The sequence below is a fragment of the Lepidochelys kempii genome, chromosome 14, assembly GCF_965140285.1.
Source record: "Lepidochelys kempii isolate rLepKem1 chromosome 14, rLepKem1.hap1, whole genome shotgun sequence".
Taxonomy (NCBI): Eukaryota; Metazoa; Chordata; order Testudines; family Cheloniidae; genus Lepidochelys; species Lepidochelys kempii.
The window spans coordinates 46,413,514-46,535,323 of record NC_136393.1 but is presented as its reverse complement, the minus strand read 5'-3'; the positions used below and the strand labels follow the sequence as shown (position 1 = coordinate 46,535,323).

The 121,810-nt window shown below is 55.3% G+C and overlaps 7 protein-coding genes and 2 pseudogenes across 15 annotated transcripts; 3 read left to right on the top strand and 6 right to left on the bottom strand.

Annotated features, from left to right (window-relative positions):
- Nucleotides 1–3,163: 3,163 nt before the first annotated feature.
- ABCF1 (ATP binding cassette subfamily F member 1) lies at nucleotides 3,164–19,929 on the bottom strand. Of its 3 annotated transcripts, XM_073311119.2 has the most exons (28): nucleotides 19,750–19,928; nucleotides 18,138–18,184; nucleotides 17,532–17,618; nucleotides 17,210–17,345; nucleotides 16,508–16,545; nucleotides 16,055–16,159; nucleotides 15,365–15,439; nucleotides 14,913–14,978; nucleotides 14,553–14,642; nucleotides 13,998–14,069; nucleotides 13,625–13,717; nucleotides 13,111–13,206; nucleotides 12,610–12,732; nucleotides 11,760–11,860; nucleotides 11,547–11,632; nucleotides 11,198–11,337; nucleotides 10,781–10,929; nucleotides 10,343–10,426; nucleotides 9,493–9,617; nucleotides 8,574–8,686; nucleotides 7,468–7,639; nucleotides 6,835–6,909; nucleotides 6,172–6,242; nucleotides 5,884–5,916; nucleotides 5,300–5,468; nucleotides 4,860–4,924; nucleotides 4,275–4,347; nucleotides 3,164–3,746 (listed from the first exon to the last, which is right to left on the bottom strand). In XM_073311119.2, the coding sequence occupies exons 1-28, from the start codon at nucleotides 19,832–19,834 to the stop codon at nucleotides 3,580–3,582; spliced, it is 2,736 nt and encodes a 911-aa protein (XP_073167220.1). In that variant the 5' UTR covers nucleotides 19,835–19,928; the 3' UTR covers nucleotides 3,164–3,579. The 3 variants fall into 3 exon arrangements, with proteins under 3 accessions (XP_073167220.1, XP_073167222.1, XP_073167221.1); XM_073311121.2 differs by lacking the exon at nucleotides 13,998–14,069 and having other exon boundaries at nucleotides 19,750–19,929; XM_073311120.2 differs by lacking the exon at nucleotides 14,913–14,978.
- A 2,161-nt stretch (nucleotides 19,930–22,090) lies between these two features.
- Nucleotides 22,091–32,424, top strand: GNL1 (G protein nucleolar 1 (putative)). 2 transcript variants are annotated; one of them, XM_073311151.2, is made up of 12 exons: nucleotides 22,092–22,255; nucleotides 24,832–25,000; nucleotides 26,267–26,403; nucleotides 26,770–26,921; nucleotides 27,034–27,105; nucleotides 27,722–27,920; nucleotides 28,379–28,474; nucleotides 29,072–29,272; nucleotides 29,763–29,941; nucleotides 30,206–30,368; nucleotides 30,565–30,705; nucleotides 31,965–32,424. In XM_073311151.2, exons 1-12 carry the CDS (start codon nucleotides 22,183–22,185, stop codon nucleotides 32,267–32,269), a joined length of 1,887 nt encoding a protein of 628 aa, XP_073167252.1. In that variant the 5' UTR covers nucleotides 22,092–22,182; the 3' UTR covers nucleotides 32,270–32,424. The 2 variants fall into 2 exon arrangements, with proteins under 2 accessions (XP_073167253.1, XP_073167252.1); XM_073311152.2 differs by lacking the exon at nucleotides 27,034–27,105 and having other exon boundaries at nucleotides 22,091–22,255.
- Nucleotides 32,425–34,870: 2,446 nt separating this feature from the next.
- On the top strand, nucleotides 34,871–39,017 carry RPP21 (ribonuclease P subunit p21). Of its 3 annotated transcripts, XM_073311207.1 has the most exons (6): nucleotides 34,871–34,935; nucleotides 36,519–36,592; nucleotides 37,257–37,357; nucleotides 37,503–37,585; nucleotides 37,839–37,970; nucleotides 38,487–39,017. In XM_073311207.1, the coding sequence occupies exons 2-6, from the start codon at nucleotides 36,536–36,538 to the stop codon at nucleotides 38,642–38,644; spliced, it is 531 nt and encodes a 176-aa protein (XP_073167308.1). In that variant the 5' UTR covers nucleotides 34,871–34,935; nucleotides 36,519–36,535; the 3' UTR covers nucleotides 38,645–39,017. The 3 variants fall into 3 exon arrangements, with proteins under 3 accessions (XP_073167308.1, XP_073167309.1, XP_073167307.1); XM_073311208.2 differs by lacking the exon at nucleotides 34,871–34,935 and having other exon boundaries at nucleotides 36,198–36,592; nucleotides 37,472–37,585; nucleotides 38,487–38,576; XM_073311206.2 differs by lacking the exon at nucleotides 34,871–34,935 and having other exon boundaries at nucleotides 36,203–36,592.
- Nucleotides 39,018–43,152: 4,135 nt separating this feature from the next.
- Nucleotides 43,153–46,249, top strand: LOC140897534 (acetylcholinesterase-like; annotated as a pseudogene).
- A 9,441-nt stretch (nucleotides 46,250–55,690) lies between these two features.
- TRIM39 (tripartite motif containing 39) lies at nucleotides 55,691–84,186 on the bottom strand. 4 transcript variants are annotated; one of them, XM_073311158.2, is made up of 9 exons: nucleotides 83,972–84,096; nucleotides 67,464–67,592; nucleotides 65,983–66,127; nucleotides 65,312–65,730; nucleotides 64,542–64,637; nucleotides 63,459–63,719; nucleotides 62,052–62,074; nucleotides 61,179–61,294; nucleotides 55,691–60,495 (listed from the first exon to the last, which is right to left on the bottom strand). In XM_073311158.2, the coding sequence occupies exons 4-9, from the start codon at nucleotides 65,723–65,725 to the stop codon at nucleotides 59,948–59,950; spliced, it is 1,458 nt and encodes a 485-aa protein (XP_073167259.1). In that variant the 5' UTR covers nucleotides 65,726–65,730; nucleotides 65,983–66,127; nucleotides 67,464–67,592; nucleotides 83,972–84,096; the 3' UTR covers nucleotides 55,691–59,947. The 4 variants fall into 4 exon arrangements, with proteins under 4 accessions (XP_073167259.1, XP_073167258.1, XP_073167262.1 ...); XM_073311157.2 differs by lacking the exon at nucleotides 67,464–67,592; XM_073311161.2 differs by lacking the exon at nucleotides 67,464–67,592 and having other exon boundaries at nucleotides 63,459–63,689; nucleotides 83,972–84,086.
- Nucleotides 84,187–84,666: 480 nt separating this feature from the next.
- LOC144929329 (uncharacterized) lies at nucleotides 84,667–87,948 on the bottom strand. The gene is made up of 3 exons (XM_078848614.1): nucleotides 87,799–87,948; nucleotides 87,282–87,404; nucleotides 84,667–84,946 (listed from the first exon to the last, which is right to left on the bottom strand). Exons 1-3 carry the CDS (start codon nucleotides 87,851–87,853, stop codon nucleotides 84,810–84,812), a joined length of 315 nt encoding a protein of 104 aa, XP_078704740.1. The 5' UTR covers nucleotides 87,854–87,948; the 3' UTR covers nucleotides 84,667–84,809.
- Nucleotides 87,949–91,003: 3,055 nt separating this feature from the next.
- LOC140897903 (acetylcholinesterase) lies at nucleotides 91,004–94,642 on the bottom strand. The gene is made up of 3 exons (XM_073311156.2): nucleotides 93,156–94,642; nucleotides 91,492–91,658; nucleotides 91,004–91,068 (listed from the first exon to the last, which is right to left on the bottom strand). Exons 1-3 carry the CDS (start codon nucleotides 94,640–94,642, stop codon nucleotides 91,004–91,006), a joined length of 1,719 nt encoding a protein of 572 aa, XP_073167257.2.
- Nucleotides 94,643–97,825: 3,183 nt separating this feature from the next.
- LOC140897533 (acetylcholinesterase pseudogene) lies at nucleotides 97,826–101,766 on the bottom strand (annotated as a pseudogene).
- Nucleotides 101,767–111,358: 9,592 nt separating this feature from the next.
- On the bottom strand, nucleotides 111,359–116,098 carry LOC140897902 (acetylcholinesterase-like). Its single transcript, XM_073311155.2, has 3 exons — nucleotides 114,597–116,098; nucleotides 112,390–112,538; nucleotides 111,359–111,491 (listed from the first exon to the last, which is right to left on the bottom strand). The coding sequence occupies exons 1-3, from the start codon at nucleotides 116,096–116,098 to the stop codon at nucleotides 111,454–111,456; spliced, it is 1,689 nt and encodes a 562-aa protein (XP_073167256.2). The 3' UTR covers nucleotides 111,359–111,453.
- Nucleotides 116,099–121,810: the final 5,712 nt, after the last annotated feature.

Below are 121,810 nucleotides of genomic sequence, written 5' to 3'. Positions count from 1 at the left end.
GTGGATAGAGATGGACTTTGCAGGGGGAAGAGACTGGGACTGAGAACCAGTCTGAAGGAGGGCAGATGGGTCTAATGGGTGCTTATGTGTGGGGGAGGGAGAAAGGGACATGGGTGGAGGGCATGCTGACTGGAGACGGACAATAGAAGGAGAAGGGGCAGAAGGTGACATGCTGAGGGGTTGCTGGGGGTGAGACTATGTAGAGGAGTCTGTGCCCACTAGGACACACTCCCCTCCAGGCCTGGAATGGAGCCAAGATCCTGAGTCTCACTATGCCATCGGCAACTAGCTCAGAAACCCACCTGCAAAGCATCTCCTGGCCCTCTGGTGCTAGGATGACAACCTTCTACTGGTATCAGTTATGCCGGTAGCTCAAGTGGCAGAGGGCTGCAACCTTGCTAGGTGTCAGTACGATGCCACAGGATAGAATTGTTTTTTTCAGTTTGCTGTTTAAAAAAGGGGCCCTCTGCAGTCATTGCTGGGGGGGGGGGGAAAGGGGTGAGCACCTCCTGCTCTAAGAAATTGCAGGGGGGTGGGGAATGGGCAGTCAGAGTCTGAGGTTTAATCCCTTCCCTTGTGGGCAGCAGGATTCTGTGTTGCTGCTTCCCCCCCCCCCCCCCCAGCAGCCTAGAGGCCAGGGTAGCGGGGCTGGCTGGCATCACACCATGCTGGTGGAATAATGCACCTGATTGTCGAAGCTTCCACAGGTGCCTTGAGCCACAACAACTTGTACAATGGCCAACAGACTCCTGCTATGATGTCCCCCTCTCCAATCACCTCAGTGATGTGTTAACTCTGAAACCTACTGATTTTGTTGGGCATTCACAGGTGGTCCAAGTTGAGCCAATCTACTATACTGGCCAGATGTTAACTCTGAAACCTACTGTTGACAGTGCAACTGCTAAATGGGACTTAATGGGCTGCAGGGGCCTGTAATAAACAGGTCTGAGATGAACAGCTCAGCCCCCTCATCTTGTTCACGTCAGGGGGTGTTGAGTCTGAAACCTACCTGATGACTTGGCTATCATTAACTACCTTGCACCAAATCACGTTCACTGACACAGCCTGGATGGGGTCGGGGGAAAACAGACCCAAATACAAGGTCACTTCCAGCCTTGACCCACCCTTGCCCTATCTAGCATCTAGAGGCCCTGCTGCAGTCACCTTCAGCTCTGTTTTTCCCCACCCCCTGCTACCTTTGCTGATCCATGGAACATTTATCAGCTAATGCTGAGACCACCCCATGCAGCATCATCTCAATGGGGTGTATTAACATCAAGTGCCCACCACAGCTCCAAAGGGCCACTGCCCAGCCTGTGCCAAAGGAGAGAGGCTGAAGGAACAGACACGTTCCCAACAGATGCAGGACAACAGCCAGATGGAACAACAGTGGGCTGAATAGGCCTGGCTGAACTGAACACAGGCTGCGGCTCCGAGGGCACCAGGCTAATGTGCTGGCAGGGGGAAGCAGATGTGGGACAAAGGTGGTGTCTACACTTGCCCCAGCCTGGGCTCAGCTCCCAGTGGTTCTCAACCACTGGTACACAGAGGTCTTCCATGGGGTACATCAAGCCACCTAGATATGTGCCTAGTTTTACAGCAGGCTACATGAAAAAGCACTAGCCAAGTCAGCGAACACTAAAATTTCATACTGCTCTATACACCAAAATGTAAGAATATTTATATTCCAATCAATTTATTTTTATAATTTTAGGGTAAAAATGAGAAAGCAATTTTTCAGTACTGGTGGCTGAGACACATCTGATTTTGTGAGGAAGTCATTTTTAAGAGAGATGAATCTTAGGGGTACACAAGACAAAGCAGCCTCCTGCAAGGGGTACAGGAGCCTGGAAAGGTAGAGAACCCCTGATTTAGGGAGCAGGACACAGGGGGATAGGCTCTGCTCTAACCAGTTGTGAGAACCAGGTTAGGGTATGACTTTACCCTAATTGAGCACCCTGTGAGCAGCAAGTTCATTAGAAGACACTGTAGCAACCCTGTGGACTGGAAAAGGTCTGAAAGGGCAAGAGCCCCCCCGAATTAGCCCAAACACACAGACCTGGAATTCAAGCAGGAGACCTGTGCTGAGCTCAGACCTGGTTAAGAACAAGAGCATCAAGCCAGAGCTCTGTGACCCAATACCAGTGTGTCAGAAACTAGGCCCAAGGGGCATATGAAATGAGGGGGGGTGGGCTAGCCTGCCCCCCATTCCTTTTGGGGGTTCTTAAAGAGACTCAAGGGAGAAAAACTGGCTACTGGAATGAAATTAGCTGCTGTCTGGCAGCCTTCCCCACCAGCTTCTGGGACCCCAGGCCCACCTTCACCTTAGCAGGGTGGGTTGAAGAGGGACTCAGATACCCCCCCCCCACTTGCTGCAGCGAAATCCCAACCCCCACTTGGGACATGACTTTATCCTCCCCCCACCCCTTCCTCATCACCACTGCTGGGAGCCTTTGACCAGAGCAGGGGCCTGAACCACCCACTCCTGGCACAACTTTGCTGGGTCATGGAGCAGCTGATCAGCCCCCCTGGGCTGGGTCCATGCTTCTCCGGTACCCAAGGCTGCAAGCGAGAGAGAGAGAGAAGTTGCCTTGCCCCTCGGTGGGGTGCTTTCCTCTCCCCTCTGGTGAGCGTTCAGCTCGGCCTGTCTCCCAGCAAACGGGATGGGAGCTCAGCTCAACTCCTCCAGCCTTGCTCCCATCTCGGGGCCCGGCGGAGAAGCCGCTCTCTCCCGCTCAAGGGAAAGGGAGGCCGTTCACATGACAGCCTGAGTGGAAGCGTAAAGAGTCAAGGTTTTGCCTTGTTTTCCTCCCCCGCTGTGTGTTTAGTCAAAAGACTGGTTAACGGTGTGAGGGCCAAACCCCGCACGCCATTCGACACAGGTTAGCCTTTCCCGCTCCATGGCAGATGGGCCCATCCCACGGTCAACCATTGGCCCCATATATGTCATAAGTTGTGGGGGCTCAGCCCAGCCTCCAGCAGGGCAGGCACTCTGCTCCCCAACGCCCCACCCACCCCACCAGCCACGTGGGCAGAAGTGGCCCCAGCCCCCCTCTCTGTCCCCTTGAAGGCATGAGTGGGCTGGACAGACACTCTCCACCCCCAACCTCTCTGGCCATGATGAATCCCCACCCCCCGCACAATCAAAGCCACCAACAGCCACTTCCTGACTTCCTGTTTTAATTGAATCCTGTCAAACGGAAGCGGAACAAGGCTCGAAGCATCCTCGGAGCAGCTGGGGGGGTGAGAAGAGTCCAGCAATGGCACAGTCCCCTCCCCACCTGGCCCAGAATAGACCATTCCAATACAAACTCCCCCCCACCCCCACCCTTCATATAAATACCCAGTGGCCCTTCCCAGAAAGGAAGGGGGGTTGCAAAAAAACACTCCCACCTTCACAGGTTTAGCCCCACTTCCATCTCTTTAGCCCCACCCCCAAAGCCAAGCCCCACCCCATCATTGTAGCCACGCCTCCTCTGCTATCCAGCTGCACAAAAGTCCTGCTGCAAAGGGGCAAGCGGGTGAATGGAGAGTCCATCATGGGAGGGGGGAGGAGCTTCAGGAGGCCCCACCCCCACCTCACTCGCGGGGCCGGTTGATGATGACCTCGCCCAGGGCCTCCAGCACCTCGCGCTTGTAGTCGTCGAAGTCGCCGTCAATCTGCTCAACGCTCTGCTCCTCCACCACCCACAGCTGGCAATTGGTCTCTGTGATCAGGCGGGCGTCGTGGCTCACAATGATGACGGCTGCAGGGCGGGGCAGGGGGAAGGTTAGAGGGGATCCCCCATTCCAAGGGGTGGGGGATACCCTCACACATATGCCCCCCCCCCCCGGTCTGTGGGATGGTATCGCCCACGAAATGCATGCTGGGTAGTTTGTGCAGGCTCTTTTGTGGGGCAGTGTCACTCGGTGAGGGGCATTATAGGAAGTGGTATTTATCCCTAAATAACCAACCTCCTCCCCTTGGAAGAGACCAGTGGGGCCCTTCCCACCCCACCCCAGCCCTGGACCAGACCCTTCTGGCCCAGAATTCCCTGCACCCCACCCTTGGGCCAGACCAATGGGCCGTTCCAGCCTGGAATTCTCCCTCCCCCACCTAGCACCAATGGGCCCTTCAGGCCCAGAATTCCCTCCCCACCAGCCCAATGGACCATTCCAACCCAGAATGCCCTCCCCCTGGACCAAACTAATGGGCTGTTCCAGGCTGGAATTCCCTCCCCACCAGGCCAATGGGCCCAGCCAGCCTGGTCCAAGTGCCCGGTGGTGTCACTCACCCCCTTTGTACTCATTGATGGCATCAGCCAGGGCGTCGATGGACTCGATGTCCAGGTTATTGGTAGGTTCGTCCTGGGGAAGAGACAATGGGCTGAGACGGCGAAGGGGCAGATCCCAGGGAGAACCCAAGAGTCCTGGCTCCACCCTGCTCTAACCCACTGGACCCCACACCCCACCCAGAGCCGGGGATAGAACCCAGGAGTCCTGACTCCCAGCAGCCCCCTGCTCTAACCCACTGGACCCCACACCCCACCCAGAGCCGGGGATAGAACCCAGGAGTCCTGACTCCCAGCAGCCCCCTGCTCTAACCCACTGGACCCCACACCCCTCCCAGAGCCGGGGATAGAACCCAGGAGTCCTGACTCCCAGCAGCCCCCTGCTCTAACCCACTGGACCCCACACCCCTGCCGGGGATAGAACCCGGGAGTCCTGGCCGCCAGCACCCCCCTGTTCTAACCCACACCCCTCCCAGAGCCGGGGATAGAACCCAGGAGTCCTGGCTGCCAGCCCCGCCCCCCGTGCTAACCCACTGGGCCTGGTGCTCTCCGGGGCCCTGTCCCACCCCTCGCCCCAGAGACACTCACCAGAATGAGGACGTCGGGCTCCCTGCAGGCCAGCTCGGCAAACACCACGCGAGCCTTCTGGCCTCCTGGGGAGAAGGGAGAGTGGGGCGGGGTGAGGGATGAGACAGGGGAGCCCCCTCCCCACTTGTCTGCATCATCCCCCACCCTGGACAGCCAAGCCCTTCCCACCTCCAACCTAAGCTGCCGGGTGCCCTCCCCCATCCCGAGCCCCCCACCTCTCCTGGTTGCCCAGACCCCCGGCCCTCTCCCCTCCCGCAACATAAGTCCCACCCCCAACCCCCACCTCCCCTGGGTGCCCCCCTCCCTTCTCCAGACCCTGCCACTTACTCTGTATACTCAACCCCAAGCCTTCCCTAGACCCCCCTCCAAGGCCTTCCCCAGAAGCTCACCCCCCACCCCAGCCCAGCTCCGCCCCCTCCCTGAGGCCCCGCCCCCAGTACCAGAGAGCTTGCAGATCTGGATGGTGTGGGCGTGGCTCTCGAGGCCGAAGCGCCCCAGGCACTTGCGGGCGTCCTGGTAGGGCAGGTTGAAGTTGCGCTGCAAGTACTCGGTCGCCGTCTCCTGCATGTTCAGCTGGTCGGCGTATTGCTGGTTAAAGAAGCCGATTTTCTACGGGGAGGAGAGAAAGGGGCGGAGTCGCCACCCAAAGCACCGCCCCCGTGCTGCCCGTTCCCCCTCCCCGTCACACCCCCTGCTCTGCTGGTGCCCCTCCATTGCATCCTGCAGCGCCCTGCTAGCCCAGCCCTGGGCTCCCCCCACCCAACTCTGCCAGAGCCCCCCCCCGATACCAACCTGCAGCGCCCCGCTATCCAAGTCCTGGGTGCACCCCAGCTTTGCCAGTGCCCCTAATGGGCAGCCCCCCTATTATCCCAGCCCTGGACTCCAATCCCCCTGCTAGCCCAGCCCTGGGCTGCTCCCCACCTCTGCAGGTGCCCCCCCGTCCTGATTCGCAGTCCTCTGCTATCCCAGCCACGGGCTCCCCTACCCCCACAAACCTCAGAATCTGGGTCCCGTCATTACTTACTAGTCTGTGGTTTTTCCTCATCTCCCCTCTTGTCTGAAAGGAGAACAGAAAGGGATTCATGGTTACTACTTTCCTCTGCCCTCTAGTGTGTTAACAGCACACAAAAACCCCTCGCCCAGTGCTGATGCAGCCACCTCTGGGGTGGGGCAGCCAGGGAAGAGCTGTACAGCAGTTTAAGACAGGAGGGAAGGGGAATCCTGTCCCCAGTTGAAGACACACAGAGGCAGAACAGAACTGGATGAGTTTGGGTTGAGTCTGGATTAGGGGGTTCCGGGAGAGGCCCCTTACCGGCGTGAGCTTCCCCGTCAGCAACAGCAGCAGTGTGCTCTTCCCTACGCCGTTCGGCCCCACGATGCAGACTGAGGGGTGGAGAGAGAGCAGCCATCAGTGACTCAACCAGGCCAGGAGAGCGATGGGTTAGCACGACTGTGTGTGTGTTGGGGGGGGTTGTCATTGTTGGGTCTCTCGAGGGTGCTACGATGGCCGCTTTGTTAACGTCAGATCTCTCGGGGATGCTACAAGGTCTGCACGAGCTGGTTTGTTATTGTAAAGTCATTCAGGCATGCTAACATGTTATTGTAGGGTCTCTTGAGGTAGCTAGGGGGTGGCACAGGCTGGTTTGTTATTGTAAGGTCTCTCGGAGGTGCTGGGGGGTTGCGCAGGCTGTTACTGTAGGGTCTTTCCTGGGGCTAAACAGTCCAATTCATTGTCGTAGGGCTGTGGACGGGAGGGTTTGTTATTATAGGGTCTCTCAGGAGCGCTGCGGCTGCACCAACTAGTTCATCATGATCGAGTTACTGGATGAGTTTATTATAGGGTCTCGCCCATAGGTACAGCCTGCACATCCCGGTTTGTAGGGTCTCTGGGGATGCAGGCAGAGGGAGTTTTGGGGCTGTGCACATGTAAGTTTGTTATTGTAGGGTCTCTCATAATCACCAGCTGGTAACTTACTTCTAGACTCCATGTCGATCCCAAAATCCAGACTCTTGAACAGCAGCTGCTGTCCCTCGTAGCCAAACACAACACCTGCGGAGAAGGGACGGGGAGGAGGGTGAGGGGTGCGAGCGCACAACTGCTGGACAGCAGCTCCTGGGGGACCTGCCCACAATGCACCATTCAGCTCTGGGGCCCATGGGAAACCGGGGTCGGAAAGAAAACTCCTCAGCATCCTGTATCCCCAGGGAATGAAAAGGGGGCACTCACCAAGCGCTGAAATGCAGCCACCTCTGGGGTGGGGCGGCTGGGGAGCCGCATAGTGACGCTGCACAGGGATCACTCACCCGGCGCTGAAATGCAGCCACCTCTGGGGTGGGGCGGCTGGAGAACAGCCGCACCACGAAGTCACCCAACAGTTTGGGGCAGGAAACGAAGGGGAATCCGGTGTCCAATTGTGGCCACAGGGTGGGAGACGTCTGGGAGGCAGAATGGACATGGGTTGGGGGGTGGATTTGGCCAGGACAGCAGGGGAGTGTTAATAAGCACCACAGCACCCCCTGGCGTCATGCTGGGGCATTGGGGTCAGCACTAACTGCGACGGGAGAGTGCCCCTGCGGAGGCCCCCCTACACGCTGCATGGGGACGTACCGTGCAGGCCCAGAATCGGGGGGCTGAGTGACGGCGGGTTGGGGAAGGTGAATTTCACCGTGTACTCCCTGGGCCTCTTCAGCAGCTCAGGGGCCTCGTTAGCCTCTTCATCCAGGTTCTTCTTGCGGCATTTCTGCTGCTTTCGCGTCAGGGCCTCTTTGGTTTGCTTCTCCTGGAGACGAACAGAGCAACAGACCAATGAGCCCATCTCGCCCCGTATCCCGCCTCCTCCCTGTCCGTCCCCCGTGCCCCCCACCCCGATCAAACCCATGCGCCCATCTAGTCCGGTATCCCGCCTCCTCCCTGTCCCTCCGGATCAAACCCATGCGCCCATCTAGCCCAGTATCCCGCCTCCTCTCTGTCCCCCCGGATCAAACCCATGCGCCCATCTAGCCCGGTATCCCGCCTCCTCCCTGTCCCCCCGGATCAAACCCATGCGCCCATCTAGCCCGGTATCCCGCCTCCTCCCTGTCCCCCCGGATCAAACCCAAGCGCCCATCTAGCCCGGTATCCCGCCTCCTCCCTGTCCCCCCGGATCAAACCCATGCGCCCATCTAGCCCGGTATCCCGCCTCCTCCCTGTCCCCCCGGATCAAACCCATGCGCCCATCTAGCCCGGTATCCCGCCTCCTCCCTGTCCCCCCGGATCAAACCCATGCACCCATCTAGCCTCATATCATGCCCCCCCTGGATCAGACCCATGGGCCCATCTAATCCAGCTCCTCAGATCAGGAGGCCCATCTAGCTTGGTACCCCCGTAGCTCCAGACTCCAAGGAAGTACAATCCTCCACACTGTACCTTAGGGGGCAGTACAGTCCCATGAAAAGGAAGGGATCATTTTCATGTGACACCCAGCTGGGGCTCAGCTGCCACTGCTCAATGTGAGGGGTGAGCATTAACCCAATTTGTTGTTGGGAAAGAGATTGTTAATTCAGTAAAATCTTGCAACAGTGAGTTCCCTGGGTCAACAGGGTGGGGACAAATTCAAGGTAGGAAAGAGCTGGATTGAAGCCAGTGGCCTCCTAGAGGGGAAAGGCCCCATATCCTGTTCCCCAACCCCTAAACCAGCCAGTCCTCCTGCCCTGGGGCTGGATCTCTGGACTCACCGCCTGTTTTGTCGACTTCCCGCCAGCCTTGAGGTCTTTCAGTTTCTTCTCCTGTTTCTCGTACTGTTTGAGCAGCTCTTTCTGCTTCTGCTGGTACATCTTCTTGAAGGTCACTGTGGCAGAGAGGAGGGTGAGGGATTGTGGTTAGGGCGCTGTACTGGGATTTGGAGGGGGCGGGGGAGAGGGCAGAAAATCCGGGTTTGACTTCCCACTCGGCCACCAAAGCTCTCTGTGCAGAGACAGGGAAATGCCATTTTCCCTTCCCTGCCCCGCTTCCTGCCTGGGGAATCGAACCTGGGACCCTCTGTATGTAAACAAAATGATCTCGACTCCTAGAGCTAGAGGATGAGGCCTGTGGAGGAAGCTCACTATTCAGGCTGGTCAAAAATTTCCTATCAAAACTTTTTTTGGGAAAAAAAACGGGGTTGTCAGCCAAAGGAAAATTTGGGGTTCTCACATGCCCCGGCGGCACCTCATGGGACTTGTAGTTCAGACACCTCATGCACTCACTGTCTGCTCTGGGCTAAGCTCCCGGGCTGGACTACATCTCCCATGAAGTACCATGACACAGGGCTCCCATAATGCAATTTGGCAGCTCAGTGGAAGAGGTGCATCATGGGAAAGTTTGACCAAGGAGCTCAGTCCATAGGGAAGAATGGGGGCATGGGGCAACTGAACTACAACTCCCATGATGCACCCTCAACCCACAAAACCTACCCGTGGCGGGAGACCTAGGGGCAAACCAGCCTCCAGCTGGGCTGAAGTCTCTGGGTGACCCAACCCCCTCCTTAACCCCCACCCCTGGCAGATCAGTCTCTGCAATTGCCCCATCTGCTTCCCCCTGTCCCCCTTCATGTAGTTCCCCTACCTCCTCTTCCTCCCCCTCACTGTACTTGCCCTAGATGCCCCCCCAACTCACTGTAGTTGCCCCGGTAGTAGAAGAGTTTTTGCATGTCCAAGTGAATGATGTCGGTGCAGACGTCGTCCAGGAAGCCCTGGTCGTGGGAGACGATAAGGAGAGTTTTCTTCCACATCTGCAGGTAGCTGGGGAGGTGAATGGGGGACAGACAGAGGAGAATTAGACAGAAGGACGGACCCTGATCTGTGGCTAGGAGGGGCACCCAGCCAAGGGGGAGGGGACAGAGCTAGAACACCCAACGTACACCCCACGGTGGGATGGACGGCAGCCTCACTCAGCCCAGCAGTGGGGGTGGGGTGGGGGGAGAGATTTTCTAATGGGAGTTCTCTCCTCTGACTCCCCTGCCCACACACACACACACACTGGGCCCCATGCACCCTCCCTGTAGCCCCACCGGGGGGATCTCAGCCAGTCCAAGTCCTGGCCCCCTGCTGAGACCCCTGCCCCATAGGGAAAACCCCCAGAGCCCAAACCCTGCCCCTTATTCAAACCCCGGCCCTGACCCCCAGAATCCAAATGCTGCCCTCTCCCCAAGAGGGGAGTTTCCTGCCATCCCCCAATCCTGATCATCCCCCGCCCCAATAGGAAATCCCTCCCCCCAACACAGTTTATACCTCACCCAACTCCTGCCCCCATCTACATCTGACAGCCAGCAAGACCCCTCATCCCACCACGAGGGGCTGAGCAGAACCCCCCACCCTGAGTCCCAGTTGTGTGACATTCCTGGGGTCCACCCCCGTTCAGTCGCTGCTCGCTGAATGGGCTCCACCCCCAGAGGTGGCAGCTGCTGATCCGAGCCGGGGGGCCCCTAGCACCGATGGAAAGGGTTTCTCCAGGGCTAGGCACTCACTTGTTGAGCCAGATGACGGCGTTGAGATCCAGGTGGTTGGTGGGTTCGTCCAGCATCAGCAGCGTTGGCTCCATGAACAAGGCCCTGAAGGAGACGGGGGGGGGGGGGGGGGGGGGGAGGGTGAACGGTGCCCCCTAGTGGAGTCTTACGGGACTGCCCCAGGGTGAGGGGGACTGGCCCTATCAGGGTGGGCAGGGAACAGGACATGGGGCCTTTCCCCTCTAGGGGGCCCCGGTTCCAGATTGGATCGTTCCCATCTGGATGTAACGAGCTATCAGGTCTCAGCCCAGCCCACAGCAGGGCAGTGCCCCAGTGTGTGTGGGCGGTGTGTGACGCCCCCCCTCCGCCAACCGATCTCCTGCATGGACTCACCCAGGTCACGACATGTGGGATCACAGGCCCATTACGCTGCCCCCCTTCAGCTCCCGCCAGCCTCACCTGGCCAGAGACACCCTCATGCGCCAGCCACCCGAGAACTTCTTGGTCTGCCGGTTCTGCATCTCAGGGTTGAAGCCCAGACCAGCCAGGATGCGTCGGGCTTTGGCCTCCGCCGCGGCCGCCCCCGTGGCCCGGAGCTCCTCGTACACCTGCAGAGGGGGAGACAGGCGGGTTCACCAGGAAGCCTTCGCCTCCTCCATTTCTCCCCTCCCCAGACCCCTCGACTGCCCCATGCTTCACCCCCTTGCCCACTCTGCTCCCTGACACTACTACAACCCTCCTTCATCCTCTGTGCTCCCCCACCCTGCTCCCCTCTCCCCAGCAGCTGCAATGGTATAAAAACCTGTATACAGTGGCATAGCCCCCCCACTCCCCCAGCTATCTCCCTTCCCCCACCTTCCCCACACCCCCCAGTACCTTTTCCAGCTGCTCAGCCACGCTGTCGTCCCCTTTCTCCAGCAGAGCCTGCAGCCGCTTCTCCTCCGCCAGCAGCTTCAGCCGCTTGGTGTCGGCCTTGAGCACCGCCTGGACTGCGGGGGTCTCATCTGCTATCACCTCTGAGGGGTGGGACGACAACACACACACACACACTCAGTGAGTGCAAGGTTCCCCGCTCTAACCACTAGCCCCTCTCCCCTCCCAGAGCCAGGGATAGAACCCAGGAGTCCTGGCTCCCAGCACCCCTGCCCTAACCACTAGGCATTGCTCCCCTCCCAGAGCTAGGGATAGAACCCAGGCGTCCTGGCTCCCCCCAGGACCCCCTTACCTTGCTCACACAGCAGCACGTCAATGTTAGGGGGGATGCTCAGGGCCCGGTTTGCGATGTGCTTCAGCAAGGTGGTTTTGCCCTTCCTACAAAGGAAGAGGGAAAGAAAGGGTTAAGCGGGGAGGGATGAAACAAAGGGGAGGCTGCAGCACAGCCCCCCCTAGTGTGGCACAGGGGTAGCCCTGACCGCAAGGGATCCATCCATGTACCTACCCATTGGGTCCCACCAGACCATACCGGCGCCCAGCCACGATGTACAGGTCTGCGTTGACAAAGAGCTCCTTGCCGTGAGCGGAGATGCTGAATTTCTCCAGCTGCAACCGCACGAGAGAGCTATCAGGACAAGATGGTACGACCCTCCCCCCTGCCAGATGTGCCAAATGGTATGACCCATCATTGGGGGGTCCCCCCTAAGAAGACCCCTGCCATCTCATGGTATGACCCTCCCCCCACCCAATGGTCCTCACAACCATCTCTTGGTACAACCCATTTCCTCTCCCATATAATTGTGCAACCCACCCTTCAGACGGCATAACCCACTCCCCGCAATCCCAGATAATAGGACCTACTCCCTCTCCCATGTAACTGTGCCACCCACTGTATATCCTTGTCAGATGGTACAACCCACTCGATGTCCTCTGCCGCCACCATCACCAATGGCCCCACCATCTCATGGTACAACCTGCTCCCCCTGCACACCCCCATCAGGTGGTGTGACCCACTCCTATCCCCCTCTTACCACATGGTTCAGCTCAGTCTCCCACCCAACCCCTGAGCATGGCACAACCCAGACCCACCAATGGAAAGAAGGGAGGGGATTAACCCTTTCCGTACTGCTGCTGGTCCTCCTTGTAGTGGGAACTACCAACTCCATCAACATGGCGGGGAAGGAGAGGGAAAAGAAGGGGTGGAATTATGGGACATTAACCCCTCCCACGCAGCTGCTGAAGGGAAGAAAAGGGAAGGCAGTACAGCGGGAAACACCAACTGCTGACCAAATGTGGGGTGGGGCTGGGGGGGGGAAAGAAGACATTCCAAATAAATCCGGGGGTGGGGGAGGTACCTTGATGTCGGAGGCATTCTCCAGCATGGCCTGGCGCGAGGACATCTCTGCCTGTGACACCGAGAAGTCGTTCGCCGCCGCGTTGGCTGCCTTCAGCGTTGCCACCTGCCGCTCAAACTCCAGCTGTGGGAGAGCCAGAGGTGATGCTCCGGCCAAGGGACCCTCTCTTCTCCTCCCCGCCAGTACCCAGCCTGCCTGGGGGCCATCATGCCCAGCTAGGTTGAGGCCCCAGTGGGGAAGCTATCATGCCAGGACTCACTCTGGGGGTGGGATCCCACAGAATGGATCCACATGAGTTAACAGCCTCTCCTCCCCACCGCAAGCAATTCCTATGATGCTTCAGTACCAACTGGATGGCTGCAAAGGATTCTGGGAACACAGACATGTGAACAAAAAGTATGGCTATAGACAGCTGGGAGCCGCCCCACTGGAGGGGAGGTGCTCACGACCCACGAGTGGGAGGAGGAGCCTGTTTGGCAGAAGCTCCCACCCAGAGCTCACCTGCTTCTTAAGCTTCTTTCTCTCTTTCTTGCTGAGATGAGCATAGGGGTCGTCGTCCTTCTTCTCCCCCTCATCCTCCTCATCCTCCTCTGACTGCTGTATCGACCATAGGAGGCAGGTTACCAATAACACCTTCCGCCCACAGCCAAAGATAGAACCCAAGAGTCCAGGTGCCCAGCATCCTCACAACCACTAGACCCCATTCCCCTCCTAGAGCCAGGGATAGAACCCAGGAGTCCTGGGTCCAAGCCCCACAGCTTCATCCCCTTCTGATATGCCTCAGCCCTGCTTCTGAAGGGATCCCCTTCCAGGGGGCTGAGGGGAGGTTGGCTCTGTGGCCGTTCACCCTGGGCCTCTCTGCTGAGGTTGCCCGTGCGGGATTGGGGGCCAGCTGGATGCTGGAAAATGAGCCGAGAACCCACCAAGTTGTCTCACACCTGAGGCAGCGCAGTGAATGCGGTTCGGTTTGAACAGAGCAAACCCACCCCCACGGCCAAGAGAAGGACTGTCTTACTGGCTCGCTGCCTCGCTTGGGCTTCTCCTTGCTCTTCTCTGGCTCCTCGTCTTCCTCCAACTCCTCCTCGGACTCCAAAGCAGCAAATTTATTCTGCAGCAGAACAGAAGCCAGCTCATCCAACCACAATGAGCAGGGACCGCTCTCCCAGCACCAAAATGCAGGCAGCTCTGGGATGGGCAGCTGGGTACCAGCCACACAGCAGTATTGCACAGAGACTCTTTGCACAGCATAGCGCCCCCGAGAGCCACACTGGGGCATTGGGGCCAGCACTGGCAGTGAGAGGAGAACGCTCCCTGAGCCCACTCCCTGGTCCCTGCAGTACAGCGCCCCCTAGTGTCCACCAGTAGCAGGGACCCCCATAAACACTCACGTGGGCTGGTTGATTCTTTTTTCCTTTTGTTTTTTTCCCGGCTTCACCAGACCCTGTCTGTTTATTCACAGTCTGGAAGGAGGAGTGCGAACGAGTTCAGGACACTCAGCTAACCCCGTATCCTGCCCCCCTTTTCTCCTCGGGACCCCAGATCACCCCAATAGGCTCAAACTGCCTGGTATCACACCTCTCTGCCCGGATCAGATGAAAGGGCCCATCCAGCCTGGTATGCTGGCCTCCCCTTGCACTGCACCACATCAGACTGATGGAGCCAATTCTGGAGTATTCACTGGAAGCCACCCCCCATAATGCTAGTTGGGCCATTCTGCCTGATGGGGATAGAAACCAGGAGTCCTGATTCCCAACCCCAGCTGTTCTAACCACTAGACCCCACTCCCGTCCCAGAGCTGGGAATAGAACCCAGTCCCCCCGGCTCTAACCCACTAGACCCCCATTCTGCTCCCAGAACCAGGGATGGAACCCAGGCGTCATGACCCTCAGCCTCTCCTGCTCTGACCCACTAGACGCCACACGACCAGCACTCCTCTTGCCCACCTTGCTTGCTTTGCCTTTGGGTTTGGATTCCTCTTCACTCTCCTCCTCTTCCTCACTCTGGGCCAGAACAGCAAAGGCTGATCCCCCTCCCTGGGAGCCATGGGAGAAACAAGAGCATTTAGAGACAGCAGGGTTGGATTAAGTCAATAACCTCAGTTCCTAACACCAGATACACCTTGTGCAGCATAATGCCCCCTAGTGCAGCGATGGGGCACTGGGGCCAGCACTAGCTGCGAGGGGACAGCGCCCCCTACGGAGCCCCCACCCTGCTCCCTGCAGCACAGCGCCCCCTAGTGCAGCCCTGGGGCACTGGTTTCCACATGCCAATCCCGCTGAATCTTGGAAACGCCTGCTTCGCACCTGCTGCCTCCCTTTGGTCTTCTCGTTTTTCCTGCTCTTCCTCTTTTTATCGTCCTCTTCTTCCTGCTGAGAGCACAGAGCAAATCCTGCCCCGGTGAGACGCGGCGTCTCTGACTGTACCTGACCCAGCCCAGCATCCCTGCCCCACTGCCCCGATTAGACCCCTGGCCAGCGGAGCCAAAACTCATAATGCAGCTGGTTGGCTAAGCTATTCTGCCACATGGGACTCCTAGCCCCTCACGCCGCTTTAATCCACTGGACTGCACTCCCCTCCCAGAGCTGGGGAGAGAACCCAGGAGTCCTGGCTCCCAGCCCCCACTGCTCCCCACTCCCCTCCCGGAGCTGGGGATAGAACCCAGGAGTCTTGGCTCCAATCCATGCCAGACCCAGCCATGACTGTCCCGGTTAAGACAAATGGGAACCACCCAACACGGGGGCAATGGGAGACTGACCTGTTTTCCCTTTGGCTTGTTGTCCTTTGTCAACTTCTTCCCTGGCTGCTTCTCCTCTTCGTCATCAGGTGGGGCCTGCAGGGGGCAACATGTCAGCCCCACAACTCAGCACTGGAAGAGTTAACCCACCCCCAGGGCAGGAGCGACCCCCACAGTCTAATCCCTGGACTCCGGCCAGGCATGGTACGGAACATCTCTAGCACAGGGAGCTCCCGGAGCCTCCCTTGGGAGGGAGGGGATGATCCCCCAGGCTATTGGGATTTCCTTGTTCTCCAATAGATCTGGGAACCCAGGAGTTCTGCCTTCCAGCGTCCCTGCTTAACTACTAGGCCCCACTCCCCCAAGAGCTGGGGATAGAACCCAGGAGTCTGGTCCCCGACCCCTGAACCTCTGCCCCATCCAACCGCCCCCTGACTGCCCCCTGGGACCCCCTATTTGCCGCCGCGTGCGTGCACTGCTGCTGCCCCCTTACCACGCCACTCAGAGCTGCAGGAGCTCGCAGCCCCGCTGCCTGTGTGGCAGTGTGATTGTGGGGGAGGGCGGACAACAGGGGAGGGGCTGAGGGTAGCCTCCCCAGCCAGGAGCTCAGGGGCCAGGCAGGACAATCCCGTGGGCCGTAGTTTGCCCACCTCTGCACTAGAAGATGACCCCACGCCCTCTTTGTGCTAGATTTCGTCCGAGTGAGCTAACCTTGTTGATCTTGTTCTTGTTGAGTTTGGCAGGTCTTGGAGTCTCTTCTTCCTCCTCTTCTTCCTCACTCTGCTCCTGGCTCAGGGCGGCAAACACATTCCCTCCCTAGGGGAAGGTAAAGCCAAGGTCGTTAGCAAAGAGTGGCCATCTCCTCTCTCCCACCACCAGAGCCCCCCCCCCAGAAACCCAGGGCAGGATCACCCCTCTACAACCTATTCCTCAAGTAGATGTCCCATCAGGTCCCAGCTCAACTGGGGCAGGACTGTCCCCAACAACCCGTTCCCCAGCGCAGGACCCTGCACAGTCCGAGTCTAGACAGCAACCCCAAGCCCTAGGGCTCCTTCCAGCCCACCCCCAGTTACAGCCCATTCCCTTGTGTAGGGCACCTTGCGGCCCAAGTCTAGAGACCTCTCCTGAGCCCTATGGCTCCTTCCAGCCTAGAGTTTCACTCACCTTCTTCTTCTTGCCACCTTTGGTGATGGGAACGGTCGCTGGAAAGGAAACGAGAGAAGGACTTTAGGGATTGATGGAATGGAGACACCACCACTCCCCGCATGGGGAGCTAGCCCCATAGAGCTCTCGGTCCTCCAGCACCTTGGGAGATCTGGGATGGGAGGGAGAGGGCTTCCTGGTGGGTTGTCATCCTCTAGCTCCCTGCTGATGCACGTGGGGCTGGACTCTCCTGCCGCAGGGGTAGGGGCTGGAGTGAAGGGGCTAGTGTAATGGGGCGGGGGCTAGGAAAAGGCAGGCCATGGAGAACAGAGGCCCGTGCTTCCCATCCCATGTGTTGTAACCCTGCCCCCGCTAGGGGGTAGACCTCAGGAGGGATTGGAGAGGACCCCCCTCCAGGCTCGATGGTGGGATGTCACCGCTTTTTATACCCCGGAGATGGCAAAACAGCCACGGTCTAACTGCCCCCCTGCACCAGGCATTACCCACCCCCTCTCACACCAAAAACGACCACCATATTCCAGGGCGTGGAACTGTGGTAAGCTGAGCTCCTGCCAGCTGTCCAGATTAGTTACTTGGGCGGTATGAAACCCAGGAATACTGACCTCCGGGTCCCACCCCTGCCCTGAAAGTTAGCCCTCACTCCCTTACCAGACCTGGGAATGGAACCCAGGAATCCTGGCCCCCAGCCTCATCCTGTCTTACCTTCCTCATCCTCATCGCTGCCTGGAGCTGACAGCTTCTTCAGTTTCTCAATCAGCTGGTGCTCTTCCTCATCCTCCTCTACCTCCTTCTTCTTCTTGTCTTTCTTCTTCTCTCGTTTCTTTTTCTGTTGTTGAAGCTGGGGTGGGGGAGACAGATGAGGCGTGTGTGTGTGTGGGGGTCATATCTCCCATGCACACAGCCCATGAGAACCAGGGGTGGGGGTGCCCTGGTTAAGCAGGGCATCCCTTTCTAGCAGCATACTTATTGTAGGTCCTACAACAACCCCCAGCAGCCCCCCGGGGGAGTTCTTTTAGCTGCTCACCTGTTGCTGCTGCTGCTGCTCCTTCTCTTTAATGACAGCCTGCTGCTCACTGACTTGTTTTTCCTCCACGGCCAGCTCCTCAAAGAACTGGGGAGGGCAGAAGGGATAGTTTAAAGCTCTGCTTCCCACCCCCAGGAGTCTCCCTGCCCCTCGTGGTGAGGGAAGGGCACTCCAGCTGGCAACCATTCCCTGTTTCACTCACGCCCCCCCGCAATGGGAGATTGCACTGTGCTCTACGAAATCCAGCCACCTTCCTTTGCATGTCCCCTAGCAGTGAGCTGCTTTCCCCCATTTTTAGTACTGACAAACCCCAGCTGAGATCATGACCAGGTGCTGCCCAGACACACAGGGAGAGACAGTCCTTGCTCCAGTTAAGATCAGGGCCCCGTCGTGCCAGGCGCTGCCCAGTCTGAACTGAAAGACAGTCCAGATATATGGTGGGAGAAAATATTAAGGTGTAGAGAGAAGCGATTTAACTCAAGTCACACAGCAGGGCGGGCGTAGAACCAAGGTCTCCTGAGTTACAGCCCAATACCCTTCCCACTAGGTCCCTGTACCAAAGCTCACACCTCCCCCAGCATGGCCCGGCTCAGTCCCCCTTCTTACCGACTTCTTAGTCTTTTTGTCCTTCTTGCCTTTCTTCACCACTTTGTCTGAAACAAGTCAAGAGATGAATCCAGGCAGGTGGGAGAGAATCCAGAAGTCCTAGTTACCTACTCCTCCGCTCTAATCCATTAGACCCCACTCCCATCCCTGAGCTGGGAATAGAACCCAGGAGTCCTGGTTCCCAGCCCTCTCTATCCACAGCCACTCCCTCCACTGCCCAGGCCCAGCTGGGTCCCACCTGGGGCAGTTCTTGTGGGCAGATGGATGGGCACAATTTGTCCTCCACCCCACCTTAGTCCAGATCAGCCCTGGCTGAGCCCGGTTCATCCCATTGCTCCCTCCTTCTGAGCCTGGTTCACTCCAGTGTCACACCAGGCTCAGACCCAACCCCCCCTCCCCCCATCCCAATCCAACCCCCCTCCCCCCATCCCAATCCAACCCCCCTCCCCCCAAATAATCCAGCTTCGGTTCCAGCCCTGCTTCTCCCCATCTAGCCGAGCCCCAGGACTCCCCCTCCCCTCCCACCAATCTCTTCCCCATTAACCTCCTTTCCGCTTCCCCCACATCAGCCAGCTTAGGGTCCAGCCCCTTCTCCCCCACTTTGGCCCAATTCAGTCCCTCATCTTTTATTCTGCTCCAGCCCAGCCCCCCCTGGCCAGGTTCTAACCCGCCCCACACGCTTCAGTCCCATCCAGTACTGTTGTCCCCCCCCCTACAGCCAGTCCCCCCCAGTTCTCAGTCTCCCCCCCGGGCCCAGTCCCCCCCAGTTCTCTGTGCCCCCTCGCCCAACCACCCTCTGTCCAAATCCTACCCAGCCCTGTCTGTGTACCCCCCCGTTCTCTGCCCCCCCAGCCCAATCCCCCCCCCAGTTCTCAGTCTCCCCCCCAGCCCAATCCTCCCCCCAGTTCTCAGTCCCCACCCCGGGCCCAGTCCCCCCCAGTTCTCTGTGCCCCCTCGCCCAACCACCCTCTGTCCAAATCCCACCCAGCCCTGTCTGTGTACCCCCCTTCTCTGCCACCCCAGCCCAACCCCCCCCCAGTTCTCAGTCTCCCCCCCAGCCCAATCCCCCCCCCCAGTTCTCAGTCTCCCCCCCGGGCCCAATCCCCCCCCCCCAGTTCTCAGTCTCCCCCCCAGCCCAATCCCCCCCCCCAGTTCTCAGTCTCCCCCCCAGCCCAATCCCCCCCCCCAGTTCTCAGTCTCCCCCCCAGCCCAATCCCCCCCCCAGTTCTCAGTCTCCCCCCCGGGCCCAGTCCCCCCCAGTTCTCAGTCTCCCCCCCGGGCCCAGTCCCCCCCAGTTCTCAGTCTCCCCCCCGGGCCCAGTCCCCCCCAGTTCTCAGTCTCCCCCCCGGGCCCAGTCCCCCCCAGTTCTCAGTCTCCCCCCCGGGCCCAGTCCCCCCCAGTTCTCTGTGCACCCCCGCCCAACCACCCTCTGTCCAAATCCCACCCAGCCCTGTCTGTGGACCCCCCTTCTCTGCCCCCCCAGCCCAGTCCCCCCCGGTTCTCAGTCTCCCCCCCGGGCCCAGTCCCCCCCAGTTCTCTGCCCCCCACCCAGGTCCAACCACCCCCTACCCCGATCCCACCCGGCCCTGTGTGTCCGGCCCAGCCCGCTCACCTGTGGCCTCCCCGACCTTCTGCTCCCCATCCCCGATCCACTCTTCCTGCGGCGGCCGCGGCGGCTGCTTCCCCGCCTTCGGCATGGCCGGTCACCGCGCCCAGCGCTCACATGCAGCCCCGGCCAGCAGCCGGGAAACCTTACCCCTGCGCCTGCGCGGGGAGGCCCAGCCTGACCATCGAGTGCCGGAAGCGCCCAGCCCAGAGTGGCTTCCATGGAGCGCCCAGAGAGTCGCGGAGCAGTAGAGACGCCCTGTCGTGTGGCTAGACAAGCCCCTTCACCCCGATGACGTGGTTCAGTCCTCCATGGAAGTGGGGGTACTGATTCGGGGCAGGGAGTCCTGCTCTCCAAGCCAGGCCCGGCCTGGGGGGGGTCACTCCCTGCCCCCCCAAAGGCAGCGGGCAGCTCCTAGTGCAGGTGGCACCCCAAAGCCCCATCACATGACCGTTGCACCAAAGCAAAAGCCTCTGTGCTACCCCTGTCTGTTCCCCGCACTGCGAGCCTGGACTCCTGGGTTCTGTCCCCAGCTCGGGGGGGGGGGGGGGCTACTGGGAGCCAGGACTCCTGGGTTCTGTCCCCAGCTCTGGGGGCGGGGGGGGCGGACTGGGAGCCAGGACTCCTGGGTTCTGTCCTTGCTGTGCTATCTGTGCGTGCTGGGCTGGGCTGGGCTGGGCCGGGCCAGGCGGTTTAAGGGGAGGAATCACAAAAGCGCAGCAAGGGAGCAAGCGCTAGGGGGGCAACAGGGACCAGAGTGAGGGCCAAAGGTTGAACACCAGGGATCCAGAGGAGGGATGCCAAGCAGAGAACCGCCGACAACGCCCGCCACCCCTTAAAGAGTCAGTGGACGCTGCCCAGAGGAACTCCAACCCAGGGCGGCCACATGCCTGGGCAGGCCTCTTTTTGAGAGGTTCGTCCCTCATCCAGTATGGGGACAAAACCAGATGTGGTTTTGTTCGGTGTTGGATGGGGGAATGTGATTCCACCCTCTCTGGCTCTTAAAGAGCATGCCACCCTCTCCACATGTGGCGTGACCTCGCAAGCACTGTCATGCCAGCAGGAATGGGACAGCATGTTCGTAAAAATGGACCGTCCCCACACCCAGAGTGGCATGACCTTGCATGCGCCATCATACTGGTGGGGCTGGGATAATCCTGGGAATAGAATCCAGAAGTCCTGGTCAAGCATGTGAAGTATCCTACTCTCTCTTCACAAAACTAACTGGTTGAAACATGAGACAAAGTAATATATTGTATTGGACCAATTTCTGTTGGACATTGATTTGGAGATTAAATGTTCACAGAGCCAGAAAGAAACTAATGTGCTATCCAGCTGCCTCAGAATCAGGGTAGACAAATCTACTTAGAGTATAGTTATCATCTATCGATTATCAAGAGAAAAAGTCATATATAATGTAAAGTTTGACATGTCCAGTGGGTTTGGAGGGGGTGGCTAGGGGCTGGGAATCAGGACTCCGGGGTTCTGTCCCAGTTCTGGGAGGGCAGTGAGGTTTAGTGTGTTAGAGCAGGAAGGCTAGGAGTCAGGACCGGGGGGGGGGATAGCTCAGTGGTTTGAGCATTGGCCTGCTAAACCCAGGGTTGTGAGTTCAATCCTTGAGGGGGCCGTTTAGGGATCTGGAGCAAAAATTGGGGATTGGTCCTGCTTCAAGCAGGGGGTTGGACTAGATGACCTCCTGAGGTCCCTTCCAACCCTAACCATCTATGAATCTCTAGTCCACTCTCCCTCCTGTTCTCTTAGCTTGAGTAGTCCAGCCCAGTCACTCCCATGCACCTAGACTGAGAGATTTATCATTGTCTCCATGTTTCCTTCTCCTGAGCTTAAATGGGAAGGGATTGGATGGTTTAATACCCCCCCCTTTCAAAATGGTTCAACCCAGTCCTAGCACACCCACCCCAAGCAACAGAATGGTTCAGCCACAGCTCTGCCCTGTAAATACACCTTTAACAAAAATGGTAGAGTCTAGTGTTTCCCCTCTCATGGTACAACCCAATCTCACTGCTCCCAGACCTGAATGGTTTAGCCCAGCCTCCCGCCACTCGGGTGTCCCCCCCTGCTAAATGGTTTATCCCAGACTAGTCTATTCTTAATAGTTCCTCCCCCTTCTCATTCTGCCTCTCCCCATCTTTTAATGGTTTATTCTGCCTCCCCGCTCTATTTCTCTCTATGGTTTCTTCTCCCCCCCCTCAATGGTTTCTCCCAGTTGCCGGCACACACACACACACACACACACACACACACGGCTCTCAGTGGTTTATTCCCACCTTCCGCCATGGTTTCTCCCAGATTTCTCCCACCTGGGTTCTCAGTGGTTTCTTCCAGTCACAGTGGTTTGCTCCGCCCCCCTCCCCCTCGGGCCTGCAGAGTGGTTCTTCCCGCTTCCCTCCCGGTGCTGCGGGACGGCGGCCGGGCCGGGACATGCCCCGCAAGAGGCCGTTCAGCGCCAAGCAGAAGAAGAAGCAGCTGCAGGACAAGAGGGAGCGGAAACGGGGTGAGGAGGGGGCGGGGGCCACCGCCACCAACATCTGGGCACCGACCCCTCCTCTACCCCCCCCGCCAACATCTGGGCACCGACCCCCCTCCCCCCGCCAACATCTGGGCACCGACCCCTCCTCTACCCCCCGCCAACATCTGGCAACCGACCCCCCTCCCCCCGCCAACATCTGGGCACCGACCCCCCCACCCTCCCCCAACATCTGGGCACCGACCCCTCCTCTACCCCCCGCCAACATCTGGCAACCGACCCCCCTCCCCCCGCCAACATCTGGGCACCGACCCCCCCACCGACCCCTCCTCTACCCCCCGCCAACATCTGGCAACCGACCCCCCTCCCCCCGCCAACATCTGGGCACCGACCCCCCCCTCCCCCAACATCTGGGCACCGACCCCTCCTCTACCCCCCGCCAACATCTGGCAACCGACCCCCCTCCCCCCGCCAACATCTGGCAACCGACCCCCCTCCCCCCGCCAACATCTGGCAACCGACCCCCCCACCCTCCCCCAACATTTGGGCACTGACCTTCCCCCTCCCTCCACAAGCATCTGGGCACCGACTCCCTTCCCCCTGCCCCCACTAACATCTGGGCACCGACCCCCTTCCCAATATTCGGAGACTGACCCATTCTCCCCACCCTCTCCTGTTCCCAACAAAAATGTATCCTTACAAAAAACACATCTCTCCACCCCAAGATGCGGGGATCCCCACTGTCACCCCCAAACATCTGGGCACTGACCTTTCCCTCTCCCCACCCCAACAACTGGGGGCTGACCCAATCCCGGCACTCGGAATTGCCAGCGGGTCCTGGAGCATGGCGGCGGTGGGGGATTTCGTGGGGGGAGTTGGGCGGGTGAGAGGCCTTGGCGTGTCCCAGTGCCCTATAGAAACTTAGACAACCTCACTGGGCACAAAGGCCCTCTCTCTGGGCACAACAATCGGGTGCTCTCCCCTGGGGCTGCGCTGTGGCAAGCAGGCCCCAGTCTAGGAAGACCCCAGCTCAGCTTGACATCTGGGGGTAGCCAGTCCCAGAGCTGCAAGCCATGCCCTGGGCACGTCTCACCCGCCCCTCTGCGTAAGTCTGACTCTGGGCTCAGGCCCCTGGAGAGAGAGCGCATGCAGCCTGGTGCCTGTTCTTAAAGCATTGAAGACAGCAAACAAGGAAATTGCTAGGCAAAAAACTCAGTGAGGGCTATAAAATAGAGAATAAGCTACGTTAAAGTGGTATCAGCTGGGGCTGGATCAGAGCCAGCGGCCCCTAGAGGGGAAAGGCCCCATGTCCCATTCCCTGCCCCCCTGAGCCAGCCAGTCCCCTACCCTGGGGCTGGATCGGAGCTGTTGCCCCCTAGTGGGGAAAGGCCCTATATCCCCAACCTGAGATGTACCATTGGGCTTTGGGCACCTAGACAATAAGCCAAGGCAATTCCCAGGCAAAAAGCTTTGTGAGGTTTGGAAAATGAGCTGTGTTAAAGCCCTGTTACCCAGAATTCAGGTGGCAGCCGGTCGAGAGCACCAATGTGCAGGACTCTCTCGTCTGTGCCTTGCCAAGGAGCTTGCCCCTAGCCAGGCCTGGCACCTTCCGAGGTCTTCAGAAATGGGGGCATGGATCAGTGTGACCAGGGCATCTGTTCAGAAGGGCAGCTGTGGTTGCCTAAGGTATTTCCAACTGCTGTTGCTACTTGAGTGTCGGGCACAATGCTAGGGGGCGCTGCGCTGCAGGGAGCGGGATGGGGGCTCAGTGGGGGCGCTCTCCCTTTGCAATCAGTGTGACCCCCAATATGGCACTAGGGGGCACTGTGCTGCAGGGCGTGGTACGGGGCTCCCCATGCCGTGTGGTTGTGTTAATGGCATGCCTCTGACCTAGGGCTGGGTGGATGGTGGAGCCCTGCACTCGGGAGTCCTGACTGTTGATGCTGAGGCAGGCTGCGAGTCAGCATTCCTCGGCCCTGCCCCACAAACAGGCTGGGAGCAGCTGATAAGAGGCCCCACCCTGGCCACACTAATCTCCCCACCACCACCACCTTCGTTCAGCCGCTGGCTGACCCTCAGCTCTGCCGCTGACATCCTCTTGGGGCACCTCAGAAATTCCTGCCTGTGGCGATCCTTCACTCAACTCCAGTCCAGAGTCACAGTGTGGTAGAGACAAGGATAGGACCCAGGCGTCCTGGCTCCCAGTCCCGTCCCCCGCACTCCCCTCGCAGAGCTGGGGCGAGAACCCAGGAATCCTGGCTCCCAGCCCCCCTGCTCCCCAACCCACTAGATCCTTCCCCCCCCCTCCCCATTTCATGAGGAATGATGCCATCCCCGCTGCAGTCTCTGAGGGGGATGGAGCCTCTCGTGGGAAGGAGACTGGATCCAGCCCCCACCTCTGTTGCCGCAGACATGCAACACGCTGCAAGCATCCCTGGCTCTGAGCAGCCCTGACGCAGCATCACGGGCCCTGCAGGGCTGCATTGCAGAGCTTGGGTCTGACCTTGGGGCCTTGATCTGTGGACGACGCTGCCATGGGCAGGCTCACAGCCAGCGCCTCCTAGTGGGTAAAGGTCCCTGACTCTTCCCTCTCTGTGCCCCAGGTCTGCCTGATGGCGTGAGGTCGAGCTCCAACAGCCGGAGTGGCAGCCATGAGCGGCGAGAGGACCAGACAGACACCTCGGACAGCGAGTCTCTGTCTCTGCACGTCCGGAAACTCAACCAGCAGCCAGCAGTCCGCAGGCTGGGGGAGCGCAGCTATGACCCCAACAGGTAACGAGGGGCAGTGATCGAGGGAAACTGAGGCACAGAGCCGGGTCACACACAGAGCTTGTGGCAGAATCAGGTGTAGAACCCAAGGGTCTTGATTCCCAGCTCCTTTGCTCTAACCACTAGATCCTGCTCCCTTTTCAGAGGGATAGAACCCAGGTGTCGTGGCTCCCAGCCCACCCTGCTCCAACCCACTAGACCCCACTCCCCTCTCAGAGCTAGAGATAGCCAGGAGTCCTGGCTCCCAGCCGCACCCTGACACACACACCGTCTAACCCTTAGACCCCATTCCCCTCCCAGAGCTGGGGATAGAACCCAGGAGTCCTGACTCCCCCCCCCCGCTTGCTCTATTACCCTTGTTGATAGCTGCAGTGGGATGAATTTGGGCCAATCTGCCGCTTTCGGGTTGGCTCTGAGGTCTGCCCCCTCCTGCCCCCTTGCTGCTGGACGGGGGGTTCTCGTGGAGGGGGAGAGCAGTTTACCTCAGCCTTTCTGCTTACCCTGGTGTTCAAGGCCCGGATCCTGCTGTACCAAAGGGGGCTCAGCCTCCATGGCCCACCCAGGGCCCTATGGCCTTTGAGGCCCTATGCGATGAGTCCAGCCGTGGTAGATCCGCTGGGGAGAGGGGGCTGGGTCGGGGGGGAGTGTGTGGGGGGGTCTTCCTGCTTGGTCGGAGAGATCTCCCCCCAGCACACACAGTGCCCCTGCTCGTCCGCCTCAGCCCTGCCTCTGCAGGGATCTGCCTCTAGGGGACAGGGGGGAGCTGGGGCTCCGTGGCCAGTTCAGCCCTCAGTTTCCCTGATGAGGCTGCCAGCGTGGGGGCTGGTTGGTGCTGAGGTGTGGGGTGGGGACAGGGCGCCTGCCCTGTGAGGGGCTGGGCTCAGACCCCCACAGCGCGTTACACCCAGACAGGAATGATCAAATCAGGCACCAGTGCCCCATGTCCATTCTGCCCCCCGAGCCGACCAGTCCCCCTACACTGGGATGGGATGGGAGCCAGCGCCCCCTAGAGAGGAAAGGCCCCATGTGCCATTCTCCATCCCCCGACCCAGCCAGTCTCCCCTGGCTAGCGTTAGATCAAGTCAGTGTGACCAACTGGCTGAGACACCTCTCATCTGATCTGAAACTAAGCAGGGTCGGCTTGGGTCTGGATGCGGGTGGGTGACCCAGTGGGCAGCCCCCGTTGGGGAGGAGAATCGGGACAATTAGGATCTCTGCCCCCGGGTCTCCCAGCTTGCCTGATGCTCTGCAACTTCCCCCTGCTGCCAGGTATCGGCTTCACTTTGAGCGTGAGAGCCGGGAGGAGCTGGAGCGGCGCAAGAAGGTGGCTCAGGAGAAGATCCTGGAGCCCGTCCCAGAAAGCGAGAAGGAGCTGGACATACAGGATGTCTACAGATCCGGGTCCGGTGAGCAAGGGGCTGCAGTGGGGAGGGGACGTCCCCTGGAGCGGCCAGGATCCTCCTGAATTCTTCTCCCGGCTCTGTCTGTGCAAACGTCCTGTGGCGGGGAGTTCCCCAGGCTGCCCTCCTCCTGCTGACGCCTTGCTTTGTGAGGAACTTGGATCTGGCTGACGTGTGGGCACAGCGGGTTGCGGCGGGGGTGGGGAATAATGGCTGAGGACCGTGTATGGGGGATGGAATCCCGGGGGCTGGCTCCCATCTGTTGGGGTTGCTGGATGTCCCTTTCACAGCTTCTCAAGATTGGGATCCCTCCGTACTGACCTCCCCCCTACCCCCCGGTGTGTCTGTGTTCCCCCCCCCCACCACCAACAGTGCTGGATTTCCCCAAACGCCCCCCCTGGAGCTACCAGATGAGCAAGGAGCAGCTGCTGCTGCGGGAGGAGAAGTGTTTCCGGGACTATCTGGAGGGAATCTACAGCACCTACCAGCCCAGCCAGCTCAGCTACTTCGAGCATAACCTGGAGGTGAGCAGGGGACATGGGGCCTTTCCCCTCTGTGGGACACTGGGTCTGATCCAGCCCCAGGATGAAGAGACTGGCTGACTCAGGGGCTTTCCCCTCTCCGCTCGCCTTGCAGACCTGGCGTCAGCTGTGGCGGGTGTTGGAGATGTCAGACATCATCCTGCTCATCACAGACGTCCGTCATCCGGTAAGGACCCCTTCTCTGCCTGGGATCCCAGGGCAGTGGGGCGGGGACAGCTTATGGGAGAGCCTCATTCCCAGCCACCAGGGTTCTTGGGGTGGGGGTAGTTCAGGAGCCCTGTCCCAAGGCGGCCCCCCACAGGACACAAGAGATTGGAGCAATTACCCCGGGGGCTTTTGGGGGTCCCTTACAAATTGTGGGGGGAACCTGAGGTCTCCCTTCTCTCTTGGCATCTGGACATGACCCTGTGGGTCATTGGGTCCCTTCTTGCGTCCCAGCGTTCCAGGGTATCAAACCAGGATACTGCTCCCCTTCCCACGTCCGTAAAGCCCCTGCATGATCTCTGCTTCCCTCCCTCAACGGGTGCCGTCCCGGCCCGAAGCTGCTGCCACCCCTGCTTCTGAAAGTGATCGGATTGAAGGGGGCAGCATGGATGGGGCGGTGACCATTGCTGACCTCTACAACCCCCCAGCCCTCCCAGAGCTGGGCACAGAACTCAGGAGTCCCAGTCCCGCCCCGTCCCAGTCCCCCACCCAGAGCAGGGCTGGGTTCCCAGCCCTCCCATTCTAACCCACTGAAGCCGACTCCCTTGGCTCAGCCATCCCCGTCTGCCCCCCACCAGGTCATTAACTTCTCCCCTGCGCTGTACGACTTTGTGACCAAAGAGATGAGAAAGAATCTGATCCTGGTGCTGAACAAGATCGACCTGGCGCCGCCAGGACTGGTGGTGGCCTGGAAGCACTACTTCCAGACCCGCTTCCCCCAGGTGCACATCATCTGCTTCACCTCCTACCCCCAGCAAAGCCAGGATCCCAGCACAGGTAATGCATCTGCTTAGGGGCACGGCTGCCTCAGGAAATGGGACCTGGGGACTTTCTTCGCTAGGGGGCGCCAGGTCTGATCCAGCCCCAGAGCGGGGGACTGGCTGGCTCAGGGTTTGGGGAATGGGACTCTGGGCCTTCCCCCTGTAGGGGGTGCTGGCTTCAATCTGGCTGCAGATGAGTTAGTGTCTGGGTATTGGGATGTGACACTGGAAAACTTTTTAGTACTGAGCTGGGAATGGGGGATAGAACCCAGGAGTTCTGGCTTCCACCCCCCATTTCTCTACCCCACTAAGCCCCATTCCCCTCCCTGAGCCGGGGATAGAACCCAGGAGTTCTGGCTTCCACCCCCCATTTCTCTGCCCCACTAAGCCCCATTCCCCTCCCCGAGCCAGGGATGGAACCCAGGAGTCCTGGCCCCTAGTCAAACCTCTGGCTTCTCCCTGTTCGTGCGTCAGTGTTCAAGAAGCGGCGGAAGCGGAGGAAGGGCAGGAGCACGGCCATGGGACCAGAGCAGCTGCTCCACGCTTGCGAGACCATCACTGCTGGGAAAGGTGAGGACCCCGCAGCTTCCCATTCAGCCTGGGGGGGGTGTCCCCAATCCATTGCTCTGATATGGGGTGCTGTGTGCCTGCACGGGGTCCCGAAGCTCTTTCTGGGTTGTAAGGATTGCTAACCCGGTGCTGAGATGCAGCCACCTCTGGGGTGGGGCAGCTGGGGACCAGCCGCACAGCACTGGAGCTTGGCTGTTTGGAAAGGGATGGCGACCCCCCCCCCCCCCCCCGTGTGATGGGGACTGCATGGGGTATTTTAGGCAGGCAGAAAAGGGATGGGTTGACTTGGAATTTGGCCAGCACACCAGCGTTCTCTCCATGAGTCCTGGAATTGGTTGGACCATTTATAACACCCCCTTAGGGTCATCACTGTCTTATCCCCTACCCTGCTCCACAGCTCTTCCTGGTGCCACCTGGGGGTCAGCACTGACTGCAAGGGGGAGAGCCTGCCCCCTGCAGCACAGCACCCCCGGGGCCGTCTCCCATCCACACCTTGAGCAGCAGACCCTGCTTGGCTTCCCGCACACTTTCCCAGCCCTAGGGCGTGTGTTACGGGGTCATTGGTTGGCCTCTTTTTGACCCTTTTGCCCTCCCCAGTGGACCTGAGCAGCTGGAAGGAGAAGATAGAGCGAGACGCGGCCAGCGCCCACCTGCCCGCTGAGGTCTCGGAGGAGGAGGAGGAGGACGACGACGAAGGGGCGGCCGTGCTGATGGAGCACCAGACTGATGTGGCCATGGATGTCGGGGTTCCTTCCCAGGAGCTCTACAAGGACGGTGTTCTGACTGTGGGCTGTGTGGGTGAGAGCACCCCCCCACCGGAGGGGGCGGAAGGGGGTCATACTCCTGATCTGCTGCTTGGGGGCCCCTTCGGGCTGCTGAGGATTGCGGGGCAGTAGCTGGAGGGGCTGGATAATGGGTGCAGGGGAAGGGGTGTCTGGGTGGAGGACAAGGGATTGCCATGGGGTTTTGAGGGGGCATCTGAGGGCGGACGGTGTCCGGGCGGTTGGGAAAATGGGGGGGGTGGCTGCTGTGGAAGAGGGTTTGAGGAAAGGGGTGGTGCGGGTTGGGGGGCAGTGCATGAAGGGGAGACACAGGATGTCTTGCGGGCGGGTGGGGGGAAGGGGGCATGCAGGGGGGATGGCTGGTGCTTTGGGGACAAAGTCTGGCTGGTGGGGGTTGGGGAGCTGGATCGGAATTGGGGAGGACCTTGGTGGGGAGTGGCTTTTTCTGGGTGGGGGCGGGGCCTTGGGGGGCTCCGCCCACCGTGTGACCCCGCCCCCTCCGCCAGGGTTCCCCAACGTGGGCAAGTCGTCGCTGATGAACGGGCTGGTGGGGCACAAGGTGGTGAGCGTGTCCCGGACGCCCGGCCACACCAAGTACTTCCAGACCTACTTCCTGACCCCCACCGTGCGCCTCTGCGACTGCCCCGGCCTCATATTCCCCTCCCTGGTGCACAGGGAACTGCAGGTACCTCCCCATCGCCACAGCTCTGGGGGGGGAGAGTTTAGTGGCTAGAGCCCGGGGAGGAGGGGGCTGGGAGCCAGGACTCCTGGGTTCTATTCTCTTCCCCTCCCCGTACATCAGCTTCCCCCCGCTATGTAATACTGGGATAACTTATGCCAAATCCCTGATCATGGCGGCAGTGAGACATCTTCCCCCTGCTGGCGGATGCTGGCATTACACCCAGTCTCCCTGCCCTCCCTGAGCGCTGCTTTCTGTCGGTCCTTGCAGATCCTGTCTGGCATCTACCCCATCTCCCAGATCCAGGAGCCCTACAACGCCGTGGGGTACCTGGCCAGCCGCATCCCCATCCAAGCCCTGCTCAAGCTGCGCCACCCCAATACCGAGGAGGGCAAGCCCGAGACCCGGTGGTGCGCCTGGGACATCTGTGAAGGTGAATGGGGTCTGAGCGCTAGGGGGGGCGCCATGCTGCAGGGAGCAGGACAGCAGCTCAATGAGAGGGGTGCTCTCCCCTGGCAGTCAGTGCTGGCGGTAGGGGGCTCTTTGCTGCAGGGAATCGGGCGGGGGCTCAGTAGGGGGCGCTCTCCCCTCACAGTCCATGCTGACCCCATCTCACCCTCTTTCCCCAGCCTGGGCCGAGAAACGCGGTTACAAGACGGCCAAAGCAGCTCGTAACGACGTGTACCGAGCTGCCAACAGCATCCTGCGGCTGGCGGTGGACGGGCGCCTCTGCCTCTGTCTGCGGCCCCCCGGCTACTCCACTCAGAAAGGTACTGGGCTGGGGAGGGGACAGCCCTCCCAGGGCATTGTGGGTATTTACCCAGCATCCCTCTGGGAGTCTGGGCAGGAGAACCAGATCCTACGGATCCAATGGAAGGTTGCCTGTAATGGCCACGGGAAGGGGAGTAGCCAATGACAAGTCGTGTTGGGCTAGTGATTTTTCTACCTTTGGTTGCCCTCAGGGAAAGGCCAGGAATGGCTGGGAATTCACCCCAGTGACTCGGCAGTGACCCTTTCTATGACAGAATTTTAATCTCAGCCCCTGAGCGAAAGGTTGATGAGTTTTTAAGGCTCATTTAGCCCGATATCCAACCTACTAGTAATTCTAAAATCCTTCCCTCTACACCTCAGCGATTATTGACGCTGTTGCTATTTTAGAGCAAGATCCGACGGCTGGAAGTTGACGCCAGACAGATTCAGGGTGGAAAGACGTACGTTTTGAACAGTGAGGGGCATTGGCCATTGGGGCAATTTACCAAGGGCTGTGGTGGGTCACGGGCAGCTTTTAAATCAACGTTGGATGTTTTTTTTTAAAAGGGCTGCTCTGGTTCACACAGATTAAACCAGGGCCTGTGTTATGCAGGTGGTCAGGCGAGAGGATGTTGGCCTGAGAATTCGTTAATGAAATTAGCGAGCAATGATTTTTACTCATTGCTAACAAGTCTCTGCTCTTTTAAATTAACTCTACGTATAATAATCAGTGGTAGTTAACAGTCTTGCGGACGGACTGCTTTCTTCCTTCTCACCACAGAAGTGTGCTGTATAAATATGTTACCGTTCACGTACTCGTGTGTGTGTGTGCACACATAGAAAATCTAAGAGATGAGTGAAAATCAGAATTACCATTATGCAGGAAATTCTGATATTTTGCCTTTTTTTTTTAATTTGAATCAGGTTGAAAAAAATCAAAAAATTTTTGAAGATGGTTGTGGGGTCTAGTGGTTAGAGCGGGGGTTCTGGGTGCCAGGACTCCTGGGTTCTATCCCCAGCTATGGGAGAGGTGTGTGTGTGTGTGTGTGGGGGGAGGGGGGGGTCTCATAGATTAGAGCAGGGGGGGCTGGGAGTCAGGACTCCTGGATTCTAGGCCTGGCTCTGGGCAGGGAGTAAGGTCTAGTGGTTAGAGCCGGAGGGCTGGGAGCCTGGACTCCCGGGTTCTAGTCCTGGCTCCGGGAGGGGAGTGGTGTCTAGTGGTTAGCACATGGTGGTGTACCCTCACAGCTCACCCCTGACCATCTGTCTGTCCCCGCAGCCATGTGGGAGCACCATCCCGAGACAGCAGAGATCGCCGCCCTGCAGGAGGCTCACCGCAAGCACAGCCGGCGCAGTTCAGAGGAGGAGGAGGAGGAGGAAGAGGAGATCTCCAGCTCTGGGGAGGAGGAGGATGAGGAGAAGGACCGTGATGCTGATGAGGAAGAGGAGGAGGAGGAGGAAGAGCCAGCTGCCTCCAATGCGGGAGGGAGCAGCACCCCAGCCCAGGCCCCACCCAGGAGGGTGCTGAAGGGGAAACTCTCAAGCCGGAACTTGTTTGCTTTGCTGGGGGAGGACGAATGTTAGTGGCTTCCCCTGCTGGACAGATTGAGAAAGGGGGGGAGGAGCACCTGGCTACAGGCTCCGCCCCCTGCCTTGGCTGAGCTCCACTCCCCCATTCTCCATGTTCATTCCCATGCTCTATAGTCTCTGTATATGAATAAAGGTGATGTTTATTTCCAGACCCGCTTCCGTCATTGGCCGGGACACTGGTCTCCCTCCCCAACCATTGCTCCATCTATCCCAGGATCTCCACCTCCCTCCTACATCACACCAATGGGCTCATCTAGCCTAATATCCTGCCTCTTCAGATAAGACCCATGGGCCCACCTAGCCTTGGTATCCTGCCTTCCCTGATCAGATCCATGGGTCCATGTAGCTCAATATCCCAGCCTGGTCCTTCCTGCCCTGGCTCAGAGCAATGGTCTCTGCTCGGGCCTGTTCATTTTGGATCATTTCTGTTTATAAAAAAGGCTAGTTCCTTTTAGTCTTCAAACCTTGGTTTGCTGCAGAAGCATCCTGTTCCCCGTTTTCCTGTGGAACTCCCTGCCACAATATTCTCGCCCATACTGCTCATGCACCACGAAGCAGAGAGCCACTCCCAAGTTCAAGCAAGTGCTGGCTTTGCTGAAATATCTGCTCCAGAGGTGGAAGCGAGGACCGATCGCTGGGGCTCTGTTTGGGCAGCATTGTAACCCTTTTCCCCTCCTCGGGCAAACTGGTCACCTGGGACTGACCCCCCCGCCCCTTGTTCAAAATGCTCCGTTGGGAGTGCCCGAGCTTTGGGCACATGGCTGCCCTGGCAGCAGCCCAAAGCAGGGACACCAGAACGGGGGGCAGTGACCCCTCCACTTTTTACTGGCCCTAAGTGCGAGTGATGGGGGGGTGCCTCAGGGAGAAGGGGCAGAGTCAGGGCGGGGCCTCAGAGGGGAAGGGATGGTACGAGGGGATGGGGCCATGGTTCAGGTGCCCACAGGCCCCCTTCTTTTAGGGATCTCCTGTCACCCCTGGCCCAAAGGCCGCATCCAAAGCACTCATAAATTTGCAACAGCTTTTTTTTTTAAATCAGCAAATCAACACCGATGCCCGCGATTTGCAGAGGAGCTTGTATCGTCCCCGCCAGCCGAAGAGGAATCGCTCCTTCGTCTGTTAGCTTTGTCCTCACCATTAACCTATGGAGAGAAGGCAGCCTTCAATGCCTCCCACGAATTACCTCTGGTCCTTGAGTTGCATGTCATTAGAACAGGCCTTTTAGTGATCGATCCAAGGAGCTCAGTCTGTGTAGCTTAAAAAAGAGATGGTTATGGGGGAGCTTGGTCACAGTCTCTTAAGTCTCTGCATGGGGAACAACTATTTTAATAATGGGCTTGTCAGTCCAGCAGAGATAGGCCTAACACGAGCCAATGGCTGGGAGTTGAAATTTTTAAATCAAGCCTGGGTATTTTTCTAAAAGCTCTGCTCTAGGAATTATTTTGGGGAGTTTCTTTGGCCGGTGCTGTACAGGAAGTTGGATGAGATGGTCAGTGATCCTTTCTGGTCTTGAATCTAGGAATGCGTGGGTCGAGGGAGTGGAGGGGCAGCCAAATGTTTTGAACTATGTTTCTTCTCATAATGGTTCTGAGATGCAGCCACTTCTGGGGTGGGGCAGCTGGGGAAACAGTTATCATAGAATCATAGAATATCAGGGTTGAAAGGGACCTCAGGAGGTCATGTAGTCCAACCCCCTGCTCAAAGCAGGACCAATCCCCAACAGTTGCAGGATGACGTTGCATAGGCATCATTCATCCAGCCCTGAGATGCAAGTTGGGAGCTGGGTAACAGCCACACAGTGACACTGCACAGAGCTACTGCTCATCCAGCGCTGAGATGCAGCCACTTCTGGGGTGGGGCAGCTGGGGAAACAGTTGCAGGATGATGTTGCATGGGCATCATTCATCCAGCCCTGAGATGCAAGTTGGGAGCTGGGTAACAGCCACACAGTGACGCTGCCCAGAGATACTGCTCATCCAGGGCGGAGATGCAGCCACTTCTGGGGTGGAGCAGCTGGAGGACAGTTGCATAGCAACACTGCGCAGGGATCACTCATCCAGCATGCAGATGCAGCCACTTTTGGGGTGGAAGGCAGCAGCTATTTACCTACCACTAAACGCTGACAATTTAGGACAAGAAGGGATGGGGGAATCCTCCTAAATCCAATGGAAACCACAGGATGAATTCCAGGGACGGGGATACATAATTGCCTCAGCTGGGATCCAGCCAATCCAATGCAGTCAATCCAGCCTTGCAAAAAAAGGAACCAGCCACATATTATCTGAAATTAGGCAAAGTAAAAATGCCCCCAACTGAGCCTCCACCCCACTCCCTGCAGCAGAGCCCCCGCCTAGCGCTGCACTGGGGCATCGGGGTCAGTACTGACTGCCAGGGCAGAGCGCCCCCTGCTGGAGGGAGGGGGAATGACCAGCAGAGGGTCAGGGCTGTGCTGAGTCCCGCCTAGGGGCGGGAGAGCTGGGGGAACCCGAGGGGGCAGGTGCAGAAGGAAGGGGTGTCGCCCCCCGCCCCATGGTGTGCCGCAGAGCCAGGAAAGCTGGGAAACTACATTTCCCAGAGGCCTTTGCTGCTGCAGCAGCTACGTCAGCTGGGGGCTGGGCTGGGCAGGAAGAGGCTGCAGCTGTTGGTGTCTCCATGTGACTGAGGTCCGGGGGAAACGGGGGAGGGGGCTGGCAGGGTACAGCCAGGAAGGGGATCTAGGGGCTAAATAAGGGGGGCTGGAGGAAGGAGGCTGTGAGGGGAGGGGGATCTGCGAGAGGGGGCTGGTAGGAGGGCAGGGGGGATCTGGGGAGGGGGCTGGCAGGGGAAGCGATAGGGGTTTGGGGGAAAAGGCTGCCAGGGGAGGAGAGGGGATCTGGGGAGGGGGCTGGCAGGGGAGGGGAGAATAGGTCTGGAGGAGGGGACTGGCGGGGAGGGGATCAGGGGAGGGGAGAATAGGTCTGGAGGAGGGGATCTGGGGAGGGGGCTGGCAGGGGAGGGGAGAATAGGTCTGGAGGAGGGGACTGGTGGGGAGGGGATCTGGGGAGGGGAGAATAGGTCTGGAGGAGGGGACTGCCAGGGGAGGGGATCTGGGGAGGGGGCTGCCAGGGGAGGGGAGAATAGGTCTGGAGGAGGGGACTGGCGGGGAGGGGATCTGGGGAGGGGAGAATAGGTCTGGAGGAGGGGACTGGCGGGGAGGGGATCAGGGGAGGGGAGAATAGGTCTGGAGGAGGGGATCTGGGGAGGGGGCTGGCAGGGGAGGGGAGAATAGGTCTGGAGGAGGGGACTGGTGGGGAGGGGATCTGGGGAGGGGAGAATAGGTCTGGAGGAGGGGACTGCCAGGGGAGGGGATCTGGGGAGGGGGCTGCCAGGGGAGGGGAGAATAGGTCTGGAGGAGGGGACTGCCAGGGGAGGGGATCTGGGGAGGGGGCTGGCAGGGGAGGGGAGAATAGGTCTGGAGGAGGGGACTGGCAGGGGAGGGGATCAGGGGAGGGGAGAATAGGTCTGGAGGAGGGGATCTGGGGAGGGGGCTGGCAGGGGAGGGGAGAATAGGTCTGGAGGAGGGGACTGGTGGGGAGGGGATCAGGGGAGGGGAGAATAGGTCTGGAGGAGGGGACTGCCAGGGGAGAGGATCTGGGGAGGGGGCTGGCAGGGGAAGGGGAGAATAGGTCTGGAGGAGGGGACTGGCGGGGAGGGGATCAGGGGAGGGGAGAATAGGTCTGGAGGAGGGGATCTGGGGATGGGGCTGGCAGGGGAGGGGAGAATCGGTCTGGAGGAGGGGACTGGCGGGGAGGGGATCTGGGGAATGGGTGGCAGGGGAAGAGATAGGAGTCTGGCGGAGGGGGCTGGGAGGGGAGGGGTATATAAGGGCTGGAGATGAAGGAGGATTTTGGAAGGGATGGGGGTTTAACGAGGAGGTGGGGGATGTTCAGTTGGGGTGATCTGGGGGGAGCAGGTCTAGCCTTATAAGGTTGGGGGGAGCAAGAGGGCAGCAGACCCCTCCCCCCACAATACCAGAATGGGGCCCTGCTGCCCCTCCTGGAAGAATAATAAAGCCCAGAAGCCCCCTGTTTTTGGGGGACAGATCCCAGCTCCGTGTGTGGGGAGTCACTAGAAATGGGGTGGATTGTGAAAGCGCCCCCATCTGGGGTAATTGCTGGAGGCAGCATGGAGCCGGCTGGGGCAGGGGCAGCTAACAGCCCCTTAGGGGACTGGCTGCCCCTCCCTCAAGTATCTTCCCCTATTCCAGACCCACCCCCCACCACGATGTCAGCCCAGGTGAAGGATAAAGAGGCTTTCCAGAGGCTCAGCTTCCTCTACCAGGTGAGGTTGGCGCCCCCTAGTGCTGGGATCCCAGCAGGGATGGGGGTTACACCCCTAAGAGAGACCCTGGGAGCAATTTCCCCTAGCCCCAGGGCCGTGGGGGGGAGATTTCTGGGGCTCCCTCCAGGATTCCTGAATAGAGCATGGGGCAAAGAGGATTGGAGTATCTGCATGTGGGGTGGGGGTTGGGGGGGATTGGAGGAAGATGGAATTGGGGCGACTGGGAGGGAGGGGGGATTGGTAGGGCAAAGGGGTCACGTGGAGCCGGGGAAGATGCGGGGGGTGGGGAGTGATATGGGACTGGGCGAGGGGAGGTTGGATGGAGATGAGGCTGGGGGAGAGGGGAATCGGTGGGAGGGGCGACTGGTGGGGGGAGATGGGGTTGGGGGATCAGTGGGACTGGGGGAGGAGGATTGGTGGGGCTGGGGGTAGCGACGTGGGGCTGGGGGTAGCGACATGGGGCCAGGGGGAGGGGAGATCGGTAGGATGACATGGGCGAGGGGGTAATGGGGGGGTGACGTGGGGCTGGCGGGAGATCAATGGGGAGGGGAGAGTGACAGGGGGCTGGGGGAGGGAGGGTTTGGGGGTGACATGGAGCAGGGGGAGATGTGGGGCTGTTTCCCTCACTCTGCATCTCTTTTTTTCCCCCCTGCCCACTCCTCAGGCGGCTCACTGTGTCCTCGCCCAGAACCCCGAGAACCAGGTGCTGGTGCGATTCTACTGCCATGCCCAGCGCAGCATCAGCCGCAGGCTCGTCCTGAGACAGTGAGTGTCGGGATACGGGGCCTTTCCCCTCTAGGGCGCGCCAGCTCCCATCGGGCCCTAGGGGGCGGGCACTGGGCCATGGGGCCTTTCCCCTCTAGGGGCCCATCTCCCCAGGCCCAGCCCCTGTTTGTGTTTTCCCCCTCAGGGACCCATCGGTGAAGAGAACCATCTGCAAATCCTGCTCCTCCCTCCTGGTCCCTGGCGTCAGCTCCACCGTGCGCCAGAGAAGTGAGTGCCGCCCCCTAGTGGGGAGGGATCAGTACTGCTGTGGGTGGTTGGGAGCCTGGACTCCTGGGTTCTATCCCCAGCTCTGGGAGGGGAGTGGGGCATAGTGGTTAGAGCGGGGGCGGGGAGCTGGGAGTCGGGACCCTGAGAGGGCGGTGGGCTCAGGTGGCAAAGCCTTTCCCCATGCATGCCTGTCTGTTCCTGGTCCCTGACTCCCTGCCCTTCTCTTCCCCCCTCCCCGCCACCCCCCAACCAGGGCATCGTGGCCGGCGTTGGTCAGTTGTACGGTGTCTCTGCTGTGGCCAGACCAAGCGCTTCCCAAGCAACCCAGGGTACAAGCTGTGGGCGGAGCAGCCTGAGGCCCTGCTGGAGAACCAGCCCCAAGCCGGTGAGAGGGGACAGCATCCCAAGGGTTAATGGGGGCGGTGTGGGGCTAGAGCCCCTGAGGGGAGGAGTGGGGCATCTGGAGGCAAGGCTCAGCAGGGAGGATTGGGTGGGGGGGTTGCTGGGCCCTGGATTGTTTTGTCACTGTGTGGGGAGGGGGCTGGATTGATCTGGGGGGGATCGGGAGGGATTAGTCACAGAGGGGTATGGATTGGGGTGGGGGAAGAGCCGGGATTGGTCTGGGGGGTGAAGCTCGCATCAGTGGGGGGTGGGGATTGGAGGGAGGAGAAGCTGGGGGGGTTGGTCAGAGCTGGGATTGGGGTGGGGGAAGGGGCTGGGATTGGACCGGGTGGGGGGACTTTGGGGAGGGGATCTGGGGGTGGGGGAGGAGCTGGGGTTGGCCTGTGGGGCAGGATAGCCATGGAGAGGGGATATCAGGTTCAAGAGGGGGAGGGGAGAATTTGGGGACAGGGGAGCAGTGAGAATTTCCTGCATCTCCATCTCGTCTCTTCCCCTCCAGACCAGAAACCTGCAGCCCCCCAGGACCCGCCAAAGGAGCCCTCAGCACAGAAGGCTAAAACTCCCAGTGTGGCCTTCGGTCTCGAGAGCCACCCCACTCCACAGAGGACCGCAGAGGCCGGGACCCGGGTGGGGAAAGGGGGCCCAAGCAGGAGGTAACCCCGTGAGCAGGGGTCAGTGGCTTAGGGCCTGATCCCAGCGGGGGCTGGTAAGGACAGGCCTGGAGCAGGTTTTAGGAGACTCCGTTCGTGAGAGAGGTGCCAAGACTGATTTGAAAAGGGGGAAGAAGAGAAACGACCCCCTCAAAACTATCCACTCCTGGGGCACTGGCTGGCTCAGGGGGTGGGGAATGGGGTATGGGATCTTTCCCCTCTGTGGGGCACCAGCTCCCATCTGGCCCCAGGGCGGGGGACTGGCTAGCTCAGGGGGTGGGGAATGAGACATGGGGCCTTCCCCGTCTAGGGGGCGTCGGTTCTGATTCAGTGGGGGTTTTTTGGGGATCTTGTCTATTTATAAACAAAAACAAATTGCATCTCTGTGTGTATTTTTAGAAGCACGTTTCCTGCCGCAGGATCTTTTATGGGCTTAAAACAAGCTGGTGGGATGGAACCCCTCTAGGATTACGTGTAGGGGAAATGGAGGGGACTCCTGGGGTGTGGTTCAAGGACGGAGGGACTATATGGTCCTGGCTAGACTTGATGGGGGGCTGATGGGAGAAACCCTTTACAGTTACCAGTGGGAATACTAGGGACTGGGATGTCCCATGGGAAGCGTTTGCTCCCCTGGCTGGTCGGCTGCGGCTCTTCTTGCTTGGCCCCTGGTTCGCTTCCCGGTTTGGGCCATCAGCTGGTTGGGGTGTTACCCGCACAAAATTCTCTGTTACACACTCTAGGGCACCCACCTTTACCCAATTTCTAGGGCTCAAGGTGTAAGCCTCTTAATTTAGGCACCCACACCCACTGTTCCCTCTAAGCTGGGCGCGCACACAGATCCTAAACCCCACGCACACGGTGAAACACCCGCGCGCACAGAAATTTGCCCAGAAGCACACCAGTTTGCACAGAATAAACTTTTTGCGCACACGGCCTGTCAAAAATTAGAGGGAACATTGCCCCCACCCTTTCCCAGTTTCTAGGGCTCCAGATGAAAAGCACCAAATTTTACCCTTCCGTGGGCTCTAGGCTCTACTCCTCCATGGGCTCTGGGCTAACGCCCTTTTCCCGCGGACTCAAAGCAAACACCCTTTCCCTGTGGACTCCGGGCTTAATTTTTTGCAGGTTTACGGGGTCTTTTACCAGTGAAAGAGCCCTGCACAGTAATATCCTACGTAACCTCTATTTATTAACAATCACCAAAAAGCAGACTGCACATGCTACATCTGCAATGCACACCACTCCCAATAAGACAGGTGAACTTTTCTTGATGGCCAGTCGGGATCAGGTCCATCTGGGGGACCCTAGTTTCTGCACGGTGTCATTGGCAGGGTGTTGAGGTCTGGCAGCTCTGATCTTGGGGCTGTGTCCTGGAGTTGGTTCCCCAAGAACTTTCTGTTGGACCCAATTTATAAAGTGAAACTCGAGCCCTGCTTAGCTCGACCTTAACCAATCAATATACTAAAATGTTACTAACCAATCCTGACAAAATTCTCTAACCAATCCTACCCCACCACCTTAATTAATTTACACCTAGCAAAATTAATTATACAACAGACAGAAATAACCAAAGAACCAGGCAGAGCTCATCCAGACAAACAATAGGGAAGCGGGGACCATAATGACAAAACAGTAAAGAAAGGAGAATTTCCTAACCACAACTATTGATAAGTGATTTCTTGCCAGACAGAATGCTATCAAGCTAAGTTTTCTTTAACCATCTTAAGATCTGTTTCTTTATCTGGTGATAGTGGGGGCCATGAGGACGGGGTGTCCTTCTTAACAGTTGGATATTACATGGTTTTAATGTAAGTTAGATGGAATGTGAAGATGTGACTTCCTGCTTCCCCGCTGCTCTTTTAATCTGGCTGCAGACGAAAGCTTTAGGCCTTGCAATATGGCTGCAGACAAAGGCCTTATCCTTCCAGGGGCTTTTCTCCTTAGACAGGGCTGGGGTCCTCTCATGTGGTGGGGCTCCTGCCGTGCAGGTGGAAAGCAGAAAGAATGAGAGACAGGATGGAGGGTGGGGGCGGGGGGCAGAAAGCAACAGGACAAGGGAAGGAAAAACCATACAGGATCCTCCGTGGCTTTGTGGTGCTGGATGCCTTAGGAACCCTAACACGCGGAGGTGAACACCAGGAGCAAGGCAGCCGGGCTCCCTCTGGGGATGAACATCCCTTAATCTGGTTTGCTGCCGGGGTCCTGGAAGCTGAGATAAGGGGCGACGTCCAGGTTGGGGGGATATATGAGCTGGGGGACGAGAATGATTCTTTTGGTTTTTTCAGTGTCTCTTTTTAAGCAGCCCCCCAAAAAGGAATACAAGTGGGGGAGAGTTTCTCCTCATTATTTTGGCCACCAATTAAATCCATTTCCGGAAGGCCACATTCGGCATTGGTAACTTTGTTCCCACATTTACTTGTTTGTTAAGTATGACCTCACCACACTCAGTGGTTTGCATGAGCAGGGCCCCTGCTGTCTGGACTGATTCAATTTTTGTCTGGTTTTTCTTGCACCTGTTCCTAACATGGTGTGTTTATTGAAAAACAGCTAGACTTCTATTTCATGGTTAATTCTCTGCCAAGCAAACGGTCCTAGGTTAGTGTGACCTCTGATAAACTTTCCCACACTTCTCACAATTAAACTTACAAATGGGGGACATTTTTTAGGTCCAGTGATCACAACAGACCCCAAAGATACTTAAACTTAATTCAAGAAGGTCTCCCAAGGATATGCAGCATGTTGTCCCAAACTCCACCCTCCTCCTGGAGTGAGGAAGAGAAACCAGGAGTCCTGGCCCTCAATACCCCCTGCTCTAACCCACTAGCCCCCACTCCCCTCCCAGAGCTGGGGATAGAACCCAGGAGTCCTAGCGCTCAGCACCCCCATTCTAACCCACTAGCCCCCACCTAATTCAGGGTGGTTCAGAGCAGTGTGCTGGCCCTCTTGGTCTGGCCCCCTTGATCCTGCCCTGTGCCCCCCTGGGGATGACACGTCTCATTTCCATGCAAGCGGCAGATCCATGGCAGGCTGCCTGGTCTGTTTGGCACTCATCCTCTGTCCTGCCCGCAAAGGAGTTTGCTAACCCCTGTCAATACAGCAGGCAGTGGGGTGGGGGAACCCTGCAGCTGGAACCCTGATCCCTCGCATATAAAATGTCCTGTCTCTTCCCCCCAAAGGGGCTTCCCTTCTGGCTCCACCAAAATCCTGCTGTGGGTTGAACTGGCCATGGGATTTCCCCTTCACCTCCTGTTACCCCTCTGTGCCACCCCAGAGTCATCTGCATCTCAGGAGCGGCAAGCAAGCCCCAGGCAGCGGTCCTGTGACCCTGCTACCGTACCCCAGAGGTGCTGAACTGGGTCTCTGAGCCCATGGACCCTGCCCCGGCATCCCTCCAGCCACCTTGAACCTGGGCCCTATGCGTGCACAGCCCAGTGAGCTTGCTGCTGCCAGGGTGAATAAACTCGGGTGGCTGCTCCCTGGCTGGTGCTCTCAGCACCGGAGACGAGAACCGTTTGGCTCCCGCATCGGCAGATCCCTCGCTCTGAGTTGGGAGCCACAGAGCCATGCCTGCAGCAGCGAGCCGGTCAGGTGAGTCTGCGTAGCCAGGGGTGAGGAGTGTCCCTCGGGCTCTGCGATGGGCACAGAGTGGTCAAGGGGTGACTGGTGTAAGGGGAGCTGGAATTGAGAACTCGACTGGTAGCTTCCCAGCTAATACCCCTTCCACAGACCCCACCCTGAGAGCTGGGGATGGAACCCAGGAGTCCTGACACCCAGCCCCACTTGGCTCTTACCTCCCAGACCCCACTCCCCTCCCTGAGCTGGGAGAGATCCCAGGAGTCCTGACTCCCAGCCCTGTCCCCCCTGCTCTAACTCCTAGACCCCACTGTCCTCACCATGCTAGGGAGAGAACCCAGGAGTCCTGACTCCCAGCCCTGTCTGTTCTAACCCATTAGACCCCACTCCCCTCCCCGAGCTGGGGCTAGAGCCCAGGAGTCCTATCAATCAGGGTTCTCTCCCCAGCTCTGGGAGGGAAATGGGGTCTAGTGGGTTAGAACAGAGGGGGCTGGGAGCCTGGACTCCTGGATTCTCTCTTCAGCTCCAGGAGGGGGCATGTGGATTTTTGTCCTAGCCTTTTGGCATTTTCCCCTGGCATAAAGGGACCTCTAGTTGCCTGCAGAGGGAAATGGGGCAGAAGGCAAAGTGATACAGATCTGGGAGCTCAGCAGAGAGCTGGAGCCCGGGGCAGGCTGGTGTTGAGGGGGTGGCTGACCGGAGACGGTGTTTACCAAAGGGGAGCCAGGCTTCCTGCTCGCATGAGGGTTTAAATAGTTAGGGCTGCAGCACAGAAACTCCCCCAGCAGGGGCAAGGCCCCATATCCCATTCCCCACTCCCTGAGCCAGCCATTCCCCCCTGACCTGGGCTTGGATTGGAACCAGCACCCCCCTAGAGGGGAACGGTCCCAGATCCCGTTCCTTGTAACTCCCTCTGGGGCCGTCTCCCTTCCAGCTGCCGCGATGCTGGGACTCCTCCCCGCGTTCCCCTGCCTGCTCCTCCTCTCCCTGCCAGGCCCCAATGATGACGGCACCGTGGTGCTCACCACCAGCAGCCCCATCCGGGGCAAGTGCCTCCCAGCCGGCTCCGGCACAGTGACGGCCTTCCTGGGCATCCCCTATGCTGAGCCCCGCCATGGGGGCCTTGCGCTTCCAGACACTGTTTCCCCATCAGCCCTGGAGCCACATCCTGGAGGCCACCGGCTTCAGCAACACCTGCTCCCAGCCTCTGCTTACTGGTTACCCTGATGCCTATCAGGACGCCCAAAATGCTGCAGTCTGAGGACTGCCTCTTCCTCAACATCTGGGTGCCCCATCCCCGGCCCCCTGCGCCGGCCCCCGTCCTCGTTTGGATCCACAGCAGGGGGTTCTTCATAGGTGCAGCCTCCATGGAGCTCCAAGACTGCTGCTTCTTCGCCGCCACCGAGAACGTGATCGTGGCCTCCATGAACTACCCGGCTGGGGCACTGGGCTTCCTGTCCCTGCCCCCAGCTGCCCCGGGGAATGCCGGCCTGTGGGACCAGTGCCTGGTGCTGCGCTGGCCGTGGGTCAATGGGGCCACCTTCGGTGGGAACCCGGCCTGTATGATACTCTTCGGCCAGAGCGCCGGGGCCTCCTCGGTCAGCTTCCATCTCCTCTCGCCGGGGAGCCGGCCCCTCTTTGCCCATGCCGGGCTGCCGAGTGGTGCCCATGCCTTTCCCTGGGCCTGGATTAGCCCAGAAGCGGCCAAGAAGATAGGCCAGGCGCTGGGCCGTGAACTAGGCTGCCCCGATTTCGATGACACCGCCCTGGGGGGCTGCCTGCAGGGGAAGGAGCTGGGAGACTTTGGGAAACGCATTATGTCCATGCCTGGGTCTGTGCCGACCGTCGACGGGAGCCACCGAGACTCTTGGAGGCTTGGCACAGCCAGCCTACACCCCTCCTGGCCGGCGTCACGGCTAACGAAGGCTCCTACATAATCATTGGTGCCCGTAACTTCACCAGGGTGAACGCCGGCCACATGAGCTGGGCGGAGCCGCTGGAGGTGCTGAGGGTGACAATGCTGGGGCTGCCGTGGGAGGCCGTCCAGGCGGTGGCACAGGGGTACGGCCAGGAGAGGCAGGGCCCGGCACGGTACCACCGCGCCATGGCTCACATTGTCAGTGACTATCATGCGGTGTGCCCCATAGCCAAGCCGGCTGGGCAGATGGCGGAGGCCGGCGGTCCCGTGTACATCTACGGCTTCACCCGCCACCCCAGAGTCTTGTCTTCCCCCAAAGGGATGGGGGATGCCACATGGCTCCGAGGTGCCCTACCTGTTCGGGATGCTGGCGTCCATGGAGGGAGCCAACCACACGCACACGGAGGCCGAGGTGGCGCTGAGCCGCAGGGTGATGCGCTACTGGGCAGAGCGGCAAAGAGTCCTGTGGCACCTTATAGACTAACAGGCGTAATGGAGCATGAGCGTTCGTGGGTGAACCCCCACTTCGTTGGTTGCATACTGGGCAGAGTTTGCCAGGAGCGGGTAAGGGAACCCCTAAGAAGTTGCAGCCCTGAGTGCCAGCCAGCTTGGATCTCCTTGCACTTTCAGGTTCTCTCATAGATTCATAGATATGAAGGTCAGAAAGGACCATTGTGAACATCTAGTCTGACCTGCACAACGCAGGCCACAGAATCTCACCCGCCCACTCCTGCGATAAACCTCTCACCTATGTCTGAGCTATTGAAGTCCTCAGATCATGGTTTAAAGACTTCAAGGAGCAGAGAATCCTCCAGCAAACCCATGTTCAAATTTGGTGTCCCCAGGGCAGGTGGAATCCAGTCCTACCAGCAATAGAGTCAGTTATTACTAGATCATGACACCCCTGTTTAGGCTATTGCTTTTTCCCCAACCCCCTACAGCTAGCACTTGAAATAAAACAACAAAGCTCCCCTCTGAAATCGGACATTGCCTTGGTCCTAACTAGCCAGGTTAGGGTGAGCCATGCTCCCCACTCTTTAACATCCACTGGTTCTCAGCCTTTCCACCCTATTCATGTCCCTGCGCTCACACAGCCAGTGCAAGACAGATTGTGAGCATGGAAGCTGGGGAAATCCCCAATTGTGCAGCTGGGGGGTACTGCATGATGCTTGGGATGTCTATGCAAATTACACCCGCCAGCTGGTCCTGAGCCCCTCCCACTTCCCCATCGGCACCAGAGAACTGTATTTCAGATCAGCCTGGCAGCTGGCATGAGAGTGCCATTTCCCACTTCACCACCAGAGGGCAGCCTGCGACTTCAGCCCCATGAAGAAACATGTGGAGAGGTGGCCATTTTGGAAGAGGGCAAAACTGGATTGTTTGGCTCTTGATCCTTCCTAGTTCGTGGGAAGGTCAGTGAGACCTGGCTGGAGACTGTGGGTAGTTGGGTATGTCCCTGTCCCTCTCTGCTGCCGTCTGCTGGAGTGAAGGACCCCTGGTCGGGGCATCCTCCTGTCTGCCTCCTTGTCGCTGGAATTCATTCCCTTTCCCCCCATGCCGATCAATTGATGCATTTTCCCCCAGGAACTCCATAGGAACAGGAGGCAGCAGTGGCCTCTTTACAATGCCACGGAGAAGAATTTTTCTATATCGGAATGGAGCCACCCCAGGTAGAGGGGATGTCGCTTGCCCGGCTCTGTGGCTTCTTGACACCACTGGTCCCAGATTATCAGCAGCTCAAGGGTGCGTGTCACAATTTGGGGCACAATCCGGAGCAGTGAGGGGCTGTTCACCCTGTAACCCTGAGCGCCTGAGCCAGCCAGTCTCCCCAGCCTGGGGATGGATTGGCGCCGGTGCCCCCCAGAGGGAAAAGGATCCTATAATATGCTCCCATAAGCCAGTTCCCACTCTCCATAGATATGGGGGATATTCTGGCCTCCAGGCAAAACCTGGGGGGAGCCCTCCCATCCCAGGGCCTCTAGAATTCACATGCCATGGGCTGCCGCCTGACTCTAGGCCTGACTTTTTAGTGATGGGACAGTAACCCCCCATGCCTCTCTCTTAGCCCAGCCCAAAGGATCCTCTGAACCAGCAGGGGAGAGGGAACCTCCGGAGGACTGAGCACCATGGAGAAACACAGGATCTGCAGCAGGAAAAGCCCAGACCCCCTCCTCCATCTCAGCTATGGGAGTTAGGCCTAGATTCTCTTGGGCATTTAGGTGCCGAATGGGAGTTCACTGCCTAAATAGCTTTGAGGATCTTGGCCTAACTCTCGCAGCCGGGTGTCCGTAACATTTTTGTTGAAGTAGTGCTGGGCAGCCACTAGATGGAGACAAGATCCGGCACACTCATCCCTCTTCCTAGCGTCTCTACAGTGACACCTTTGTGTGCAATATATAAACAGGCCACGAAATGTCACTGTGGAGGGGGAGCGGTCCCCTGGTCAACAGTGGGGCTAAAGGAGGGTTGCGACTGCATTTTCAAATCTCTGCTTGCCAGTGCATCAAGGTAATAGCCAAAGTTAGCTGGCTCAGAGCCTTCCTTTGTCAGTGTAATAAATTTGACTACAACAGTGGTAACTCATTGCTGCTTTATCAGTGCATTAACGGCATTAGCTCACAACACTCAGCTAATTTTCTTTTTCGCAAGTGAAGCTCATTACAGATTTTATTCAAAACAAATCCAAGCATAACTTAAGGGGTCAGCCCAATGGTCCAGCTAGCCCAGTATCCTCTCTTCGGTCAGTGGCTGGCGCCAGATGTTTCCGAAGGAATGACAGAACAGGGCAATTATTGAGTGATCCATCCCCTGTTGGCCAGTCCCACCATCTGGCAGTCAGAGGTTTAGGGGCACCCAGATCATGGGGTTGCATCCCATATGAGGTGAACGGGACACAGCATTCATCTTAACCGTGGGCAGCCTGTGGCTTCACTGTCATTGGGAACAACAGTGGATGGCAGCCATTTTGGAAAGGCGTCAAACTTTGCGAGTTAGCTCCTAACGACCCCTGTGTGCAGCTGGAGCATGTTCCTGCCCCTGCCCTGTATGAAACTCTGTGGGGTGTGTTGAATTTCTCCCCAAGAGCCCCATGGGGACAGGGAGGAGAGCATGAAGCAGTGGCCCCTGCAACAACCCCATGGAGCAGACCTTCTTCTGCATCAGCACAGGGCCACCCCAGGTGGAGGGGATGTTGCCTGCCTGGTGCTGTGGCTTCTTGGCATTGCTGCTCAGCGAGAAGCCGGGCCTCCTCAGTGAGCATCAATGAGGTGCGAGGACGGCAGCCCTAAAGGGGAAAGGCCCCATGTCCCCCCACCCCTCTGAGCCAGCCAGTCCTCTCCCTCTGGGGCTGGATCAGAGCTAGTGCCCCTTAAAGGGGAAAGGCCTCATGTCCCATTCCCCCCTTTTCAAGTGACCATGGAATCGTCTGGCCTCCTTAAGGGGCAGACACCTTTGGGGAGCTCTCCCATCCCCTGAGGTCCCCAGAACCCACATGCTGTGGGGGCAGCCCCAGACTCAAGCCCAGTTTGTGGTTGTTTGGGCCTTTTCAGTGGGACAATGACACCCGTGTTTCCTCCCCCAGCCGAGCCCCACAGAACCGCTGAACCCTCAAGCGGGACGGAACATGAGGAAGAGGAGAACTGAGCCCCATGAGGAAGCCAGGACGTGTAGCATCAAATCCCAGATGCCTTCTACCAGCTGAGCAAAGTAATTCCTCCAGCTGGGAGTCATTAGGCAGCTGCTGTAGTAATTCCATCTGGCCACTAGATGGAGACATGATCCTATTCACTTCGCATTGGCTACCTCTCCAGGCATGTTTCTTTGCAATATGTCATTCAGCCATTAGATGTCGCTGTGTGCAGCATATCACTCTAGCCAATGTAGTGTCTCTGGTAAACAAGGGAGACCATGCCGGAATGTGAGCTTTGTAGAGGCCTGTTTGGGTCAGCAGCTGCTTTCTTTAATAAACGCCTTCTGTTATTATTATTTATTATGTGCATCACCAAGCGAGATGCATTACCCACTGTGCTAGGCTGCGTACAGCTGCAGTGAAAGGCATGCCCTGCCCCCACGAGCTTCCCATTGAAATAGACGAAGGAAGGATTATTATCCCTACTGTATGGGGGGAGGGAAAACCGAGGCACAGAAAGGTGAAGTGACTTGCCCAAGGTTACACTGGGAGGCTGTGGCAGAACTGGGAACTGAGCTAGGTTTCCTGGGTCTTGTTTGGCTTCAGATCCGCATTCTGGAAGATTTGCTGTACTCAGACCCAAGTTATTGAGCTTTGACTGGTGAAATATAATGGCATGTTCTGTACAGAAGGTCAGACTAGGTGATCTAATGGTCCTTTTGGCCTCAAACTCTGCGATCCTCTGCTTCATTAGCACTAGGACATGCTCGGCTGCTGTCTCAGCTGGGTCGTACCCCCCGGTAATAGCTGCGTCAAACCTTTGTGGCATCTGGACAGGGTCCTGATTTGGTAGGATGGGTTTGGGCAGCTGCCCCAGTGTTTCGCCCAGCAGGGAGACATGCTACAGAGGGTGAGGAGAAGGGGAAGCTTTACTGGAAGGGCTTTCGGGGGCCAGCCAGCCACAGGCTGTGAGGCAGACAAAGCAGATACAGAGCAACTCAAACACTGGCACTGCCAGAGCAAATAGAGAACCGCAGTCCCATCCCAGCTAGCAGAGAGATTTATCCAGGGGATTGCACAGGGAACCCACAAACAAAGGGGGTTTGGACAGAGGCAGGGAACCCATGAAAAACCCAGAAATAAGGAGGATTTATGGAGTGAGACAATAACCTGCACTTATATAGCATGTACACAGTGGGGGCCAGTATCCTGCCGTTTTACAGGAGGAGGAAACTGAGGCATGGCCACTCAGGGGTGGAGAGGGGATTAGAACCCAGGAGTCTCGGCTCCCCCTGGCTGTCACCCACTAGACCCCATTTCTTTCCCAGAGCCAGGGATAGACCCCAGGAATCCTAGCTCCCAGCCCTCCTGCATTAGACCTCACTCCCCTCCCAGAGCCAGGGATAGAACCCAGGAGTCCTGGCTCCCAACCCCCAAGGCTCTCACTCCCATTTAGACTCTGCTCTCTTCCTAGAGCCAAGATTAGAGCCCAGGAGTCCTGATTCCCAGACCTAGACCAGTGATCCCTAAACTTTTTCAGTTGCGTGCCCCCTGGGAGCCATGGTTGAGAGCCAGGGCTGGGAGCAGGGCCAGAGCAGTGGCTGGGGCCAGGAGCCGTGGCTGGAACCAGGTCTGCAGTCAGGGCTGGAGCCAGCAGTTCAGCTGGGGCCACGGTCTAGGCCAGGAGCCAGGGCTGGGGCAAGGAGCTGGCACTGGAGCTGTGGCCAGGGCTGGATCTGCAGATGGGGGCAGGGCCGGAGCGGGGCTAGGTGGCGCTCCCTCCCTGCCTCCCCTGGGGGCTGGCTTGGGCCCACTGTACCGCCCGCACATTCCTCCATGCCCCGCATGGGGGCATGCCCCACAGTTTGGGGACCACTGCTCTAGACCCCACTCCCCTCCGAGCGGCAAGGATAGAACCCAGGAGTCCTGACTCCCACCCCCACCCCCTCTCTATCTGACTATATTGTCCCCAGGCTTTACAGTTAGCTAGGACTGTACAACCCCGTAAGAGGTTTATTAATCACAGCGAATCAGGGAACACGGGCAGGTTTCACACCCGGAGCGTCCGTGGAGGAAGAGTGGACGGGGGGAAGATCAGGAGGAGGAGGAAGAGGAAGGGAAGAAGGGAGAGGAAAAGAAGGGAGGAAGGACAGATGAAGGAAGAGAAGAGGAGAGAGGGATGAATGAAGAGAAGGAGGACAGGTGGGAAGAAGGGAGAGAGCAAGATGGAAGGGAAGGAGGTGGAGGGAGGAGGGAGGATGGGGAGAGAGGGATGGGTGAACAGTGAAGAGGATGGCTGGAGAACTGCAGAAGTGGAAGGAGGGATGGGGACTGGGACGGAGGACAGGCAGGGATGGAGGAGGGTGGCAGGCGGCAGGCCGGACTCAGCGCCCTCCCTTGCTAGGGGCAGCAGGACCCAAGTCGTTGCAGAAGGAGGCGTGGGAGCAGCAGGTGATGTTGATCTGGTACTCGGGGTCCAACAACTCCTTCACCAGCCCGCAGCGGCCGGGATTCATGATGCAGCCCTGGATGAGGAACTGCACCTCGCTTCCTGCAGGGGGAGACCGAGAGGCAGAGCTCAGAACCACGCCACTCGAACACACCACCCCAAAGCCCAGAGCACGGTTGGGGATCAGAAACCAGGCCACCCCGACCCAAGGCCGCTTACTTGCTCCGTCACTGGCTGAAAGCGCCCCTGGCTCATAGGATGTTGATACAGCCAGGACTCCTGGGTTCTTTCCCCAGGTCTAGGAGGGAAGTGGGGGTCAAATGGTTAGAGCAGGTGGGGAATGGGTATCAGGACTCCTGGGTTCTATCCCCAGCTTTGGGAAGGGAGTGGGGTCTGGTGGGTTAGTGCTTGGCGGGGGTTGGGAGGGAGCGGAGAGCCCACATTGCAGTTCTGAGCCTGACCACAAGGAGTCAGGCCAGAGCCAAGCAGCAACTTGCCCAGAAAGGAGTAAGGGTCAGTACTGGTGGGGGCATTTGGGACAGAGAAAACCCAGTGTAGCCCTCCCCTCCACTCACTAGAGCTGATGTTGACAGTCATGCATGGATGCCCAGCCTTAGGGGTGCACTCAGTGGCTTCAGGGAGGCAACCGATGTAGGTTTGTCCAGGGCGCATTGTCTGCAACGCAGATTGCTGGCTGCAGGGGGCGAGCAAGGGGAGATGCAGTGAGAGATGGGCACAAACACCCCCCAACCACCATCCCCACAGGCAGCCCACCCTAACCACTAGACCCCACTCCCCTCCCCAAGCCAGGGATAGAACCCAGGAGTCCTGACTCTCAGCATCCCCTGCTTTAACCCACGAGACCTCACTTCCCTCCCCAAGACATGGATAGAACCCAGAAGTCCTGGCTTCCAGCCCCCCCCCCACTCCAATCATTGTACATTGCGGAGTGACACCACTTTTCCCCTCCTGAAGTTCTGTCAGTTTGGCTGGGTTACCCCAGACGTCTCCATGGCTGAGCAGAGATCTGGTGGGTTGCTGACCCGAGACGTGCCAGGGAAGTGGCCTGTGCGTGACTGAGAGGACCCGGGGCTGTGATTCATCCTCTTTCAGTGGCACTGCGGGGGTTGCTCACCCCAAGTTGACAAGCCCCTGGTAAAAGCTGCCTGCACTGAGCATGAAACCCCTGGCATGGCAGGCAGAGACCAGCAATCCCCATCCACACCTCTGAGTCCTCCAAGGAGAGCTCCCCGCCTCCAGGGATACTAACTGACATGGCCATTTCCAGGGCAGCTGGACACGTGCATCTGAGTTGGCTCATTAGCGGGACATGGACATCACACCAAGGGGCTGATTTCAGCATCTGCAACACTCATTTGTCCAGAGGAAGGGGGCTGGGAGGCAGGACTCCTGGGTTCTATCGTTGGCTCTGGGAGGGGAGTAGGGTCTAGTGGTTAGAGTGGTGAAGGCTGGGTGTCAGGGCTATTGAAATCTATTCTAGGCACTCGGGAAGACAGGCGTCCGCTGCCTCAAGGAGCCACTCAGGCCTGTCACCCTAGAGTGGAGTTTCCCCGAGCTCCCTGATGGCACTTAGCCCCCCAGTGCGAGGCAGAACAGGACAGAGGCTGCGAGGAGCAGAGCCTGGGCCATGCTGGGCTCCTCTGGGTCGGGCAGGCACGGCGTTGGGGGAGCACAGAGATCTGAGCTGGGACCAACGCAGACTCCTGACTCGGGGGCTGGTTTTATTCTTCTGTGCCAGTGACCAGCCGTGCAGGGAGCATTGCCCGAGGTGGCTAGAGAGACAGAGCAGACCTGTTTCGAAGTAACCACCCACACCGAGAACAGTCCCTGCAGGGAGGCGACAAGTCTCCAGAAATAGATTCTGCAGGGCAGGGGCGGGGGGAGGGGACTGGGTGCCAGGACTCCTGGGTTCTATCCACAGCTCCTAGAGGGGGTGAGGTCTAGTGGGTTAGAGCTTTGGATGGGCCAGGGTCTGGGTCTGTATTTTACATTTCATCTTCAGCACAGTGGGCCCCTACACCACACTGGGGTATTGGGGTCAACACTGACTGTGTGGGGAGAATGGCCCCTACTGAGCCCCCACCCAGCTCCCTGCAGCACAGCCCCCCTAGTGTCACACTGGGGTCAGCACTGACTGTGAGGGGGGAGGGCGCTCCCTTCTGAGCCCCCACCCAGCTCCCTGCAGCACAGCCCCCCTAGTGCCACACTGGGGTCAGCACTGACTGTGAGGGGGGAGGGCGCTCCCTTCTGAGCCCCCACCCAGCTCCCTGCAGCACAGCCCCCCTAGTGCCACACTGGGGTCAGCACTGACTGTGAGGGGGGAGGGCGCTCCCTTCTGAGCCCCCACCCAGCTCCCTGCAGCACAGCGCCACCTGGTGCCACACTGGGGTCAGCACTGGTTGACCTGCCTCCCCCATATTCGCAAACGGCCTCCTGCCCAGATCAAGCCGAACCCATTAATTGTGAGATCAAAGTGTTTGCCCTTATTAGCGCAGGTTCAGCAGGATCCATCCCACCTCCGCGCAGGGTAGTTACAGTTCACATTGTGAGGTTACGTGTCGGAAACACATTTCACAGTCGATGCAATGGGGATAAGATTTACACAAATCAGTCATAAGCCTGGGACTAGAACCCAGGAGTCCTGGCTCCCAGCCTCCTCGCCCAACTCCCCTCCCAGAGCAGCGGCTAGAACCTAGGAGTCCTGACTCCAGCTGACTGGAATTTCTCATCTCAACCTTTTTCCATCAGCAAGCAAAAGAGACACTTTCCCCAGAACTCTCCTGTTTTGTTAACACTTCAGTCAGGAAGGTAGCTCAGGCCCTGGAAGGGGTTTCTGCGAGAGAGACAAGAGAGAGACACCTGCACACCTGACTGAGAGCAAAGATTTTAAACTGGGTCATCCACGTCGCAGCCATGTGCCTACTGAACTTCCCCAAGAACCGAGGCCCATCCCAAACCTCCCCCCGTTCCTCTCCATGGGCAAGGTCGAGTTCTTCAGCCGGGCCTTCTCGAACACACACACAGCAGCAGGTAGATCTGAAGTTGCTACTGAAACAAGACGCTCCTCAGCACCCCTCCTCCTCTGGGGAGAGGACAAGCGGACAAACCCCACACGAGGGATGCGTAGACACCTGGCTTAATGCGCTATTGGGAGATGCTCAGATACTACAGCGATGAGGATGGTATCAAAACTTATGCAGACTCAAACCACTTGGTTCTCTTGGCGTCGGGTTGGCTCTTCGTGTCTGGTTCCGAGCATGTATTCCACAGCAAATCTGAATCATCTTCCCACCCCCGAAAGCTTCATGGAAATGGACCTTTCACTTCAATTTCAACCGGCTTAATTTTGATGTGGAAGGAAAACAAGTGTCAAAAGCTCCATGTTTTGGGAAACGGATTTTTTAAATGATTCAGCCAGTGGAGAGCAGCAGCAAAAAGGGCTGGGTTCAGCTGTCAAGGGGAAATCAGTCTGAGGACTTAAGTAACCCCAGTTCATACCCTCACCCAAAAAGCGGGTAAACTATATGTATCATCCTGGGTGCCCTCGCTAGGCACCGATCCTTCCCCCCCTTGCAAGGGTTTAAAACAAAAAGAATTTTATGAATGGGGGAGAGACAACAGAATGAATTTGAGAAAAACCAGCAGGTAATAAGTTACCATTCACTAAAGACACCTGGGGAAAAGTCTTAACAGTTATTCCAACTTCTGGGCTGCTCCTGGGGCTGTGATTCAGTGTTGGTTGCTGCGTACACAGTCCCTCCCCTAAATCTGACTGGGAGGCTGGCAGCTGCTATTCTCCCTGCTGCTTCAGCCCAAGCCATTTCAGCTCCATGCTGTCTGTTGCCTCCAAGCTTCCTCTACTCAACTCTTTGCGGAGCTCTGTGGGATGCAGAACCCCCTCGGAAGCATCTACACTGCAATTAAAACCCCTGTCAGCTGACTCAGGTTCATGGAGCTCAGTCTAAGGGGTGGTTTAATTGCCATGTAGATGTTCCAGCTCAGGGATCCCATGAGAGGGTAGGGTAAAGTCCCAGGGTTCAGGCTCCAGCATGAGCTCAAACATCTACATGGCAATTAAACAGCTCCTTAGCCCGATTCAGCCCAACAAGCCTGAGTCAGCTAACACAGGCCAGCCACAGGCTTTTAATTGCAGTGTGGACATACCCTTAACAGCCTATTCTATCAGAAATGGACTCACCCCAGAGAACAGACCCTTCTGTAATTTTGTCCAGGCTCTTAACTAACTGTGCCTGATAACGCTACCAGTCAGGGTGACCCCTTCACCCTCTACACAACCAGTGTCCCTCTCTTCTCCCTCAATCTCCTACCAGGGACAATGGCATCTTATTGCCCCCACACTCACAACGTAACTGATTTTAACCCAAATGACCCAAACTTTTGCATAGTTGAAATGCAAATGAGGCTTGCTCCATACCAGCCATTTCCCTTTGCTCACCAACAGGTGGCAGCAGAGAGTGCCCTCTGTTACAGAGGCCCGGCCCATCTGGGGTTCTCAAGTCGTTCTGGGCTACCCTTCCATTCACAAACAAATGTCAAGAGCAAGCTGTCTTCTCTCTAGGACTTCAAGCTGTTCACCAAACAGCATTAATCCTGATTCCCACTACCCCCTAGCTTTAACCGCTAGACCAATGTTCCCTCTAATTTTTTCCAACCATGTGCGTAATGAATTTTGTTATGTGCACAATATTGAGGTAATCTGTGGATGTGCGCCACCAGTAGAAACCAAAAACCAAGATACAATATATATTTTTAAAAAGTTACCATAGGGATAATTAATCCAGCCAGGACAGGTTAGGCATTTTGTATTCACTACTCAAAGAACAAAATTTAAGCGTAAGAGAGAAATAAAAATTATAAAATGCACAGACCAGTCAAAAAACTAAAATAACACAGTTTGAAAGAAGTATCAAGAAGTAAGAACACCACAAGTATGTGTTGGGAGGTCAGTGTAAAAGACAGAGTGTGCGTGTGTGTGTGTGACAGAGACGTGTGTTGCCCCTTTAAGTACGCTGCCCTTTTAAGTAGATCAGCAAGTTCAGACACAGCAGCGGCTGCCAGCAAGCTCCCTCCGTCCCCTCCCCCCACTCTGTGGAGATGGGGTACGGGGCAGGGGAACACCCTAACATCAGCACCCCTCTCCCCTTCCCCGCTCTACACAGCAAGCAGGAGCCTCCTGGGAGCAGCTCCAAGGCAGAGGGCATGAGCAGCACATGACAGTGGGGGGTAGGGACACCTGAACTGTGCAGCACTTGATAGCCTGCTGGGTGGCCACCCAGCTGTGCAGCTTACAGGGAACATAGCACTAGACCCCACTGCCCTCCCAGAGCCTGGGATAGAACCCAGGAGTCCTGACTCCCAGCCTCCCCTCGAACCTACTTAAACCCCACTCCCCTCCTTGCTGGTGCTCAGTGCACAGTGAGGAAGAGCCGTACACACCAGGGAGTCTAAGAAAATCCGTGGTTTATTGATGACAAGTCGCAGGCCATTATACGATACAAGCCACAGAGACAGGTTCTTGCCCGGCCAGCTGGGACAGACCACAGTGCACACAATTGCCTTCACATTCCAGGGGAGCGGAGGTGCCTTCTTTGTACCCACCCCCCAATGGGGACAGGAGCAGGGACTGTGCCCCCCGACCACAGAACACCCCCTGCTGACGAGTCACAGCCCCACCCCTGCAGGGACCCCCTCTGGGAGGCAGGGGGGAGCTGGGGCCCACTCAACCTTTGGCCTCCTTGCTGAGGTGACTAGCACTGCGGTGTGTCAGGACAGGTGGGGATCAAGGCACCTTCTCTGCTGACACCCACCAGCTCATTACACCCATGGGTGCACCAAGTGGAATGCATTTCTGCCCTGCGCGGAGATGGGGCCAGATTGAAACAGGCACCCCTAGAGGGGAAGGTCCAGTGTACCCATCCAAACTAATGGGGAAAGGCTCTGCATCCCATCCTGCTCTGCCTTAAGCCAGCCAGTCCCTGTCCTGGGCCACTAGTTACACACACAGCTAGTTAATGCATTACAAGCGGTGCCCCTCTCTCCCCTCCTTCACACACAGCTACTCGAATATGGAGCCTTTCGAGGTGTCACACTGCCCTTCTCTGCCTGGGGCAGAAAAGCATCTCCCCAATGAGGCTCTGACCCCTCCTGGGCATGAATGAATCCTTGATACTTCCCCATCCGCTGCGAGTCAGAATCTGAGCCCTCCGTCCCAGCTCCTGCAAAATCTCCACTCCTAAAGAGCTGCCCTGCCCCACCCCAGAGGTGGCTGCATCTCAGTGCTGGGTGAGCACATCCTTTGCTGATTTTCTGGTCAGCCGTTACCCAGAGGTGGCTGCATCTCACCAAGTCTCACCTGAGCCAGACTGTTTAGATTGGAAGCTCTTTGAGGCAAGGAGTATCTCTGACTACACGCGGGCATACAGCGCACAGCCCAATGTGGTCCTATCTCAGCTGGGAACTAGCTACTACTGAAATACAAATAATCATCAGCTCCTGCGTAACCCCAGCAAGGAGTATTCTCCCGCACAGTGATCAGGCATGGCCGTATGTTCTCAAAACACGAACCCAGTCTTGCTAAAGACTCCCAGTGAGAGATGCCCTCCCTTGGGAAGCAGCCACATGGGTTAGTCGCCCGTTCTGTGGAAAATCTGCACCTTGCCTCCACTCGCAATCTGTCTCGCTTCAACTCCCGGCTGTCGGCTCCCACGTGGCTGCCGATGGCTGGACTGAAAAGCCCTTGGGTGGCAGAAACCTTCACCTGGGTGGGCATTTATGTTGAGGGGGCTCGGAAGGGCTGAACCCAAACTCAAAGGGGGACAGATCTGGAGCAGCCTGCGATAATTTAAGTAGCTCAACATGCGGTAACCAGGATGTAATGTTTACTGTCTGCACATAAGCCCCTACCACTGGGAGTTTCGCCTGCAGGCCGGTTGCTGTTTCAAAATCCATTTCTCTCTTGTTGTGCTCCATTCCTACTGTTAACGACAATCAATCCTTTGGTTTCGGGTCAAGGTACCCAACATGGGGGCCAACTTCCATAGGTCCTGCTAGAGAAGCACAGCTGATACTTGGGGTGCCGGAGCCCGGGAATTGGGCTCAGAGTGGGAAAAAGTGGGAATCCCAGCCCAGGAAAAGGAAGAGCTCGAGGGCCGGTGGGGGTGCACTCAGCTCAGAAAAGGAGCGAGAGGAGCAGTTAGCTCTGGAACGGCGATGGAGATTTCTGACCTGTAAACATGGGCAACGCCAACACACCCAGTTACCCTTGCATTGAGTCCAAAGACTTTAGACTAAAGCATTTAAATCCTTAGGGGACTTAATGTTAAGTGTCGCAAGGCAAGACCAACGTGCCACCACTCTGCAACGGCAGGGAACACGAGGTCTGCGTTCTCCTCATCCAAACAACCCCTGGTGGAAAGTCCTATTTAATTCCCCTCACGGCCACTTCTTGAGCCAATCAGGGCTGAACAATTGGCTCTTCTAACCCCACAGCTGACATCTGAACACGGTACATGAGTCAGGGAGGAAACCAGCTCGCTTGAGAATGAAAACCTTGCATGTTCCGCAGATACAACTCAGGGAGAAGAGACGGAGCCAGTTTTGACACAGTCGATTTCCAACCGTAACTGCGCTGTGACAGGTTTTTGGGCACCCCAGCCTACTTCCTTGCTTTAACGGAGTTCTTCATTGCCCAGAAGTTATTTCCTCACTTTTTCTTTTCTTCAAAAGACATGTACTCAATTATTTCACGTTCAAGAGAGATCAGGGTGCAGAGCAGCATGGATATGGATGCACCTGATGGGTTATTAAAGAGCGAGTGGCAGAGGGCAAAGAAAGCATGGAGGTGCATTTTCAAAGCTGCTGCAGTGGGGTGGAATGGAAGGGGTTGGGAACCGTGCAAGGTTTTCCTGATACTGCCAGAGTGGAGGCTACCAGGTAAACTTCGCCCTCTCATGGAGGGAGCAGACGGGAGTTCAGTCTCTAGCCTATTCACTCATAGGCGTCTCCTGTTTAACACAGGTTAGAACAGATGATCGGGAGGGTCCAGTGACTTCCACCCCTGCCACAAACAAATCCCAAAACAGGCCTTCCCCAGAGAGTTCACCCCAGAGCAAGGGGGAAGACTCAGCCCAAAGGGACAGGAATTGGTCAGTCCTAAACATTTCCTCTGGCCTAGACAAGCGTGACAGGTGATTTCCCAAGAAGATACACCACCATCAGGAGACCGAGGGGTTGTGCCCCCTCAAACAACCTGGAACACTGAGTGACAAGGCTCAATATGCTCCCTTTTCTGGGTACCAATTTATCATCTAGACCGCTACCCCTGCCTCTCTGCCGGCACCAGATCAGGCTGACGGTCCAGCTAGTGTAGTACCAGTTTGCCCTCCTAGAGCTGGGAACAGAACTCAGGAGTCTGGGCACCCAGCCGCCCCTGCTCTACTAGTCACATCACTCCCCTCCCAGAGCTGGGAACGAAACCAGGAGTCCTGACTCCCTGGACCTAATCGACTGGACCCCACCCTGCCTGCTCTGCTCCAGAAGGGGAATAAACTTGGGTCGTACAAGGCCAAGGATTCTCTCCTGCAGCACGCTCAAGTCCGCTGCCTTTCCCAAGGACTCACCTTGGACAGTCCAAATGTGATGCGTTTTCATGGGAGCCAGGTGGAAACAACACAGTTCCCCCCTCCCCTCCCCCCCACCAAAAAAACCAGGAGACAAGTGCAAGAGGGGCCCAGGATCAAAGTGACTCAGGGACTGAGAACTCGGCCGGACAAGCAAGGATCCACCCCCTTGAGTCCTTTCCGGAGGGAGAGATCGGGCCACGTCACAGAGGGAACAGAGTGATTTGGAGGGCGGGGCCACCTCGTAAATCTGTTGGATCCCTGTTTATCCAACGCCCCTCAGAATGAGCTGCCAACATCCCCATAGTCCTTCGCAGCCTGTCTCCCCCAATTCTAATCAGAACCCCCACCCCTCCTGTTGCAGTCCATGGTGACTTACTAGCATCTACACACCCAAGAGAGATACCCATGGCTTTAACCTGGGGGGTGGTGGTGGTGGGGGATTTACTAGTCCCTGGGTCCAGATCCCCCTCAACGGCAGGGTCCCCCCACTGCTGGAGAGGGTGGTAGCTCCCACCCATAGAGGGAACCCAGGGTCTTGTCCTTCGGGACTGCACTGGAGTCTGATGTCCGTGCTGGCCCCCATTAGGGGGAGAGATGAGGGCGGTGGGGGTTGTCCGCCGCAGCCTGGAAAGCCTGGAGAGGCGTCAGAGAGCTGTGAGATCCCCCCGCCCCAGTCCATGCTGAGGGCAGAAGCGGGATCTAGCAGCCTCCATCACTCCCTGTCCAGGAAGGCTGGCTGGCTGGAAGGCGGGGGGAAAATGGAACGGAGGAGTTCCTTCATGGCTGGTTCCAGCGTGCATGGCAGGGGGCTGCAAAGCCCAACCCACTAGGGTTGGACTAAATCAGGGCACGGCCAGCGAGGTGGCCCCCGCAGTCTGCGGGGAGGGGTGGGGCCTTCAGTAATCCACTTCTGGCCCCGCCCCGGCTCTCCCGGTCCACAAGCAGGGTCTCCAGGAAGGCAGTAAGAGCCATGGTGCTCATCACAGTCAGGGCATGTGGGTGCACAGCAGAAACCAGATCCATGCCTCCTGCCTAGCCCCAGTCTGCAAGGAGGCTGGAGTGAGCAGCCTCCAGCCCCGTCACTCCCAGTCCGTGGGGGTGCGGATGACGAGGGGGGCGGCGTTCTTGCGTCCGGCGCGGATGCCCGGGTAGAAGAGGGGCCAGATCTTCTCGGTGAAGGTGTCCGTGAAGGTGTAGATGTGGGAGCGGTCGGTCACGTTGTAGAAGGACACCCGCCCGGCCTCATAGTCCAGGAAGACACCCACCCGCTTGGGCTTCACAAGGAGGTGCAGCGGGGTGAAGGGGGTGGTGGTGGCCGCGTACTTGTCGCCGTTCCACAGCCGCACTCGCCAGTAGCCCGTCTCGGGCAGGGCCATCAGTTCGCCTTTGCGGCTCACCGAGTCCTTGCAGACACCCAGGGCCCAGTGCGTCTTGTCGCCCACCTCCACCTCCCAGTAGTGGCGGCCCGAGGTGAAGCCCTCGGTCGCCAGGACGCAGGGGTAGATGGTGAAGCGACGTGGGGTGTCAGGCAGGTCCCGCAGACGCGTGTCCACGAACTTCACGCTCTTGCGGTCCTCGGAGAGCACCAGGTTGGGATGGGCCGTCTCAGGGTCCAGGGTCACGTCTCCTGGAGGGGGAGAGGGGCCAGGCAGTCAGTCCTTTGCCCCACCCCATATTGCCCTTGGGGTCGCCCCACACCCAACCATCAACCCCACTGCCACTCCTTTCTCAAATCACCTCTTCCAAACCAAACCCCCACTCACCCCTCACCCAACCCCACTGCCGCCCCCTTCCCGAATCCCCCCATGCCAGGCCCACACCCTCTCCCAACTGACCCCCCGACTAACCTCATCTCCCCCCACCCCTTCCCAACTGACCTCCCCACTCATCCCACCTGACGTCCCCGCCAACCCTTCCCAAATCCCCTCCGTGCCAGTCCCCTCCGCCTCCAAACAGACCCAACTGATCTCCCCACTGACCTCCTCCAAACCAGTGCCCCCAGTCTCTCAGCCTCATGCCCCCCACAACCCACCTCCATGGCCCCCCTCCCCCACAAACCTTCCCACAGCACCCTTTTCACTTCTCTTCCCCCTCCCCTCCCCCAATGGCCCCCAAATGCACTGGGAGGAGGGTCCTGCTCATTCTACCCCTCCCGGTTCACGCTAACCAAGGCATCGACGCCTTCAGAGCCAGCAGGGTTCCCAGGCCCTGTATGTTCTCTGGCGAACAGGGTGGGAGAGGGACCAGCTCCCCACGACCAGGGAAGGAAGGGACCCCACCCACGGCAGAGCCCTCAGCAGCCCCACTCACCGATCAGCCTCTTGATGATCTTGCGCAGGACAAAGTACTGCCGCGGGAAGCTGCAGAAATTCTTCTCCAGCTTGATGGGGACCGAGGCCAGTTCCATGGTCTGCACCGTCTCACACCTGAAGGGGGCGACATACAGCTAGCACCACATCAGCTGGGTCTGAGCTCCCAGCACAGGGGCCCACAGGGCCAGAGCCCTGGCCTACCCTATCCAAGGTACCTGTCTGCCACAGTCACTGTCGGATCTGAGCACCGCATGGCCTGTAACATAGTTCTCCTCCAGGCACTCTGAGAGGAAGGGCAGGACTGTTAACACGGAGCATTTCAGAGACACTTATCCTGCCTCACAAACCCTGCCTGCACCTGAGACACAGGGCTAGGAGGGGGAAACTGAGGCACGGAGAAGCCAAACAACGAGCCAAGCCAGCAACAGAATCTAGGAGTCCTGACTCCGAGTCCCCCTTCCCCTGCTCTAACCAATAGACTCCACTCCCTTCCCAGAGTTCAGGAATCCTTGCTCCCAGCCTCCACTGCTGTAACCCATTAGACCTTATTCCCTTTCCAGAGCTGGGCACAGAACCCAGGAGTCCTGACTCACAGCACCCCCCCACTCTAACCAGTGGACCGCACTGCCCTCCCAGAGCTGGGGATAGAACCCAGGAGTCCTGACTCCCAGCGCCCCCACCCTAAGCCACCAGACCCCACTCTGATATTTTGGTCCAAGACATGGGCTGGCTCAGTTGTTTGTCCATTCCTGCAGCTCTGACCCACCCACTAGGCCCCGGCCCTGTTCAGATCCTTTCCCCTTTGAGAGCAGAGGGTTGGACGGTGCTGTCTTCACCTCCCAGGGTGAGGGCTGGGAAATGGAGGCCTTACCTTTCCAGGGTGCTCTTTATGTCCTACAGGAAGAGAAAAGAAGTGGATCAAAGGAGGTTCCAGGACTTGGTCAGGCAGTATCCAAGCTGCCCAAACCCCAGGGTGGGACAGGTCTCCCACCGCCTGCTCCCCAGAGAGATTCCCCATCAAGGCCCGTCCACCACCTATGCCAGGATCGTCTCCTACATCCTATCCCCCAATGCTTTGCCTATCAGAGCTGAAGATGCCCCAAACAGGGCCCATCTCGCCCAGTCCCAACAGGCAGCCAGGCTTGGCCCCCTATATCTAGGTCCCCAGCGTTCTGGCCCATCCTGGTTTGAGACGTCTCCAGCAAAGCAACGGACCTCCCAGACCTTCCCCCGGCACGACAGCCTCCTTGATGGGCAGTGGCTCAACCACAGAGCTCGTGGCTCAGCCTCGGAAGGTCTCGGCTCTTTGCACATCTGCATGCGACGACATCTCAGGGGCCAGGTTTCCCCCACCACGTTGAGGACACCTGGGAGATACAAGGGCCTTCTCTGGGTCCGGCCAGAGCTCCAGTCGGAGCCCTTCTAAGATCCTCAGTGGGGCACCTCTAAGGAGCAGAGCAGACCAAGGAGTCAGGAAGTAGCTCTTGAGAGAGAGAGAGGTCCCTAAACCTCCCTCCTCCCAACAAAGTCATGCTGACCCATCCAAGTGGGACCTCCTGATGGCCAAAGCCTGGTCTACGCCTGTAGAATAGCTATGCTGGTTGGGGGGTGTGAGACTTTACTGACAGACTTATGCTGGGACAAGGTGGAGACTGGAACCAGTCTAACTTATTTCACTTTGCCAAAGTGGAATAAGCTACCCTGGTGCAAGCACTTGCAGGCCAGTAGAATGGTCTCTGTGCTAGAGGCAGACAAGGCCGAAGGAGGTGGCCGGTCCCTTGGCAGGAAGCTCCAAGGCACCTCTGGTTAAATGTCCTTGTTATGGATTCTCCAGGAAGTCTTCCTCCAAAGCCAGCCAGGTATCTGAGAAGCAAGCTCAGAATAGGCCCCAGAAGAAACTCTTGTGACAGGATGGAAATTCTGGGTGCCTCCTTAGATGGAGACGGAGCTCCATCCATATCCGTATGGAGATGTCCAACAGTGCCCCTCGGTGGGCTCAGGAGACTCCTGGGGTGGGAGCTCCAGGGATCGGATGGGAATTCTGGCTGCTTCCTCCAGCCTTAAGAGCTGGAAGTGGCTTGGGAGGAAGCTCTGGAGGACAGAGGTCCCTCAACTCCCCCACTCTGGAAACTCCAGACAGGGGTGCCATTTTGAGCCTCTCTGGAGAAATCTCTGTGGGTAGGATGGAAATCCGCGTGCTTGCCCAGGGATTCAGCCACGTCCTGCTGGGTACCAACCTAAGGGCCAGGAAAAGAGGATGCCCCTCAGGGCTCCTCACCTTGAGCATCTCGATGCCCGACTGCAGGCACTTCTCCTCAATCTCAGTGATGAGCTGGTTGAGGGAGAGGCGGTGGTCTGACAACTGGGCCACGTTGTCCTTTAGCTTCTGCAGGATCTCCTTCTCCTCCTCCTCTAATCGTCGGAGCAGCACCTGCTGCTCCTCCTCCAGGAACTGGTGCAGCTCTTCAAACTCACTCACAATCAGCTGCCGACGGCTCTCCACCTTTCTCTGCAGTGGCGGGGAGAGGGGAGGACCAAGCTGGAGTCAGGTATGGGGAAAGGCAAGGGATGAGCCCGGGTCTCCCCCAGATCTGGCCACAGAGCAGCAGAACAGGGGGTCTCCCCAGATCTGGCTACAGAGGAAGGGAGCAGGGGGTTTCAGGACGGGGGGTGTTCCCCAGACCTGGGGATCCCAGGTGATGGTGGTGGTGTTGCCCCAGGTCCAACTAGAGAGATTATCCCAGGTGCATTTGTGTGGGATGTCTCCACAGAGCTGAACAGAGAGGAGCTGAGTGCAGTGGGAACCCGGCTGGGACCTCTCTATAGGTGGGCAGAGATGGTTATTCTCTTTGCAGAGCGTACATGTAGATTGCTCCACCGGCTGTCAAAATGCAGCCACCTCTGGGGCGGAGTGCGGCGGCTGTGATACCGCGAGGCAAAGCCGCAGAATAGCGTGGGGGAGGATGCAAAGGGGAGCCCCATATCCACCTGAAACCAGACTGCAGGGGGCTCATGGAGGCAGAACGGAGCCACCTGAGTTGGGATTTGGACCCCAGGGGCAGTGCTGTGACTCCTGAGATAAGCAACAGGAGATCTTCACTCATCTCACACAAGCAGGGTTTCTGACATGTCTCAAAGATGGCACTTCCAGAAGCACAGTGCCCCCTAGCATTAGACTGGGGCATTGGGAGCCAGCACTGACTGTGAGGGGAGAGTGCCCCCTACTAAGGCCTCCCGCAGGTCTCCTATCCAAGCTGGGACCCTGCCCAACCCAGCTCCGCAACTCATGGCTGGATCAGCACATCTGATGGATGACCCAGCCACAGGTGACAGAGCAAACCCCTGAGCCCCTGCCACCTGCCTTCAGCTCTCCGGGTTTCTTCTCCTCCTGGGATTTGCAGTGGGCAATGTCCTGCAGCTTCCGCTCCAGAGGCTCCAGACATTGCTGCAGCTTCTCCTGGGAGGACAAAGAACATTTAACAAGCTGGATCCAGCCACAAGATTCAGGCTCAAATCAGCAGTAACCAGATGGTCAGTTCCCTAGCATTTAGATGGGCCATGGGTGGCGCTATGGTAAGGAAAAGGGCTTACAGCTGTTGGGAGGCACAGTCAAGGCCAGAGAAGAACCCAGTCCCCTATGGACAGTCCAGTCTCAGTCCACCCTCATCTAACCACTCACAGAGCTGGGGACAGAGCCCAGAAGTCCTGGCTCCCAGCCCCCACTGCTCTCACCCGCTAGACTCCACTGGTGCTGCGCTCCCCTGTGTGTATCATTAGGACTTCTGGGGGCATATCCCCTGGATCTCAGCACTGCGGTAATCAGAGCTGATTCTTTCCCAGTGAATTGTGGGAAAACTTGTCTGTCCTTCCGGGGACACAGGTGGCATTGTGGGAAGGCACTGGAGGACAACCAGCTCTGGAGAGATTTAGCCTGCATCCTCACTGGATGAGGGTGAGTGAAAGCGGCACCCGAGGGCTACATATGGATGAGGGGGGTGGGTTAGAACTTGGGCTAGCTCTACAGTGAAGACAGATGCTAGAGGGACCCTGGGAAACCTTCTCCAGCTCATGGACTGTAAAGCACCGGCCCTGGGGAAAGGCCTGGGTGTCACCTCTTCGGCAGCCTCCCACCTTGTACTCCAGGGAGGCGTCGTCCAGGGGCACCACGGTGTGGGAGCGGTGGTCGTGGGAGATCTCGCACACCAGGCAGACGGCCTCCTGGTCCTCCTTGCAGAAGAGGTTGAGCACCTCGTTGTGCTTCCCACACAAGCTCTCGTCCCGCACCTTGCGCTTGGTGGCCTGCAGCTGCTTGGCTATCTCCACCATGTTGCCCAGCTGCCGGTTGGGCTTGAGGGTGCGGTGGCGGAAGGTCTTGCGGCAGACGGGACAGGGGAAGTCCCGGTTCAGTTCCTCCCACCAGCGGGTGATGCAGACCCGGCAGAAGTTGTGGCCACAGTCGATGATGACCGGGTCCTTCAGGTACTCCAGGCAGACGGAGCAGCTAGCCTCCACCTGCAGGTTCTCCAGGGGGTTGGTGGTAGCCATGGTACCTGCAAGACAAGGGGGAAATAGCTGTGTGGGAATGGGGGCCTTTCCCCTCCAGGGAGAGCCAGCTCTGATCTGGCCCCCGCACAGAGGGACTGATGGGCTTGGGGTTGTGTGGAATGGGGCCTTTCCCCTCTAGGGGGCGCTGGCTCAGATCCAGCCCCAGGGCAGAGGGACTGGCTGGCTCAGGGTGTGTGTGGAATGGGACATGGGGCCTTTCATCAAACAGTCGGGAGGAGAGAGAAGATCCCACTCACTTTTTGGTTTCACTCCACAAGAATGGATTGAGCATTCGCAGCAGGCTGCAGCGACGAGCCAGCAGCTGATCCCCAACACGCTCCGTGGATCTCTCAGTGGCTCTGGGCAAGTGGTGCCCTCTCCCACAATCTGGGCAGCGGTAAGCTGAGGGCACAGAGTGCGGAAACGTGGATGTCGTATGGGAAACAATTCCATTACAAGGAGCCCAAACATCACATGATCGTCAAGAGTCACCGGAGCACTCCTGTGTTATACACGTGATCGGCTCTGAGGCACCACCCCCGAAAGTGGCTGCAGCTGACGCCCCCTCCTCCAGTTGAGGAGGAGATCAAGCTGGGTACTGTTGCTTCTTTGTGATACACAGTGATGGCCTAAAAGGGCTAAACTAATTTCTTCACCTCGCCTCCCATCCCACAATTAGAAATTCAAGTCCTGTCTATCCTGGAAGTCTCAGTGGAAGACTGGAGAACTGGTCGGATTTTATCACAGATACAAAGCAGGTCAAACTTGATCCACTGAAAAGAGAGATTTATACCCAGACTGCTTTAGAAACATCTTGGGGGTTCTGTTGACACCTACTTATGGACATAGGAAAGAGGACTGGGGGTCTTTTATCTCAATATCCTATCTCCAACTGGCCCGAGCATGAGATGCTTCAGAGGAAGACACAAGAGACACCCCCCAGTGGCCAACGATGGGATAACATGTTCCTAGGAAAATCTACCTCAGCCCCCAGTAGTCAGAAGTCGGTTCATGCACCAGGAGGGTTTTTAGCTCAGCCAAAACTAGTTTAAAATACATATTAATTTATTATTATTATTATGGGTTGGGTTAAACTTAACTGAAGCAAATGGGTGAACCAGTCTCCTTCCATTCTGGATAAATTTAAGAAAACAATTAAGCTCTTTTACGGAACCAGATAGTTGAAACAATGGAAGCCACCACCCAAAACACAGGCACGGGTCATGGCCCCCCAAAAAGCAACACACTGCTGGTGAGTTAAGTGGTGGAGAGGATGTTGGAGCTGCGTGTGTCTGTGAGAGAAGCAGCAGAAAGAGCAGAGAAGCTGACAGAAAAGACAGCAAGAATAAGCTATGCTCCATCTTGTCTCAGTGTGGGGAGGTGGGGTGGACTAGATGACTTTCTTGACGTCCCTTCCAGCCCCACATTACTAAGTTTCTAAGAAAGCTCAGGCCAGCCAGAAAAAGCAGCGAGGCTGTGACCCTAAGAAAAAGCAGAGAGAGTGCTTTTGGGCAGAGTGCTGATGGGAAAAGGTCTTGAGACTGTTTCCTGTTCGATTCCTCCTGTGTTCAGGGAAACAGAACTTTGTAAATAAACAGGGACTGCATCAAAGAAACACCTGACTCCATCACCAATTTCTCCTCCTAATGGTAACAACCTGCAGAGTTGGATCACTAGCTAACAGCTCAGGTCAAAAAGGGGTCGCAGTTTTCCAACTCCAGATATTTTTATTACCCACCTAAATGTCCAAAGCTATTTAGAATTCCACTAGCTCTTCACCTCAGCGATATCCTAAGGCAGGGGTCTCCCAACTTTATGAGACGAGGGCCATATTAGATTTCTGAAGGGGCTTCGTGGGCCGAAGCGACTGTGAAAGAAATTAAATATATGCAAATATATGCAAAATATATGAAAAATCGTTAAAAAAACAACACTACGCTATTGTGTCAGTTTTCATTAAATTCGAAATCAGGCTCCCCTTTTTGGGTCTGCTCTGACCCATGCCAGCTCCCTTCTCCCTGTGCCTGCTACACGTGCCTGCTCTGCTGAAGCAAATGACAAAGGACTGAAGGTTTGGCTGTACTTTGGTAAGAGAAGCTCCATGTTCCCATTGTTGGTTGGGACTGTTTGGGTCTATTAGTTCTGTAGCTAAAATTTAACCATTATGAAATTGTTAATTTCCATCTTCTTTACTCCATTTATTGGAGATCGTAATTAAGCATCTGGCTTGTATTTTTACTCTAAGTTGGCTCCCCTTTTGGGAGGACCCTGGCTCCCAGGGGCACTCACCCCTCCGCACAGCTCAGCTGAACTACCCCCCCCACCCCTCCGCGAGCTGCTGCCGGTGGCCCCTCCCCCTGCCTGCTGGCTGTGCCTACTCAGCTGTTTGCTTCTCCCCTGTTGGTTGGAGGGCCGGACAAATGGAAATCCCGGGCCGCATCCGGCCCGCAGTTTGGAGACCCCTGTCCTAAGGCAATAAGTTCCACAGCCTAACTGTGCAAAATATAGTACAGTAACTCCCCACTTAACGTCCTCTCGCTTAACACTGTTTCGATCTTACGTCCCTGCTCAATTACAGAACATGCTCCATTTAAAGTTGTGCAATGCTTTGCTATAACATCATTTGGCTGCCTGCTTTGTCCACAGCTGGCGGCCCCCACCAGCTTCCCTACACGTTCCCCCCCGCACAGCGCCTCCCGCCTGCCGGCAGATCCGCCCTCCCAGATCAGCACCCTCCCGCTCCTCCCCCTGCCTCTTGCCCGCAGCAATCAGCTGGCTTGTGGCGTTCAGGAGGGATGGGGGGGAAGAGGGAGGACATGGCGCGCAGGCTCCCCCTCCCTCCCTGCCTCTTGAACACCACAAACCAGCTGATTGCCGTGGGCAGGAGGCAGGGGAGAGGAGGGAGGACGCAGCCTGAGGAGTAAAGGGGGGGGGGAAGAAGAGGAGGGTTAAGGGTGGGGGCTTGGGGGAAGGGGTGGAGTGTGCGGGCTGAGGGTTGAGCCCCCTGCTCCAGGTGCTTGCAGAGTAGGGGAAGCTGCTGCTGCTGTGCGCAACGTGCTTCTCCTAGCCTACAGCACCTTCAGCTTCCTTGCCTGCCTCACTGTCCCCAGTGCCAGGGGCTGTGCCTGTGTGGGGTAAGACAGGGGCACCTCCCAACTATTTATACTGAACTGTATGGCAAGAAAAAAATTTCCCGGAACCTAACCCCGCCATTTACATTCATTCTTATGGGGAAATTGGATTCACTTAACATCGTTTCACTTTTAACTACAACGTTAAGAGAGGAGTTATTGTATTTCCTTCTGTCCGTTTTATCATGGCCCAGGGGGTTAAGGTGCTGGCCTAGGGTCAGGGAGTTCTGGGTTCAGTTACTAGCTCTGCCACAGAGTCCCTGTGTGACCGTGGCAAGCTGCTTAGTCTCTGTGCCTCAGTTTCCCCATTTATATAATGGGAAAACAGCACTGCCCTGCCTTATAGGGGCACTGTGAAAACAAATACATAGAAGATTGTGAGGCGCTCAGGCCTCTATTGCTGTAGTACCTAAGACAGATCATTTTCAATGTATTACTTTCAATTTCGTTCAGCCACCCCGCTAGCCTTTGAGAAAGGGAGTTAGAAAAAAATCAGTGATCACTGAAATGGGTTTTGGGAACAGCTTCTGCAAATTAAACATGTTTGGGGCTGCTCCACACTGAAATAAAAGGGGAGGTTTTGATTATAAAAATGTATGACACCAAACTGAAAGGAGTGGAGTCCAGTGGTCAGAGCAGGGACTGGGTTCTATTCCTGGCTCTGGGAGGAAAGAAGGGTCTAGTGGTTAGTGCCGGCAGGACTGGGATCATGGCTCCTGTGTGTAAGAAGGATGTGCAACCTCTGTGGCCCATTCACTCCTTGACCCTTTGCTAAGTTTCCCAACAAGGGAGCTAGAGAGTAGCAAAGGGGCTGCTGTTTTCCGATGCCCTGGCAGAGGTCTGACTGATATCCACCAACTAGTCTCATGAATGCAGAACGGCCCTCAAACAGGAAGGCCTTTCAGTCACTACTGACCTAGATTGTAGCCAGTAACCCCTAGAGGGGAAAGGTCTCATTCTCCATCGGCCAACAGTCCTCCAGTCCTTCCATTGTGGAGCCAGACCAGAGCTGGCATCCCGAGAGGCAAAAGGGCCTGTATCCTGTGAGCCAGCCAGTCCCCCTCACCACGTTGACATCCCTGCCACAGTGACACCTCCGCAGATTCTTCGAGTCCACCAACCAGCTCAGTATTGAGGCTGGGGTTTCCAAGACAGCGTAAGCGAGGTGGTAGCCAAATACTATTGAATTTCACTCCCTTACGCTCCTCTGGAAACCCCAAGCATTTGACGGAGATCCACCAGACCATCAATGTGAACGTCCTCGCATTCGCGATTTTGAAGCCCTCAGTCCAGTCCCTCGACAGCTCCCCTCTTCCCAAACTAAAATTATTGTGTGAACGTCATTCTAAAGTCCTGCCTCCCTCTGGGGGGCTCCAGCGGCTGATCCGACCTGGCCTCCACTTCTGGGCACCTGTGGGATTGTTCCCTCTAGGATGGCGCACTCAATTAGCAGGGGCTGTCAGGGAAGGATTTGATTGCCTCGCTCTCCAACAATCACCTAGGGTGGAGTGAATTTTCTTAGGCTCCCTTCACATCAACAGATCAATCAGAGTGCTGGAGGCCTAGGAATTGCCAGACTGGACTGGTAAAAGCATTTGAAGGCTGGCGTGTTGTGAGGTATCAGAACGGTAGTAGGAAGACAGAGCCTGAAGCTTGAGCATGGGGGAAGACCTGTGGCCTGAACCAAAGTCAGGAAAAGGTTCGCTATGAGCAAAAGTCTGTCAAAAAACAGGTGCTTGCCGGCAAGTTCACTGTCTGGTACATAAACTTGGCACAAGTATGGATGGCGTTGCTAAAACACTCTGAATACGTAAACACATTCCAGCAGGCCAGCACAGGGACACCCCAGCCTGGCGCGAGATGGTTTGACAGAAGTGATGAATGGGGGCGTATTGTCTGGAACATGAGGAATAAAGTACAAAGACGGGTGGTGAAGAGGGATGTTTTGTCTGAAGCAGGAGGAGAAAGGTACAAGGGGAGGTAACAAACATGTCATGAAACAGGTAAGGTGACACCCAAGTTGTTTATCCCAGATTGTCTGTCTCAATCTATAAACACTGAGGTACCTTGCCGTAACTTGGTGGTGGAAAGCCCTGCCACTGATAAGCTGGTCCATTGTCACGGGCATACATGGACTAATGTTCCTCTAGAGCGTGTGGAGAGCTAGCACCCTGCGTTGTTGGCAATAAACCTGGCCGAGCGCCTTCACCACTAAATCAAGTCTGTGGTCTTTCCGGGCAGTTCGCTGGAGGTCTGCTGTGCCTTCTACCTGGCCAGAGCCGGTACCTAGCACACACAGAGAACACACACGCAGCCAACAACTGACAACGTTGGTGACCCCGACTGCTGATTTGGTAAGTAGGCGAGCTTCCCACTGTAGGAATTGTGGTCTAACATGGCAGAAAACCCCGAGTTAGAGAATCCCCTTATTCTCTCTGTAGCAGGACGGTCACCCCGCTCCGGCTCGGAAAGGGTTAAAAGTCAGCTCTTAGAGAGGGCTGGGGCTGAAAGCAGCGAGGGAGGCTGATTGGGTTGGCAGGAGGCTGTTTGGGTTGGCAGCCGCAGGTGTGGCCACAGCCGATTAGGGTCCAGCTGGCCCTGATAAAAGGGCTGGGAGCCAGGTAGAGGGAGTCTCACTCCAGTGGTGGAGTGGGAAGGACCTGGCTACTAGCTAGAGAAGTGTATCTTAAACAGAGCCTTGCTGTAGAAGGACAGGCAGAGCTGGGGAACACTGGCCAGTCGAGGCCCCAAGGCCTGTGGGGGTACTGAGGCTGCAGTGGTGCAGCCAGGCCAGGAAAAGGCAGCAGGTCCAAACCCCCTTGCCCATGATGAGTGGCCATTTCAGCCTACAATTTGCCCCTGAGAAAAGGAGCTAGATGAAGACTGGCAGTCGATCTCTGAGGCAAGGTGGGCTTAGGGGGTGTGACGTTATGAGTGTAATAGAATATCTCACTGAAAGGTGACAGGCCCAGAAAGAGTTAATTAACTCACAAACTAACCTGATTCATGGCTGAACTTTAAAGACTGGTTAGGAAGATATGTAAATGAATAGAGCTTGGAAATGCAAGTCTGCATTGTTAGAGATAAAAGGGTAGATGTTTGTTCAGGTCTTGTCATGTAAGCAACCAAGTCTTGTCTATGGCTATAGCTTTGATTCAAAGATCAAAAGAGGAATATTAACATTTAGGAAGACACTGGAGGGCAATAGTATTATTGTCTATTTGTCTCTCTGAAGATTGTGGTAACCTGTATCTGAACTGTTTAATGGATGAATTATCCTGTGCTAATTACCATGATGTTTAGGAGAAGGGAAGTTAAGCCTACTGTTTTCTCAGGCCAAGAGGCTGCTGGAAATGTATAAAAACCCTGGGACAGTATCCTTCTTCATCTCAGATCTGCTTTGGGTTTCAAGAAGGGGAAACCTTAAACCATAAGGATTGAGATCCCCAGTCACTGACTGGAGTCACCCTGAATATGGACACTGGACTATAACCTATAGACTATTTCCAAAAGGACTTCTGGCAACTACAAGCTCATCTCTGCTCTGTATCTGAACCGCAAGAATTGAATTCAAGTCTGTAGGTATATTGATCTCTTAAAAAAGAAAAGAGAGAGTGTTGGTTAATAAATTTTAGTTAACGAGAATTGACTATAAGCGTGTATTTTGGATAAAATCTAAGTTATAATTGGACCTGGATGTGTGGCTGATCTTTTGGGATTGGAAGAACCTTTTCTTTTATATGGTAAGATTTTCAGTAATCATCATCGTATCTGACATGTGTGTCTGGATGGAGGCCGGAGGCTGGGCACTTTAAGGGAACTGTGCTGTTTGGACTTCTGAGTAACCAGTGAAGTAATACACGAGCTGTTTTGTGCTGGCTTGGTAAATCTAAGTATTGGAATATCCACCAGCTTTTGGGGTTTTGTCTGCCCCGTTTTGTTTACAGTTCACCCTAATTGAGTGACCTCAGCTGCTCCCATGGGCAGCATCATTACAGGGGGATTGGGGTTCCCCAGGGAGGGGAGGACCCCTGAGTGTGGGGTCCTGTCAGGGGGCAATGCCCGAGCAAAGGGGCACCGCGGGCTGGGAGGGACGTGGGGCCTGAATTAAAGTGTGGTGGAAAAAAGGGAGAAGCAGGTGGCATCAAGGGAGACACTGGCCAGCAGGAGGCGCTGCAAAGCTTGAAGAGCTAATTCCCAGACCAACCAGCAGGAGGTGCCACGCCAGTGAATGCTCTGCCTTGCTACACCCTCACTTCCAATCTCCAGAGTCTGATGAAGTATGGATGCGCTGGGTAGCCAGCAAAGGAGGTTCACATGCGTTCAAAAAAGACAGTGCAGAAACGTGGACTGGAATATGTAAAGCGATGGCAGAGACCAAGGCTTTAAAAAATAACAAATATGACCACGGCTGTTAAATGGTTCAGACAACATGCCCCAAGAGTGGCGGGGCAAGTAGCAGAAACCAAAAAAGAGTTAAAAGAAGCTACAAATGCAACAGAGCACACTGGAAAGCACAGGAACAGAACAGAAAATTGGAAACAGCTGTAGAAAAACTGCAAAAAAGAAAAGTGCCATCCCCTCGTAATAAACCTTGTTGGGCGACACCGGGCTTCAGGTATTTAGATAATGCTTGAAGAACTGGGACAGAAATGGGAAACAGGTGGTCCGAGCAAAATTAAAAGATGGAACATGGAAAGACTGGAATGGGTGCTGCAGTGGAGACATTGGGAATGACCAAGTAAGTGCACAGGAGGAAAAGGTAGCAAACAATACTCTCACTGCATCGGTAAATCAGGAGAAAACGGTAGGGTAAACAGAGCATCTTAAGACAGTGTTTTTCAAACTGTGGGTCGCGGCACGTAAGGTGCTGGGTTGCGGCAGCTCTGATCGGCACCACTGACTGGGACATTAAAAGCTCCCAGGATGGTGCTGCCGAGCTAAGGGAGGCTAGTGCCTACCTCTTCCGACATAGCGCTGGCCCCGGAAGTGGCCAGCAATGGGTCTGGCTCCTAGGCCAGGGGGCCACGGGACTCCACGCGCTGCCCCCACCCCAAGCACCGGCTCTGCACTCCCATTGGCTGGTTTTCAGCCAATGGGAACTGGGGGGATGGGGGGAAGGGCGCTTGTGCGCCTCTGCCTGGGAACCAGGCCTGCTGCTGGCTGTTTCTGGGGCGCAGCGCGGTTCGCGGTGCCAGGACAGGCAGGAAGCCTGCCTCTGCACCCCAGCTGCACCGCTGACCGGGAGCTGCCAGAGGTAAGTCTGCACCCCAACCCTGCGCCCCAATCCCCTGCCCCAGTCCTGAGACCCCCCCAAACCCAGAGCCCCTCCTGCAACCCAAACCCCTCATCTCTGGCCCCAGCCCAGAGCCCTGACCCCCTTCTGTACCCCAATCCCCTGCCACAGCCCAGAGCCCCCTCCCACACCCTGAACACCTCATTTCCCCCCCCCCCACCCCAACCCATGTGCCCCAGCCCCTTGCACAGCCCAAAACCCCTCATCCCCAGCTCCACTGGGTCGTGGGCATCAACAATTTTCTTCAACTGGGTCCCCAGAAAAAAAGTTTGAAAACCATTGCCTTAAGAGACATGATTGCAGGGGAGTAGATACAAAAGAATTTCAAAGTGAAAAACCGAGAGGATGAGGAATCGAAGAATTAACGCATGGAGTTGCCCAGAAATGGTTCACTGCAGCAGAGAAACACGCTCCTGCAATCCATTTAGCAGGCAGACAGAAACAACAGACACTGGGGGAACAAAATCAGGTTTTGTAAGAGCAGATAAAGACCCCCCCATTCTCCTCTCAGAGCCAGGATAAAAACCAGGGGTGTGAGTTCCCAATTGCTTCAACCCACTGAGCCCCACTCCTCGCTCACAGCTAATGATGTAATCTTCTCTCTCAAATATTTGTACATACCCCTTAGTTTTCCTTTATATCCTCTGTCTGCTAAACTTGCTGCTCCTGCCTGTACTTTAAAATGACCGTACAGAGTTAATTGATCTCTCTTGGCTCAGGTGTCCCTCCCTTCCTAGTTTCAGAGTGGTAGCCGTGTTAGTCTGTAGCAGCAAAAATAAAGATGAGTCCTTGTGGCACCTTAGAGACTAACAAATTTATTTGGGTGCCTCCCTTCCTAGGTTACTTCCCCCCACCCCCGACCTCTCTTCACTTCTGCCCTCTCTTTGTTTTAAAAGTTGTAGTTATTACAGAAAGAGAGGAAGCAACTGAAAACAAAACCGAGAAAACAAAAAACTGTATTCTAAACAAGTCCAGCGAATTAATTATTTTAACCCTTCAGGAATGCAACAGCTGGAATTACTTACCTAACTTTCTTAAAGACAGGGCTGCCAAGCACCAGAAATGCAGACTCTGCTTCTAATCCTAACCACTGACTAATATTTGAAACATGGGTTTTCCTTATTTCCATACAGCAGAGTTTTAAAAATAAAATATAAAGTAATGGAAAATGCCTAACTTACTAAATTAATATAACAAAGTGGGCAAATAACTTAATATACATTTTTATCCATTCTTATTAAAGTTTAAAAAAATATAACTGGCTTATTTAGATGTTTAACTTCTGTTTACCTGTTTGTTTTCTAGAATGCATGGCTTTAATAACTAAGCTCTTAACACCTTATCTTGTCTAGTTATGAAAACAATTCCGGCACCATTCACCTTTAATTGTAAGGTTGTCCTGTATGTCACGTATGCTGTCCTGTGCTGGATGCTGTGTGTTTTGTTTTAATTTTGTTGCAAAAAAGTCAATGTAATCCTCTTTGTTATTATAAGTGGTACCACGCTATTTTAATATCGTGGTGGGACAACCATCATAATACCATTTTTTTTGCAAAGCTCAAAAAGGCCTCAGTTATAAATATATGTACACATACTTTTGCCCAACAAATAATGCAATTGCAAACAAAAAGAATGATTTTTTATTAATCACAGGAAAAAACGCAAGGGGAAACCTCAACATTAATGTAAAGGTATTAACACAATGTCAATTTCTTATTTGGGTTTTTATAAACTTGTTTTCACCATTATTAAATATTGAAATATAGTTATAAGAATGCCATAGAAAAAATGTCAAAAAATATAACCATATATACCATGCCCGGTTATACTGCAAAATGTTAAAGCTAACCAAACAATTTCACCAGGTTTCCACCTTTGTCTCCCAAATACAACCAAGCATCATGAAAGTTTTATACCCTCCATAGACCTGCATTTGAAATTCATTTTGGTTTAATTTTTATACTCTTCTTTTATATTATGCTAAAGGGAAGTAGTGGTTAGTAAAGTTTGTGCTTTCAAACAGTTAACAAAGGTGGAATTGGGATCACAAGCAAATTAACTCTAAAAAGCTTGGTAAAAATTCTGTTACTAACTTTTCCTAAAACACAGTGCTCAGTCGGGGAGAGCCTGTCATAAATATAAAGGGTAAACACCTTTAAAATCCCTCCTGGCCAGAGGAAAAACCCTTTCACCTGTAAAGGGTTAAGAAGCTAGGATAACCTCGCTGGCACCTGACCAAAATAACCAATGAGGAGACAAGATACTTTCAAAGCTGGAATGGGGGGAGAAACAAAGGCTCTCTCTGTGTGTGCGATGCTTTTGCCGGGAACAGAACAGGAATGGAGTCTTAGAACTTAGTAAGTAATCTAGCTAGATATGTGTTAGATTCTGTTTTGTTGAAATGGCTGATAAAATAAGCTGTGCTGAATGGAATGTATATTCCTGTTTTTGTGACTTTTGTAACTTAAGGTTTTGCCTAGAGGGATTCTCTATGTTTTGAATCTGACTACCCTGTAAGGTATTTACCATCTTGATTTTACAGAGGTGATTCTTTTACTTTTTTTCTTCAATTAAAATTCTTCTTTTAAGAACCTGATTGCTTTTTCATTGTTCTTAAAATCCAAGGGTTTGGGTCTGTGTTCACTTATGCAAATTGGTGAGGATTTTTATTAAGCCTTCCCCAGGAAAGGGGGATGTAGGGTTTGAGGAGGACTTTTTGGGGGAAAGACGTTTCCAAGTGGGCTCTTTCCCAGTTATATATCTGTTAGACGCTTGGTGGTGGCAGCAATAAAGTCCAAGGGCAAAAGGTAAAATAGTTTTGGGGAAGTTTTAACCTAAGCTGGTATAAATAAGCTTTGGGGGTTTTCATGCTGGTCCCCACATCTGTACCCTAGAGTTCAGAGCGGGCAAGGAACCTTGATAGAGCCATATACCTTCTCACAGAAGACTGTGAGCACCCATTTTAGCAGTTGAGCATTATATTATGAAAAAATTGGTAATGCATACATTTACTAAAAAGGAATGTCTATGCAACAAAAGCAAACGTATCTAAAACAGGTCTATTTGTGCTAAAGAATTGGGAAAATCATAACAAAAGCATCCCTTGTGTTATAAAAGACTTGGTTCCTATTACAGTGTAAACAAACTAAGTTAATTTGTGTACTAAATTTGGGTTATTGAAAACAAGAGAAATGTACAAGCAAACAAGCCAAACCTTTACTATGTTAACCAACTTAAGCTGTTTACGGGTGCATCCCACAGACCAAAGATTCCAGAAGATATCAATGCACAGTGAAGAAACCCCCTGGCATCAAGTAAGAAAAATGAAGTGCTTTATAAACAACAGACTGGTCAAGTACACCTCAGACTACCATATTATGGACAATTAAGTAGGCAATCAGCTAGAATCCACTAGTTGGACCAGGTTTAACTGCCATTTAAACTGTATCTTACTGAGCAAAGTGAATTCATATGCCTGTGGTTTTATTGTGTAAAAGCAACTGTGTTATTGCCATATACTTTGTTAATTGATATACTAGCTTCTTATCAGGAATGATAAGAATTAAGGGCTGGATAAGAGACTATTCAGCCGTCTGGGATCTCTTAAAATAGGTGACTTCAAAATCTAGAGGGAATTATGGGTTGCATTTCAAGATTGTTTGACTCTGGGGACCAATTTGGAACAGGGACAATATGAACATTTATATAACAAAACATTAACTATTTTGACCACCAGGCAGTGGAAACTGTTTCTGAACCTGTAATTCATGATCTTAAGGGCCTAATTACTGAAGAAACAGTGCACCATTTACAATGTGCACGACATCGCTAAACTGTTTAAGCAAACACAAATAAAAATTAACAAACTAATGGCAGCAAACAATATGAAGGCAAGAAAAAAAACCCCAAATTGGTAAAGAAATTATTTATATTGCTTATGAGAGTTACATAGTAACTTCCATAACCAACTCATTAGAGAACATTAAAAAAAGCCAGAGAAAATTGCCTAACCTTATTAGTGATTCACAGCTAACTAGCTTTGCGCTCAGTGTATAACAAAAACAGTGGAGAACTGACAATGTCAGGTCATATGGGCAAATTCCCTGTTAGCACCAGTCATAATTTGGGGTCAATGACAGTGCATCCTAACTGAGGCATGTGCTATTTAATACAATCTTGTTCCAATATTACCAACATTAAATCCCTGACACAGCAATACTTGATACCTACTTAACGGACAGTAATCAATTTATCTGGTAGACAGCGTTTAAAAGAAACAACTGTATCTACGTCAACTACTGGTGTACCATGCAGCAAGGCAAACCTAAAGAGCATCGCACGGTGGCTTGTTATGCCAGGAACGTTGTTGACATCACAACTCCAGTGCGTGGTCACAATAATTCAGGCCAAATGAATGGTACAGATAAGTGAGCCACTCCTGTTTCCTGCCCAGTGAAAATTACTGCTGGATGTCACCATTGGGTAAGGGAAACCTATAAAGTGGATGGGCAAAACTGTATAGTAACCGATTACAGAGAAAATGTATATACGAAGACCTCATTTGTGATGTCACTACTCCAAATTTTTGGTTTATTCCTCATACACATAGCACTGTGGGACACGTTGTAATAATATCTCCTGCAGTATTTCAGAACAACTCTAAAACTATATCCCTTAACCAAAGTCCCGGACCTAACATTCCCAGGACCACTATATGGGACTAGGAACACTGCAAATGAAAATCTAATTGAGTGAATGTTCAGGCCAAAGGACAGACAGGGAATGAATGTGTGAATGGTAATGTAAGGTGGCCATGTAACAGTGTTTAGCCCTCTGGGTCATCCGAAGTTCATGCATTATGGTTTTCCCGGGGATGATGAGTAAACATCCTCCCAGGAAAAAGCCATAAGGAGGGGGAATATAGTAGGAAGACAGAGCCTGAAGCATGGGCCTGGTGAAAGACTTAAGGCCTGAACCAAAGTCAGCAAAAGTTATGCTATGAGCAAAAGTCAGGCCCTGTCAAAAAGCAGATGCTTGCCAGCAAGTTCACTGTCCGGTACGTAAACTTGGCACAAGTATGGATGGCGTTGCTAAAACACACTGAATATGTAAACACATTCCAGCAGGCCAGCACAGGGACACCCCAGCGTGGCACAAGATGGTTTGACAGAAGCGATGAATGGGGGGTGTTTGATCTAGAACATCAGGAGTAAAGCACAAAGACGGGTGGTTAATAGGGACGTTTTGTCTGAAGCATCACGATAAAGGTACAAGGGGAGACAGCAAACATGTCATGAAACACGTAAAGTGACACGCAAGTTGCTTATCCCCGATTGTTTGTTTCAGTCTATAAATGTTGAGGTACCTCGCCGTAACCCTTAGTCCAGGCTAGGTGGCAGTGGTAAGTCCCACCACTGACTGAGCTGGTCCTTTGTCATGGGCATACATATAATAGTATTCCTGTAGAGTCTATGGGGTGCTAGTACCATGCTTTGTCGGCAATAAAGCTGGCCAAGCACCAGAGTTTGTGGTCTTTTTGGGCAGTTCAATCGAGGTCTGCTCTGCCATCTACCTGGCCAGAGCCAGTACAGCAGACACAGAGAACACACGCGCAGCCAACTACTGACAACAAGAACTAGATCTCAATTACCACCCAAAGGCACTGAAGAGAAATCAACCTCTTTGTCCATACATTGACTAGTGCACCGTGGGAATCTTGGAACAGCTATCCCCAAATGCCCAGAGCCCAAGAGATTGCTTCTTGGGTTGCCTTAACATGAGTGTCATATGTAAGACAAGGAAGGTGACGGTCCTGCTCGACTCAGCACTAGTGAGGCCTCAGCTCGAGTATTGTGTATAATTCTGGGCACACTTTGGAAAAAAGGTGGACAAGTTGGAAGAGAGTTCAGAGGAGGGCTCAGAAAACCTGGCCTATGAGGAAAGGTTAAAAAAAGCTCAGCCTGTTTAGTCTTCAGAAGAGAAAACGGAAGTGGGGCCTGCTAATAGTTTTCAAATGTTAAGGGCTGTTATAAAGATGAATGTGATCAATTGTTCACGATGTTTACTGAAGAAAGGACAAGAAGTAATGGGCTTAGTCTGCTTCAAGGGAGATTTAGGTTAGATACTAGAAAACTGAAGTAGGACAGGTTTCTGAGTAGCAGCCGTGTTAGTCTGATTCTCTGGTTGTGCCTTCATTTCCACCTCCCGTCCTGTCTAGTTAGACTGTAAACTCTTCAGGTCAGGGACTGGCTCTTATGGTTTCTTTGTACCGGGGTCCCTGATCTCTAGGTGTTAGCATAATAAATAACAACAAACTTCCTCCTAAGGCCTTAATGTAAGTGGGAAATTGTGAGTAGCCTGGGGTAGGGCCCTCTTGTGTTGTGTTTGTCTGTACAAGCCGCCTTTATTCTTAATAGGCTATCTCACAGGGAAATAATAAGGTTAGTGAGACTCGTATAAGTGTAGGGCTGGAAGGGACCTCAAAAAGTCATCAAGTCCAGCCCCCTGTGCTGAGGCAGGACCAAGTAAACGTAGGCCATCCCTGACAGGGGTTTATCCAACCTGGCCTTAGAAACTTCCAGTCATTATTCTTCTTCTTTCACCGATGGATTGTAGTTTCCTGAGAAAGGCAGTGGTGTCTTGAAGATAGCTGGGAGTGCTGGTAGCATAGGGCCTGAGGAGGGAGGCTACATAGCCAGACAATCCTGCTGTCAGGGTGCTAATGCCTGAGATGATGGGGCGTCCAGGATTTCCAGATTTATGTATTTTGGGTAGCAGATAGAATACCCCAGGTCGGGGTTCCAGGGGTGTATCTGTGCGGATTTGTTCTTGTGTTTTTTCAGGGAGTTTCTTGAGCAAACGGTGTAGTTTCTCTTGGTAACCCTCAGTGGGATCAGAGGGTAATGCATTCTTACAACTACAATACCCACCTGTTGAAATGAAGAAACAGACTGACAGAGCCAGAAGAGTACCCAGAAGTCACCTACTATAGGACAGGCCCAACAAAGAAAATAACAGAACACCACTAGCTATCACCTTCAGCCCCCAACTAAAACCTCTCCAACGCATCATCAAGGATCTACAACCTATCCTGAAGGACGACCCATCACTCTCACAGATCTTGGGAGACAGACCAGTCCTTGCTTACAGACAGCCCCCCAACCTGAAGCAAATACTCACCAGCAACCACACAACAAAAACACTAACCCAGGAACCTATCCTTGCAACAAAGCCCGTTGCCAACTGTGTCCACATATCTATTCAGGGGACACCATCATAGGGCCTAATCACATCAGCCACGCTATCAGAGGCTCGTTCACCAGCACATCTACCAATATGATATATGCCATCATGTGCCAGCAATGCCCCTCTGCCATGGACATTGGTCAAACTGGACAGTCTCTACGTAAAAGACTACATGGACACAAATCAGACGTCAAGAATTATAACATTCAAAAACCAGCCGTAGAACACTTCAGTCTCTTTGGTCATTCGATTACAGACCTAAAAGTTGCAATTCTTCAACAAAGAAACTTCAAAAACGGACTCCAACGAGAGACTGCTGAATTGGAATTAATTTGCAAACTGGATACAATTAACTTAGGCTTGAATAGAGACTGGGAGTGGATGGGTCATTACACAAAGTAAAACTATTTCCCCATGTTTATTCTACCCCCCACGGTTCCTCAGATGTTCTTGTCAACTGTTGGAAATGGCCCACCTTGATTATCAGTACAAAAGGTCCTTCCCCCCCCGGCTGGTAATATCTCACCTTAAGTGATCACTCTCGTTACAGTGTGTATGGTAACACCCATTGTTTCATGTTCTCTATGTATATAAATCTCCCGACCGTATGTTCCACTGAATGCATCCGATGAAGCGAGCTGTAGCTCACGAAAGTTTATGCTCAAATAATTTTGTTAGTCTCTAAGGTGCCCCAAGTACTCCTTTTCTTTTTGTGAAGTAGGACAGTTAAGTTTTGGAATAGGCATCCAAAGGAGGTTGTGGAGTCCCCATGACTGGAAGTTTCTAAGGCCAGGTTGGATAAACCCCTGTCAGGGATGGCCTACGTTTACTTGGTCCTGCCTCAGCACAGGGGGCTGGACTTGATGACTTTTTGAGGTCCCTTCCAGCCCTACACTTATACGAGTCTCACTAACCTTATTATTTCCCTGTGAGATAGCCTATTAAGAATAAAGGCGGCTTGTACAGACAAACACAACACAAGAGGGCCCTACCCCAGGCTACTCACAATTTCCCACTTACATTAAGGCCTTAGGAGGAAGTTTGTTGTTATTTATTATGCTAACACCTAGAGATCAGGGACCCCGGTACAAAGAGACCATAAGAGCCAGTCCCTGACCTGAAGAGTTTACAGTCTAACTAGACAGGACGGGAGGTGGAAATGAAGGCACAGCCAGATAATTTGACTTGTCCAAAGTCAGTGGCAGAGCCAGGAGACTGGAGTTCTGATTCCCAGTCCAATGCTCTACCCATTGGGCTATGCTTCCTATCCAAGGCGTAATTCATGATATGCTTTTCTACCTCCATAGCATAGATTTTGAAGCCACTAGGGAAGGACAAAATTAACTGGGTTTCTGCTCATTCTTAAAACTGCTTCTTTATGAGGAAGGCAGCCTGCAAAGGGAGTTAGCGGGGTAAAATAAAATAATTTTATTTAGAAATCCTGATCTTATTTACCCCATTTTTTTCCTCACAAAAGACTATTAATGGCAGAAAGGTTTACATCAAGCGAGAAATCTTTAACACAGAACTTCCCTCCCACCTGTTGACTGGGCATTTGAGTTAAGAGGGTGTTACCAGAACAGATTTTTTTTTTTTAAAGTGATTTCTGTTTAATTGAGTGAAGAGCACTTGTGGTGGAGACTGGGGGTATTCTGCAGTTGCTGGGAAAGAAACAGCAAGGTGGACTCACTATACTGGGAAGAAGAAACAGGAATACCTAGGGCAGTGGTTCTCGATCAGGGGTACACAGAAATCTTCCATCAGCTCATCGAGATATTTGCCTTGTTTTGCAACAGGCTACATAAAAAGCACCAGCAAAGCCAGTACAAACTAAAATTTCATACAGACCATGACTTGTTTACACTGCTCTATAGACTATACACTGAAATGTAAGTACAATATTGATAGTCCTATGGATTTATTTTATAATTATCCGGTAAAAATGAGCAAATCAACAATTTTTCAGTACTAGGGGCGGTGATACTTTTGTATTTTCATGCCTGATTTTGTGAGCAGGCCTTTTTTAAGTGAGGTGAAACTTGGGGGCACGCACGAGAAATCAGACTCCTGAAAGGGGCACACTCGCCTGGCAATGTTGAGAGCCACCGCCCTAGGGGATGCTGTATCTCTGCATTGCAATTAGTGTGTGTGTGTGCAGGAAGGGCAGGGAGGGGTGTGTGTGGGGGGGTGAATTATTGCAGCTGATCTCTGGGGCTGAGTGAAAGAGCTGAGGTGGAACTGGTAAGCTAGGGATGGGGGGGGGTGGTACCATTTCTTTGGAAGCAGTGAATACTGCTGGATGACGCCTGCTGCTGCTCTGCGAGGGGGAGATGGGTGGGGGGCTGGGGGAGGCAATAGGAGAGTCTCTGCCCTGATTGTTGGCGGGGGGGGGGGGTGTATCTCCCATGAATGTGAGGCAGTGGGAGGGGTCTCTCCTGGGATGGGGGGAGGGGACGGGCTGTCTGTGTGTGGGGGCGGGGCGGGTCCCCCGTGACAGGGGGGTGTCTCTCCCCCCGCGGCTGGGGGGGGGAGGGGTAATTACGGTGGGTCACACAGAAACCCCCCCGCACTCACCTCCGCCCGCCTCCTCCTCCCGGTGGGGACACAGGAGCCCCGGGCTGCCCCGGTCTGGGCCCAGGGCGGAAGTGACGACACGGAGGCTAAGGCCGCCCGCCCCCCAGCGGAAACCGTGAGGGAGGAGGGGTGTCGGGTTTCCGGCCACAGAGCGGAAGTCCCTGCGCCGACCTTTCCCGGGGCTCGGCGCCCTCACCGGAAGTGACGCCAGCCAGCGGCTTCCATAAGCTGACAGTCGCAGGCAGGAAAGGGGTCTGCCCCGACCAGAAACGGCCCCGCCTTCTCTCGTCACCTTCCATATGGAGCGTACCAAATTCATTCCCCCCTGTGTGAAACATACCAATTTCATAGCCGCTCCTTTGTGGCATGTACCAAATTCATAGCTTCCCCTCCCCGTTTGTGGAGCATCCCAAACTTCATAGCCACCTCTTTGTAGGCGGTACCAAATTCACACCCTCCCCCCCTTTGTGGGACATATCAAACGTCCCTTTGTGGAATGTACCAATTTCATGCCCGCCCCTCTGTGGAATGTACCAAATGCACACCCCCTTTGCGGAATGTACCAAATGCATATCCCCCCCTCCCCCCATGTGGAGCATACCAAGCTGAGCTCCCTCCCACCACCCTGTGTCCCCTCCCACGTGGCTGTGGGGTGTTTTTCAGAGCTCACGACGCCCCCGATTGAAATGAACCGCACGGACACCAGGGCTCTGGACTCGGCTTGTAATTGACTCTGCTGCGGAGCTGGAAGCGCCAGCTGGGGGGCGCGAGTGCCCAGTTTGCACCGTCACCCCTCGCCCCCACCCGGGGGGGGCGCCGCAGGCCGGAGCTGGGGCCGCTATTCGTTGCAGTGGTCCCTGTCGGAGCAGCACGTGTACTCGGCGTGGCGCCCGGTCTGCGGGTCGTCCCACTTCAGGCCGCACTTCTTGTTATCCGCCTGGATGCAGCCCAGCATCTTCTGCTCCACCTGGCCGCCTGCAAGGGGGGAGGCAGAGAGAGCAGGGGTGAGCCAGCGGCTCCCACTCGCCTACACCAGCGAGTTGAGTCGCTTTAGCTTCCCCCGGTGGGATGAAAGGGACACAGCCCCACCCGCAGTGGGTTTGGGGGGCAGGAGGGGTGACACCGAATGGCCCGGGTCGGGTGGGGGACCGTGCCTCTGAGGGCTGAGCTTCCCAGACAGGCCCGGCGGGACGCTGCCTGCGAAGCTCTTGGCATTGTGCAGCCAGTTGGAGCTGGGCCCTGAAGAAAGCAGAGCGCTTGCGTAAGCACTGAGTGATCACATAAGAACGGCCACACTCATAGATTCATAGATATTAAGGTCAGAAGGGACGATTATGATCATCTAGTCCGACCTCCTGCACAATGCAGGCCACAGGATCTCACCCACCCACTCCTGCGAAAAACCTCTCACCTATGTCTGAGCTATTGAAGTCCTCAAATCATGGTTTAAAGACTTCAAGGTGCAGAGAATCCTCCAGCAAGTGTCCCGTGCCCCATGCTACAGAGGAAGGCGAAAAACCTCCAGGGCCTCTTCCAATCTGCCCTGGAGGAAAATTCCTTCCCAACCCCAAATATGGCGATCAACTAAACCCTGAGCACTGAGTCAGACCAATGGTCCACCCAGCCCAGCATCCTGTCTTCCGACAGTGGCCAATGCCAGGGGCTTCAGAGGGAATGAACAGAACAGGGCAATTATCGAGTGATCCAGCCCCTGTCGTCCACTCCCAGCTCCTGGCAGTCAGAGGTTAAGGGTCACCCAGTGTATGACCATAAGAACATAAGAACGGCAATATTGGGTCAGCCCAATGGTCCATCTAGCCCAGTCTTCTGTCTTCCTATAGTGTCTGGCAGCAGATTCTTCAGAGGCAATGACCGGAACAGGGCGATTATCAAGTGATCCATCTCCGGTCATCCAGTCCCAGCTTTTAGCCATCGGAGGTTCAGAGCATGGCGTGAACAACACAGGCTGTGTTATGTGTAGGTTTGGAAAGACTCTATTTTTATCAGTAAATGTCCATTTCACCACACACACATAAACCGACAAAATACATTTCCAATGCTGCTTATCCGAGTTTGCTTTAAGGCTATTTCCATTATACGTTTTGATATGTGATGTTGATAATTTGTGTTTTATGGGCTATAAAAGCTTTAGTTTTTCAAATCTCAACATCTACTGTCAGGAAATAATTATTGTCCAACCCCCCTCTTATTGTCTGACACTGCCCCCCCCCCGCCCCGATTACCTGCAATTGTGAAAATTTAAACAAAAAAATTGGAAAAAAAAATGTTGAAACCCCCAAATTTTGCACAACTGTGAAAATTTAAATAGATATAAAAATGCTTAAAAATAAACATTGATATTAGGTGTCAAAATTATAAAAAAATAAAAATTGAAGTCTGCCAAGCTTAGTTATACAGAAGTCAGCCTAGATGAAAATAAGTGTGTGTGTGTGTTAGAGAAACCATAGCTCTGCCATTGAGGTGGACTTGGAGAGAATGTGTCTGAGTAACTGAGAGGCTGGGTAGGGCAGAGACACTGGTTTCGGGGCCTCGGCAGACGACCTGCAGGGTCCCCACTGCCAGCATGGGTGTAGGAGATGGGGTGCACCTGGGAGTGTGCCTGAGAGAGCTGGAGTGGGAAACAATGATCAGGAGTAGGAGGCTTAGCAGCATGTGGGGTTCAGGGGTTGGATCCCATCACGTGCAGATCAAGGTGGGATCAAGGTGTGGGATCAAGGTGTCCTAGTATGTGCAGGAGGAAGGAAGGTTATTGGAGGGGGAGAGAAAGATCACAGTGCCACCTAGGGGGCATGGAAAGGTGGAGGTGCTGATTGGCTGGGGGCAAAGGAGGTGGAGCCATGGGGGTCCTATAAGGAAGGGCCAGGGAGGGTGGGGGGATGGGATGCAGTTTAAAGTTATGCCATGGGCTGTGGTCCAGATAACGCCAGCCATGTCTTGGAAGGATGGGGGTGGCGGGCCTACGGCCTCTAGGTGGGTGCGGCGAACAGAGGGGGCAGGGCCAGCTCAGACACTGATGGGCCAGCAGTGGAAGGTGAGAGGCCAATAATAGCCCAAGGAGGAAAGGGGTGTGGCTTATTGGTTTTGAGTGGGTGTGGCCAACACTGTGGGTGGAGCTAACCACCTCCGCTCAGATGTGGGTGGGGGATAAGGTGAGGGGTGTGAAGCGGGGTGGAGGGAGTAAGAGTTTTAGACAGAAGTGAGCGGGGGGAGGCTCTTGCCTCTGGATGGGTGCCAGCAGAGCCACTATTGGAGAAAGGAGACAATGGCAGCCGAATGCCTGGGTCCTTACCGTAGGAGATGGTGACGGAGAGGCAGGCTTCCTTGGGAGGGTGGGAGTTGCAGGTCATTTTTTGGGGCATGCAGGGCATCCCTGGCTGCAAGGAGCTGCAGAGCCGGCAGCGCAGGGCGTCAGCTGCGGAGGGACACGAGAGATGAGCACCCATCAGGCTGTGGCCGCCCAACCATCACCCAGACGTCCCCCCCAGAGGAGTGCTCCCCAGCAGGGCCCACCACTGGCCTCCCCTACTGCAACCTCTGGGGCTTGGCTCTGGGAGGGGAGTGGGATCTAGTAGTTACATCGGGGGAGCTGGGAGCCAGGACTCCTGGGTTCTATCCCCAGCGCTAGAGGGGAGATGAGGTCTAGTGGGTTAGAGCAGGAGGGCTGGGTGTCAGGATTCCTGGGTTCTATCTCCAGCCATAGGAGGAGAGAGGGGTCCCCCACAGCAGAAGCAGCTCAGGGTCTGTATATGTCACACTGTAGTGGAATCCCCCCCCCCGAACCCCCCACAGCCCGAGGTGGCGCTTACCGCCTAGCATGAGGCAGAGCAGGGCAGAGACTGCGAGGAGCAGAGTCCGGGCCATGCTGGGCTCCTCTGGATCAAGGCAAGTGCTGGGTCAGGGGAGTGGAGAGTTCTCAGCTGGTGGAGATGCAGACTCCTGGCTGATTGCAGATGGGCTCAGAGCTGGCTTTATCCTCCCACAATCCCCTGAGGGCCAACCCCCGCAGATCACTCACTGGGGTGGGGGTGGAGGACAATGAGACGGGACGCACTGGACTGTGGCTGATGTCCAAGGAGATTGCCAGGTGGACTCCCACACAGAGAACAGCCGCTGCCTAGAAGCAACACCCACCCTACCCCCACCAGGGATACCAGCAGAAGACTGGGAGTCAGGACTCCTGGATTTTCTCCCTGACAGTGAGAGTGGAGTGGGGTCTAGTAAGCTGGGGTAGGGGAGGTTGGGAGCCAGGACTCTTGGGTTCCGACCCCAGCTTTGGGAGGGGAGTGGACTCTAGTGGTTAGAGGTGGGGGAGCTGGGAGTCAGGACTCCTGGGTTCCATCCCCAGTTCTGGGAGGGGAGGGGAGTCTAGTGGTTAGAGCTGGGAGCCAGGACTCCTGGGTTCCATCCCTGGCTTTGGGTGTGGAGTGGGACATAGTGGTTAGAGCAGGGGAAACGAGGATTCTGGGTTCTTGTCCTAGGCCTACCATTGGTTTTTGGCAAGACTTTTATCCTCATTTGTAAACAAAATGGCATCAGCCAAGAAATATATTTAATCATAGATAATCATAGAATATCAGGGTTGGAAGGGACCTCAGGAGGTCATCTAGTCCCACCCCCTGCTCAAAGCAGGACGATATGTAACCTCACCATCTGCGATCTGCTGTAGGAATTATTGTGGGGGGCAGTTCTCTGCCTTGTGTCACACAGTGGGTCAGACTGGATGATCTCAATGGCTCTTTCTGGCCTTGGAATATATGAATCTACGAAGCTATAAATATCCTGTGCGGAGGTGGAATGAATCCTGTTGAACTGGCATAAATAAGGACAAACACTTTGTTCTCACAGTTAATGGGTTCGGCTTGATCTGTTCATGAGGGAATTAGGACACTGCCTCCCTCATATTTACCTGCTATTGACTCAGTGGCAACCCCTCTGTGATGCTAGGGGGCGCTGTGCTGCAGGGATTGGGGTGGGGGCTCAGTAGGGGGCACTCTCCCTTCGCAGTGAGTGCTGACCCTGATGCCTGGAGATAAAATATAAAATAAAGACCCTGAATACACCAGTTCCATCCCTGGTTCTATCTGCTAGACTCACTCCCCTTCCAGAGCCAGGGAGAGAACCCAGGAGTCCGGGTTTCCAGCCCCACACTGAATCTAGCTGTGGAGACTGATCCGTGCCCAGCAGTGACTGTTCTTTGTGTAGGCAGCTACTATGAAATGGCTTTGCTCTGTCCCTCCAGCCAGCCCCCCCGCCGGGTGATGCTCCCTGCATGGCTGGCCACCTCAGCACAGAAGGAAAATGCCAGTTCCCAGCCCCCCTGTGATCAGTCAGGAGTGTGTGTCATTCTCATCTAAGCCCTCTGTACTCCCTGCACCCAGCACCTGTCCTGGCTCAGAGAAGCCCAGCATGCCTAGGGTCTGACTGCCAGCCCCCTGCTCTTACCACTAGACCCCACTCCTCTCTCAGAGCTGGGGATAGAACCCAGGAGTCCTGACTCCTAGCTCCCGCAGAACCCACTAGACCCAACTCCCTACACAGAGCCAGGGATAGAACCCAGGAGTCCTGACTCCCAGCCCCCACCCATGCCCCATTCTAACCCACTAGAACCCACTCTCTTCCCAGAGCCAGGGATAGAACCCAAGAGTCCTGGCTCCCAGCCCCCCCTGCACTAATCCACTAGACCCCACACCCCTCTCAGACCTGGAATGGAACCCAGAAGTCCTGGCTTCCAGACACCCCCTGCTCTTACCACTAGACCCCACTCCCCTCCCAGAGCTGGGATAGATCCCAGCAGTCCTGACTCCCAGCCCCTCCCCCCTGGCTCTAACCCCCTAGATCCCACTCCCCTTCCAGATCTGGGAAAAGAACCCAGGAGTCCTGACTCCCAGCTCCTTCACTCCCCTTTTAGAGCCAATGAGAGGACCCAGCTCCCAGCCCCCTTTCCTCTGGGGTGGACAAATGAGTGTTGAAGATGCTGAAATCAGCCCCTTGGTGTGGCTTCCGTCTAATGAGTTGACTCAAATGCATGCATGCAGCTGCCCTGGAAACCGCCCTGTCAATTAGTATCCCTGGAGGTGGGGGAGCTCTCCTTGGAGGACTCAGAGGTGTGGATGGGGATCGCCGGTCTCTGCCTGCCATGCCAGGGGTTACGTGCTCAACACAGGCAGCTTTTCCACCAGGACCTTGAGTCAATCCAGAGTGAACAACCCCCGCAGTGCCACTGAAAGAGGATGAATCACAGCCCTGGGTCCTCTCAGTCATGCATAAGCCACTTCCCTGGCACGTCTCGGGTCAGCAACCCACCAGATCTCTGCTCGGCCATAGAGACGTCTGGGGTAACCCAGCCAAACTGACAGAACCTCAGGAGGGGAAAAGTGGTGTCACTCCGCAATGTACAATGACGGGAGTGTGTGTGTGTGGCGGGGGGCTGGAAGTCAGGACTCCTGGGTTCTATCCATGGCTTCGGGAGAGGAGTGGGGCCTACTGGGCTGGAGGGGGCTAGCAATCAGGACTCCTGGGTTCTTCTGTCTCACTTGGTGATGCACATAATAAATAATAATAACAGAAGGCATTTATTAAAGAAAGCAGGTACTGACCCAAACAGGCCTCTACACAGCTCTCAGTCCAGAGTTGTCTCCCTTGTTCATCAGGGACACCACATTGGCTGGAGCGATATGCTGAACACAGCGACATCTAATGGCAGAATGACATACTGCAAGGAAACATGCCTGGAGAAAGAAAAGGACTTGTGGCTCCTTAGAGACTAATACATTTATTTGAGCATCGGATGCAACCGATGAAGTGAGCTGCAGCTCATGAAAGCTTATGCTCAAATAAATTTGTTAGTCTCTAAAGTGCCAAAAGTACTCCTTTTCGTATCTCCATCTAGTGGCCAGATGAATTACTACAGCAGCCGTCTACTGACTTCCAGCTGAGCAAATTACTCCCTTTGCTCAGCTGGTGGTAGGCATCTGGGATTTGATGCTGCAGGTCCTGGCTTCCTCATGGGGCTCAGTTCTCCTTCTCTTCCTCGTGTTCCCTCTTCCTTGTGGGTTCAGCAGTTCTTTGGGTCTCAGCTGGGGGAGGAAATGCAGATGTCATTCTCCCACTGAAAAGGCCCAAACAACCACAAACTCTGCTTGAGTTTGGGGCTGCCCCACAGCACGTGGGTTCTGGTGACTTCAGGGGATGAGAGAACTCCCCACAGGTGTCTGATCCTCTAGAAGGCCAGAGGATCATCCCATGTTCACATAAAAAGCAGCAAATGGGACACAAGGCTTTTTCCCTCTAGGGGAAGTCAGCTGTAATCCATCCTCAGATCTAGGGGACTGGCTGGCTTGGGAGGGCAGGGAATGGCACACAGGGAATTTTCCCTATAAGGTGTGCCAGCTCCAATCTGGCCCTAGGATGGGGGCACTGGCTGCTCCAGGGGGATGGGGAATGTGACATGAGGCCTTTCCCCTGTAACGCTGCAATCCTCTTACTCTACTGATGCTCACCTGTGGGGCTTGGCTTCTCTTTGAGCACCGATGCTAAGAAGCCGCAGTGCCGGGTGGGCGATGTTCCCTTGACCTGGAGCGGCTCTGTGCTGATGCGGACGAAGTTCTGCTCCTTGGAGTTGTAGAGGGGCCACTGCTCCTCGCTGCCCTCTGACCCTGTGGGGTTCCTGGGGGGAAATTCAACACGTCCCGTGGAAGTTAATACTGGACCTGGGCGGGGATGGGAATGTGCTCCAGCTGGAGTCTGACATCCCAGATGCAGGAGTCACTGGGAGTCAAACCGCAAAGTCTGGCCCCTTTCCAAAATGGCCACCCTCAGTGAAGATGGCTGCAGCCTCCTGTTCTTCTCAAATGGACTAATACTCATGGTGCCATTGTTCTCTATGAGACTGAAGCCACATGCTGCCCTCAGTGAAGATGGCTTTCCTTTTGTGCTCTCAGACATAGGGTGGGCAGTGTGGGGAGCAGAGCAACATAGAGGCAGAGGGAAGGACACTGCAGTGGTGGGGAAACATGGGGGCACAGATCTGGGCTGGGAAGGAGGCTGAAGCCACAGTTTGCCCTCAGTTAAGATGTCCGCTGTCTCTTGTCCTTCCAAACAGGAGATAGCCATGTGCTTCCCTAACTAAAGATGGCCACTTCCTTCTAATGTTCTCAATGGGATTGAAGCCTCTGGCTGTCCTGAGTTATGATGGCTGCCATTCGCCTACAGCACTTGCAGGGCGGGCTGACTATAGAAAAGATGGCAATCACCTCCTATTGTTCCTAGAGTGAGAGAAGCCAGAGGCTGCCCACAGTTAAGATGGCCTCCTTCTGCCTGCCTCCTAGGCAAGTAGCAGTGAGATTGCCTGTAGCGAAGACGGCTGGGCTGGCCTGTGGTAACAGCAGCTCTTTGGCTCCCTCTGGAGGTGAAGTGGGGTAATGGAGGCCGCCTTTCTACCTGCCGCTGAGCTGATTTGCATATGCAGCTTCCTGGCTCCCACTTTGAGTAAATGGAGAAGAGGGAGGGGCTCCAGGTATAATTTGCATAGATGTCCAAGGAGTGCCATGCAATGCCCAAAGCTGCACAGTTGGGGGGTTCCCTGTATTTGATGCTCACAATCTGTGTCACCTTGGCCAGGTGGCTGGAGAGATGCGAATGGGGTGGCAAGTGTGAGAACTCGTGGTGGTTCGATAATGGGGAAAGTGGCTAGCCCTAATCTGGGAGTCAGTGGACCCACTTTGGGTAGTCAGGAGCCAAGAACAAAAACATTTGTGGTGGTGGTGGTTTTTGCGTGGTTGCGGTTTGTAGTTTTGCCATTGTTGGGGTTAGGCAAGGGAAGAGAAGCTGTTTTCTAAGCTGCTAATTTTCCTGCGGGAATGCAATTGTGTTGTTGTGTTTTCAAAATTCCTGTGTGAAAAAGGAAAGGGGCTGTTACTAACTGTGAATCATCATGTTTAAAATTTTGTCTCCCTCATAAAAATTTAGTTCTTCCTCTAGCCGGGGGTGGAAGTTGAACTGGTTTTCTATATTTAAAAAGGAACTCTTCCTAGACTTGGCTGTCAGACCACGTTGTGGACAACTGGCTCAAGGGGGACACTCACTCTTCTGGTTTGATCACTGGGGCTGCTTTTTGGGCTGTTAGGATTAGAGGGCATGAGAGGATTCTGGGGGATTCCCTTACCCGCTCCTGGCAAACTCCGCCCAGTACCGCATCACCCTGCGGCTCAGCCCGGTCTCGGCCTCCGTGAGAGTGTAGTTGGCGCCCCACATGGCCGTCAGGGTCCCGAAGAGGTAGGGCACCTCGGAGCTGTGTGGCACCCCCATCCACTCTGGTAAAGACAAGCCGGGACTGCGGTGGGTGAAGTAGTAGGTGTACACAGGACTGCCGGCCTCCGCCTCTTGCTCAGCCACCTCAGCTACCGGGCACACGAAGAGGTGGTCACCGGTGGATTGATCCATGGCCCATAAGTATCGTGCCTCATCCTGCCTCTCCTGGATGTACCGCCGTGCCACGATCTGGATGGCCTCTTCTGGGGCCCCTGGCACTGTCAGCCTCACCACCTGCAGCAGCTCCTCCCAGCCGATGTGGCTGATGTTCTCCAGGCTGAAGTCAAGAGGACTGAATTTTAACATGTAGCTGCCTTCATTGGCGGTGAACCCGGTCAGGATGGGCATAGGCTGGCTCTGCCCAGCCCTCAGCAGCCTTGATGGTGTATCAGGGAGGAAATCCCCATCTGGTGTTGGCACAAAGACCATCATCAGCATCTCCTTGCTGCGCAAGATGGAGTTATCGTGTTTGGGGAACTCCCCGGGTTCCTTCCCCAGCAGGCAGCCCACCAGGGCGGTGTCGTCACCATCGGCGCAGCCCAGCAGCTGGCCCAGCCTCCGGCCTCTCTCCCTGGCCCCCTCAAGTGAAATCCAAGCCCACGGTGCGTTCGGGGCTCCGCTCTGTAGCACAGCGCGGGTGAAGAGGGGCCGGCTCCCTGGGGAGAGGAGGTGGAAGCCGACTGAGGAACCACCGGCGCTCACGCCGAAGAGCATCACGCGGGCTGGGTCCCCACCGAAGGCGGCCGCGTTGTCCCGCAGCCAGCGCATCGCCAGTCGCTGGTCCCACAGGCCGGCGTTCCCCGGGGCAGCCGGGGGCAGGGACAGGAAGCCCAGCGCCCCCAGCCGGTAGTTCATGGAGGCCACAATCACGTTCTCGGTAGCGGCTAAGAAGCGCCCATCATAGACGCTGAGAGAGGCAGAGCCAGAAATGTACCCCCCACCGTGGATCCAGACGAGGACAGGGGCTGTCCCGTTGGGCCGGGGATGGGGCACCCAGACGTTGAGGAAGAGGCAGTCCTCAGACAGCGGTGTTTTGGGTGACCAGACCTCAGCCTCAGGGATACCAGTAAACAGAGGCTGGTGGCAGGCATTGCCGAAGTCGGTGGCTTCCTGGACGTGGCTCCAGGGCTGGTGGGGAAGTGGTTTCTGGAAGCGCAAGGCCCCCACGGGGGGCTCGGCGTAGGGGATGCCCAGGAAGGCCGTTACTGAGCTGGAGCCGGCCGGGAGGCGCTTGCCCCGGATGGGGCCGCTGGTGGTGAGCACCACGGTGCCATCGTCATCGGAGCCAGAGCTGGGGCCCGGCAGGGAGAGAAGGAGCAGGCAGGGGAGGAGTCCCAGCATTGCGGCAGCTGGAAGGGAAACACCCCACCAGAGGGAGTTACAGGGGAAGAGCCATAGGGCCTTTCCCCTTCAGCCATTGCCAGTCCTCATCTGATCCAAGCCCTCCACCAATAGATGGGGGCAGGAGGTTTCCTTTGCTGTCCTTGAGCCCCTTGAGCAAATACAGCCCTGCCGGTCAGTCACCCTGGCACACTGAGTCTTTTGCTGAGCTCACTATGGTATGTCCTTCACCTCACTGCAGGTGAGAGCGCCCTTCCTGCCCTGGGAGAACACGTCTGGACAGGAGGGCGACCATCACACTCCCCTACCGGTAGACCCCATCTTGCCCATCTCTAACCCCCTAGACTCCACTCCCCTCCCAGAGCTGGGGATAGAACCCAGGAGTCCTGACTCCCAGCCCCCACTGCTCTAACCCACGAGACCCCACTCCCTTGCCAGAGGTGGGGATAGAACCCAGGAGTCCGGCTCATGGTCATCTCACACAGTGGCTACACAAATTGTACCCCTGAGCTGTGAGACCCGAGACACTGACCAAGGCAGCAGAGAGCAGAAGAACAAGACAGGGCAGAGGGAATGGGGGGACAGTGACAAACAGGTGGTCCAGACCTGGGGAGGAAGCTGCAGCGTCTGTGTGGATGGGCACAGGATCTAGTGGGTTGGGGGGTCGGGCATCCTGGGTTCTAGCCCGAACTCTGGCAGGGGAGTGGGGCCTAGTGGGTTAGACAATGGGGGCTGGGAGTCAGAACTGAAGAGGCAGGTTCGGAGCATCAAACCCTCCTTGGAAATGCATCTCCTGGGAGCAACGGGAAATATAGAATCCAGACCCAAGGTCGGGGACTGGCTGGGTTCGGGGGCAGGGAATGAGACATGGGGCCTTTCCCCTCCAGGGGATGCTGGCTCTGATCCCGGCCCAGATCCCCCTGCCCCTGTCTCCGTATATTGGGGTAGAAAGAAGACTCATCCACCTGTGTGTGTGGGGTGACTGTCATGTGCACTGCCATCTGGCCGGGGAAGGAACCTGTCCCTGCGGCTTGTATTGTATAAGGACCTGCAACTGTCATCAAGAAACCACTGATTTTCATGGGCACCCCGGAGAATACGGCTTTTCCTTGATGTCCATTGAGCACGAGCAAAGAGGGGAGTGGGGTCTCGGAGCAGTGGGGGCTGGGAGTTAGGACTCCTGGGTTCTATCCCTGGCTCTGGGAGGGAAGTGGGGTCTAGTGGTTAGAGCGGGGAGGGGGGGCTGGAGACAGGACTCCTGGGTTCTATCCCCAGCTCTTGGTGTGGGGTCTGAGAAATGGTGTATTGGATGGGTAATTCGCAGGGCAGATCCCAGATCCAGCCCCCGATGCCGCATCATTCCCTCCCTTGACCCTCTCTCCCCGTCTTGGAGCTAGGGGGACCAGCAGCAGCACAGACTCACCTGTCCGTCCCCCCAGTGCAGTCGCCGCTTTGTGGCTCTCACTGCGGCTCACGGTTCAGCGAATGGGGGATGATGGATCCGACTGGATGGCTCCAACCCAGAGACTTACGGCCCCCGTGGTTTATTGATCCGGAGAGCAGTGACCTTGTTGAGCTCAGCTCATGCAGGGAGAAGGGGGGCATGGGCCAGCCGGAGGGAGTCCAGGGCAGGGGCCGAAGGCTTCGAGGCACAGCGGAAAGGCTCCGCCGGCTGAAATGCAGCCACCTCTGGGGTGGGGCAACGAATCACATCCACCCAGCAGTGCTGCTCGGGCATTGCTCCCTCGGCACCGAGATGTAGCCGCCTCTGGGGTGGGGCACAGCAGCCATTGAGCACACGGGAAGGTAACGTAATGGTTTAGGAGTCACGGAATTGCATAGGAGCTGGGAAGGCTGAGTTCACCTCCCAAGACTTAGTGGGGGTGTGGGAAGCGTCGGGGGGCAGGCCTCATTGGAAAGACCTTGGGGAATATGTTTTCTGCCCCAGGCAGTACATGGCAGAGTGGCCGCCCCAGCGGCAGTTGGGGTGAAGGATCGACTCCCTGCTCCAGCAGCTTGGGGGGAAGGATCGGGGAGAGGGTTAGGGCTTCAAAGGTTTCAACCACGCTGTGTGTAACTCGTGCATGCGCGAGCTGACGTCTGCACTGGAGAGCCAGGTTCGGCGCATCAAACCCTGCTTGGAAATGTATCTCCTGGGAGCAATGGCAAATATAGAATCCAGGCCCCGGGGCGGTGGGGAGTGGGACATGGGGCCTTTCCCCTTCTGGCCCCTGTCTCTGTATATTGGGATACAAAGAAGCCTCCACCACATCCCTGGCATATGCGGGGTGACAACTGGCCAGGCAGGAACTGTCCCTGTGGCTTGTCTTGTATAATGGCCTGCAACTTGTCATCAATAAAACACTGATTTTTTGAGACTCCAGCTCTTCCCCACTGTCCACTGAGCACCAGCATAGACAGGAGTGGGGTCTAGGGGTTAGAGCAGAGGGATGAGACCCTGGACTCCTGGGTTCTATCCCCAGCTCTGGGAGGGGAGTGGGGGTCTAGTGGTTAGAGCAGGACAGGCTGGGAGCCAGGACTCCTGGGTTCTATTTCTGGCTCTGGGTTGGGAGTGTGATCTCTGGGCTTCATCAACTGTCTGTCGAAACCCCAGAGCATCATTCACCTCCCCGTGCAATCTGTGCCCCCTGTTATCTCGACACAGACCTCCCAGCCCCCAACACACACACTCTCTCGCTCTCCCTCCCCACTGCTTAGGAGCAGCTAACCAATCTCGCACATCAGGGCAGTGTCTGTAGACTGAATATGCTTTAATGCACCGGGAGGCTGCAGGGGTCGGTTTAGTCCGGCGATGCCCGAGGGGTTTATCAGTGGTGGGATTAATAAATCAGCAGCTGCCGCAGGCGCTAACAGGAAGTGGAAGCTCTCATCTGCAAGAAGGTCGGGTCCCCCCAGCAGGGGAATTGTAATTGCTCAGTTCCTCATACGCTGCTTCCTGATCCCCCGACTTCTTCGGCGTTGTCCTGTGGGATACACAGCGAGGCGGGGGATAAACTCAGCCTGAGCAGGGTTTGGTCTGGCTGAAAGCGGGATGGGAAACCTGCAGCCGAAGCCTAGGTGCTGGAAGGAGGGGCTCAGTAGGGGGCGCTGTCCCCCCTGCAGGCAGTGCTGACCCTGGTGTGGCCCTAGGGGGCGCTGTGCTGCAGGGAGCAGGGCAGGGGCTCAGTAGGGGGCGCTGTCCCCCCGCAGGCAGTGCTGACCCTGGTGTGGCCCTAGGGGGCGCTGTGCTGCAGGGAGCAGGGTGGGGACTCAGTAGGGGGCGCTGTCCCCTCGCAGTCCGTTCAGACCACAATGCTACATTCTACCAGTAGGGGATGCTGTCCTGCTGGAGTTCCCGTGTTTCCAAGTAGCTGTGAACGCCAGTGTCCAACATGGAAAGTTCTGTTCTGCCTCCCATAAGAGGCCAGTGGCACACAGGATTCCCAGTGTCTATTGGTTTCTCCTTCATTCCCTTGTTACACAGCGGCCGGGCCTGTCCCCAGAACCCAGCTGCATTTCATTCTTTCATCACCTTCTTTCTCTTCCTCGCCCTTACTGGCCCCCAGCCCCCTCTGTTTTTGGATCCATCCTGTCATGCTGACACAGAGCTGGTCCCAGCTGGCAAATATTTTACTGTCTGTAACAGCCACTTCTGACAGGCCTGAGAAACTCACTACACCTAACACCCTGCTGTCACGGTATTTGTCCATAAACTCCGCCATGTGAAGCTTCTGTGATCCCAAGCCCTGTAATCATTGCGAGAGGTATGTACGGGGGATGTTTAAGGAGCTGTGTTTAAGTACTAAAAATATGTTTTGGAGACCAAGGGAAAAGTAGAGTTCTGCCGGACAAAGGATGGCTTATTCACCTGTCTATCTCGGTGCCCCAGTAACCGAAGCCTCACTTATGTACGGCATCCACATGAGGATTTGAAGTTAACTCAGGAGACAAGACACCGGCGAATGAATCATGGGGCGGGGAAAGGGAGGGCACCCTCACTCCGGGGACAAAATCACGCTTTTGGGGGGATACGAAGAGAAGAAAAAGGCCAAAGAGGAAGCACCACTAGGTGGCGCTGTTATGTAGTCTTCCAAAGTTCTTTAGCGCGCAAGCAAGTTTTGACTCTTGGGAAGACACACCGTGGAGGTGTGACATCCAATGTCCCCATGGGGTAAGGGGACTCAGATATGAGGCCCTTCCCCTTTGGGGGCGCTGGCTCTGATTGAGGCCCAGTGCAGAGGGGGGACTGGCTGGCTCAGAGGGGTGGGGGGAGGGTCACAGGGCCTTTCCCCTCTACAGCTGCTGTCTTCTCACCCCACTGCTGCTCACCTTTGGTGTTCGGCTGCATTCTGGTCAGCCACGCCAAGAACTTGCAGTGCCGGGCAGGCGATGGCCCCTTGACCTGGGGCAGCTCCATGCCAATGCGGAAGAAGTTCTGCTCCGTGGGGTCATAGTGGGGCCACTGCTCCCTGCTGTTCCCTGCCCCTGTGGGATTCCTGGGGGGAAACACGCCCCACAGAGGTTAGTACCAGGCCTGGGCAGGGATGGGAACATGCTTCTGCTGGAATCGGACATCCCAGACCAAGGGGTCATTAAAGTTGCAAAGTCTAGCCCTTTTCCAAAATGGCTACCATCCTTTGTTGTTCTTAAGGAGAGTGAAGCCGCAGGCTGCCCTCTGTTAAGATGGTGGCTACCTCCCGTCTCCTCATATGGGGTGATGCCACAGGTTGCCCTTTATAAAGATGGCTGCTGTCTCCAGGTGTTCTCAAGATTGAAGCCACAGGCTGCCCTAGGTTATGATGGCTGCCATTGGCCTACGGCCATTGCATAAAGTGAGACTGCTCCTAGGAACGACGGCATGGGTGGTGGGTATCATAGGCTGGGGGAGCTGTGGGCTCCAGTGGGGGGTGCAGAAGGGGCACGGCCTTGGGTTGAAGGGGCAGGGCTGGGGGGGCTAGCCTCCCCCAGCCAGCGGTTCACGTGCCACCCATGAACGATGGCCACTGTTTTCCGTTATCTAAGCCCTAAAAGTTAGTCTGCCATAGCTGACTGAGGAAGCTGTGCCGACCCAACTCCCAGTGTTGGTAGAAGGATGGTGCTGTGAATGCAGTGGTTGTGGCTGTGGGAGGCGCTGTTCCTACACCGATGGAAAATCCCCTTCCCTTGAGGTAGGCTGTGTCTACACTATGGGGTGACCCCGGTCTAGCTACGGTGCCGGAGCCATGATCATATGGTCTTCGTAGCATAGACATCCCCTGAGTTTGTGTGGCAGGGCTGGGAAAGGGCAGGCAGAGTTCTGAGATCATGGGCTACTAGCTAAAAAACATGTTTCCTTTAATGAGAGCGGGTGTGTTCATGGGATCACCGACCTCCTGATAAGGGAAGAAGGCAATTATCCCTAACCAGGAATCAGGGGGCTCAGATTTTACATCCCCGAAGTAAGTTCAGCTCTAGGTCAGGGGCTTCCACCAAATAGATTAACTGTTTTTCACAGGGACGCCTTCTTGCCATGGCATTGAGCCGGGTCTTCCTGGATGTTGTGTTCACCTGGCCAAAGGGTTACAGCAGCTCTCATGGTCTGGATCAGGGGCACAAGAGGATTCTGGGGAATTCCCTTACCCGCACCTGGCGAATTCTGACCAGTACTGCATCACCCTGCGGCTCAGCCCCACCTCAGCCTCCGTGTGCGTGTGGTTGGCTCCTCTCACGGACACCAGGGTCCCGAACGTGAAGAGCAGATCAGAGCTGTGTGGCACCCCCATCCACTCAGGTGAAGACAAACCGCTGCTGCGGTGGGTGAAGTAGTAGGCATACATGGGATTGCCAGCCTCCGCCTCTCGCCCAGCCACCTCGGCTACCGGGCACACAACGGAATAGTCACCAAAGATTTGTTCCATGGCCCATCGGTACTACCCTTCCCCCTGCTCCTCCCCCTCCTGGCTGTACTGCTGTGCCATGTCCTGGACGGCCTTTTCTGGTGCCTCTGGCGCTATCAGCCTCACCAGTTTCAGCAGCTCATGCCACCCGATGGAGCTGGCATTCTCCAGGTTGAAGCTGTGGACACTGTCCCTTAGCAAGTAGGAGCCTTCGTTGGCAGTGATGCCAGTCAGGATGGGTATTATAGGCTGGTCATGCTGGGCCTGGAGTAGCCTTGGTGGTGTATCAGGGAGGAAATCCCCATCTGGTGTTGGCCCAAAGGACGTCCCGATCAGATCCGGGTACTGCAAGACGGAGAACTGGTGTTTGGGGAACTCCCCGGGTTCCTTCCCCTGCAGGCAGCCCACCAGGGCGGTGTTGTCACCAGCGGTGCAGCCCAGCAGCTGGCCCAGCCTCCAGCCCCTCCGCTTGGCCTTCGCGGGGGAAATCCAAGCCCACGGTGCTGTCGGGGCTCCGCTCTGCATCGCGACACGGGTGAAGAGGGGCCGGCTCCCCGGGGAGAGGAGGTGGAAGCCGACTGACGCAGCCCCGGCGCTCTGGCCGAAGAGCATCACGCGGGCTGGGTCCCCACCGAAGGCGGCCGCGTTGTCCCGCAGCCAGCGCAGCGCCAGTCGCTGGTCCCACAGGCCGGCGTTCCCCGGGGCGGCCGGGGGCAGGGACAGGAAGCCCAGCGCCCCCAGCTGGTAGTTCATGGAGGCCACGATCATGTTCTCGGTGGCGGCTAAGAAGCGGCCACTGTGGAGCTCTACAGAGGTTGCACCCATATAAAACCCCCCGCCGTGGATCCAGACAAGGACGGGGGCCGGCACGGGAGGCCGGGGATGGGGCACCCAGACATTGAGGAAGAGGCAGTCCTCGGACTGTGGCATACTGACGAAGAAAATTTCGGCATCGGGGTAACTAGTAAGCGGAGGCTGGTGGCAGGCCTTGCCGGAGCCGGTGGCCTGCAGGACGTGGCTCCAGGGCCGGTGGGGAAGTGGTTTCTGGAAGCGCAAGGCCCCCACGGGGGGTTCGGCGTAGGGGATGCCCAGGAAAGCTGTCACTGTGCCAGAACCGGCCGGGAGGTGCTTGCCCCGGATCGGGCCGCTGGTGGTGAGCACCACGGTGCCGTCGTCATCGGAGCCAGAGCTGGGGCCCGGCAGGGAGAGAAGGAGCAGGGAGGGAACCACGTGGAGGAGTCCCAGCATAGCAGCAGCTGGAAGGGATGTGTTGGAGAACTGTGTTATGAATTGTGTTAGTCAAATATATACTAAATAATGCAAGAGGCATGGATATTATATATATAACAGTATAAGAAAATATACAGGAATTTTTGCTTTTGCATGTGATTTTGATAATACAGCACTTTTGACTTTGCTGCGACCGTTTGCACATCCAATAACTGGCTTGTGTGTCTGACCTGTAAAATCCTTGGGCTGTGAATATAGCAGGATGAAGCTGAGGGTCAGGAGGGAGCTGTTAACGCCAGCTGGGCATGAAGAAGCAAACCACAGAAACAGAGCAGTAAGAAGTATAACAACTGTTGGAAGGTCAGAACACCTGGCGGGTGCGTGGATGTGTAAGAGCAAGGCAGAGATGGGCTAGGTGTAATTCAAGATTAGCAGGAGAAGTAAAAGTGCATTGGTTTAGGTTACTTATTGTGATTTACGCACAAGAAGGTTGTTAACAAGGGCCTGTGGAGGGTGGCCCAGGCTGGAGGCCCTGCTACTCTGCTGCACCCTGGCCCAGGAAACAGCTTTCTGAGAGGAAAAGAGCAGTGAATATTAGACCTCCCAGCTGGCAGCCATTTTGGACACCCGGTCCTCCAGCAGCTAGAAGGATTGGGGATTAGCAAGGGCCACTCAAGACCCAGCAGGCTGAAATTAAAGGACCTACTGGCTGCTAGCTTGACAGTTCTTGGTTGGAGTTAGTGGAGTGAGCCCACAAGTTGAGTGCAGCCCAGGCTGGGCCACAATCAGTGGCTGGTGTTCAGAAGGAGTCCCGCTGATTCAGTCCCTGAGAGGGGATTTAACCCAGAAGGTGTGACGGAATACACCCCTGCATTCACACCCTTCACGCTATTGCAATAACCTTTGTGCAAAATATGCCGTGTGAGGTATCATTTGAAAATGAATACCTCCCTGGTCAATAACGTCATGGTGAAATGTGTATAACAACATTCTCTGTAAAGTTATGAACATAAGCTGAAATCCGGTGTTTTTCAGACAAGTCTGGGGAGGGGGTAAACCTGTTTCTCAAGGATAAAGGACAAGGTGACACCCCAGCCAGGTGTCATCAAAGCTGATGGGCCATCACCTGTCAAGTGGCCATTCTTTGATAAGGAAGTGGAGCGGGGTGGGGGGCAGGAACAAACAGACCTGATCTTAGCAAGCAACAGCATGAAACCTCCTTCCCCCACTCCCAGACTCCATGCCTCCTTGCTCTCAGTTGGAAAGAACTTTTTCTAGGGGTTACACTCTGAAAAATGCATTTCAGAGGGTGACTGAACTATAAAAGCGAGGGGCAAAAACACCCCAGTGGTATCTCTCCCTATCCATCTCTCTCTTTTCATCTAAGAAGACAAAAGAAACAGCCATTGGGCTTTGGGAACAGATCCTGGCCTGAGGGTCTGGTCAGCAATGTACTGAACAGATGTGGTAAGGGACTTCACCTTGACCTGAGTCTAGTTTGTTAAGTTTAGAAAGTGTCTTATCTTTGTTGTAGCCATTCCTGACTTCATGCCTCATCACTTAAAATCTGTCTCTTTGTAGTTAGATAAACTTGTTTGATTCTTTAATTGAAACTCACCCAGTGTTGTGGATCATTTGGGTAACTCCCTTTAAGGTAGCAGGCTGTTGTATGTTGATCCCCTTAGAGGAGCAATGGATCTGATATACCTGGACTGTACAGGAGAGGGCTGGACAGTGCAGAACACATGTTTTTTGGGGAAAATCCAGGACTAGGAGTGTGTTTGGGTCACTCTGCAAGTAGTAACCCAGGCTGGTGGAACCCAGAGTGTGGCTGATGTTTGTGGACAGGCTGCGGGGGTCAGGATTGCTGGACCAGGGCTGTGGCTATACATGGACACTCAGGGTGTGACATGCATGCTGGCAGGCGAATTGTGAGGGACCCAGGTTGGGAGCTACAGCAGCAAAAGGCCCCCCAGGTTGCAGGGCATGTGGTGACACAGCCCCCCACTGGTCTGGATTGCACCCCGGAATGTGACAGAAGGGCAAGAAACTATTTTGTTCATAACTGGCCCTGAAGGGCAAGAAACTTCTCTATTCTGAATTCGTTGCACCCCAGAAGGAGGCTATGGATTGTGTAGCCTGAGCCACAGAAGACCCATGGAAGTAGGCTGGCAGCCTGCCCAGGGGGCGGGGGGAGCCAAAGAGAGTGGCAGTACCACGCTGGGGCAGCAAGGGGGTGCTCAAGAAATGAGTGCAGCCTGCCTCAGGGGGTTAGGATAGACAGGTTAACCAACGAGGTGTTGTGGTCAACTGAGTTGGTGCCATACAGAGGAGTGAAAGTAGATGGAGGAGAGCAGAAAAGTGAAGAAGAGCCAGGGGGAAGAAGAGTCGAATGTCGCCGAGAGGGGCAGGTTTGAAAAGAGTGGAGCCTTTACTTTCCTTGCCTCATCTGGCTGTGTGTGTCCATACAGTTCACAGGCGGGAATAGCATTGCCACAAGGAACGGGATAGGGGTTCTGTCGCCCATCCATCACCAGCCATCCAAATACAGACAGTAGGAGGGAGCTCCTGTTACAACCCTCTGGTCTGTCCCCGCCACAGCACTCCGGAGGCCCCAGCTCCATGTCAGTGCACTTTGCTGTGTTCCCCACTGCAGTCAAGAGGCCCCTTCCTGCCAGGGACAAAGTTTAACAGGCTGGGACAGGCATCTACACACTCCTTGCCTGAGCTGAGGGTAGAACCCAGGAGTCCTGGCTCCCAGCCCCGCACCTGGCTCTAACCCACTAGACTCCACTCCCCTCCTGGTGCCAAGGAGAGAACCCAGGAGTCCTGACTCTCAACCCACCCTGCTCCAACAGCTAGACCCAACTCCCCTCCTACAGCTGGGACTAGAACCCAGGAGTCCTGCCTCCCATCCCATCCCCCTACTCTAACCACTAATCCCCACTCCCCTCCCAGAGCTGGGGATAGAAGCCAGGAGTCCTGCCCGGTTGCCTTGCATGACGTCTGCAGGAATTGTACCCCTGAGCCCAGCAGCTGCGAGCAAGGCTACGGAGGGGATGGAAACCATGAATTTGACTAAAGTCCATGAAACTCCCCCAAATCGAGTGGTGTCACAACCTGGCACAGGGGGCTGCTGTGCTGCTCAGGTTTGGTCCACCTGCCCTTCTGTCTCCATCTACGGTGACCCTGTGTACCAGGTCCCAATGCCCGGAGTGGGGGAACTTGGACCCAGCAGCTGCTGCAGGGCGTGTGTGTGTGTGGGGTGAGTGCGGGGGCAGGGGGGTGAGCTGACTCTCCATCCCCATGGCCACCCGCTCCCTCCATTTCGGTGACTGATCAGATTCCCTCCCACACCCTGCACCTCTGCAGTGACATTGATAAAGAATGCAGTGAGATGATCGTAGCCCTAGGGGTGAGATCTGGCTCTCGGGCAGGGCAGCTTATCTCTCCCATGTTGGAGCTGGTGGGACCCAGGCAGCTCAGACTCACTTGCTTCTCTCCTTGGTGCAGTCGCGGCTTCGTGGCCCTTGCAGGGTTTCGTGCTGAGTGCGAAGGGTATTGGCTGGTGCTGAAGCTGACTGGATGCCTCCCAGATGCTGAGAACGGCAAAAACAGCCATCGGAGCATATTTATCCTCAGGTCGGCTCTGCAAACACAGTGGGAGGGGGATCTGGCCAACCGGATGGCACTGTTGGACTGGAGCCAAGGGCTTTGGAGACAGAGATCCAGGGCGGGTAAACAGCATGAGTAAGGATATGATTTGGTTACGGAGGTCATGGATTCCATGACTTTAACAGAGCTCCGTGATTTCCACTTCAGCCCCAGCCAGTGATGCTCTGTCAACCCATCGTGGCAGGTGGGGCCAATGCTTCAGCCCCCCCGCAGCCAGTGGGGCTCCGGCTGTCAGTCCCCCATGGCCAGTGGGGGTTCAGCAGTCAGTCCCCACAGCACGGGGCTTCGACTTCCATAATTTATGGTTTATTGCCCATCTACTGCCCGTGAATTTTAATAAAAATCCCTGTGCCAAAATCTTAACCTTAAGCATGAGATTTCTAGGGACGGAAGGGATGTGATCCCTGAATTGCAGCCACCTCTGGGGTGGGACAGCCGATAACAGCTGCACAATAGACTGTTCCAATTCCATTGGCCAGCACTGAGAGGCAGCCACCTCTGGGGTGGGGCAGCTGGGTACCAGGAAGCCAATGGGGAATCCTGTGTCCAAATAAAGCAGAAGTGGATTTTAGAGGGGCAGGCAGAATGGAATATATAAAGGGGGTATTTAGCCAGGAGACCAGGGTTCATACCCTACCAATGAGTGAAAGTGCTAGGGGATGTTGAAAGACAAAGCAGGGACAGTGATTTGCTTATTTATTACTTTGGCTGAATTCGATTTAAACAAAAAATGTTGACAGAGAATATCGATCTTTATCTTTAACCAGATTTTTCTATTTCTATCCATTAAAAATTTTCCACAAAGGTACAGGGTGTTGTGTCAAACAGTAATTATTTAATGACAGTGGATGCGGGGATTCAAAAAGGTAAAGCCTTTTAAACTGTTAAAACACAAGTGGTCAACGTCACACGGCAACCTATACAAAGTCAATAGCCTTAAATCTACGGTGTCCTCAAGCAGCAGGGGAATTAAACTCTGGAACAGACCTCCAGCTGAGGTTATGAAATCTCTCACTGGAGGTTTTTAAGGACAGACTGGACAAAGACCTGTCAGGGACGGTCTAGGTTTATTTGGTCCTACCTCAGCACAGGGGGCTGGACTTGATGACTTCTCAAGGCCCCTTCCAGTCCCACATTTCTATGTTTCTTCTTACTTGGCCTACCTGTAAATTTCCACAATTATCGGTGGAAATATTTTTTGCACCTGTTTACCATGGAGGCGATGTCGACAGACATTTACTGTTAAAAATCGGTTCATTCCAAGTGTAGTTATTTCTCATGTGCAAGGCAGACTGTCCTGCAGCATTGCGCCCCCTAGTGGCACACTGGGACATTGGGGACAGTGCTGATTGTCAGGTACAGCACCCCTACAGTGCTCCCTGTCATATCTGCTGACTTCTGTCGGGCTCCTTTGAAATCCTACCCGTTCTGCATTCACTGGTGAGAGCCGCTCCAGGCAAGATCCTGGTTTTGACAACACATGGTTGCGTCACCATCATTAGTGAGAGCTGTGGAAATGTTTGTTCCTCCTGGGTCTGAAATTGCCCTAAGTTCCCTGGGTTGCTTCTCTTAGTAATCACTATAGGAGTTTTGTTATTTCTAGTTGCCAGCATTGGTCACAGGTTGGTCACTGTGGACCTGAGTTGGATGAGTCACAGCTGAGTGCATGTTACATCAAAAAATGTCACTTGGATATCTGGTGTGGTAGCAGAGGAGGGGCAGCGCTGTGGGGTGGGACTGAGGGGAAATGGCAGAGCTATGGGAGGAGATGGGGGGCAGCCCAGGGCTGGTATAGCAGGGGGCTGCAGGCTGAGATTGAAACACATCAGCAGAGCTGGAATAGCAGGATGCTGTGGGTCAGGCCTGAGGGGCATTCGCAGAGTTGTGGAGTATGGGGTGGAGGAGCCGAGAGCTGGGGTAGCAGGATGCTATGGGTCAGGACTCAGGGACATCGACAGAGCTCCGGGGAATAGGGGAGCTCAGGAGTGTGAGCGTATAGCCAGGTGCTGTGGGTCAGGAATGAGTAGGTGTCACGTTAGTTTTTCTCCTGTTGCTAATTTAATGTATCTCCATCCTGTTTGTTCTCCAGTTGATCCAAACCAACCCCTGGCCCTTTCCCTACATCATTCCTCCCTGGGAAATTCCTGCCCGGGGTGTTCCCAGGCCTCAGAACTGGCGGTGTGCCTCCTGAACTCTATTTACACCAGGAAGCTGTCGTCTCTCTGCACCGGGGAATTGTCTCTCCCTGGCCCAACATCTGCCAGACAGTGACCCAGAGAAGCCCGGAGTGGCCCAGGCTCTGCTCCATGCAGCCTCTGCCATGCTGTGTCTCATGTCGGGGGGTAGATCTGGAGGAGGGGATGTCATGGCTCGGCCTGTGCAGAGACTTGGGGACAGCTTTGGCTGGCTTGGCCCCTATGGCCAGCAGGGGGGATTCTGGTACAGTGTATACCCCACAGGCCTGTGCAGGCTGCAAGGGGACTGCGCACAGATGGGCACCACCTCTCTCTCTCCCTGCATCTCTCTATCTCCCCCTACTCCGCCCATCTCTCTGTCTCCTTCTCTGTGTCCATTTGCACCCTGCTGTGGGGGGCCTGCAGTGCCGGGAGTGTGCCATTGCGATCCCCCAGGTTGGCCGCATGCCAAAGGGGGACGCCTGCACCGCTGGGCTGGGCCAGTTCTGCAGCGACATCACAGTCATCAAATGTGAGTCTGAGACACCCCCATTCACCCTCCCTTATGTGCCTTCATTTACACACAAACCCCCATGATCACCAGCTGGGAGAGAATCCAGGACCTTCAGCGCCACAGCAAAGAGCTGTCACTTGGACTGAAAAGAGAGCTATCTTAGCTTGCAGCAGTGGTAGGGCTGTTATCTGCTGGGGGACAGCTGCCAGAGGACTAGTGTGTGACTCGATCTCTGACCTAAAAGTCACAATATTACAACAAAAAGACTTCAAAAACAGACTCCAGCAAGAGACTGCTGAATTGGAATTAATTTGCAAACTGGATACAATTAACTTAGGCTTGAATAGAGACTGGGAGTGGATGAGTCATTACACAAAGTAAAACTATTCCCCCCCTCCCCGCCCCCGTTCCTCAGACGTTCTTGTTAACTGCTGGAAATGGCCCACCTTGATTATCACTACAAAAGGTTTTCTTCCCCCTTCACCACCCCCCCCCACTCTCCTGCTGGTAATAGCTCATCTTAAGTGATCACTCTCCTTACAGTGTGTATGGTAACACCCATTCTTTCATGTTCTGTGTGTATATAAATCTCCCCACTGTATTTTCCACTGAATGCATCCGATGAAGTGAGCTGTAGCTCACGAAAGCTTATGCTCAAATACATTGGTTAGTCTCTAAGGTGGCACAAGTCCTCCTTTTCTTTTTGCGAATACAGACTAAACACGGCTGCTACTCTGAAAACTGAATTAATGATTCAGCCCCCCCCCACCCCCCCCGGCCACCCATTTCTGCACTATCATACAGTGTTTAGCTCAGGACACGGGGGGCTGCCTCTGTTCTTGGGTCCCAGGATGGCGTCTGCCTTAGGTGGTCTCACCCAGACCATTTAGGAGCAGGTGATGCCATGTAAATGGGCAGGGGGAAGAGGGGGAGATGGGTAACTTCAAGAGGCTGGCTGGGGTGGGGGAAGTGATTCTGGGCGGTGCCTCTTATGGCAGAGGCTGGGAGCAGAAGGGTTGTTGGGCGGAGCAGCTATGGGCGTGTGTGTGTGGAGGGGGCAGATTCTCAGCCTCCAGCTCTGGGACGTGTGTGGGGCAGGGGCCCATATTGCCAAACGTAGGAATTCAAGTCAGACCCCTCCCCCACCCCGTAAATCATGAGATCGTCCCCAAAATAATATTTTAAAAAAGCAACAGCTCATCTTCTGGTTTTCCCTGGTCTGTCTTTTGATTTTTGAACTCCCCCCCACCCCTCCCGTGTGTGCGCGTGCGAAAATCAGTCTGGCCAAGGATCCCAAATCGATTGGGTCAGGCGGTTGTGGCTCCTGGTTTCTTCCCACCACCCTGCCCAGCTATTCCTGCTGCTCCCCCAAACTCCCCCACCCATCCTGTCTCTCCAGTGCCCCCATCAGTTCCATCCCCACCCAGCCCCTGATCCCATCTGTCCTGTCCCCCAGCCTCAGCTCTGCTGCTCCTGGGATTCTTCAACCCCCACCCCCAGGGCTGGGGGGGGCTGCATCAGGGACCCCCGCTTGCAGCCCGGGAGGGGGCAGCTCCAGGGGCTCTTCATTCCCCAGTGCCCCTTCCCAGGCAGGGGGCAGGGGGCAGGGGGCAGGAGCAGACATGACCCCATTGCTCACAGGAGGGGCGGGGGAAGGAGAGGGCAGGGCTGTCTTGAGCTGCCGAGCTCCTTTCACCCTCTCATGAGAACAGCTTTGGGCTGTGGAGGGGAAGGGGCCCATGCTAACCCTCTCCTCAAGCCCCTACCAACCTTAGCCAACTTCAGACCCCTAAACTTAGGCCTGAGCCAGCCCCAATTCTGCTTCCTTCCTTGCTTATGCAGGTGGTAACCCTATGACCTCACCACCTGTCTGCAGAGCCCCACTCACCCTGTCAGAGCTGGAGAAATAATCCTAAAGGCACCAGCAGATGATGACAGAAATGGTGTGATGCTTCTTCAACTGGGAGCTGAGCAGAACTGAGCCATGGGGCATGCTGGAAGTCAGGATCTGGGGGGCTTGCCCTTCTCAGAGGGTCTGAGCCTCTTTCCCTGCCCTCTGTGCACATGTCAGTATACGGGGGTCCCCCGTCCCTCTCGGGAGTGTTTGAGCCTCTTTCCCTGCACTCTGGAAAGCATATGCTCTGGGGGTCTACACCACCAGGTCTAGCTGCTAGGAGAATGAGTAGGTGATGGGATATGAGCCTTTCCCCTCTAGGGGCTGCTGGCTGCCATCCAGCCCCATAGACTGCAGGGAACTGTCTGGCTCATGGGAATGGGGAAAGGGATATGGGGTCTTTGGGTGGCTCTGGTTCCAGTGTTGATCATTCCCATCGGTGCATAGTGAATTGTGGAGGCTCAGTCCAGCCCCCCCTGTCCCAAACCCCTCCAGCTCCTGAGCAGGGAGGCTGGGGGCTGATTGTACCAGAGTCCCTGCTCCCAGAGGGGATCTGTGCAGGGAAGTGGTCATGGCGAGGGGGGCTGTGTATGTTTGTGGAGCTCTTTCTGTCCCTATACCCATTTAATCTCCTTTCTGTACACTTCCAGCTGATTGGGCAAGAACCTGTCTCTGTGGCTTGTATAATGGCCCACAAGTGTCATCAATAAACCACTGATTTCCTTAGATTCCCTGGTATGTATGGTTCTTTCTCACTGTACACTGAGCACCATCACGGAGGGGACTGGGGTCTAGTGGGTTAGAGCACAGAGGATGGAATTCATGACTCCTGGGTTCTCTCCTAAGGACTGGGAGGGAAGTGGGTTCTAGTGGTTAGAGCAGAGGGGGACTGAGAGTTAGGACTTCTGGGTGTTATCCCCAGGTTGGAGATGAGAGTAGGGTTTAGTGGATTAGACAAATGTGAGCTGGAAGCCAAGATGCCTGGGTTCGATCCCAGTTCCGTGAGGGGATTGGGGTCTAGTTGGCTAGACCAGGGGAGGCTGGGCGTCCGGACTTTTGGGTTCCATATCTGGCTCTGGATGCACAGTGTGATCTTCCGGTTTCATCATTTGCCTGTTCAAACCCCAGAGGATCATTTAGCCCCACCACCAATGTAATCGGTGTCCCTCATTATCACAACACTTAACTTCCAACCCAACCCCCAACACACACACTATCCCCCCTGCTCAGGAGCAGCTAATCATCAGACAGATAACATGTCTCCAGACTGAATATGCTTTAATGCACTGGGGGTGGAGGGATTGCAGAGGGAGGGCCAATCCATGGCCCAAGGAGGTTTATTAGCAGGATCCTCATCAGTGAATTAGCAGGTGCTAACAGGAACTGGATGCTCTTGTCTGCAGGGAATGTTCCCTCTGTGAGGGGATTGTAATTGCTCAAGTCTTCATTCACTGCTCCTTGGGCTGGGCACGTCCTGGGTCTGCTCCTGCAGGACATACAGCGAGTGAGGTTAACAGCAGTGGGGATGAGCTCAGACTATGTAGCGTTTGGTCTACTTGTAAACGGGAGGGGAGACCTGCAGGGGAAACCAGGTGCTGGATGGGCTCAGTATGGGACGCTCGCCCCCTACAGTCAGTGCTATTCCCCGTGCACTAGGGGGCGCTATGCTGCAAAGAGCGACATGGGGGGTTCTGGAGTTGGCTGTCCTTCCACAGTCAGTGCTCCTCCCAGTGCTACATTTTAGCAGTAGGGGATGCTGTGCTGCTCGATTTTCCATGTTTCCCAGCATCTGTGAACTCCGGTGTCCAATGTGCAAGGCTCTGTTTTGCCACCCCTAAGAGCTCCCCTGGCACAAAAGATTCCCAGTGGATATGGGATTCTCCTTCACTTCCTGTGCTACACAGTTACACAGCAGTCATGCCTCTCCCCAGAGCCAGCTGTGTTTCTTTCTGTCATTGCCCCTTTTCCCATTTTGGGCCACCTGCCCCTTGCCCCCACTATCCTTGGATCCCTCCCTCCATCCCCATTCACCGTGATGGGGATCCCCTTCTGAGTTCAAGCCTCCTCCACTGGAAGTGGGGGTACAGGAAACACGGGTGCCATCCTCCTTCCCAGAGTGGCTGAGCAAGTGAAGATGGGGTAGAACCTGAGGCTCCCTATAGCAGATGGGTTCTGGTGTCCCTAGGATAATTGAGATCTACCCCAGGCAGGAGAATGGGGCAACTCTAGGAGGCCAGAAGATCCCATGGAAATGGGTATCTCCCCTTTAGGGGGTGCTAGCTCCAATCCAGGTCGAAGGTGTGGGGAGTGACTGACTCAGGGGGGTGGAAACATAAGGCCTTTCTCCTCTAGGGCTGCCATCCTCTGACTCCACTGATGCTCACCTGCGAGCACTGATTCCAAGAAACCGCAGCGCCGGGCGGGCGATATCTTCTCGACCTTGGGTGGCTCCGTGCTGATGTGCTCGAAGTTCTGCTTTGTGGGGTCGTAGCGGGGCCACTGCTTCCCTCTGTCCCTCAACCCCAAAGGAGTCCTGGGGGAAAATTCAACATGCCACACAGAGGTTTGTACCTGGACTTGGCAGAGAGGGTAACAAACTCCAACTGGAGCTTGACATCCCAGGTGTAGGGGTGATTAGCAGCCAACTTGAAAAATTTGACCCCTTTCCTAAATAGCTCCCATCCGCTCTTGTTCCCAATGAGCATGAAGCCACAGGCTGCCCTTAGTTAAGATGGTCACTTCCTCTTGTTTGTCTCATGTGGGGTGAGGCTACAGGCTAAAGATGGCCACTGTCTCCCATTGATCTTGATGACATTGAAGCCACAGTCTGCCATGAGTCACGATGGCTGCCATTGGCCTACAGCCCTTTGCAAAGTGAGTTTGCCCCTAGGAAAGATGGCCACTGTTCCCCATTGTTTCCAAAGGGACTGAAGCCAGGCTTCCCCCAGGGAAGATGGGCATCCTTTGTGCTCACAGATGTAGGAAGAGGCAGTGTGGGGAGTGGAGTAACATGAGGGGACAGGGAAAGTCACAGGGGTGTTAGAGAACAAGGGAGCAGAGATAGGAGGATCTGCACTGGAAGATGGTCCAAAATCACCATATGTCCTTTCTTTAGATTGACTCGTCCTTCCAAACTGAACTGCCCTAATCAAAAATGGCCACCATCTCCCACTGTGCTGGATGAGACTGAAGTTACAATATGATTGCCCTGAGTTGGCTGCCATTTTCATACAGTCCTCGTATGTCCCAACTAGGCTGTCCCTAGGAAAGATGGCCACCACCTGCCATTGTTCTTAAGGAGCCAGAAGCCAGAGGCTGCCCTGAGTTAAGATGGCCTCCCTCTGTCTGAAGCCTGGGAAGTAGCAGGGACGTTGCCTGTAACAAAGATGGCAGCGGCAGCCTGTGGGAAGAGCGGCTCTTTGGCTCCCTCTGGAGGTGAAGAGAGGGACCAGAGTCAGCCTTTCTATCTGCTGATTGGCTAAATGCATACGCAGCTTCCCGGCTCCCCCTGTGGGTACATGGGGAAGTGGGATGAGGCTCCCGCCAGCCCGCAGGTGTAATCTGCATAGATGTCCCAGGTGCTCCATGCAGTGCCCGCCGGGGATTTCTTCATGTTTGACACTCACCGTCTGTGTCATGTTGACTGCGGGGAGGGGAAGAAGGTGGCAAGTGTGAGAATGCATGGGGGCGGGGTTAGCAAGTGGCCTTCCCTAGATTCATAGACTCCAAGGCCAGAAGGGAGCATTGTATTATCAGTTCTCTTCAGTTCCTAAAGTCTGATTTATATTCATTACGATCAACTTTCCCTGTCTTCCATATGTTGGATTTTTTTTCCTTTTTTTTTTAAATTTTCACAGCTGCCTTCACTCCCCTAGTCTGGGAATTACTGGGCCCAAGCTGGGTGGTGCGAACCAACAGGCAGAAGGCTGAAGATATTTGTATTGGAGTCTTGCTGGCTTATTTCCGGTGCAAGGGCACAAGTCTTTGTATCTAAGCCCAGGTATACGCTTAAATCTTAAATGGCCACATTTGTCTCCGTCAGAGATGTGACAAAACCACCCCCCTGACTGCCACAGCTGTGCTGACCTAGCCCTAGGTTAGCTGCAGTTATGTTGAAGGAAAGATGCTTTTGTTAAGGTAGCTCCTGATTTTGGGCAAGCGATGTTCCTCCAGTTCTGGAGCCACCCCTTTTGCTGCTGCAGGCTGTATCTACGTGACGGGTGGATGTACATATGCCTGTACAGTCTCCATAGCAGAGGCATCCCCTGAGTTTGTGTGGCAGGGCTGGGAAAGGACAGGCAGAGTTTTGAAAGCACTGACTACTAGGTAAAAAACCTTGTGTCTTTGAATGAGAATTCGTAGGATTGCCGACATTCGGATGAGGGAAGAAGGGAATTAACCCTAACCTGGAACCAGGGGACTTAGCTTTTATTTCATTGAAGTAAGTTCAGCTCTAGGTTAGGGGCTTCAACCAAATAGATTTACTATTGTTCTAAGGGACCCCTTCTTTGACATGGCAAGAGCGGGTCTTCCTGGATGTTGTGGATACCTGGCCAAAGAGTTACAGATGGATTGTGGGGGATTCCCTTACCCGCTGCTGGCAAACTCTGCAAAGTGCCGCATTCCCATGTGGCTCAGCGCCACCTCAGCCTCCGTATGCGTGTGGTTGGCTCCTCCTACAGATGCCAGGGTCCCGAACACGTAGGGAAGCGCAGAGCCGTGTGGCACCCCCGTCCATTCAGGTGTAGACAAGCTGCTGGTGCGGTGGGTGAAGTAGTAGGCGTACACAGGATTGCCAGCCTCTGCTTCCTGACTAGCCAGCTCGGCTACCGGGCACACAAATAGGTAGTCACCAGTAATTTGATCCATGGCCCATCGGTAGCGTGCCTCGCCCTGCCCCTTCCCCTCCCAGCTGTACCACAGTGCCACAGCCCGGACAGCCTCTTCCGGGGCTCCTGGAACCATCAGCCTCACCACCTGCAGCAGCTCCTCCCAGCCGATGGAGCTGGCGTTATCCAGGTTGAGTCTGGGAGCACCAAATATTAATATATAGGAGCCTTCGTTGGCAGTGAAGCCAGCCCCGATTGGTATAGGGTGGCTCTGCTGAGCCTGCATAAGTCTTGGTGGTGTATCAGGGAGGAAATCCCCATCTGGTGTCGGCACAAAGGGCAGCCCCAGCAGCTCCTTGTGGTGCAAGATGGAGAACTCATGTTTGGGGAACTCCCCGGGTTCCTTCTCCTGCAGGCAGCCCACCAGGGCCATGTCATCGTTATCAGTGCAGCCAAGCAGCTGGCCCAGGCTTCGGCCTCTCTTCTTGGCCTCCTCAAGCGAAATCCAAGCCCATGGTGCATTCGGGGCTCCACTCAGCAGAATGGCGTGGGTGAAGAGGGGCCGGCTCCCTGGAGAGAGGAGGTGGAAGCCGACTGATGCAGCCCCAGCGCCCTGGCCGAAGAGCAGGAAATGGGCCAGATCCCCTCCGAAGGCGGCTGCATTGTCCTGCAGCCAGCGCATCGCCAGTCGCTGGTCCCATAGGCCGACGTTCCCTGGGGCGGCCGGGGGCAGGGACAGGAAACCCAGCGCCCCCAGCCGGTAGTTCATTGAAGCCACGATCAGGTTCTTGGTGGCAGCTAAGAAGCGCCCATCATAGATGTCGAGTGAGGCTGCACCTGAGAAGAACCCCCCACCATGGATCCAGACGAAGATGGGGGCCGATGTGAGGGGCCGGGGATGGGGCACCCAGACGTTGAGGAAGAGGCAGTCCTCGGACTGTGGCGTTTTGGGTGTCCATGTTTCGATCTCAGGGTAACCAGTAAGTTGAGGCTGGGGGCAGGCGTTGCCAAAGCTGGTGGCCTCCAGGACTTGGCTCCAGGGCTGGTGGGGAAGTGGTTTCTGGAAGCGCAAGGCCCCCACGGGGGGCTCAGCATAGGGGATGCCAAGAAAGGCCGTCACTGTGCCGGAGCCAGCCTGGAGGCGCTTGCCCCGGATGGGGCCGCTGGTGGTGAGCACCATGGTGTCATCATCCTCCAAGCCAGAGCTGGGGCCTGGCAGGGACAGGAGGAGGAGGCAGGGGACCGCGGGAAGAAGTCCCAGCATTGCAGCAGCTGTAAGGGAAACCCCCCAAGAGGGAGTTATAGGGAATGGATCTGGAGCCTTTCCCCTCTAAGGGGTGCTGGCTCCCATCCAGACCCAGCCACCTAAATCCAGACAGCAGGTCAGAACTCCCTATATCAGCCTGGATCCCCTTTAGAAAATACAACCCAAACCCCATGTCTTTTCTGTCTATGCTCCAGCTCACCGCTGAGCTCCAGATGTGCGTCAGCACTGAGTCTAGCTCTGGAAGAGGAGTGAAGTCTAGTGGGTTATAATGTGGGGAAGGGGGACTGGGAGCCAGGACTCCTGTGTTTCATCCCCATCTCTGGGAGGATATTGGGGTCTAGTGGGTGTTCGGATAAAGATATTCAGGCCTGTCTGTAACGGCCTATACTCTAAGAATTTAGGTGTATTCTTATCACTTGGCTAGTTCTAGAGGTATAAAAGAAAGAATCAAAATCACTGTCTGCTGGTGTAAGGGCCTTCTCTTACTGTGACAGTTTGTGGCCCTGTTCTTAGGCTAAGGCCTTTGGCTAAGCAGCAGAGGCAGCCATAAGCTGGGAAGCGACTGGTCACCTCCTCACATTCCAAACTAGTCACATTGAAATAAGGTGCTATTGGGCTGTTAGGCACTATCAGGACAGGATTGTATTCCTATCACCTCCAGAGAAAGGGAAGTGCCTAGAAAATGTAAAAGGAAACTTAGTTTGATAGCATCCTGTCTGGCAAGAACTCACTTATCAATAGCTGGGATGTGAAATCCTCACTTCTGTATTGTTTTGTCATTATAGTTCCCACTTTGCTATTTGTCTGTATAATCTCTCTGGTTCTGTGATTGTTCCTGTCTGCTGTATAATTAATTTTGCTGGGTGTAAACTAATTAAGGTGGTGGGATATAATTGGTTACATAATCATGTTACAATATGTTAGGATTGGTTAGTTAAATTTCAGAAAAATGATTGGTTAAGGTATAGCTAAGCAGAACTCAAGTTTTACTATATAATCTGTAGTCAATGAGGAAGTGAGTGGGTGGGAGGGGGTGGGCGTGTGGGGGAGGGAGATGGGAACAGGGAATGGGGATAAGAAAATTGGAATCATGTTTTGCTAAAGGGGGAAATGGGAACAGGGAATGGGAGTAAGGAAGTTGGAATCATGTTTGGCTAAGGGTAGGAATGGGAACAGGGACACAGGTGTAAGGCTCTGTGGTGTCAGAGCTGGGAAGGAGGATACTAAGGAAGGAAACTGGAATCATGCTTGCTGGAAGTTCACCCCAATAAACATCGAATTGTTTGCACCTTTGGACTTCGGGTATTGTTGCTCTCTGTTCATGCGAGAAGGACCAGGGAAGTAAGTGGGTGAAGGAATAAGCCCCCTAACAGTGGGTTTCGAGTAGTGGGGGGCGGGGAGCCGGGACTCCTCAGTTCTATCCCCAGGTTTGGGATGGGAGTGGGGTCTAGTGGGTTAGAGCAGGGGAGGCTGGGAGTCAGGACTCCTGGGTTCTAGCCCCATGTTTGAGAATGGGGTCCATGGAAAGGGTATTAGCTGGGCAGTTACCAACAGTGATCCCAATTCCCACTTCTTCCATTTCCTTCTCTCCCTTGACCCCCTGTCCCTATCTCGCACCCAGTGGCACAGACTCTCCTACCCTTCTCGTTGGCGCAATCGCAGCGTTGTGGCTCTCTCTGTGTCTCACAGCTCAGGACGGCGGTGAACGAGGGGATGCTGGAGCAAATGGGAAGCCTCCAATGCTGAGAATAACAGCCAGGGAGCAGCCACTGGGGCTTATTTATCCTCAAATCTGTGTCCTCTTTGGCCTGTGCACACAAAGCGGGAGGAGGATCTGAGCTGGAGGATGGGGCTGTTGGAGAAGAGCCAAGGGCTTTGCAAACAGACTCAGCTGGGTAAACAGCGTGAGAGTTCTAGGGATAGATGGGCCATGATCCCTGAATTGCAGCCACCTCGGAGGATGGGGGTCGTTCCGCTGGGTACTCGGAAGTTCATAAGGAATCGTGTGTCCAAATAAAGCACATGTAGATTTTAGGGGAGGGGGCAGAAAGGAATAACTGAAGGGGGCATATAGACAGGAGACTAGGGTTCATACCGCACCACTGAGAGAAATTGATAGGAGATCATAGAATCCTAGGACTGGAAGGGACCTTGAGAGTTCATCTAGTCCAGTCCCCTGCACTCATGGCAGGACTAAGGGTATGTCTACACTACGGAATAAGGTCGAATTTATAGAAGTTGTTTTTTTAGAAATCGATTTTATATATTCGAGTGTGTGTGTCCCCACAGAAAATGCTCTAAGTGCATTAAGTGCATTAACTCGGCGGAGTGCTTCCACAGTACCGAGGCTAGAGTCGACTTCCGGAGCGTTGCACTGTGGGTAGCTATCCCACAGTTCCCGCAGTCTCCGCTGCCCATTGGAATTCTGGGTTGAGATCCCAATGCCTGATGGGGCTAAAACATTGTCGCGGGTGGTTCTGGGTACATATCGTCAGGCCCCCGTTCCCTCCCTCCCTCCGTGAAAGCAAGGGCAGACAATCGTTTCGTGCCTTTTTTCCTGAGTTACCTGTGCAGACGCCATACCACGTCAAGCATGGAGCCCGCTCAGGTAACCGTCACCCTATGTCTCCTGGGTGCTGGCAGATGCGGTACGGCTTTGCTACACAGTAGCAGCAACCCCTTGCCTTGTGGCAGCAGACGGTGCAATACGATTGGTAGTCGTCCTCGTCGTGTCCGAGGTGCTCCTGGCCACGTCGGCTGGGAGCGCCTGGGCAGACATGGGCGCAGGGACTAAATTTGGAGTGACTTGACCAGGTCATTCTCTTTAGTCCTGCAGTCAGTCCTATTGAACTGTCTTATGGTGAGCGGGCAGGCGATACGGACTGCTAGCAGTCGTACTGTACCATCTTCTGCCAGGCAGGCAGGAGATGAGGATGGCTAGCAGTCGTACTGTACCATCTTCTGCCGAGCAGCCATGAGATGTGGATGGCATGCAGTCGTACTGTACCATCTTCTGCCGAGCAGCCATGAGATGTGGATGGCATGCAGTCCTTCTGCACCGTCTGCTGCCAGCCAAAGATGTAAAAGATAGATGGAGTGGGTCAAAACAAGAAATAGACCAGATTTGTTTTGTACTCATTTGCCTCCTCCCCTGTCTAGGGGACTCATTCCTCTAGGTCACACTGCAGTCACTCACAGAGAAGGTGCAGCGAGGTAAATCTAGCCATGTATCAATCAGAGGCCAGGCTAACCTCCTTGTTCCAATAAGAACGATAACTTAGGTGCACCATTTCTTATTGGAATCCTCCGTGAAGTCCTGCTTGAAATACTCCTTGATGTACAGACACCCCCTTTGTTGATTTTAGCTCCCTGAAGCCAACCCTGTAAGCCGTGTCGTTAGTCGCCCCTCCCTCCATCAGAGCAACGGCAGACAATCGTTCCGCGCTTTTTTTCTGTGCGGACGCCATACCAAGGCAAGCATGGAGGCCGCTCAGCTCACTTTGGCAATTAGGAGCACATTAAACACCACACGCATTATCCAGCAGTATATGCAGCACCGGAACCTGGTAAAGCGATACCGGGCGAGGAGGCGACGTCAGTGCGGTCACGTGAATGATCAGGACATGGACCATCTTCTCTGAAAGCATGGGCCCTGCCGATGCATGCATCATGGTGCTAATGGGGCAGGTTCATGCTGTGGAACGCCGATTCTGGGCTCGGGAAACAAGCACAGACTGGTGGGACCGCATAGTGTTGCAGGTCTGGGACGATTCCCAGTGGCTGCGAAACTTTCGCATGCGTAAGGGCACTTTCATGGAACTTTGTGACTTGCTTTCCCCTGCCCTGAGGCGCATGAATACCGAGATGAGAGCAGCCCTCACAGTTGAGAAGCGAGTGGCGATAGCCCTGTGGAAGCTTGCAACGCCAGACAGCTACCGGTCAGTTGGGAATCAATTTGGAGTGGGCAAATCTACTGTGGGGGCTGCTGTGATGCAAGTAGCCCATGCAATCAAAGATCTGCTGATATCAAGGGTAGTGACCCTGGGAAATGTGCAGGTCATAGTGGATGGCTTTGCTGCAATGGGATTCCTTAACTGTGGTGGGGCCATAGACGGAACCCATATCCCTATCTTGGCACCGGAGCACCAAGCCGCCGAGTACATAAACCGCAAGGGGTACTTTTCGATAGTGCTGCAAGCTCTGGTGGATCACAAGGGACGTTTCACCGACATCAACGTGGGATGGCCGGGAAAGGTGCATGATGCTCGCATCTTCAGGAACTCTGGTCTGTTTCAAAAGCTGCAGGAAGGGACTTTATTCCCAGACCAGAAAATAACTGTTGGGGATGTTGAAATGCCTATATGTATCCTTGGGGACCCAGCCTACCCCTTAATGCCATGGTTCATGAAGCCGTACACAGGCAGCCTGGACAGTAGTCAGGAGCTGTTCAACTACAGGCTGAGCAAGTGCAGAATGGTGGTAGAATGTGCATTTGGACGTTTAAAGGCGCGCTGGCGCAGTTTACTGACTCGCTTAGACCTCAGCGAAACCAATATTCCCACTGTTATTACTGCTTGCTGTGTGCTCCACAATATCTGTGAGAGTAAGGGGGAGACATTTATGGCGGGGTGGGAGGTTGAGGCAAATCGCCTGGCTGCTGGTTACGCGCAGCCAGACACCAGGGCGGTTAGAAGAGCACAGGAGGGCGCGGTGCGCATCAGAGAACCTTTGAAAACCAGTTTCATGACTGGCCAGGCTACGGTGTGAAAGTTCTGTTTGTTTCTCCTTGATGAAACCCCCCGCCCCTTGGTTCACTCTACTTCCCTGTAAGCTAACCACCCGCCCCTCCTCCCTTCAATCACCGCTTGCAGAGGCAATAAAGTCATTGTTGCTTCACATTCATGCATTCTTTATTCATTCATCACACAAATAGGGGGATGACTACCAAGGTAGCCCAGGAGGGGTGGTGGAGGAGGGAAGGAAAATGCCACACAGCACTTTAAGCACAGCACTTTAAAAGTTTACAACTTTAAAATTTATTGAATGACAGCCTTCTTTTTTTTGGGCAATCCTCTGTGGTGGAGTGGCTGGTTGGCCGGAGGCCCCCCCACCGCGTTCTTGGGCATCTGGGTGTGGAGGCTATGGAACTTGGGGAGGAGGGCAGTTGGTTACAGAGGGGCTGCAGTGGCAGTCTGTGCTCCAGCTGCCTTTGCTGCAGCTCAACCATACACTGGAGCATACTGGTTTGGTCCTGCAGCAGCCTCAGCATTGAATCCTGCCTCCTCTCATCATGCTGCCACCACATTTGAGCTTCAGCCCTGTCTTCAGCCCACCACTTACTCTCTTCAGCCCGCCACCTCTCCTCCCGGTCATTTTGTGCTTTCCTGCACTCTGACATTATTTGCCTCCACGCATTCGTCTGTGCTCTGTCAGTGTGGGAGGACAGCATGAGCTCGGAGAACATTTCATCGCGAGTGCATTTTTCTTTCTTTCTAAGCTTCACTAGCCTCTGGGAAGGAGAAGATCCTGTGATCATTGAAACACATGCAGCTGGTGGAGAAAAAAAAAGGGACAGCGGTATTTAAAAAGACACATTTTATAAAATAGTGGCTACACTCTTTCAGGGTAAACCTTGCTGTTAACATTACATACATAGCACATGTGCTTTCGTTACAAGGTTGCATTTTGCCTCCTCCCACCACGTGACTA

Excerpts from the sequence above, each read along its gene's own strand:
- ABCF1 (XM_073311119.2), bottom strand. The coding sequence starts at position 19,834 with ATGCCGAAGGCGGGGAAGCAGCCGCCGCGGCCGCCGCAGGAAGAGTGG. Across the intron at positions 11,338-11,546 it reads CGTGCTGCTGTGTGAGCAAG|AGGTGATAGCAGATGAGACC; the intron begins GTAAGGGGGTCC and ends CCCACCCCTCAG. Across the intron at positions 5,469-5,883 it reads TGAGGAAAAACCACAGACTA|AAAATCGGCTTCTTTAACCA; the intron begins GTAAGTAATGAC and ends TCCTCCCCGTAG.
- LOC140897902 (XM_073311155.2), bottom strand. The coding sequence starts at position 116,098 with ATGCTGGGACTTCTTCCCGCGGTCCCCTGCCTCCTCCTCCTGTCCCTG. Across the intron at positions 112,539-114,596 it reads GCAGAGTTTGCCAGCAGCGG|GACTCCTTTGGGGTTGAGGG; the intron begins GTAAGGGAATCC and ends ATTTTCCCCCAG. Across the intron at positions 111,492-112,389 it reads CTTGGAATCAGTGCTCGCAG|GAGCAGACCCAGGACGTGCC; the intron begins GTGAGCATCAGT and ends TATGTCCTGCAG.
- LOC144929329 (XM_078848614.1), bottom strand. The coding sequence starts at position 87,853 with ATGGCCCGGACTCTGCTCCTCGCAGTCTCTGCCCTGCTCTGCCTCATG. Across the intron at positions 87,405-87,798 it reads GCTCTGCCTCATGCTAGGCG|CTGACGCCCTGCGCTGCCGG; the intron begins GTAAGCGCCACC and ends GTCCCTCCGCAG. Across the intron at positions 84,947-87,281 it reads CTCCGTCACCATCTCCTACG|GCGGCCAGGTGGAGCAGAAG; the intron begins GTAAGGACCCAG and ends CCCCCCTTGCAG.
- TRIM39 (XM_073311160.2), bottom strand. The coding sequence starts at position 65,725 with ATGGCTACCACCAACCCCCTGGAGAACCTGCAGGTGGAGGCTAGCTGC. Across the intron at positions 62,075-63,458 it reads CGGGCATCGAGATGCTCAAG|GACATAAAGAGCACCCTGGA; the intron begins GTGAGGAGCCCT and ends CTCTTCCTGTAG. Across the intron at positions 61,295-62,051 it reads ATAAAGAGCACCCTGGAAAG|GTGTGAGACGGTGCAGACCA; the intron begins GTAAGGCCTCCA and ends CGCCCCCTTCAG.
- RPP21 (XM_073311206.2), top strand. The coding sequence starts at position 36,386 with ATGGGGTGGATTGTGAAAGCGCCCCCATCTGGGGTAATTGCTGGAGGC. Across the intron at positions 37,358-37,502 it reads CGCAGGCTCGTCCTGAGACA|GGACCCATCGGTGAAGAGAA; the intron begins GTGAGTGTCGGG and ends TTTCCCCCTCAG. Across the intron at positions 37,971-38,486 it reads GGAGAACCAGCCCCAAGCCG|ACCAGAAACCTGCAGCCCCC; the intron begins GTGAGAGGGGAC and ends CTTCCCCTCCAG.
- GNL1 (XM_073311151.2), top strand. The coding sequence starts at position 22,183 with ATGCCCCGCAAGAGGCCGTTCAGCGCCAAGCAGAAGAAGAAGCAGCTG. Across the intron at positions 29,273-29,762 it reads TCTGACTGTGGGCTGTGTGG|GGTTCCCCAACGTGGGCAAG; the intron begins GTGAGAGCACCC and ends CCCCTCCGCCAG. Across the intron at positions 30,706-31,964 it reads CGGCTACTCCACTCAGAAAG|CCATGTGGGAGCACCATCCC; the intron begins GTACTGGGCTGG and ends CTGTCCCCGCAG.
- LOC140897903 (XM_073311156.2), bottom strand. The coding sequence starts at position 94,642 with ATGCTGGGACTCCTCCCCTGCCTGCTCCTTCTCTCCCTGCCGGGCCCC. Across the intron at positions 91,659-93,155 it reads GCGGAGTTTGCCAGGAGCGG|GAACCCCACAGGGTCAGAGG; the intron begins GTAAGGGAATCC and ends ATTTCCCCCCAG. Across the intron at positions 91,069-91,491 it reads AGAGAAGCCAAGCCCCACAG|CTGAGACCCAAAGAACTGCT; the intron begins GTGAGCATCAGT and ends TTCCTCCCCCAG.